At 41.5% G+C, this 121,896-nt stretch overlaps 3 protein-coding genes and 2 long non-coding RNA genes across 8 annotated transcripts; 2 read left to right on the top strand and 3 right to left on the bottom strand.

Moving 5' to 3' along the window:
* Positions 1-39,651: 39,651 nt before the first annotated feature.
* On the bottom strand, positions 39,652-44,780 carry LOC142072009 (uncharacterized). The gene is made up of 3 exons (XR_012668291.1): positions 44,597-44,780; positions 41,275-41,818; positions 39,652-40,101 (listed from the first exon to the last, which is right to left on the bottom strand). It is a non-coding gene; the product is annotated as an uncharacterized LOC142072009 (long non-coding RNA).
* A 12,103-nt stretch (positions 44,781-56,883) lies between these two features.
* Positions 56,884-83,115, bottom strand: CETN3 (centrin 3). 2 transcript variants are annotated; one of them, XR_007356796.2, is made up of 6 exons: positions 82,960-83,115; positions 76,648-76,783; positions 74,805-74,919; positions 71,226-71,417; positions 60,449-60,599; positions 56,884-57,305 (listed from the first exon to the last, which is right to left on the bottom strand). XR_007356796.2 is itself a non-coding variant. In XM_048851009.2 (5 exons), exons 1-5 carry the CDS (start codon positions 82,974-82,976, stop codon positions 57,262-57,264), a joined length of 504 nt encoding a protein of 167 aa, XP_048706966.1. In that variant the 5' UTR covers positions 82,977-83,115; the 3' UTR covers positions 56,884-57,261. The 2 variants fall into 2 exon arrangements, 1 of the variants encoding a protein (XP_048706966.1); XM_048851009.2 differs by lacking the exon at positions 60,449-60,599.
* Positions 83,116-83,336: 221 nt separating this feature from the next.
* On the top strand, positions 83,337-93,792 carry LOC125637019 (uncharacterized). 2 transcript variants are annotated; one of them, XR_007356799.2, is made up of 4 exons: positions 83,337-83,795; positions 85,535-85,628; positions 93,186-93,267; positions 93,632-93,792. It is a non-coding gene; the product is annotated as an uncharacterized LOC125637019 (long non-coding RNA). The 2 variants fall into 2 exon arrangements; XR_007356798.2 differs by having other exon boundaries at positions 93,186-93,792.
* A 1,804-nt stretch (positions 93,793-95,596) lies between these two features.
* Positions 95,597-105,430, bottom strand: MBLAC2 (metallo-beta-lactamase domain containing 2). Of its 2 annotated transcripts, XM_048851007.2 has the most exons (3): positions 104,968-105,430; positions 98,093-98,316; positions 95,597-97,714 (listed from the first exon to the last, which is right to left on the bottom strand). In XM_048851007.2, exons 1-3 carry the CDS (start codon positions 105,428-105,430, stop codon positions 97,682-97,684), a joined length of 720 nt encoding a protein of 239 aa, XP_048706964.1. In that variant the 3' UTR covers positions 95,597-97,681. The 2 variants fall into 2 exon arrangements, with proteins under 2 accessions (XP_048706964.1, XP_048706963.1); XM_048851006.2 differs by having other exon boundaries at positions 95,597-98,316.
* Positions 105,431-105,483: 53 nt separating this feature from the next.
* On the top strand, positions 105,484-121,394 carry POLR3G (RNA polymerase III subunit G). The gene is made up of 7 exons (XM_048851008.2): positions 105,484-105,938; positions 106,837-106,966; positions 111,471-111,533; positions 113,936-113,986; positions 118,343-118,413; positions 120,118-120,249; positions 121,052-121,394. The coding sequence occupies exons 1-7, from the start codon at positions 105,819-105,821 to the stop codon at positions 121,136-121,138; spliced, it is 654 nt and encodes a 217-aa protein (XP_048706965.2). The 5' UTR covers positions 105,484-105,818; the 3' UTR covers positions 121,139-121,394.
* The last annotated feature ends 502 nt before the right edge of the window (positions 121,395-121,896 follow it).

The raw sequence follows: 121,896 nt of genomic DNA on the forward strand, positions 1-121,896 counted from the left end.
AAAGCTTATGTTCAAATAAATTGGTTAGTCTCTAAGGTGCCACAAGTCCTCTTTTTCTTTTTGCGAATACAGACTAACACGGCTGCTACTCTGGAATCTATGTCAATGCACTTTTATTAAAGTACCAGCTTTTATGTGCTCAAATGCAGAATTAATGAGATCTAGGCCTGTCAGTTTTGGCAGCATGGGCCAGATAATGAATGGATCTACAAATTACAGTACCTGAAAAATGAATTTACAGCCTAACTTCTCCCCACCCCCTACCCTTTTCATATTTGTGTTTATCTTTCTAACTTCAAAAAGGATTCTCAGTTTGGTATTACATTAACATGAAATCTAGATTTGGTGTTTGGCCCTGTCACCACCCCACACAGGACTGAAAGGGGTTAAGGTGGCTGGGCAGGCCAATTAACTCCATAAGCTGCACCTGGAGGAAGACCCAGGGAACAGGGAACTAACTGGAAGCAGATTCAGTTCTGAAGGAACAGGCAGGGCCTCTATAAAGCCAGGTAGCTTGCAAGAAGATGGGGATTGCTAGGAAAGGATTCAGGAAGCAGTCACGGCCATCTCTAGGTTTTTGCCGCCCCAAGCAAAAAAAATTTTGGCTTCCCTCCTTTTTTGGGGGGGGCTTTTACACATGTTTTCATTTTGCAATTTTTTGTTTTGTTTTGTTGACTGTTTAAAATTTTTCAAAAAAAATAAAACAGAGAATTTGTAGTTAGTGAAATAAAACAATTTCCTACTAGTGTAGTCATTTAATTTTAACAAAATCACAATTACAAACAATCTGGGTTCAACTATACACTGTAATGAAAAATGTTAGTGTCTTCCGGTGAGCCCAGTTTCTCATAAATTAAAAGAATTTATATGAACTGAATTTTTCTGTTTTTTATACTTGTGTAGTCTTTTAATAATTCAGGGAAATCTAAATTTTTTGCAATGGTACTTTCAATTGAAATTAATGCGAGTCCTGACAGACTATTCTGAGACATGGTGGACCTCAAATAATTTTTTAGTCATTTCAGTTTTGAGAAATTGCGCTCACCAGAAGCCAGTAATACTGGTAATGTTAAAAGAAGGCGTAATGCTATAGCAGTGTTTGGAGTGAGGTGCTCGGGGCTGTACATCCCACCTGTGGGCCCCCAGCCCGATCTCAGACCCGGCCCCACCCCCGCAGAGGGGACAGTAACCAACAGAGCGGCTGGGGGGTGGGTCAGCTGTGGGGAGGGGGGCAGACCAGAGGCGCCCACCCAGCGCCAAGCTGCCTGGGTCAGCGGGTCCCTTACTGGCCGAGGGTCCTGCCCCGATCCCGGGCTCCACTCTGCTCGGGCTCCTCCGCCGCTTGTGACACGTGCGGCAGGGGTGGGCGGGGCAGAGGAGCCCTGCACTGAGCCCGCCGCCCCGCCCCACGCAGGGGCTCATTGGTTGACTGAGCGGGCCGGAGGGAAAAAAAGGATGGCCGGAATGCCGCCCCTGGAAATGTGCCGCCCCAAGCATGTGCTTGCTTTGCTGGTGCCTAGAGCCGGTCCTGGAAGCACTCATTTCCTGGGAGAACAGTTTTGGAGCTGGTGCGCACAAGCACGCACACAAGGAAGCAGTTCAGGGAAGGAGCAGTGAGAGCGGAAAGCCCAGAACTGCTGAGTTGAGGGTCCCTGGAGTAGAGGGTGGGCCCAGGTTTCTCTACCGGCCATTAAGGCCATGCCTTTACAGCAGCCTGCACCCTTTGGTTCTCCAAATATGTTCTCGCACCCCTTACCAAAAATCGTTGAAGCAGGTCAGTTCTTTAAACCTAGATATATCATAACTATAGAATGAAAGAGAGAGAATTATATATTTATTTTAATGTCATGGTAAAATTAAGAATACATGAAAAATTACACACTTTTTTTAAGTTTACCAGCTCAGTGACTCTTCTGCTGTTGCTTTTGTTCAATGATGTCCGAGAAAGGAGGAACTTTTTTTGAAATAGCCACACGCATGTCCTCACTCATATTTAGGCGGTCTCTGGCCTTTGTTTTGATGTGTAAGAGCGATGAAAATCCTCTCTCACACCAGTCTGTAGTCACAAATGGCACAAGGATCTCCAGCGCTGTCTTCGCCAGTCGTGGAAACAGTGCTAGTTGAGCACACCAGAAATTCTCAAGCTTCATTGTCTAATGTTAATAAATACATAGGTTTGCTGAAACAAAGTAGTTGTACTTACGTGCCTGTGCTTAATTTGTGTTTTCGATGATTTACCTTCTAAAGAAAATCTGGCATGTCTCACACCCCCAGAAAGGGCATCTCACATCCCCAGGGGGTGCGTGCACCCCAGATTAAGAACCACTGCATTAAGGGAATGGCACCATGGGGCAGTGAGAGGGAAGACTGCCTAGAACTGCTAGGGAGAAGGGACTTTGCTATCCTGGAAGTGGGGGAACACTGAGTGACCTGGCTGGAGAACTGAATCATGAAGAGGACACTGAGGTTCTTGGAGCAAGAGAGGGGCTGCAGATGAAGAGACAGAGCGATGGTGTGCAAACTGTGGAAAGGGGGCATTGACCTCAACAGTTAATCCCCAGAGTGAGCAACGCGAGGGGCCAGCCCAGCGGTGAGTGGTACTCCCTGTGACAATTTGGTATAGAATTCAGGCACATGGGCGCCCTGGTTTGAGAGACTGTGGTGGACTGTGAAAGACTATATAAAGCAAAAAGAACAGGAGGACTTGTGGCACCTTAGAGACTAACAAATTTATTTGAGCATAAGCTTTTGTGGGCTACAGCCCTCTTCATCGGATGTATTTTCCACTGCATGCATCTGATGAAGTGGGCTGTAGCCCATGAAAGCTTATGCTCAAATAAATTTGTTAGTCTCTAAGGTGCCACAAGTACTCCTGTTCTTTTTGCGGACACAGACTAACTCGGCTGCTACTCTGAAACCTGTCATTATATAAAGCAGTTACCCTGATACAAGAGAAGTAGGAAAAACTGTTGTAGAGACATTTCAGGCAAAGAGACAGTGGAGCTGCAATATTCAGAAGCTTTGTTTGCAGAGGGCACGTATACCCTTCCAGGTAACTCCAGAATCCCAGCCCCTGCAAAATGGGGTGACAGTCAGCAGGGACAGATCCAGGTCCTGCTTTGTCGGCACCCCAGCAGAGACAGTGGGAGGCACATTGATACCTGTAGAATTACTTGTCACACCTAACCAAACAGCAGCTGGCTCTAGTTAAGCTCCTGGAGGAAGAAATTAGTAGAGGCTGCAGGGAGTGAGATATGAAGGGAGGTACCAGGGCCAAAAGGCCCAGCAAAAGGTGTTATGCCTATGGGTGACGAGGTCACCTGAAAAAGGAGTGCCCCTACCAGGATTGGGGACAGAAGCCTCACCCAGAAAGCTGGAAGAAAGCCCAAAAGAGCCCATCCTATGGGGAGAACAGGAAAAGGAGGGGCATGTTTTGCCAGTGGGCAGCAGAGGTACCCACAGAGGGGATGTCCATACATGAGTTTTGAGATAAAGGCAAGCCCAGGGAAAGGGGCTGGACAAGACAAGGAAAAGAAAAGGGTTTGCTTTGGGTGCCATGGGATTGACCATATAAAAAGTCATTGCCCCCTGAAGAGAGGATGTGGTAGCAAAGGGGAAGGCATGGATGCCAGTGAGGCAGGAAAAAGGAGGCTACAAGATAAAATGATTAGGACGTAGGAACAACCACAGAGGGGAAGCAGACTACTATGGGGACTCAGACCCTGACAGAAAGGGTATTGGAGGAGTCTGGGGAAAGTGAGGGAGCTCCAGGGGAAGCTAGCAGCTGCAGAGCAGGTCCTCTGAGTAGATGAAGAGGACCTGGAGTTCCAGAGGGAGAAATCTGGAGACTCCACGGAGGAGAATGGCAAGTTCCTCCTCATGGCAGGAGACCTAAATCATGAGCAGGATGACCTGCGGGCCCAGCTGTGCCAGCTCCAGGATAGAAGGTACCTGCCCACTTGAGAGTTGCTGTCTTGAGGAGGAAGGTATGTAAAGGGGTGACTTAACCCCTTTCAGTCCTGCGTGGGGTAGGTGGCCAGGCAGACCAGTTAACTCCAAAGGCTGCACCTGGCAGAAGAGCCAGGGCACAGGGAACTTATTGGAAGCAGGTTCAGCTGTGTAGGAACAGGCAGTGCCTGTATAAAGCCAGGTAGATGATGGGGACTGCTAGGAAAGGCTGCAGGAAGCAGTCATTTCCTAGGAGGAGGGTGTTGGAGCTGGGACCCAGGTGTGATAGGAAGCAGTCTAGAGAAGGAGCAGTGAGGGCTGAGAGAGGAAAGCCCAGAACTGCTAAGCTGAGGATTCCTGAACTGGAACCCAGAGTAGAGTGGGCCTGGGTTCCCCTACCAGACACTGAGGGAGTGGCACCATAAGGCAGTGAGAGGGAAAATTGCCTAGGACTGCTAGGGAGAAGGGACTTTGCTCCCCTGGAAGCAGGGAACACTGAGTGACCTAGTTGGAGAGCTGAGTCATGAAGAGGACACTGTGGTTCCTGGAGCACAAGGGGCTGCAGACCAGAGTGAGCAATACAGTGATGGTGTATAAACTGCGAAAGGGGGAGGGGGAGGAGGATGTCGACCTCAAGAGCTAATCCCCAGAATGACCAGGAGGAGGCATCAACCCAGCAACAAGTGGTGCACCCTGTGACAGGCACAGATATATTTATCTGTTTTGCACCTGCTTCTCCAGTTTGGAAAACAGCCTGCTTCTAGCTGCAGTGTGCAGCACAAACCAGCCAGAAAAATCTGCTCTTAAGGTGCAGTTTGGCATCGGGGAATCTCTGGATGGCAAAAAAGTCTTATTTACAGCAACTGCTCCCTCTTCCTCCTAGCAGAGGGGGTATCCTGGTTGCAGGGCTAGTTTCACCACTGTCCCCTTCCTGGTCTCTCTGGGTGTGCCCCATTCAGGTATCAGGTCTCATGCCTTTAACTCTCCTGGGCTGGAATTCCACAATTCTCCTACTCTTAGCCCAGGGCCTGGTCCACAATACCCTGTGTAATTGCCGTTCTTACCCTGCAGGCTCTAATGGGTTTGGACACATGCTGTTCTTCCGTTCAGGAGTCTATGACAAGTAGAGAATATAGACCAGACAGTCCTCTAAGCCAGAATATTGTTTAATTTCCACAGTGGGAACAAAGCATTTAGAGAAAAAGGATTTTAAAATGGACTATATGCATGTCTTTTGTCCAAAGGCAGCACCCTCGATAGTGGCTAAGGCAGACCTAGCTTCTTCAGACACCCTGGTGGGTGCCTGTTTCAGCCTCGTCCTCCAGCAACCACTTCCCTGCTGGAAAGCGTCTGTATTTCATCCTGCCAGAGTTCCTTTGTTCTTGTCAGTTCATAGGCTTTTGGACCTGCTTGCCAAAAAACAGTTTGGTAGGCTCTGTACAAGACTGAGACAGACTCCTCAGATCCAATGACACTGTCATTGTCCTGTAACAGCATGCAAAGGTTTGCTGAGGGATGGCTTTTCTCAAGCTATTCTTCTACTTCCTGATGGTTTTCCTTACACTCCCATATTTAACTAGAGCAATATATTCCTACAGAAAACATCCAATAACTAGGTCCACACACAATATTTTCAGAGTAGCTCCACATCTGTCATGGGGCATGAGGGTTAAGGCTGGGCCAAACTTTGCTGCTACAATGACATCTAGGGAGGGCTGATATATGTTAGAATAGCCCCGTGGTTGCTCTAATCGATGCTGGGAGGTAGAAAGGTGCTTAGAGCTACCTTTGCTATCTTGCCATATATGAGAATTAAACCCCTAGTGCTTGATTTAGCTTCACACACAATTTCAGACAGTGGCTTTCTCTCTCATTTTCTGATCTTTTTTAAAAAGATTAGACCCAATTAAGCTCTAAGTCCTAATGGTTACAAAATGCATTCAGGAAACTTAATTTATACCCACATGCACATAGGGCATCTCCAAAAATGGATTTATGAAATGATAAATTAATTTATTAGTTATGTCCAAACTATTGATCTTCAGCTTCCTCAGAGAACACTTTTACTATCTGGTGGGTTATATGTATCTGTCTTGATAACAGGCTTATCAGCCCCTGTCTTTCTAACAAAGTCATCTCCTTTGTTTTCATTACACCTAATCATTGTATTAATTACTTTGTTTGTTCTTTATCTTCCATTTACTATATACAGACCGTGTTGTGTTTTACATTACCAGAAGTGTGTGAAATTCTATACATCTGAATTGTAATTGTCTTGTTTAATCAATATAAACCTTGAGAAAATATGGACTAGAACTTTTCCCAGTCTCAAATATACGCAGCAACAGAAGCCATGGAAAGAAATTATTATATTTAACGTACCTCTAGTAACTCAAAGTAAACATTATAGCATTTAATATTTGAGCCTTGTGAAAGATTTGCAATATTTACCATTATTTGTCATGTTAGTGGAAGCAACTGCAGTGATATATTAACTGCAATTTTTATTAATTTATTAAAAAAATAAGGAATAGAAAATTAGACAGAGTAACCATACTTTCACTTTAATAAAATTAGTCCTATCTTATTTTTCAGTTAATAAGTGATAGTAAATCTGCAGATCAGAAATGTTCAGAAACTGAATTGAATTCCTGTTAGGCTTGGTCTATACCCAGATTTTGTACCAGCATAACTATTTTAGTGGTGTGATTTGGGGGGTTTGATTTATTTGTTTTTTAAATTCTACCAGTACAGCCCCTCATAAGGACATAGTTCTACCAGTATAAAGGTCCTTAGTCCCGTTACCTCTACTTCACTGTGTCATGTTAAAATTTTAAGCTCTTCAGGGCCTGGACCTCTTCTATTCATATTGTGATACACTTTATACACCAAGTGCTAAAAATTTAAAAAAAAAAACTGTTACAAATCTGTTCTGTAACTGTTGTTCTTTGAGATGTGTTGCACATGTCCATTCACACACTTAGTGTGGGAGATTTTTCGCTCCGCAGTACGTGTCCTGTGCCTATCTGCTGCTGCATGATGGTATAAAGGGCAGAGCTGACCCCAACGTCTCTCAGTTCCTTCTTACCAGAAAGACTCTGAAAAAAAAGAGAAGGAGTATGGATTGTGCAATGGACATGTGCAACACATTTCAAAGAACAAAGATTACGGAACTCTTTCTTCGAGAGAGAGATTGCATATGTCCCTTCCATGTCAGGAGACTCACAAGCAGTTTGATCTGGATGCGGGATCAGAGTCTACCTGATTAAGGGATTGGAGAATCACATGTCTGAATCTGGCATCATCTCTATATTGCTGAGAGATGACATAATGTGATGTAAAAGATACAGCTCTACAAATCTACAAAGATACAGCTCTACAAAATACAGCTCTACAAAGTTGCAGTTGCAGCTCTACAAATGTCAACAATAGGCACATGGGCTAGAAAGGCTGCAGAGGCTCCAGGTGATATGGTTGAATGAACTAGTGCCCTCCTCGGTGGAATTACACAGGCCATGTCATAGCACAAATTTATACAAGAGGACATCCATGAAGAAATTCTTTAAGGAGACCGGAAGGCCCTTCATCCTGTCTGCAACTGCCATGAACAATAGAAAGAGGGATCTAAATGGTTTAGTCCTGGCCAAGTAAAACGCTAATACTCTCCTAACATCTGCTGTGTAGAATCTCTCTTCATCCCTATGAGCATGAGGTTTAGGGAAAACAGTTGTTAACTATATTGCCTGATTGATGTGAACATAAGAAACTACGCTGGTGAGAAATTTTAGATGAGGGCATAGGTATACTTTATCCTTGCAGAGGACTGTATATGGAGGTCAGACACGAGAACTCATAATTCACCCATTCTTCCAGCTGAGGTGGATGGCCACCAATAAGGCTACTTTCAGTGAAAGATGGAGCGACAAACAGGTAAACAGCAGCTCAGATGGAGAACCCTTAGGTCTGTTAATACCAGGTTCAATTCCCAAGGCAGAATAGAATCCTCTACTTGAGTATATAACCAGTCCAAACCCTTCAAAAACCTGAATGCCTTGGGATTGGAGAAAAGTGATCATTTCTCAATTTGAGCATGGAAAGCCAAGAGAGCTGCTGGGTGAACCTTGATGGAACTAATGGCAAGCACTTGCTGTTTTAGATATAACAAATAGTCCAGCACATATTGTAATGGAGCCCAGACCAGGGAAATTCTTTTTTGATAGGACCAGATGGAGAATCTCTTCCACTTTGCCAGCTAAGTATACCTGGGAGAAGGTTTCCCATTATTCAAGTGGATGTCTTGTACCTCCTTTGAACAGGTTTCCTCCTGAGATGTTAACCAGACTGTCTGGTGAAGGGCTTCCAGGCTGGGATGGAGCAGATGACCATGGTCTTGTGAGATCAGGTGTGATGCTGTATGATTGAAACATGGCCATTTACATCATTAATATTGCCACTGTTAGACAATTGCAGCAAAACTTGAACAAAGGCTTTGTCTACACTACACAGCTTTTAGCGACACAGCTGTGTCGACATGGCCGTGTCACTAAAGGTTGGGCAGTGTAAATGCTGTTTATCAGCACTTTTTACAAGCAGGGTTTACGTTGTCGACAGGAGAGCACTCCTGCCAACAATGAGCCATTTACACTGCCACTTGCCACGGCAAAACTTTTGTCTTTTGGCTGGGGTGGGGGGGTTAAGCACCTGTGAATGACAAAAGTTTTGTCGTTCAACTGGCAGTGTAGACAAAAGCCAAAGTATAACATATAAGGTGTCAATGGAAAAGTTTTATGATTCGCTGAGTATGATTATCCTGTTCGTATGCATGTATCGTTTTTGTATCTGAAGTTTTATAAATACTATGTACTAAGAAAAGGAGTACTTGTGGCACCTTAGAGATTAACAAATTTATTTGAGCATAAGCTTTCGTGAGCTACAGCTCACTTCATCGGATGCTGCCCGAAAAGCTTATGCTCACGAAAAGCTTATGCTCAAATAAATTGGTTAGTCTCTAAGGTGCCACAAGTACTCCTTTTCTTTTTGCGAATACAGACTAACACGGCTGCTACTCTGAAACCTGACTATGTACTGGCATCCTACATACATGTTGTATTCCTAGGTAACACCCACCAGGTAAAAGCTTACATTGAAGCCAGGCGGCTTTGTATTGATGGCCCATTAAAGGCAATTAACTCTCAAAATGGGCCATCAAAGAAACTCATCCTGCCCAGCAAGTCTTCTTGTGGACACTTTAGCCAGAATATGGGTAATGGCTGCTCCTATGAGTTAACAAAACATGCAAAGACAAGTGATTTGCTCATGTGAGCCTGGACTCCATCTTGTGCTGTAATTTTCCACAAACTAAGGGCATGGCTACACTTGCAAGTTAGAGCGCATTAAAGCAGCCCAATGCGCTCTAACTCATGACCCGTCCACACTGGCAAGGCACGTAGAGCGCTCTGACTCTGCGGCTAGAGCGCTCCTGGTACTCCACCTCAGCGAGTGGAATAATGTTTGATGCGCCCCCGCTGGAGTGCTGCGGCACCAGTGTGGATGCCCTGGTCTGTTAGCGCACTCTGATCGGCCTCCAGAAGTGTCCCACAAGTCCTGTTCTAGCCACTCTGGTCATCACTTTGAATTCTACTGCCCTGCCCTCAGGTGACCAACTGTCAGACCTGCCCTTTAAATTCTCTGGGAATTTTGAAAATCCCTTTCCTGTTTGCTCAGCCAGGCGTGGAGTGCTCTCAGCTAATCTTTCCAGGTGACCACGCCTCCACACACCAGGCGATCCCCAGTATGGAGCAATGGCAAGGTGCTGGATCTCATCGGTGTTTTGGGGGCAGAAGCTGTCCAGTCCCAGCTGCACTCCACCCCTTGGAATTACGATACCTTCGATATCAAGGGACATGATGGAAAGGGGCCATGACAGGGACGCTCTGCAGTGCAGGGTTAAAGTGAAGGAGCTGTGGAATGCCTACAGCAAAGCCCGCGAGGCAAACAGCCATTCCGGTGCTACCCCTTCAACTTGCCGTTTCTACAAAGAGCTGGACGGGATACTTGGGTGCGACCCCACCTCCACTCCAAAGACCACCATGGACACTTCAGAGCAAAGTCCAAGAAGGCAGGAGGACACCAAGTCCTTCTATGTCATTCTTCTTTGGTACCAGAGAAGGAGATCCATTTAAGACTCTGCTAAGACAGGCAGAGTGCTCCTAGCTGAAGCAGACGTGCTTGGTGCATATCCTGAAGCGGGAGGCTCTGGTGATGGACACAGGGCTGTCTCCAACAGAAGGAGATTTAGGCTGACATCCCTGTTATCTTTAGCTCTCGGCTTAAAGTCCCTGGAAATTTGGCACCCGTCTCTGATGTGGGTTTCTCTTAGACACTGCAGGCACTAGGCGTGTGGATGGCTAACCAGCATCAGCTTCTTGCAATGCCAGGCATGGAGCCTGGGGATCAAGGCAGACCCCTGCAATGGGCACCGGTACCCAAACAGTGGGAACTGAAGAGTACAGAAAATACCCCAGTGAAAGGAAACCTAAAATTATAAAACTATCAACTAGTAAATGAGTACCAACTATATACAACGTCAAGAACAAGGGAAAACACACAGTACCAAGGAAGAACATTCCAACAACTGTCATGAGGCTCGGGGTGGCTCTGCCCTTTACACCACCATGCAGCAGCACGTATGCCACCCCAACAACTATCACTGAGGGAAAAACCTTCACTACCAGTGCTCTGGGTGCACACACACCTGCAGTGCAATGGGCATGTGTAATCATTCAAAGAAGAAATTAGTTTTCTGACAACAGACAGGGGCTCCAAACCGTGGCTGTGGTTCAAACACTTCACACTGAGGGCTTTCACCTCCCATGTACAGGGATCTGTAACTGACACAGAGCCACTCTAGTGGTTCCTGCACAGTGCCCCACTTTCCCACCCTCCCCCCCATTGCTGGAGCAGGGAGTGTGGCTGGGACTCTCCTGTGACTTGGCTATTCCTCACTGTTATAGTGTCCTCTTGACGCAGTTAGTGTAGGTCAGAACTGCTACTACTTGCTCTAACCTGTACGTGGGAACCACCATGTCACGTACATCTTGTTCACCAGGGTGGCAGGGCTGCTACGAGCAGGTCAGGCTTCTGTAGCAGAGATGGACAGGTTACAGAGCTTCCTTCTCAGAGATATGCAACGGCTGTGTTCCCAATAAGATCCTTTAATATTCTGTCTGGTATGGTTGTTGTTTGCTTTAAATAAGGCATGTTACACACAGCAACTTGTAGAGGCTGAACGGTATAATACAGTTTAGCATTCCATTACAGACCACACCGCAGCCTGAGGATCAGAGGGTAAAGAAAACCTTTGTGTGCCCCAGCCTCATCAGCGGCACTTTAGTGCTTCTCCACTGCAGCTCAGGATTTACCTTGCAGGAGAGATCATTTCTAAGGAGGAGTTTTACAAATGTTTTCAATAACCATGTAAACACAGACTATGCAACTAACAGAAATACATTTCATACATAGCTCACATTTCTTGGGAAAGTTCTGATCCCAATTACACCAGTGTTAAGTCCAGAGTAATTCTTCTGACTACAGTAGCAGAATTTGACAGAAAATAGAACAGGAGGAGGTGACAGTTCTCAGTCCTATGGCTCATATCTATTGCCATCAGGGGAAAATATACAAAACTGTACCATGTTAAAGTCATTGCCTTGTCACAGAAACAAGCATCATGTATATAAATACCATAAATAGGGCAGTTCTTTAGAGTTTCTGATAGTGTTGGGAGGAATAATTCTATGATAAATAACATATTCAATATCTGTTATAAAGAGACTCATTAAACACCAACAGTTTAAGACAAACTTTCACATACATTTACACAAGGGATACATTTGTAAAAGCCTTTGCATATGGTGTTCCTTATCCTTGAGAAGGATTTAAAACCTTGTGCACAAAATGGCATTGGTATGGCTGGTGATCATCATGCGTTCCCCAAGGGCAAATGCCTTCCAGCTGCCTAGAAGTGGGATTGTCAAAAGTGATTTAGGAGCACAAGGCCTCATGATTATCAATGGAACTTGTGAGCCTTAGTCATTTAAGTGCTTTTGAAAATCCCACTCTAAATCCTAGTGTTGGGTGGCCTCATTGCCAGCGGGGAAAAAATCAAAATGACCCCACTATAAAAGCCAGTTCAATTACATGTCAAAAACCATTCTGACATTAAACTCATAAAGCCAGCTCCTGGGCAGAGCTTTGGACAGGCCTGTATTATTATCTGACGTAATTTGCGCTAAAGCCACTGTAACCAGTGCCATAGAACTGCCATAACAGCTCCCACTCCATCACTTTCCCTGTGACCATGTAGTTGGCATGGTCCCAGGAAAGAAATCATCCGTGGAGTGACCCTAAAACTCAGCATTCGTTAACTGCCCTAACGGTCTCTCGTGACCATTGGTGTAAGCTAGCATTCACTGAGATTGCTCTTACTCGTTATCGTTCCAGCTCATGACAACAGGAGCACAAAGGCAGCTTTCAGCTGCCTGGGTCACACTGAGAGTGCAGGATGCACTGCTTTTGTCTGCTCTGTACCTATGAGATCTGTCTCCATTAGGAACCATTGGCAAGCACCAAAATGAATAAAACCCTAGGCAGAACAGGACCAGATAGGTTTCTCCTAAAACAACAAAAGAGATGAACAGGCAACGTCTCTGTCCTTTCTCTGACCAAAAGGACTGAGGGGTGGAGGGGAAGGAAGTGACATGATTAATAGATCTCTTTTTCAGGAATTCTAGTCTCATGGGCCTGGATGCACAATAGGATTTAGGCAGTGTGATGCTGAGCATCACAGAGCCTAACTTTTAGGCACCTAGAAAAATCACTGGGATTCAGAAAGCTTGAGTTAGGTACTTAGGCTCCCTTTACAATAGACGGGGAGGGAGCAGTCCCTAAAACTGCAGTTCTTAAAATCTAGTATGCTGGGCAAGGAGCTGCCTAAAGTTAGCCAATGGGAGATGCCAACCGGAGGAGTGTCTGCTAAGAATCATCCCTGTCACAGAGATAGGTGCCTCTCTGCAGCCTGGATTTAGGTGCCTATCTCTTGCTAGCAATTCTCAGCTGTGAACCCTCTCTTGGATTTAGGCATCTACAAGAGTTTAGCAAGGAGGCACTCCCTCATAACTTTTGGTTCAGTGGTTAGAGCACTCTGCTGGGATGTGGGACACCCCCAGTTCAGGTCCCCACCCCTTGAGGGGAGCCAAGGGATTTGAAGAGGGATCTGCTCTCTCAGATGTGTATACTAACCATTGAGCTATGAAATATTCTGATGTGGAAGTCCCTCCGTTTTCCTCGTTGAAGCTGTTGCACTCCGAACAAATACTTGCAGAGTCATTTCTGCTACAGCGAGAGAGAGCACAAACATGAGAATGACTCTAGAGCCTGGTGATTAGCTTACTCAGCCATGATGTGGGAAACTTAGGATCCAGTCCCCCCTGTGCCTATGACTCTTAAGTTATTTATCCCTAGTGCAACAACTTCAACAGGAGACACGGAGGGAGCCCCACATCATACTATCCTAGAGCCCAGTGGATAGGGCACTCACATAAGAGATAGGAGATCCCTTTTCAGATCTTCCCCTTGCCCCCCTCAGGTGAGGGAGGACTTGAACTGGGAGTCTCCAGCATCTCACCTGAGTGTTCTAGCCACTGGGATAAAAGTTATGCAGGTGGGCCTCTTCATTTGCTGCCTCCTCAGCTGTTTTGTGCGAACTTGCTTGAGGGGCCTGATCAGAGTGTACCTATCTGATCAGGCCCTGCACATGACTTAATGCGACTAAACATCTATCTTCCCTGGTTTGTGACTTGTTCTGGGTCTGAGGCAACAGAGAGGCATCTGTATGCCTATAGGGAGGCAGCAATGCGCATGCTCAAAGGCAAAAACATAGGTGCCTAGGGAGCTTTCACTTCAAAAACTTAGGCACCAAGTGAGTTTAGTCACCTGCAGACATTCAGCGGGAGCTTTGTGCATTGCAATGGTCTCAAAACTGGGACTTAGCTACCTAACTCCTTTTATGCATCCAGGCCATGATGTCATCCATCCGTTCTCTCATTCAATTCCTTTTATTTGTTTATTTATTTGTTTGTTTTGTTTTACACCCAAAAGTTACATGATAGCAAAATATTGTGAGAAGACACAAGTTCATACTATAATAGACCCTGCTTTTTAAACTTTCTTGAGACAATTCTTGATGAAGAGATGCAGAAAAAACTGAAGAAGTACACCTGAGTGTTAAATTTTAACTTAGAACTAAGATATTGAACATGATGGCCAAGATTTGCAAAAGAGTGGCTAGTGATTTTGGGTGCCCACCTACTGAAAATTGAACCCACTTTAGTGATGTTGGGTGCCCAGCTTGAAACACCATAAGTGGGGTCAATTTTCAGTAGGTGGGCACCCAAAGTCACTAGTCACTTTTGAAAAACTTTGGCTGATGTGTCTGCCTTCCGTGGGCTGAATATACAGCGGAGAAACTCTAAGCTTCTTGAGCTTCTTCTCCATTGTACATGGAATGCATAATGTTTGGAGGCACAATATATTCTGAGAGAGGCTTGATAACACTGCACCCATCAAATCATTTTAACTGTTTTCTTAAAAGCTTCAGAAATCATATTTGTGACTTAGTGTTAGCCACAAACTTAGAAATGATTGCCTTGTTTGAATATGTGTATGATATTTTCTATTTGTAATAACCACTAAAAATAAAAAAAGAGAATGGAAAAATCATGATAAAAATGTTTAATCCATTCTACATTACTGGGCTGTTAGTTGTCTCATGAGACATAACCCAGTGACAACTGACATTTTGTCCTCTAACCCTACCTCAGTCTTCACACAGTTGTCAGTTTCCCTTGAGCCAGGCAGATCTAAGCTGTCAATTAATAGATAATGTAAGTTTACTTAGATGTCATGTAATGCTGTTATCCATGTGGAAATACATTAGATGTCCTAGTTCGCTCTCAAAGCTATGGTGCTTAGTAAAAATCTTCTCCCATGGGAAGCCTAGGCTTGACAAATGCCTGAGGATTAGTCAGAGTCAGCCAGCTCTTTGTGATGCAAAATGACACGATCATTGACTTTTTCAAAATAGAGAACGCAATCCCAGCTTTTTTAGATTATATAGACATGTTATAAATAATGATGTCTTGCTAAATCAGAAGCACTGTGCAAATCTGATATTTTACATAATACCTTAAATTTCATTACATTTAGGGATGTTTATAAAAACAGTAGTCTTCCATTCAATATCATGCATTATACTTCTACTTTATATTGGATTTCTCACCATGTAATAAATGCTTTAAACCACTCCCTCTTAAGAGATCCTGGTTATGGCATGGATGCAAGTTTACACAATACATGTTAATTATCATTTTACTGCATTGATTATTTGCATATTACTGGGGGCGTTAAAATTGTTTTTCAAGCAAAGTATGGCACCGTTAAATTAAAAAAAAAATTTTTAAATAGACCAAAACTCTATTAAAAATACTTATTTTTCCTCAATCCCAACATCCAAAACATAAGGGAAAAAATTGCCTCTAGGTATTGAAAGTTGTTGCCTTTATCACACTGTGCATCTGAATTCCCAAGGATGGTTGATTTAAGGAGGTTTGCACATTAAAAGTCTTTTCCATTGTTCCAATAAGAGGAAATCACAAGAAAGATTAATGCCCTCTGCATGGTGCCACCGAATTAAAATATCTTTCAAATGTCTTCACTCCAGGAACACTCCACTATCCAAGCCTGTACTTAGTAAAGCTTTTCTCAGTGTAAAGAGACCTGAGCTGGCTATTAATAACTTTGGCTTTCCTAAACAAATAATAAGTGCTATCATATCAATCCCTTGCACAAGAAATTAATTCAACTGTTCATTTAGCCAAAATGCATTGCTGTAGTTATAGTACAGATAGTGAAGCAATAGTCTACATGTAGGCATACCAGATAGGTTATCAAATATATAGTACACAGTCACATTCAAGTTACGCATAGCAAAAATATGGAGGTCCCCAAAGAAACATGAGAATGTAGCCAGGGATTCTGTGAATTATATGGTTCAGAAGATGGCCGATCCATTCATATGCAGGACATAGGATGCCAAGTGAAAATATACACCAAAGAGCACAAAACTATTGAAGAGAGAGATAATATAGGGTTTCATACTGTAGTGCTGTTGGGAAGTAAAAGACAATAAATCTCAGGAAACAAGCTTAGAAATGGAAGTGTCACCCCAGTGATAACTACAGCCTGGCTGGACCAATGTTATAACCTGGGTCCAATGTCCTAGTCACTATTGTTAGTAATTATTTGTATTATGGGCATACCTAGAGGCCCCAGCCAAGATCAGATTCCCTTTGTCCTAGGCATTCTCTGAGAACAGAGTAAGATACAGTCCCTAACCCAAGGAGCTCACACTCAAAATAGACAAGACAAAGGGCTGGAGAAAAGTAGTGTCATCTCCACTGTACCTATGAGGAGCTGAGGCATAGGGTCAAGGGTAAAGTTTTCAAAATTAAGTGACTTAGAAGTATAAGTTCTATTGACTTTCACTGTTGAAAATGTTACCTTACTTGCAGAAGGACTCACAAGACGTCTGTTGCAGAAGCAGGAATTTAATCCAGATCTCCTGAGTCCCAGTCCAGGGTCTTAATCACGGGACCATTCACCAGTAGCTCCTCATTTAAAGTCGCCCTCGTTAACATTGTTTCGTTATTAGGTTGCTGATCTATTAGAGAACATACTCGTTTAAAGTCGTGCAGTGTTCTGTTATAAGGTTGTTTGGCTTGCCCCACTGCACTCACCCGCCCGCCCGCCCACCCAGCGCTCCTGCCGAGGAGCAGGGTGGGGGTGCAGGGATTTGCCCCATTCTGCCCACCCAGCATTCCAGCTGAGAGGCAGGCAAGCCCCCGACCCTGCTCCCCAGCAGGAACACTGGGTGGGCAGAAAAGGGCAAGTCCCCACGCCCTGACCCCACTCCCGGGCTGGAACACTGGGCGGGCGGGCAGAGCGGAACAAACCGCCCCGCCTCAACAAGCTTCACAATCATCATTGTTGAGTACAGTATTAAATTGTTTGTTTAAAATTATTTAAAACTTATACTGCATATATATATAATGTCTTTTGTCTGGCAAAAAAAGTTTCCCCAGATCCCCAACCCTCCTATTTACATGAATTCTTATGGGGAAATTGGATTCGCTCTACATCATTTTCCTTAAAGTAACATTTTTCAGGAACATAACTACAACGTTAAGTGAGGAGTTACTGTACCACAGAAGAAAACGAATGTTAATACATGCGCATATAATTATTGAAACAATATCCCTCTTTTATTCTTTGTCTTTTTTCTTTTGAATAATTAAATTGTTTTTAACAAAAAATACAGATGGGCCCCAATGTGATATGGTGAAATGTATAGATGGCTAAATACAGTCCTGCCTATTTTATTATTTCTCAAATGGAAAAGAAACCTTTAAGAAAATACTTATTATTTTTACAAGCTCCATTAAATGAGATATTAACCAATGCTATTTTAATTTAAAACATATTACAAGCATGCAGAGAAAACAATGGATAAATCAGCTAAAAGCATTACATGTGCAATTACATTCGGTGGATAAATGCTAATTACAAATGTAAAAAAAAGTACAAACATGGCACTATTCCACAGCTGTGGGCCATGTAAGTGAAGACCTTTGTCTTGCAATTATCTTCACTCTTTGACTAACAAGACAGAGGGGTGTGAAGGGCTGAAATCATGCAGCTATTCTATTCTATGCAGGTTCTGAGCACCTTCCATTAATGGTTTAAGTGATATGACTAATATCGATCATGTATCTTGCGTTCTCATGTCAACTAGCTCTCAGCAGTAAGAAAATATCTTAAATAATCTGACCACCCATTGGAGTATTTTGTTATGCATCAAACCTAAGAGGACTGAAAATCAGGCAGAACTAGATCTAGGGACTTTGCAGCATAAATTATTATTGTGTGAGGTAGAATTAAAACCTCAAATTCTATGCAGTGGATCTTAAACTATGGGCCATGGGCCAAGACTTATCCTTTCTAGTGATCCACAGAATGAAACATTTGAGAAGCAGCTACAGGAGAACTGGAGAGGTTGGTGGGAGAAATGGTCTGTATTTGGATCAAGAGGTTACCATAGTAACTGGTTCTTTGAGAATTACTCATATGGATGTCATAGTCAGGAGAGGTACACAGCTGGTGTGGGAGTCTAGGAGCTTACTGTAAACAAAGTATATTAGAGCCATTTGCCTCCCCGCCCCCGGCCCCAATCATTAAAAAGGAAACTGGCTCTAAATATCCTTCAGCTCCTTCTACAAACTCTAGAATCCTTAACATACCACTCTGAAAACATGGGAACAGTGGAACTATCTCCTACATGCCGCAGAAAGGGAAACATTTCCATTACCTAATGGATGATACCATAGCTTTCAGAGCTGCAGCCCTGTTAAGGGGAGGAAGGAGGTGGCACAGGAAGTGCAGGGTAGAGTGGCAGTTCACAATGTCATCATGCTTACAAAGGGCAGAGGCAAACAGGAGCAGCTTGGGGTCTGGGGAGCGAATCCTGGGTCAGCCCTCAGCACCAGCCTCCAACTGCTAGTGGCTCTACTCCCTGTGATGTCTAATGCTGCAGGCAGTGCTCACACTTTGCATTTACGCTCAGGGGCTACAAGCAGGACTCTAGCTGTGCAGGTGCACAAGGGTCCAATGCGCCATCTACCTGCTTTGTGCATCTGTTCCTGAGCAGTCAGGATCCAAACCTTAAGCAATAATGATTGCCAGGGAGAACATCATACCTAACTGGCTAGAGGAGTTAAAGACTGGAGTTAACTACCAGAGAATGCCTGACCCAGAGGTCTTTATTGCTGTTACTGTACAAATAGCAAAAATATGAAATTGTAGAAAAAAATAAGTAATTGCCATTTTGATGTGTTGAAAAATAATTTGAACTGAGCCTTGACAGAGATACAGTGTTTTGTTTACAATACTGATCATTGCCCATCTGTTAACAACCAGTGTAACGATCAATACAGAAACAGCACTTTTTTCTCAACATTCCAGTAGATTTAGAATTATTGTAGTATTTTATTCCAGCAAACTGTCAAACTGGAATTTAGAGAAAAATATTGCTTTTGTATGTCTTGCCTAAAAGCACTGACCACACAGCTTTGCAGGCTGTTTAATAATTCTATCTTTACGTAAGACATTGTTGTGCCTGGATTGAGTCCAAGTTACCTTTCATGATGACAGTGATATCTAACTGCCCGTTCTATGCATATTTGTCTTGCTCCTGCCTCAGTCCTCAATGTGAATTGAAATACGCTGCCCTTAGGAACTATAAAGGTGATTTGCCTGTTTCAGTACTCCTGCACATTAGTTGCTTCTCATGGGTGGTTTGTCTAATGGGAGAACAATGAAGCTGGCCCTCATGGCTCAACAACTGGAAAACTGCCATCCTCAGACTTAGACAATCTTGGTCCTACCTCCTACTTGCCTCAGACCACAAGACTGAATCTTTGCCTTCCTATTAGATTGAGTAAAACAAAACTTCTCATACCTGAAAATGTATTTTGGTGGATAACCATACTATATATTTGTCATCGACACCGTCATTCTGCACGCAACAAATACTCAGTGTTTTTCAAATTTTAACTATTCATTGAAATGTATCTTTTGCTTTTCTACTAAAACCCCAAACAATTTAATCAAATTTCAGCAAATTTGGAAAAAAGTCTTTTTTTTTTACAAAAATTCCCTCTGTTTAACTATTTTTTAAACAGTTCTAATTCTCACCCCTAAAGGTGGTCACTCTAGAATATAGTTAATACATTTTGATGGAGAAGCTTATGCTGTTACTGACTGTGATGTATATGTTCTGGCACCTTTCCCTAAGATTAATTCTTTACAAAAACAGGAAAGTAGAAGGATGGGTGGGAATGTGACCTGGTGCCGGAAGGAAACATTTCACTGAAATCTGCACTTTGAACACCAGAATTCCCCGTGAAGATAAACAGTAGGTGCTACATGGTGGAAAAGCTTTGCTACGATCTCTGCAAACTTCAGTAGAGATGACAATGATGGCTCTTCAGGAGAGGCAAAGTGTATTGCACATCTTTGAGACACAATCCTCTGCTATCATAGAATCATAGACTTTAAGGTCAGAAGGGACCATTATGATCGTCTAGTCTGACCTCCTGCACAACGCAGGCCACAGAATCTCACCCACCCACTCCTGTAACAAACCTCTAACCTATGTCTGAGCTATTGAGGTCCTCGAGGTGCAGAGGATCCTCCAGCAAGTGACCCATGCCCCACGCTGCAGAGGAAGGCAAAAAAACCCCAGGGCCTCTGCCAATCTGCCCTGGAGAAAAATTCCTTCCCGACCCCAAATATGGCGATCAGCTAAACCCTGAGCATGTGGGCAATATTTATACAATATTTCAGAGGATAATAGATGGAGAAACAACAGTTCTAAAATGTACCTAAATTACTCTCTTTCAAAATGTTCTATGGCTATAGGAATTGTAAGATGATGACAGTGATTTATCTCAGGAGCAAATTCTTTAGTCCTAACCCCAAGCCAAATTTAATGCAAAATTGTAGATTCTCCACTGGTCTAATGTTATATGAAAAAGTGTTGTGTTAAGATTCAGTGAAATATTCTGCTTCTCACCAAGTAGCTACATTCAGTTATTTAAAGACAGGAATCATTTCCAGGAGACTTGGGACTAAATCATCAAATGTTGTGAGATCAGTTGCACACCCAACTGAGCGCACAAAAACTGAGTCTGCGTGTGCAAAGTCAGTAACTGAATACATAGATATCCATTTGCACAGGCAATTGCCTATTCATTCTTCATGTGCAAATTTGCATTTGTGAAAGCAGCGGATCCAAGCAAAACTTTTACAGGCATTAATTACAGCAACCTTTGGAAAAATGTAGCCCTTCAAATGCACCTAGCTTTGTATTGTTTTTGTTACTTAATTGGGTCACACAAACAACCCACTGCTGACAACTAGGCAACTAATGCAAAGCTGTATTTTTTAATTCATAAAAACACGGAGGGAAGATCATTTATCTTTCAAACTGTATATTTATGAGATTCAGGAAATCAATCTAAACTATTCCTGCATGCACTAGGACAATGCTTTGGGTGATCAAATGCATCAGCAAAAGCAAAATCCAATAGTCCACAGGAAATTGGATGTGGTAGGCAAAAGGTATAGTGGTGAACCAGCTAGCTCATTACTAGGCATTGTTGCCACCCAGTTCAACATCCAGCTAGTAGAGGGCTCCATAAACTCAAAATAACAGGAAAAAGAGGTAATATCCAGAGGTGAGCATGCTCAGGAGGCAGCCAGAAACTGCATATGAGCAGGAACCTAGATGCAGGCACCTGCAAAGAGAGGACTGAATTGCAGGCAGCTGGGAGGTGGAACTGCAGGGCCAAAGAGATAGATTTGAACTGGAGAGCTTGGGAACTGGGACTTTATTCTTTTAAACCACTGTACTGGACTGCCCCGGGGCTGAGTTAGGAAATGTCATTTTAATCTCTGTCTTGTAACTTAAATCCACTGTGCTTAGGGTAATTGTGACTTTTATTTCTTAATAATCCTCTTATTTGAAGTCTGTATTTTGGGAAATCCACCAAGGGCCTAAGTGCTTGGAGTGCCTACAGTGCTTGCCTATGAGCTTATGGTACACCCAGCATGCTACCAGACATCTAGGGGGATTGGTGTACCACAGCATTCACAGCAGTGCTCTGCAGTCAGTTACAGTATTTTGGTTCATATTAGTATCCAAATTTGGGTGCTCATCTAAACCTCTTACATCTGCAAATTGGAATGGACATTGTGTGAGAATAGACACCGTCAATTAGACCTGGATTGAAAATCAAGCTGTACGGAGGGAATCAAACTTTTTTGTTAAAAATGTGTAACTGAAAATTTTCCAACCAGTTTGACTCTCATGAGATTTCTAGCAGTTCCTGCTTATGGTTGGAAACAAATTTTCTTGGGTTATTTTGTAATCTCCAGTTCCAAATGGAACCACAAAATGTCAAATGATGGGATGGGTGGAGGGATTGTTTGTGTTTAAAGCTTTCCAGTCTTTCAAACCTCCAAGAGGTTTAGTTTGGGTTTTCGATGAAGATACAGGATAATGCTTCTTTTATTGTGGGCAGTATTGTTGTAGCCATATTGGTCCCAGACCTGAAGAAGAGCTCTGTGTAGCTTGAAAACTTGTCTCTTTCACCAACAGACATTTGTCCAATAAAAGGTATTACCTCATCTACCTGGTCTCTCTAATGCTTCTTTTAGACAGTCCATCCTTAGTCCTGACAGAGGAAGAAGCCCAAAGCACCCATACATACAATTATTTCCTTACCAAAATGGTTATATTTTACATATGAAGAAAACCTAATAGTTTAAACCAGCTGGGGATTCTCCCAATGTGGGGGAGCTCTCAGAGGACATGGAGGCAATATGCCAGGCTATTGTGCCATCTGCTCACCCAGCTATAAGGTGGGCACCACCTCCTCCAACTGAGACAGGAGACTAACTCATTCTCACTAGAAACAACCTAGGTGCTGAAGCTGCCTGGCTCCAGGAGATGGATTCCCACACAGGATTCCCATCCAGGAGATGGATTCATCACAAGCATAGCTGGGCACCTCCCGGCAGCCTGCACTTAGGTGCCTATCTCTGTGAGAAGTGTGGGGCTTAGGACACACCTCTCTGGTCAGCATCTCCCATTGGCTAACTTAGGCAGCTCCCAGCCTATAGTGCTGGCTTTTGTGGAATGCACTGTAAGGCATCTCTCTCTCCTCATTTGTTGTATAGAGACCCTCAAGGCCCAACTCAGGCTTTGTGGATTGCAGTATTTTTCCTGTGATTTTCTAGGCACCTAAAAGTTAGGTGTTGTGACACTCAGCATCATAGCACCTAAGTCCCTTTGTGATCTGTGCTTTAGCCTTGTTATGCCTCTGTTCTACATTTGTAGCATGCTGATAATAGTACTGCCCTTCCTCAGAGGAATGTTGTGAGGATAAAAAATTCATAAATAGTGAGATGCTCAAACACAATGGTAATCACAGAAATGTAGGGCTGGAAGGGACCTTGAGAGGTCATCAAGTCCAGCCCCCTATGCTGAGGCAGGACAAAGGAAACCTAGACCATCCCTGACAGGTGTTTGTCTAACCTGTTCTTAAAAACTTCCAGTGATGGGGATTGCACAGCACCTTCCCGGAAGCCTACTCCAGAGCTTAATTACCCTTATAGTTAGAAAACTTTCCCTAATATCTAACCTAAATCTCCCTCGCTGCAGATTAAGTCCACTACTTCTTGTCCTATCTTCAGGGACAAGGAGAACAACTGATAACCATCCTCTTTATAACAGCTCTTAATCTACTTGAAAATGGTTATCAAGTCTCCCCTTACTCACCTTTTCTCAAGACTAAACATGCCCATTTCTTTAAGCTTTCCTCATAGGTCAAATTTTCTAAACCTTTTAGCATTTTTGATGCTCTCCTCTGGACTATCTCCAATTTGTCCACATTTTCTTAAAGGGTGGTGCCCAGAATAGGGCACCATACTCCAGCTGAGGCCTCACCAGCACTGAGTAGAGTGAGACAATTAACTGCCTTGCCTTACATACCACATTCTTGTTAATATACCCCAGAATGATATTAGTGTTTTTTCACAACTGTATTACACTCTTGACTCATATTCAAGTTGTGATCCACTATAGCCCACAGATCCTTTTCAGGGGTACTACCACATAGCCAGTTATTCCCCATTTTGTAATTGTGCATTTGATTTTTCCTTCCTAAGTGTAGTGTTTTATTTAATATCATCTTGTTGATTTCAGAACAGTTCTCGAATTTGCCACAGATGTTTTGAATTCTAATCCCACAATCCAAAGCACTTGCATCCCTTCCCAGTTTGGTGTCATCTGCAAATTTTATGAGCATACTCTCCACTCCATTAGCCAAGTCATTCATGAAAATATTAAATAGTAATAGACCCAGGACTGACCCCTACAGGACCCCACAGGATACACTCTCTCAGTTTGACATCAAATCATTGATAACTATGAGTACGGTCTTTCAACGAGCTGTACACCCACATTATAGTAATTTCATCTAGACCACATTTTCCTAGTTTGCTTATGACTATATCATGTGGGACTGTATCAAAAGCCTTACTGAAATCAATATATATCACTTCCACTTATTCCCCTTAGCCACACGACCAGTAACCCCATCAAAGAAGGAAATTAGTTTGGTTTGGCATGATTAGTTTTTGACAAATCCATGCTGGCTATTCCTTGTAACCTTATTATCCTCTAAGTGGTTAGGAATTCATTGTTTAATCATTTGTTTCAATATCTTTCCAGATATCAAAGTTAGGCTAAATGGTCTATCATTTCCTATGTCCTCTTTGTTCCCCTTTTTAAACTTAGGTACTATGTTTGCCCTCCTTCAGTCCTATGGAACATGAGTTCTCAAAGATAATTGCTAACAGTTCAGCTAGGACTTAAGTACCTTAAGTATCCTAGGATGAATTTCATGAGACCCTGCTGACTTGAATACATCTAATTTATCTAAATGTTCTTTATCCCGTTCTGTCCCTATTTTAGCTTGTGTTCCTTCTCCCCTGGTGTTAATATTAATTGTGTTGAGTATGTGGTCACCATGAATCTTTTTAATGAAGACTGATGCAAAATGGACATTAAACACCTCACCCTTATTGATGTAATCAGTTATTAGCTCTCCTTCCCCACTCAGTAAAGGGCCTACACTTTTCTTCATTTTTCTCTTCCTCCTAATATATTTCAATAACATCTTCTTATTCCCTTTTATATCCCTTGCTAGGTGTAACTCATTTCAGGTGTAGCCTTTCAGATTTTTCCCGTACATGCTTGTGTTATTCTTTTATACTTTTCCTTAGCAATTGGTCCATATGACAACTTTTTGTAGGATTTGTTTTTGATTTTCAGGTATTAAAGAGCTCCTCATGGAGCCATAATGGTGTCTTACTATTCTTCTCTTTCCTTCCCATCAAAATAGTTTTCAGTTGTGTCTTTCATATTATCTCCTTGAGAAACTACCAGATCTCCTGATTTTCTTTTGTCCCTTAGTTTTTCTCCCCATGGGACCTTACCTACCAGTTCTGAGTCTGATAAAGTCTGTTATTTGTTCTGGAAATGCCTCATCCACCTCCTCTCATGATTTGGTGGTCCATATTAGACCTCCTAACATGACGTCAACTCTATTTTTACCCCTTTTATAGCCAGGGCCGGTCTACAACATTTTGGCACCTGAGGCAGGGAGCTCAAATGACGCCCCCATAACCCCCTCGCTTGAGCCAAAACTTTGAAATTCTGGGTCCTAGTGGCACCCTCCCACAGTCTGGCACCTGAGGTGGCCACCTCAGTTCACCTCATGGTATGGCCAGCCCTGTCCATAGTGCATTTTGATGTACTGCTGTTTGTATGTCAAAGCGCACTATGGAACTTCTTGTGCACTGTAGCAGGATCCACATGGACACTTAGTGTGTGGCAGACTAATGCACTATAGATTTACACCCCAGCTTGCCATCCACTAAGTCTCCACACAGACAAGCCCTATCTTAGTCTCTGCCTGAAACTGATTTTTTTAAAAGCATGAGTAAAAGTCCTTCAGCTGTTTTTGAGCTTCATGGAGGTAGGTGGGAAAAGTGTTCTAAAACCCAAACAAACCAAAAAAACAAACACTGAGAATTTGGTTTTAGACAAGGCTGCCGAGAACAAAAAATGCTTACGTCTGAGGCTTAGAATGGAGATAGCCCTGTTGTAAAGTGGTGTCTTTGATCAGATTACCGAAGATTTTTTTAAGTATATGCAAGATTTGTAGCAGAGACTACTAAAGCCACACCCCTTTTGTGACATCACTGCACAGTCTCTCTGAGGCTATGTCTACACTAGTCAAATTCAAACCTACAATTCACAACCTGCAATGCTCTGTTGATGGTGAAAATGGTGGAAGTGAAATTAGTGTAGAGAGGCCTCCAGAGCTTTTACCATTGTGTCACCCAGCCCTGCGCAGAGATGCTATTTTTGATTGACAAGAGAATTTTCATTTGATTTTCATTATGATGGCTGCATCTGCACAGTGGAATACATAGAAGAGTCTTTTTAGTAGAAGTTCCAGAAGTCAGTCAAAAGTGCAAAAATTCCAAAATCACAGGCTTAACTATTTCTACGTTCAAGATTCCTGTTCCAGAAATTAAGGCAGGTTGGTTGAGGGTTTTGCAGAATTCTGCTGAATGTGACTCATAGCAACTCCATAGTAACCAGTCCTTCACTCTGCCTGAATACCCTGGTCAGGCCAGTTAGGATTAATCTACACTAGAAAAAAATGGATCAGCAATTGGCCATTGGTACTAGCAATGATAGAAATGCTAACATAAACGGGGCCCAGATACTTCTACTATTGGGTTGTCTAACCCTTCTCTGAAAATTTTCATTAAAAATGTTTTTTGTTAATTCTGTCGTGAAGATACAGCCATCCCAATGAAATCTCCAGCCAAGTACAAAAGTAGCAGCAAAGATTGGACATCCCCTTCTTTCACTCTATTCTCCTCAGTGCAGTATGGGAGAACATCAAAGCCTGGCTGCAGTCAATCAGCTGTTCATATCATTAACTACAGGCCACTTCTTTTTCTTCTGTTTTGTTTTTTTTTAAAACCAAGGAAATTAAATTCCAAACATTCTGTTAATTCGCTACTAAAACTGCAACAACACCAAAGCTTTTTAACTCAGTGATGTTCCTCCACGCCTCATATTACAACAAATATAAGATAATGGCAATAGAGAAGTGTAGTTCTCCTTTCCTCCTTCCTCTTCTCACTACGGACCAGCAGGAATGAGGAGGGGGAGTCTAGCAATGGCAGCCTATGGCCTTGTACCAGCAAGGATCTTTCAGTCAGCAATGCAATTAACATGGATATAGTTGGGTTCAATAATCTATAACAACAATCTTTTTTTTTTTTCATATAAATCCTCCAAAAGCTGCCCTTGACTAGGAAGCAAAGAATCTTTGGCAAAAACCACCACTCTTTTTTCCAGGGTGGATACCTCAGCCACAGTTCAAAGGATTTTTTTTTTCAGTAGCTTTCTCCAATATGTAGTTTTGTAATGATGTAACTTGCATCACTGTAAATTACATAGCACGTGTCCGAATCAAATGCTCTTAAAATACTCTCAAAGAGTGCTAAATATATTTTGTACATTCTTTTCTAACTCTATGTTACAAAGTAACTGATACACAACCCACAAAACATCTAAAAATACCTTTGCAACCTAAGAGATGCCTACAATTTCATCTGCTCTGTGTAGTTGTGGACCACAAAAACCAATTTGAAAATCCAACTATGGTACCATTCAGGAAGTTCCAGATAGGAAACCACTTTCCACAGCTCAAACATTTGCCTTGTTTTCCACTAGCTACCAACATATCCAGGCTGCTAAGGGATAGAATCAGCCTAGAATAAATATTTATTTTTCTATGTGTCTTAATGCTATTTTTCTACCTTCATTAAATAAGATGTCATTCAAAAATGTGTATCCAGCTAAGTAAGAAATGAGGGGTTTGCTATTTGTTTGTTGCAGTATGTGGTTTAAACAAAGCTAATTCATCTCAACCTGTATACCATGTATCAAGAAATGTTAACATTTATTTTTAATTTGTGTTCTTCTATCACTTATTTGCTGCTTTTTTCTTCTCTGTGGTAGCAGAGACCATGTATTCATCTCTCTGAACTTGCCGAGTCTTGAATTTGTAGTGCAATATGGAGCAAAGACCCACAATGAAGGAGTGTCATAGGATGACTGGCCCCCATAAATGAAGCAGGTCCAGAGCATCTGTACTAGAACAGGTATTCTCAGTTGGCCAGTTAAGAGGACAGGGCAGCATATGGGAACTATAAAGGACATGAGAGACTCCTAAGAGAAGGAAAACTAGGTGGGATGTGGGAATCAGAAGATGGTCTCTGCAAGCTTTTCTTGAAAAAAGGTAGGCATTATTGAGCAGCCAGCAAAGAGACAAGCCTGATGACCATCCTGAATCAAAACTAGTGGTGGGAGACTAAAAAGAGCTGAGGGCTTGGAAACCAGTAGAGAGGCTAGCCTACTGACCTGCTTGAGCCTGAGCTGGAGAGGGCTGAAGACTGAGAGAGGCAGAGGGATGTGCCTGCTGGCTCTCTGAACCACAGAGAGCTGGAAGTGTGGCATGGTGAGGATCACTAGGGCTCTACTTCATCTACTGTCTGGACTATGGTTCTGGTGTGGGACTTGTTTTATTATGGTTTGTGTATGAGACTTTCTTGGGTAATTAACCGTGTAAGGGATATATACATTCAGATATATACTATTTAGGTGTCATCTAGGGACTCTAACAGTATGTCTCCACTAGAATAAAAGATCTACGGCCTAGCTGAGGCTGGCCCAGGTCACTGACCTGAGCTCATTGGGTCAGGCTATGGGGCTAAAAATAGCTGTATAGATGTTTGGGCCTAGGCTCCAGCCTGACCCTGAATGTCTACACAGCAATTTTACAGCCCCACAAGCCCAATCCTGAGTCAGCTGACCCTAGCCAGCCATGGCTGTCTAACTGCTCTGTTGATGTACCCTTAAGTGCAAACTAAAACAGGCACACCTATTTTGCTGCAGTCTGCCACAGGAAAACTCTCCAGGCAGAAGAGGGTACCTTATTACAGGGAAACCTAAAATATATTCCTGCAGACTTAAAATTATCGGGGGTTCATTCCTTTAACAGAAGTGGTTCTTTCTATGACCTCAGTTTCATGATCTTTTATTTCTGTTGTGAATGATCTTCTTTTAAAAAAAAATTAAGGTGATACAATCTGTGTGGAACATGGGTGACTTTGGGATTAAGATGAATGATGTCCCTCAAGACTAGGGACAGTTTACAAATGTGTATTGAGCCAAATTCAGAAAAACAAACTCAACTGGTACTCTACATCAGGGGCTCTTAAACTGGGGGTTGGGACCCCGTGGGGCGGGGGGGGGGGACATGAGCTGTCAGCCTCCACCCCAGACCCTGCTTTTCCTCCAGCATTTATAATGGTGTTAAATATATTTAAAAGTGTTTTTAATTTATTAGGGGGGTCACTCTCAGAGGCTTGCTATGTGAAAGGGGCATAAGTACTGAAGTTTGAGAACCACTGCTCTACATGGTATATTGTTTAGGCAGGGTGAATGTAAGTTTCTATCATTTACATGCTAAGAAGGCAGATGGATGAGGTTGTAGCAGGAAAAGTAACCAACATGAGAAGGTTGAAAGATAGTATTTCTTTATAGCATAATGCAACATTTGTGTAGAGCACCATAGTTATGCCTGATACTTTATGTAGTAAGTAAAGATGTAGGCCCAGATCTTCACAGGTAACTACTGATTGATATCAATGGGAGTCAGGTGCCTAAATAGCTTGAAGGATCTGGGCCATAGTTCCTAGCCCAAAATGTTTACAAATAAAGCCTCCATCTTGCAATTACTTTTTGCAAATGATTCACTTAACACACATGAATTGTCCTATTTATGATACCCCTGAATTTGATTTCCACTACTTAGCACTATTTCACTAGTGTAGCACCAGGGACAGTCTCACATTTTCTACATTAAAGGTCACTAGTGACTGTAAATATGTTGGAAAAACAAATCCTTCTGTGTCACCAACATTTTGAACCTAGAAGTTTGCCCCCTTTTATTATATCTGGCAAATAGCAGAAGGGAAAAGTAGATGGTACAAACAAGCCTCAAATAGAAACTTCATTTTCAACAACTCCAATAAAACAAATTGGATGAGACCTTAACAACAGAAGTCATCTTAGCTCTGTATGGCAATAAGGGGCAGATTTTTATTTTTTCAAGAGAAGCCTGAAGTCCATTCACAATGATGTGGGTGTATTTGCAGGCCTACACAATTTGTGCAATTGTGTGTGCAAATGGGACACTTGTAGATACAAATAGATATATAGATACCTAACTATGCAAGAAAGCAATTGCATAACTGGTAGAGGTATAAAAATCCTATTGCACAACTATATAATTTTAGTACACTGTTGTAGGGGCTGGAGTTGCAAATACAGGACTGCAAAAGCACAAAACTTTGTGTGCATAATTTGTACCCATTTTTCCCCAGATCTGGCTCTGGATATTCCATGACAGTAAATTTGCCCTAATGTGCTTGCCTGTCCCTGCATTGTTGTAAAGCATGCTTTGCAGCGGTTGGTTGGTTTTCCCCCTCCCCCAGCCATTGCATGTTTGTGGTCCAGTGTGAATAAAGCTGTAAAGAGCTTTCAGATCTTTTGGTATGAAAAGAGCACTATAAATATATTATTGTTAATAAACAGTCTAAGGTCTCAAATATGGTAGCAAATTACAAGCTACTAGTTGCTTTTACTCCTTTTTATACTGATCTGTATACCTAATGGTCTGAGACAGATTGTATTTATTTTTTACTCACTGTTTTAATTCCAAATTCTGCTAACTCTAACAAATAAATGCTACCCAGCATTTCTTCCTCTGCCTGTAGGGCATGAAAAGCTGCTTTCACAAGCTGCTGTCTTGCTGTTTGTGACAGATGTAGACTGCCTTGGCCTAGTAAATGAAAATTACAAGTCAACTTAATTTGCAACCCAGCCCATATGATTTAAACTTCCACTACCCTGATCTAGGGTGAAATCATAATTATACTACATAAACTTCTTGTTTACTTCTGAAGGGAGCTCATAACTGCTCATGCAAGTCCCTTGTTAAGAGAGCTGGCCTTTGTTCCTTTTAAAAGAGAATATCTGTTTTAATCTTTTTTGAAAAGTCTGTCTTGCCCTTTTCCTTGTGAACCTGTGCAAACTGATCACTAAGGTTGAGAGGAATATGCAGTTGGGTTCTTCAGACTAGGGAGGCTTAATGATCCTCTGTGGACCCTCCCCCAACACACACACACACTTTTTATACAGATATATCAGTTACTTTTGAGGGTTGCACCCAGGAATGACACCCACACGAACTGATCCATGTCTGAGAGGAAGCGAATATTATAATTTACTCTTTTTAAATATAAGTAAGGTAGAGGTACAGAAGTGAGAATGAAAAAATAATAAATGAATGGAGAACAAAATGCAAACATGATGGGGAAAGGAGTAAGAGTCCTATATTCTGAGCCCTGAAACCATATTTAAGGTCATATTGAATTATGGGTATGGAGGACGTCTCATGACAAGTGCCTCTAAACACTCTCTGTAAATCAACAGGTGTGACCACTTGTCCAGAAAGGTTTTGTTACATATCTTTTTCTCAACCTTGTTGCTGCCAGGTTCAAATGATGACACAAGCTCACTGTTTGTTTAACATAGCTAGGAAAAGGCTGTAACTTCATTAGATTATCTCCCAAGGAAATTTATCTAAGCTCACTATAGACACCAGGAGCCATCAGCTCAACTATCCTCCTCTACCCCTTTATCTATCAACCAGCCATCCAGTCTGTTCTGGAGATTCAGGTTAAAAGATATCACGACTGATATCTGAACAATGGATGGCAGGGTCAGTCACACAAGATAACATTATGCGTAATGATCTGGCTACCAAACCTCTCAATTCTCAGTCGACCACTTTCCTGACCCTGTGCCCCATGGCAGGTGTGTCATCACCTCTCCAAATACACCTCAGCAGCAACTCCAACCGTCTGGAAAATCTTTCTTGATTTCATTCCAGTTGTATTTCAAATGCTGGCTAAAGAGCAAAGCTGAATGATAATTGCATCTAGACTAATGCAGTGGACTCTCAGTTCATGTGTGAACAGGCCTTGAGTCTTGCTAGTATGCCTCCCCACACGTGTATTCTCAGACTTACAAACATTATTATCTAAATGTTATAGTGCCAAGCAGTCATTTTCAAATGAGAGATGCATTTAAGGGCGATCAACACAATAATGCTGAGGCTTGAAAAATGTACAGGCCAAAATCTAAGTTCCTAGCCAGGCTGAACACTACTGCCCTGCTCTACAAAGATATTCTGACCACATTTTAAAGAAGTCAAACAGTTGTGTACTGACGTACACAGCATCTAGTGGTAATAAGAAACATTTCCTTGTCTATCAAATTCATGTTTATCACATTTTAAAACCTTTAGCTTACTCCACTTCTCTCACTTGTATTATACCACTTTTCCTCTTTCTAACTTCACTCCTCTTTTTCTCTTTTCTTCCTATCAGACATCACAGTGCATCTTTTTCCTTTGTTGCCTTCAGCCTCAATTTCCAATTATCCTTCTCTCCCACTGCTTCCAGGCTATCAGATCCGGGGACAAAGCTGATTCTGATAGCACCCCAAATGTGTTAGGCACTGTACAAAGTCATGGGCACTGCCCTGAAAAGCTTACACAGAGATTGCAACTACTGAGAGGATGATGCAACTACATGTGGTCTCATGACACCATATGCATTTAAAATAAAGAATTAAAATGTGATGTAACACAAATAACTGAAGAAATAAAGTAAACTTTTTGATTAAAATTACAATTCTTCCTGTTTTTCAATGTGATTTTAAATGATGTGGTGTAATAGTAACAATAAAAGCCCCGAAGAGCAGTGAGTTCCACAGCATGAGGTACTCTCTATGCAAAATTATAGAGTTAAAAGTATTCTGCTACTCCAGACACCTGATTGGTTGAATGTCCCTAAGTGCTTTATAATCATAAGAGTGCCTGTAAGTGCCTGTAAGTGCCCATATAAATATATAAGATAAAAATGTTCCAGGTAGACCTTGACACAATAAACCTTAACAGCTCTGTTATGGGATAATGTGTCAAGAATCCCTGTTTTAATAACTAATTGATTACATACTTACCCAATCTAGTGATCATTATGTGTTTGCTGGTAAGGACTATTGGGTAAATACATAATTAAAGGATTATTGAAATATTCACTCTAGGTAATTTTTTCAGCAACAACAAAGTACTAATTTAAGAATGCAAAGGCCATTCAGCGAAAAAAGGCTACGCTTAAACAAAGCTTTAAGTCTCACTTAAAGAGACAAAGGCCAAAAATGTAAAGCTAAGGCTGAGATATCCAGGCTGACACGTTGGCTGTTCTGCAAAAAAAAAAAAAAAGAAGAAGAAGAAACAAACCAACCACAGAGCGGGAGAAGGCACAACAGAGTGAATTAAGGCTAGAATGTCAGTCAAGATTTTTAACTTTAACTTTGAATTTCCTCACTTTTGTCAATTTAAGTGTGACCCTTATAGTTTATAAATGTATTAATTTGTACTTCATACAATAGGTAAACAAAACAGGTGAAAATTTATTCTATTAATCCACAATGGAGAAACAGACTAAATGTTTCAGTTATGCCACTTATAGTACACATAGAACAAGGCACCATAATCTGCCTCTATACATACTCTTCCATGGTGGGACTAATATAGTCACTTTACTTCAGCTTTGCACACTGATTCAGTGATAGAATAAAGTACTTCACAGATTAGCTTAGTCTGCAGCACTTAAAGGTCAGAATTTATTGTAATGTAAATCACAAAGCAATTTTATCTTGACAGAGATTACATACTGTTACAATATTTCTCACTGAATCTAGTGATGCGTTTGCTTTTTCTTTGCAACTGCTGTGCAAATTGGACTTTAGCCCAGAAAAGAAAAAGAGATGGCAGCCTGCTTGGTTTTTCAGCAACAGCTTAATTTCTCTTTGTTTTTTTCAGAGCTCCAAAAAAAGTATTAAAAAATCCTTCCATAAATGCAAGCTAATCTGTCACAATATGAAAGTAGTTTATATAGGCATTAGACCGAACATTCACCAAGTTACTTTGTAGAATTACTGACACCTGACTCCTAGTGATCCAAGCCAAAAGATGCCATGTACACTATGCTGAGGTACCACGAGTTCATATTATTAAATACACATTTATTTTAAAAATGTGAATGTTTATATCCAGATCAAAATTGCCAATAGCAAGAAAATTTAGAGTTGAGGCTGCCACTTTATTCTTACTCGACCCCACATGACTTAAATATTGCCAGGATTTCAGAATAGTGTACCTCTTGCAAATTATTGTGCCATATTTTGCCCCAACATGTGTGGAGAACTCCTAGAGGTGCACATATTAACTTGCAACCACATTCTATTCAGGTTCTCATTTGGTACTCATCACTGTCGTATTTGAGCACTGTCTAGTAGTACATTAAGCAATGTGACTCATATCTGTCATGTTGTTTGTTCTCTTATCCTCTCTCCAAGGGGAGAAGTATGTGCAGAGGAGTGTCTTGTTTTAATAGGATCTTAGGTTTGGTTGGGGGTTCAGTACTCTGATGGGCAACAACCACATAAAAGTTAGTTATGGGTGGAGGTGTCTGCACAAAGGCCATTATCAAGTATGAGAATGTACAGTCAGAGGGCTGACTCATAAACATGCCTTAAAGGATCCAGTTATGGAGAACCTGTAGGATAGTGTCCTTATGGCAGCCAGAATTAGAGTGAGCAATTTCAACCCCTGCATCCCTTCTTTGAAAGACTCTGCACAAACCATATAACAATGTGGTCTAATACATATAATGGGCACATAGGCATGACATCGTGGGCTATCAATAAAGCAGACATCTGACTATTCACCTGTTGAGAAGCAGACTTCATTGACTATACATTTCACAAAAAGTATTGCAAAATAAAAGGCCAGATTCTTTCCTGGAATAAATCTATTGAACTTATGCTAGCAGCGAATTGGCTCTGTGCTTCCAATTATACTATACCAATTTTTTCCCATGTTAATCTTTGGGACATGATTTTCGCATATATGTTACATAGGTGGTTAGATGTGTTCTGGTTTTACACCACCAAACCAGGGGTTCAATTTAATCATAACCCCACCAAAATGTTTTGCAAATGGAAGACAACTAGATTGGACAGCAGTTCCACATCCCTAATCAGAAGGCTATTTCCACAAAGATAAGTAAGGGTGTAGAGCAGAAGTACCCAGGGAAGATATTTGTTTACATAGTGGGGTACAGGACATATTAGAAGATGCAGTTGTGTAGCCCAACACTATATGTAGGATCATTATTTTTATAGGAGTTATAGTCTCAGTTTCTGGCAAATTACTGTGAAGACTATTACTCTTTCTCAATGTATCATCAGACATCTCTCTGAGATAGAAAAAAATGTGGGAAATTTTAAAGCTGTCACAGCTCCACTCTGAGATATTGATTTCTATCAAAATCCTTATTTTAAAAAAAATAAACAATTTTAATATTTGAGAAAGGTGTTAAACGAACAACCTGGTTCTTCAGAGACCAGATGCCATGCAAGCAGTGGAAAATGGGAATACTGAGTAACAATAGGGACATAATACTCTTTTTGTATACTGCATTGATTTAAATCACTGTTGGAATACTATGCCCAGTTTTGGGGACTATATTTTAAAAAAGATTATGGAAAATCTGGGGAGGGTTCAGAAAAGAGTTATAAGAATGTTTTTGGTCTGGAAAGCACAACTTATTATAATAAACTTAAGGAGCTCAACCTTATTTAGAATATTGAAGAGAAAGTTAAGAGGTGACTTGATCACTGTCTATACATACCTGCAGAGAGAGACGATATCTTATACTACAGTTTATATCTATAAACTGGAAATAAGATGCAAATGTTTAAGAGTTAGGGTAATTAACCATTGAAATGGATTACCAAGGGATATGGTACATTCTTCACAACTTGAAGTCTTTTGAAATCAGGGTTGGATGTCTTTCTTAAAGAGGTGGTCTGATTCAATGACAAGTTACTGGACTCAATTCAGGAATCACTGGATGAAATTCTATGGCCTGTATTATGCAGGTCAATCCTCCTCCTTCTTTTAAAATCTGAGTCTTCTGCACTCTATCCCATTTTTTGGCCTAAAACTAATCTCAAGAGACTATCTCTTGGCATGAAATTATAGTTCATTTTCAGTGCCAATTCATTCCTTCACATTTCTACAAAGAATACCAAATAAGGATGCCAATTCTTAAAGTATCAGTCTTCACTTCAGAGCTGGAGCAGAAAAATCATTATAGACCTACAATAGCTCATACAGTCTTCTCTTGTATTTTAATTAGGGATGGAATAACTAGTTTGGCTATGGGAAGAATCAGACTCTGTTCACCCAAATCTCCAACTATACCAAACCCTCACCTTTCTAGGGGCTAGACTGTGATATTCTTTATCATATTGAATTGTACTTTTCACATTGAGTCCTACTGGACTGAGATACTACTCTTGAGGAGTAAAGTATTACTCACACTGAGTAAATATATCACAATCTGGCCTTCAGTTTGTAGAGAACTACTCTTCCTTTTCTTGACTCCTTTGTTATTTTCCACTCTGTCTTTTCAAGGCTAGCAGTGTGAGAGCAGGCCAGGAATTTCAATGAACTCCTCTTTGTGGGAGAAAACACAGAGTAAAGAAACAGAAGAGAGAAAAACTGGAAAACAAAATGGTGAGTTGAGAACCTTAGCAGAAGACAGTAGCATTTTCATGGATTTATGTACCACAAATATGGATTTACGTTGAGATTTGATAAGAAGTTATATTATGCGACCATTTGCGTAGTTGTCTAATCACAGTAATTTCAGGACTCCGAACATAACTGGACTTTCCGAGCCCCATTTTCGTGTGTGGGGTTTGCACTTAGAATAAACAAATGTATCTACCAATCAGAAGTCAATGTGCTGGTGATATGTGTGTAAATCAGGCCTTTAATTTGGCAGTTAAGACAATGAACAAGATGCTGCATTCACAGATTCACTTTTCAAAATACAATCATACTTTACACTATTTTTTTAAAATTATGTTTCTGTTCAAGATGCAGTGCAACACATATGTATACCATTGGTACAACTGCCATACATTCTCCCCCCGGCTCCCAGCCAAGAGCGGGTCCAGCCATCCAGCTCTCTGGGGAGGCAGGGGGCAGCTGGGCTCTAGCTGTCCATCTCTCTTCTCAGTTTCACAGCTCCTGCCCTGAAATTGACAAGACAGCTAACAACAGCAGATATAAGCCCTAACTACACTGACATAAGCCTTACGCCTCTTGTGGAGGTGAAGTTATTATGTCAGTGTAGTAGAGCACTTGTGCATGTAGTCGGCGGAGTGTGTCCACAGTACCGAGGCAACTGTCGACTTCCGGAGCGTTGCACTGTGGGTAGCTATCCCACAGTTCCCGCAGTCTCCGCCGCCCATTTGAATTCTGAGTAGAAATCCCAGAGCCTGATGGGGCTAAAACATTGTTATGGTTGGTTCTGGTTACATATCGTCAGGACCCCCTTCCCTTCCTCCCTCCGTGAAAGCAAGGGCAGACAATCATTTTGCACCTTTTTTCTTACCTGTGCAGACGCCATACCACGGCAAGCATGGAGCCCGCTCAGCTAACCGTCACTGTATGTCTCCTGGGTGCTGGCAGACGTGGTACTGCATTGCTACACAGCAACAGTTTATTGTCTTTTGGCAGCAGACAGTGCAGTATGACTGGTAGCCGTCATCGATGTAGTCCAGGGTGCTCTTTTAACCAACGTCGATGAGGTCAGGGGCGCCTGGGCAAACCTGGGAGTGACTCAGCCAGGTCATTTCCCTTTTAAGTTTCGTCTCATGGCAGTTCAGTCCGACTGGCAGTGCACTGTCTTTTAATCTGCAGCCAGCAGAAGACGATGGCCAGCAGTCATACTGCACCGTCTTCTGCCAAGCACCCAGGAGATGACGATAGCTAGCGGTTGTACTGCACAGTCTGCTACCAGCAAGATGTATAAAGATATATGAAGTGGATCAAAACAAGAAATAGACCAGATTTGTTTTGTATTCATTTTCTCTTCCCTCCCTCCTTGAAATCAACGGGCCTGCTAAACCCAGTTTTGAGTTCTATCCTTGAGGGGGCCATTCTGTTTCTCACAAAGCCACCCCCTTAGTTGACTTTAATTCCCTGTAAGCCAACCCTGTAAGCCATGTTGTCGGTCGCCCCTCCCTCTGCCAGAGCAACAGCAAACAATCATTTCGCACCCTTTTCCCTGGATTGCCCAAGCAGGAGCAGACACCATCGCACAGCAAGCATGGAGCCCATTCAGCTCATGTAAACACCTCATGCATTATCATGCAGTGTATGCAGAACCAGCACCTGAAAAACCAGGTGAGGAGGCGATGGCAGCGCGGTGATGAGGACATGAACACACTTTTGTCTAAAACCACATTCCCCCACAATTTGGAGATCATGATGTTAATGGGGCAGGCTCATGCCGTGGAATGCTGATTCTGGGCCCAGGAAACAAGCACAGAGTGGTGGGACCGCATAGTGTTGCAGGTCTGGGATGATTCCCAGTGGCTCCAAAACTTTTGCATGCGTAAGGGCCCTTTCATGGAACTTTGTGACTTGCTTTCTCCTGCCCTGAAGCACAAGAATACCAAGATGAGAGCAGCCCTCACAGTTCACAAGCAAGTGGCAATAGCCCTGTGGAAGCTTGCAACACCAGACAGCTACCGGTCAGTTGGTAATCAATTTGGAGTGGGCAAATCTACTGTGGGCGTTGCTGTGATGCAAGTAGCCAATGCAATCATTGAGCTGCTGCTATCAAAGGTAGTGACTCTGGGAAATGTGCAGGTCATACTAAATGGCTTTGCTGCAATGGGATTCCCTAACTGTGGTGGGGCTATGGATGGAAAGCATATCCCTACCTTGGGACTGGACCACCAGGGCAGCCAGTACATAAACTGCAAGGGGTACTTTTCAATGGTGCTGCAAGCACTGGTGGATCACAAGGGACGTTTCACCAACATCAACGTGGGATGACCGGGAAAGGTTCATGACGCTTGCGTCTTCAGGAACTCTTGTCTGTTTAAATGGCTGCAGGAAGGGATTTACTTCCCAGACCAGAAAATAACTGTTGGGGATGTTGAAATGCCTATAGTTATCCTTGTGGACCCAGCCTACCCCTTAATGCCCTGGCTCATGAAGCCGTACACAGGCACCCTAGACGGTAGTCAGGAGCTGTTCAACTATAGGCTGAGCAAGTGCAGAATGGTGGTAGAGTGTGCATTTGGACGTTTAAAGGGTTGCTGGCGCAGTTTATTGACTCGCTCAGACCTCAGCAAAACCAATATTCCCATTGTTATTGCTACTTGTTGTGTGCTCCACAATCTCTGTGAGAGTAAGCGGGAGATGTTTATGGCGGGATGGGAGGTTGATGCAAATCGTCTGGCTGCTGAATACGCGCAGCCAGATACCAGGGCAGTTAGAAGAGCACAGCAGGAAGCAGTGCGCATCAGAGAAGCTTTGAAAACCAGTTTCATGACTGGCCAGGGTACTGTGTGATACTTCTGTTTGTTTCTCCTTGATGAAAACCCGTCCCCTTGTTTGACTTTAATTCCCTGTAAACCACCCGCCCTCCCGCCTTCGATCACAGCTTGCTTGCAAAGGAAATAAAGTCACTATCATTTAAAAAACATGTATTCTTTATTAATTGATTATAAAAATAGGGAGATAACTCACAAGGTAGCCCGTGTGGGATGTGGGAAGAGGGTAGGAGGGAAGAAAAGGCCACTTTAAAACTTGTTGAATGCCAGCCTTCTGTTGCTTGGGCTGTCCACTGGGGTGGAGTGGTTGGGTACCTGGAGCCTCCCACCCCGTGTTCTTGGGCGTCTGGGTGAGGAGGCTATGGAACTTGGGGAGGAGGGAGGGCGGTTAAACAGGGGCTGTAGCAGCAGTCTGTGATCCTGCTGCCATTCATGAACCTCCACCAGACGCCGGAGCATGTCCGTTTGCTCCCGCAGTAGCCCCAACGTTTCTTCATGCCTCCTCTGATCTTCCTGCCACCACCTCTCCTCACGTTCATTGACCACCATCCTGTATTCTGCTATTGTGTCCCTCCACACAGCTCTGTCAGTGCCGGATGACTGCATGAGCTCAGAGAACATTTCATCGCGCGTGCGTTTTTTTCGCCACCTTATCTGAGATAGCCTTTGGGACGGAGGAGGGAGGCTTGAAACATTTGCAGCTGCTGGAGGAAAAAAAGGGAGTGAAGTATTAAAAAGATACATTTTACAGAACAATGACTATACTCTTTCACGGTGAACAATACTATTCACATAGCTCATGTGATTTTGGTACAAGTTTGCATTTTGCATCTTATATTGAGTGCCTGCGGCTTTGGTGTTAGAGATCACACATGCAGGGCCGGGCAACAGAATTCGGCTTGCAGGCAGCCATGGTAAGCCATAGCCTTTCGTCTTCTGCAACCTTCATAACAGCAGTCCCCTCCTTTCCCATACCAACCAAAGCCTGTTGAGTTGGCCATTTAGTGCTGCAGTTTTCCTGTTAACATGCAGCAGCAGAATCCAAACTAACCCCCTCCCCTCATCCAATTGCTTTTCCCCTCCCCTGCCCCCAGCCTGGCTGGTATCAGGGAAGACCCCTGCTAGCCAAATGCAAACAGCTCAGCGCCAATGGCCACCCCTCCCACCACGTGGCTAATTGCGGGGAGGATTTCTTTTCAGCCACAGGCAAACAGCCCAGTAGGAACGGGCACCTCTGAAAGTCCCCTTAATCAAATTCCCCTATTTCAACCAGGTTACCATGAATGATATCACTCTCCTGAGGATTCAGAGGAACAGCCGTGTTAGTCTGTATTCGCAAAAAGAAAAGGAGTACTTGTGGCACCTTAGAGACTAACCAATTTATTTGAGCATGAGCTTTCGTGAGCCACAGCTTCATCTGATGAAGTGAGCTGTGGCTCACGAAAGCTCATGCTCAAATAAATTGGTTAGTCTCTAAGGTGCCACAAGTACTCCTTTTCTTTTCTCCTGAGGATGACACAGAGAGATAAAGAACGGATGTTGCTTGAATGCCAGCAAACACCGGGACCATACGCTGGCAGGCTTTGTCATGCAATGATACCAGATTGCTTGCTACTAGCATGGCGTGGTAAAGTGTCCTACCATGGAGGACGGAATAAGGCTGCTCTCCCCAGAAACCTTCTGCAAAGGCTTTTAGAGTACCTTCGGGAGAGCTTCATGGAGATGTCTCTGGAGGATTTCCGCTCCATCCCCAGACACGTTAACAGACTTTTCCAATACCTGTACTGGCCACGAATGCATCCCAAGTCCTCAGGGCTACTTAATCATTAAACACTTGCTTTTATAATGTGTATTATATTTAATAAAGGTACACTCACCAGAGGTCCCTTCTCTGGCTTCATTGGGTTGGGAGGGTATTTCAGTCAGGGTGATAAAAAGATATTGGCTGTCGGGGAGAACAGTGTGCTGGGTGCTCTCCCCAAGCTCGTCGTCGTTGTCCTCCTCATCTTCCCCGTCTGCAAAATCCTCAGCCATGGCAAAGAGTACCACATCATCAAAGTCCACGGACAGGGGTGGGGTAGTGGTGGCAGCCCCCCCTAGAATTGCATGCAGCTCAGTGTAGAAGCAGCATGTCTGGGGCTCTGTCCTGGAGCGTCCGTTTGATCCTTTGGTTTTCTGGTACGCTTGTCTGAGTTCCTTTAGTTTCACGCAACACTGTGTTGCGTCTCTGATGTAGCCTCTGTCCCTCTTGGCCTCTGAGATTTTTTGAAACGTTTTGGCATTTCATCTTTTGGAACATAGTTCTGATAGCACAGATTCCTCTCCCCATACAGCGATCAGATTGAGTACCTCCCGTTCAGTCCATGCTGGAGCTCTTTTTCAATTCTGGGACTGCATGGTCACCTGTGCTGATGAGCTCGCCTGGCCAAACAGGAAATGAGATTCAAAAGTTCCCGGGGCTTTTCCTGTACACCTGGCCAGTGCATCTGCGTTCAGAGTGCTGTCCAGAGCGGTCACAATGGTGCACTGTGGGATAGCTCCCGGAGGCCAATACCTTAGAATTGCGTTCACACTAACCCTAATTCGAAACGGTGATGTTGATTTCAGTGCTAATCCCCTTGTTGGGGAGGAGTACAGAAATCGGTTTTAAGAGCCCTTTATGTTGAAAAAATGGCTTCATTGTGTGGACGGGTGCAGGGTTAATTTGGATTTAATGCTGCTAAATCCAACAAACTCGTAGTGTAGACCAGGCCTTAGAGCATTTGTGTGGGGACACACACAATCGACTGTATAAAAACGCTTTCTACAAAACCGACTTCTATAAATTCGACCTAATTTCGTAGTGTAGACAAGGCCTTACACTGGCGAGAGGAAGTCTGTAGTGTAGACACTGACATAATTAGGTCGACATAAACTGCTTTATGTTGACCTAACTGTGTAGTGTATATGAGCCCTGAAATTTCAACTTAGAGTCTGGTGGATTTTGTGGATTCCTTTACTGATTTTCCTCCTTTTAAATTAGTTTTTATTTTATGAGATAGGTAGACTTGGAAGGATTAGAGTTTTTTGGATAAATGTTGGTAAATGTTGATTTTACTGTACACACACAAACAGGCAAAAAAAAAATTCCATCAATGATAATCTAAATTTATAGACAGCGAAATTAAGAAAACTGCTGCTTGAGAATTTATTAGAATTTGATTTAAGGATATTTACTTTCTATGTTTTGACATGCAATGTTGACAAATTTGTGTTTTACGGGTGTAAAGCTTTAATTTATTGAATCTCAATGTCGACTGTCATTAAATAATTATTGGCTGAACCTCCCATAATTTACCACAACATGAAAATTTAAATTAATAAAAATAAACATTTGTACTATCTACTGAAATTGTTTTTAAAAAATGGAACTCTGCAAAGTGTAAAGAAAGGGTTTTAAAATGCAACTAAAGGAAAGAAGGATATATGTAGAATCCATCAAATACCACTGGACTGAGCCCCGGGTTCGAGAAAATCATATGTATTCACCACACTTACTTTTAATGAGCATGAAAAGGAAGTGCTAGTGAACAAGCAAAATCCAATATGTACAATTTCTGAAACTTTGTATTGTTTAAAAATGTGGAGGATATTACAATAATTCATAAAGGATTTTTGAACCCCATTAATATACTTTTCAGCAATGAAGTGCTAGTGTAAAACACTGTCAAGCAGCAAAAATATTTTATATATAAAGAAGCAAGAGCGCACAATAATTATTTTCTTGTTCTCTCTAGCTTGTCTTTACATAGTTGCTTGAGCAAACATTAAAGCAGACCTGGCCATGCTTGAATTTAAGACATACTATTTATTTATGACTTTATGTATTTTAAAAAAGCAAAAACAAGCAAACAAAAAATACTTCTGCATGAGTTGCCACTACTCTCTTTGCATGCTCTCAGTTCTACCCAGAGATAATGTGTGTATTACAGTTGATTTAAATACGAGTATCCTGTGGTCCTTCTTGAGCAAAGATTCCTAATTTATTAGTTTTAACGTCATTGTCCTTGCATGTAAACTCCCACTTTCCAAAGAAAAATAGCACTAAATCAGTCATTTTTAAAAGCACGCATTAAAGACTGCAATCAAAGCAGGTTAACAGTACATTTAAGTAAATTCTATTTATAGATCAGCCAATGCAAATAATAAACTTTTCAATTATTACAGCAGAAATTTGATATAAATGTCAATCAAGATGTACATTTTTAGATGGTCATGTAGAAATCAGGCTTAAATAAGTGGCTGAAATCTTACTACTTTGTGATGAATTAAAATAAGATTGTGTACATTTTTGCAGTTACACATATATATTTAACTGTTATTGTTTATATTACCTTCACAGAAACTTAAATACGAACTATCCATGTTGTCACTTTCTCCTTTATCATATTTTTGATCCTTTTTTTGAACAGAGTGAGAAATATAACATTTTTGTTTGAATTTTCATGTGCATTCCAACGTCACTGATGATCTCAGTACAGCTGTATAAAGTTAATTATAAGACTGCTGCTGAAGAAGCAGCAGAGGGAACACAAGACTACAATATTTATAAACAACGGCTATTTCATTTCCTGTTTTAGCGCCTGAGTAGCCTCTCTGCACTTGATCGGATGGATTTCTCTGTGGATACAGATGGAGATGCAATAGATTATAGAATTCTCCAAATCCCATAGAAGATTGTCATTTAAACTAAAACGGGTTTAAACCAACAGCACAAAGTTGTACCAGTGAGACTATATTGGTTAACATCACTCCTTTAGTTAAACCAGTGCAACTTTGTGTGTACAGCTGGGCTGTGTATCTGTACAGACCTGATCTTAGTTGAGGCCCTAGTTGAGGGGAAACTGTTACATTACGTATTCTAACTGTATATTGTGTTATGGTATCATTTTAAAAATTTGTTCGCAATCGCCATTTTGAATTCTGTAAAGTTGTTTGGGAGCCATTTTGGTCTCCCTTCTTGTTGGGCTTTTGGCGCCCTTTTTCTGTAAAGTGGGAAAAGATCAGTCACATGATTCCGCAATTCTGCCTGGAAACAAAAGAATATATAAGCTTCTCTCACAGGCTATTGGATGCTGTCCATCATGGTGGCAGCCTGTCTCCACATTGGTCATCATGAGCAGTCTCTGAGAGGCAACACATCAACTCACTCCTACTTACTTGAGATTGAGGGATTCTGGTCCAGCAGCTGATTTGATCCATGTTCCTCCTGTGTACATCACCATCACCAGGCACAGTAGAAGGTCCGGGTTGCCCATCGCACAACCTGAGCTGAGGCAATTGGGTCAGACACGACCCCCTCCATGACTGACGTCTCGTCTGTAAAGTACAGATTTCTTGACTGTTAATCCATAACATCTGTAAGGGCTAGAGGGCCTGGGCTTCACGCCCTTGATTCCAAAACACCAAGTGTTCTTTACTTACCTGTACCTAATAAATTGTCTTTTCATTCACCTTTAATCTTGTCTTCCTGTTTCACTGAGACCATAGGTGACAGACCCTAAATCAGGGATAATCCGAACTTCCATCATTAGCAGGGGTCCTTCAGTACCCCCCCTTTAATTCTGTTTTCTCCGAACATCAAGGGGCTACTGAAATGCAAAGAATAATTAAAAAAAAAACTTCCATTCTGTCTGCCAAATTTTACATATTTTTCTATTTTATTTAGAGCAGTCTTTTTTTAACACCAAACTACTTCGAAGTGAAAATTCTTATTATTTATTCCATGCAAAAAAAAAAAAATCTGTTCAGGGAACATGTAGGTGGCATGGTTAAGGAATCAAAATGCCAAAAAGGATCAAAATGCCAAAGTTAAGATTGCATTTGCCTCATCGTATGGAGCCTTTGCCTCAGTTCATAGGCACCTACAGAGCATGCATATGGAGTGTAGCATTTCTAAACAAGTGCTTTGAGCTTACTAAAATAAAAACCAAAGAAACCTCCATACGAAATGTGGTGAATGGGTGCATGCAAAGGCATGCATGGGGCAAAAGGAGACAAGAGAAGAGACATACATTTTGCAGAATTCTGAATACAAGGAATGAGATTTGGTGCTGTGCCTCTAAGGGCAAAGGCAGTTCTAATCAACCTTTGCACCTTCCCAGTCCTGGGCTGCATTCAGTGCTTAATTTGTGCCGGGGCTTGCCAGGACTGAGCCCCAGTACCTCCATGCTTGGCAGTTCGTAGCCCCAGAACCTCTGGGCTTGACACATCACTTATGAAAGTAAAAAAAAAAAAAAACTTGAGCCCCAGCACCTCTTTCATTACAAATTAACCCCATCTCAGACCTCAAGGACCTACTGTTCCCTTTCAGGAGGCCCAGCCAACTCCACCCCACTCCTTATCCTCCTTGCTGACAATCCTTAGGTCCATCCCACTTCCCAGTCCCTCGGCGCTGAGAACAGCCATAGTTTCAGCAGGTTGAGATCCCCGCCTCCAGAGCAGTACCTGAGAGCTGGCCACGCTCCCATCCATGTGACGTGTGCGGTAGTTACTGGGCAGCCTCGCAAGTGTGCGGTTTACAGGGAACTTTGGTCCCAAGTGAAAAAAAACACAGCATATTAAATCTTTTCACTGGCAGTGCAAACACCAGCTAAGTGGCAACCCGAGCTGCATTGCAGCCCCACCATAACTGAGACATCACTGGGGGATTTCTGCCCCCAATGCCTCCTCTATATCTGAGCTGGCAAGGGGGTCCTCAGAAATCAGCCGTATGGCTGGTAAGCCAGGGAGATTCTCCCACAGCCAGAACTTTGGCTTTTAGAGCCTCTCTGTGCTGCTCTGACCTCTTACCCAGTGTAAAAGGGCAGGAGCTGTGAGGATCTAAATTTGCCCATGGATCTAAATTTGATGTGGAAGGTAGAGTACAAAGGGATCCCACAAATAATTCAGCCTCTAATTAATCCATCTCTTAACTGCTCAAGTTCACATGGCTTGACTTTATTAGATAGGTCTGTAACATAATGGTCAGTAAAAAGAAAAGGAGTACTTGTGGCACCTTAGAGACTAACAAATTTATTTGAGCATAAGCTTTCGTGAGCTACAGCTCACTTCAACGGATGCATGCAGTGGAAAATACAGTGGGGAAATTTATATACGTAGAGAACATGAAACAATGGGTGTAACCATACACACTGTAACGAGAGTGATCACTTAAGGTGAGCTATTACCAGCAGGAGAGCAGGGGGGCTAGGGGAGGGGGATTTTGTAGTGATAATCAAGGTGGGCCATTTCCAGCAGTTCAGATCATAGAATATAAGGGTTGGAAGGGACCTCAGGAGGTCATCTAGTCCAACCCCCTGCTCAAAGCAGGACCAATCCCCAATTTTTGCCCCAGATCCCTAAATGGCCCCCTACAAGAATTGAACTCACAACCCTGGGTTTAGGAGGGGAAACCACTGAGCTATCCCTCCCCAAAAGAACATCTTGAGGAACAGTGGTGGGGAGGGGAATAAACATGGGGAAATAGTTTTACTTTGTGTAATGACCCATCCACTCCCAGTCACTACAAAAGCCCCCCCCCCACACCCTTCTGCTGGTAATAGCTCACCTTAAGTGATCACTCTCATTGCAGTGTGTATGGTAACACCCATTGTTTCATGTTCTCTGTGTATATAAATCTCCCCACTGTATTTTCCACTGAATGCATCCGATGAAGTGAGCTGTAGCTCACGAAAGCTTATGCTCAAATAAATTTGTTAGTCTCTAAGGTGCCACAAGTACTCCTTTTCTTTTTGCGAATACAGACTAACACGGCTGCTACTCTGAAACCTGTCATAATAGTCAGTGATCTCACCATGCGGCTGATTTCTTGTAAAGAAAATGCACCTTTTCCTGGTGACATTCTTGCATGGGTTACAGTATTCTTGACATTTTGGAACGATTTTGTCTAGCAGTGTATAGTTTTCCTGGTGCTCCCACTGCAATGTATTGTAGATCTTCAGTGCTTCTGGGCCAGCTACATGCAGCAGTGTGCAGAATTTCATCCTCTCAGATTTCTGTGCTGTACCACTTGCTTCCAGAGAAATGTGAAGTTTTCAAACCACCTCCTCCAGTTCTCTGGCAGGTTCCCGTCCATTATTTAATCAAGAATTTATTACTGTGTTCCATCATTTCATTTCACCAAATTATAAGAACAATCCTGTATTCCTTTCACACCCACAACTGAGATTAATGGGAGTTTGGGGCACACATGAAACACAGAATTGAGCCCTGCCACAAATTCATTCTTGATTGCTGTTTAATTTTGTCATAGTGGAAGTAGATAGAAAGGTTACCTCTTGGTCAAATCATGGCCTTGTAAAAATGACTTCAGTTCCATTTTTTCACCTGTTAAAATACATGTAAATAATAAATACATTTTAAAAAGTGCTTGGAAGGCTGCCATATGAAACATATCCACATTCCAAGCACTAGATGTTGGGATAAAATTTTCAAAAAAAACCCAAAGTGACTTAGAAGCCTAAGTCCCAGGGGTCACTTTTGAAAAGTGAGCATAGGCCCCTAATTTGTACCTCTAAATTTATACCTCTAATCTCTAAATACACAAGTACATTGGAAGAGATCCAGCTAAAAGGAGTTAATATTTGGTTCACTACAGCATTCATATTACATGGTCAGGTAATACAATAATTAATATTACATATTTTGGGAGAAAACTCTATTGACATACATGATTTAAACATGAATCTTTCAATTACCTTTTTAAATAATCTTAATTTTTACCCTGCCCAGGTTATCCACTGCAAATTTTAAACAGTCCAAGTACTTTATTTTAACATATTGAAATGTGTGAAATAAGAGGAATTGATCAAACCAATATTCTTTCTGAGGAAAGGCAAAATGTTCTCAGGGCTTACATATTTGTTGATAGCAATGGGAGCAACAGTGAAAAGGATCCGCTGTGAGCAAATAAGATTTAACTCATTATTTCTGAATGCTCAAAAGGGAATTAGGCATGTCACCAAAATAAGCAAAGACACAGCCTGTAAAGACTCTGCAAAGCATGCAATCTAAATGCAACACGACACAAGTGGGCAGTATAAAAAGACAAAAAGGCAGAAAGAAAGAATGGGAGAGGGAGCAGCAGTGTGACAATAACAGGATAACACGGATATTAATCAAGCAGAGGCATGTAAACATTTAATGTTTTTTGCTGTGCTTTTTGGCTAACTTTACCTCCCTCTAACTTTTCATAGTGGAAATAATTTTTTTGGATGGATTTGAATGAATGAGGGATGTACCATGGTAAAGAAGTTGGGGTGTGGGGTGGTATTCCACACATGAGGAACATTATGGAAGAAGGCACAGAGATATTTATGAGAGAAGGAGATGAAAGGTATATCGAGATTGGCATAACTGGCACAGCAGTCAGGTCATGACAATATATGAAAGGAGACTAGGTCAGAGAGATGAGCAAACGACTGAGTGATATAGGGCCTTAAAAGCAAGAAAAAGACATTTAAATTTGAGGCGCAGCACAATGGCAAGACAGTGAAATGACTTAAACAAGTGGGTGACATAGGCCATAAAGATGATTTTGGCAGCAGCATCTTGAATAGACTGGTCTCAGGAGGAGGAATTTGCTTACTTGAGACAGGAAATGATCAGGACAGGGGTAAGCCATTTGGCTGTCGAGACAAAGAAAAAGGGATAGTTGTTTCTCTTTTCTTCCCCCACATCTATGAATCAGTACATATTTTCTAAGGAATTATTATAAATCACAAACAATGAATCTTTGTTTTCCTTTTCTTTTTATTTCTATTTGACAGTAATGCTGCCAAGATGATTCAACATAGAAATGTGAGCTATCCGTGCATTTAGAATATTTAGATTTTATTTGTGCAGTATAGAAGTCAGATCTTAGTTGGAAAATAACTATTCCATGGTTGGAACAGGCACATTAGGATTTAAGATGTGTGCAGACTTGGTTAGGGTTAAAAGATTCAGTTATAAAACTTCAGCCAGATATTTGATTTTGTTGTTATAACTTCAGATACCATTTTTTAAGTCATAACAATAGGTCCCCCTAGTGGACAAAGGAGATAGTAAATTTTGTTTTGCTTGAAAATTTCTTCTTGCCACTGTACCAGTCTTGATTATCAAGTCAAAGCCCTCTCTTTCCCACTTGCACAAATGAATGGAGGGAAATGTTTTATTAATACTTGCACAGCTCTTTGAAAGTGTAAAGCATTTTGTAAGTGATATGTACTTTTTATTGAACTGGCCTATTAAGAAATCATGTCATCACCCCAGTGCAGTATCTAAGACAATGATGAAACTACCTAGTAAACACATAACATCAATTACCAAAAAATATTTATCAAAAGATAAAATAACTTTACTGGTGATTTGGTCCTGATTGGTGTGATAGATATGTAGGAAGGACAACATGTATTATGCTTCTGCAAAAATGAGTCAAGACTTCACAATTTAGTTTTGAATCGCACTTTTCAGAGTCATGATATTCAAGGCACTTCATGTAGTAATGAATTACACACTGGTAATGCAGTGACTGCATTTGGGAAATGTGGTGGCCACTATATATAGCTATAATTAGTTCACACACATTAGACATTAGAACCTGTTTTATTAGGTGAGGAAATCTTGACCAAGAGATTGGGACTTATCTTCAGCTTTTCTAAAAGGGGCTATTTGACTTCCACCAGGATAGGTACCAAGAAAGTGATCTCAGTTTAGTGCCTCATCTCATGGACAGAATTTCTAATACTACCATTCCTCACCTTGTGCATGGACAGCATTCAATATGAATCCAAGCTCTGGAATAGAGCCTTATCCCACATCATTGTGGCCTACAGATGTGCCCTGTTTTCTCTGGTTTTTCAAACCTCCTGTAAACCAAATAAGGCTGAACTACATTAACTAGAAGTTTTTAACTAATTTGTGGGAATTTTCAAACCTAGCACCCACACATTTCTTCATTGCCTATATCCAACAGGTGTTTTGTTCCATACTTTTCCCATTCATTGATCTGGCAGCTTTTTATATGATTTCAACCTGTTTTGCTCCTTATATGCCTCAATAAACAGTAAAACAGTTTTAGCATTTTATCACCATGTTTCAAATAAAATTGTCACTACTTAGTCTATGATAACAAAGACACTTGGCACATCTACATTTTGGTTGTCATGGAGGGCCTCTTAAATAACCTTCTTTCTCAACTCTGTTTACCTTCCCTAACACAACCATAGAATATTAGGGTTGGAAGGGACCTCAGGAGGTCATCTAGTCCAACCCCCTGCTCAAAGCAGGACCAATCCCCAACTAAATCATCCCAGCCTGGGCTTTGTCAAGCCTGACCTTAAAAACTTCTAAGGAAGGAGATTCCACCACCTCCCTAGGTAATGCATTCAAGTGCTTCACTACCCTCCTAGTGAAAAAGTTTTTCCTAATATCCAACCTAAACCTCCCCCACTGCAACTTGAGACCATTAGTCCTTGTTCTGTCATCTGCTACCACTGAGAACAGTCTAGAACAATCAGAACATCCTTGAGCCTTGTGTTGCAGCAACCCTCCTTCCAGCAGAGGGCTAGAAATGACTTCTGTCAAGATCTGACAAACTACACCTAATCCAGAGAAAGCTGTGGAATGCAACATAAAGTGCTTGGAGTCCCTGCCTACCCAAGACTTACTCAAACTCAGATTGCTAAATGGTAATGCAGGCACTTTCTGCTCGTAGAACTCGTTTGGTCTTGTCACACAAACGTATAGAACTAAAGACCCTCTCAAAAACTAATTTTCTAAGTCCAATGCTGATACGACAACTGAACACTGAGATAATGACCTTTACCCAAATGTCAGAACAAACACTTCTGGAAAACAGAACAGTCAATCTTATTTTGAACTGTTTTTCTAGCTACTAACAGGGAATTCATCACCCGTTAAGAGTAGTCCTTTCCCACTAAACCTATTCTCTAAATATTCCTATAAATAAAGCTTGTCTGTGAGGAATAAACAGTGGCAGAACTAACCTTCTGTCTACCAATAAGGCAGAGACTGCTGTACTGCTAGAATCACAGTAATTCTATGGCTTTCAGGATAATAGTTATGTTCTACCATCTTGGCTTTGAATTTCTTGCAAACGAGAACATGAGAGTAGACATGTGTAAGTTAGGAAGTATCTATTTCTAGGCCATGGCCCTTGCACCCCTACAGCAAAAGTGGGGGGAGGAGAGAGAAGTAGAAACAGCACGTGGCATTCCAAATGGATGCATGTAAGATGGGTCTCCACTTACTGTTTGATATATGTTCTGAGAATTATCACGTCCTTCAGCTGATTAATTGCCAATGTGATCAATTTGCTTTGCAACTGAGTTTCCCCACTGGTGACCTTTGGTGCTTTGGGTAAAAGAGTAAGACATTTTCTTATTCTTTAAGCATTTCTGAGGCTTCTAGTGCCTTCCTATTCATCTACACTAGTGTAGTGAAATTCCAATGGAATCTGTACAGATTTCCCCTTGATATAACTTGGGGATGCTAGAAGAACTTGAATCATTGACCTCTCTTTTTTCTCTGGGGGATCATTTCCCTTTTGTTACTCAATGATGAAAACCTTCTCAACATCCCTGCAGACTTACTTCAATGGCAATTATCTCCCAGCAAGAGTGGTACAGAACACGACCTCTGGAAAAGTTTTGCTTGTGACAGCCACTAACTGATAGAACTCCTGCCCTAATGAACAAGTACAAAGGAAAAATGTAGCTCTTGCTTTAGATATGGCTGATTTTGGAGTAAGGGAAGTTGCATTTACCTATACAGTGGTCACCATTAAACGTCTAATATATCAGGAGATACCATGCTGTAGTACCGAACTACAAGGATTTCCCTATACTAAATAGAAATAAACACGGAGAATTATATAGGTTATATTCATACCAGAAGCTTCTGCACTTCACTCTTGCCAACTCTTGCGATTTTATCATGAGTCTCGTGATACTGGACATTTTTCTTGATGCCCCAGAAAACACAAGATGAGGGAAATGCCTGAAATCTGGAACTATGGGCTTTATGGCAGCCTTACCGTGCAGCAGATTCACCTTTTCCTCTTTGATTTCAGTACACAGAAACAGCATAGGAAAATTTGGAGGCCTCTCTACAGTTACATGAAGGTAGGTGCTTTGACAAGCATGTTGGGAAACTTTTGGGTCTTTCTTCTGCACCCCATATCTAGGGTCTCTTGTACCAAGGTCCTGGATGCTCTGGGGGAGCAGACATTTGGCAGAAGCTTTGGCTTTGATAGTGCTAGACACGCGAGAGAGGCCCTGCTGGGCTCAACAGGGAGAACTTAGGTCTGTGCCAAAGTGGGCAATGCTGGCATTGATTCCCAGCACTGAAGCCCATTTCCACAAAGGGACTTAAGCACTAAGACACAGATTGTAAAAGATATTTAGGTGTTGTTGCACTCAGCATCATAACCCCTAACCGGTGTGGAGCCTCAATCTCGTTTTCAAAAGTGATTTAGGCACTTAGGAGTCTGAATTCTATCAACTGATGGGATTTAGACTGTGTCTACATTCCTTTTGAAAATGAGATTGAGGCTCCTAAACCAGTTAGGTGGTGCAACACTGAGTGCAACAACACCTGTATACCTTTAAAAATCTGGGCCCTAAAGCCTGGATTTAGGTGTTACTGTGATCCACAAAATCCTCATTCAGTGGCCACCTAATCCTGTAGGTGCCTAAATTTACACTGTACAAGTTGCCTAGGTCCCTAAGATTCTGCCTCTAGGCATGCCCACTGCTGTCCCAGGCTGGTGCCTGGATGCTTATCACACCCCTAAACCCTGCCCCAGGCATGATCCTCAAACCAGGTGAAACTGGGTAGGCCACTTTAGTAGGTGCATTCAGAGCTAACTTAACTGCACATAAAACATCCTGGTGGGGAGGGAAGAAGTTTCCCAACTGTCACTGTGGTAAAGATTACTCAGCTGGGATGTGGGCAAGTCCAGTTCAAGTTCCCGAGCCGATAAGGGATTTGATAAGCTCTCAGGTGTGTGCCCTAACCACTGGACTAACAGACCATGCTCCGTGGTCCAATACAAATTTAATAATTTATGCACAACTTCAAAAGGAGAGTTTGTGAGAGATCCACTTCAGAATCTCCCAAAGCCTAGAGGTTAGGGCTTATCCTCCACCCCTCAGGCCAGTTTTTGTGGAGTTAGGTGTGCACTGCCACTGTTCTTCCAAGAAATGGCTTTCTTAGGTGCCTAAGATGCCTCCCCTCCAGGAGAGGGTTCCAAGCTGTGGATTGCAAGCACTGCCCCCAGCCCTGAGAGGCAGGGTTTAGGACACACTTCTCTTTTTGGTACTGGCTAGGTGAGGTGGGTCTCCACCTAGCTTGCTGGCTTACGTGGATCCCATTCTCATATGCCTCTCTCTCCCCAGGCATTGTGTAGGGAACCTAGGTACCTAACTCAGGATTTACGAATGCCACTGAGTGGCTAGGTGCCTAAAAATCAGGCTTTAGAACTTCAAAGTCCCTTTGTGGATCCAGGCCTGCATGGTTTTTTTGACTTAAGCTTTTGCTTTGTAGGTTTATAATTTGAAACCTGATTAATGCCATGCTTACAAGAGTTTTTTAGGGTAACTGAAGAAGGGCTTAGAATTGCATCCTATTTCTTAGATGCTAAGTTTTACATTTGCAAGCATAACTGTGCAGAAATGCCAATGTGGTAGACTTTCAGGCAGATGTTACCATGATGCTGATCCATCTTTGATACTGTTCTGCCACGCTGACATGATTTGGACTTGCTAAGAGGTCTTTCTTCCTCTGTTGATATGAAGCAAAGGGGGGAAAAAAGAATGCTAGTGTATTGAAACACTAGGCCAACAGACAAGCAAGGACGAAGAGGTATCAGCCCCCCTAAAACAGAAACAATACAGCAAATGTGGAAGTGCTAAAAACCTTTGGCATTAGTGTCAGCTGAGAGCAATGGTAGTACTAGAGCACCAAGAAAAAACAGCCGAAAATGAACCAGCAACACCAAGGCACAGAGAAAAGTTTTAAAGTTGAGAAAGACAAGTAGGGAAGCATTTAAATGATGGCAGGTAACAAACACTTGTGGTGCTGGAATGAAAGCACCAAAACCAGGTCCTGAAATATTGAAACAAAACAGGTACCAAAGTGTCATGATATCACTGTATCATTTGTTCTTTTGCACTCCCCCATCTATCAGCATCAAGCTGTTATCTCTTCTCTTATTCTTAGATTGCAAACTCTTTGGAACAGGGAGCATCTTTTTGTACCGAGCACAATGGGGTCCAGGTCAATGACCAGAGCTCATAGGTGCAACAGTAATAAAAACAACTAGGGGGTCGTACACTTTGTAGCTTCTGTAGGCCATGCCCACTTCACACACTAGGGGCTCCTTGCCTCCCTCTACTTGGCCCCATCACCATAAGTCCCCTGTGTGTCACCCTCCCATCCTCCTCTATTTCAGGCACTCCATGCAACTTCCCTCACCCCATCCCTCATGCTTGGGATTCTGTGTATTCCCAATTTCCTCCTCTGCCATATGCCAGGGGCTCTATGTCCCCTTCCTCCTCCTCCATGCCAGTAGCTCCAGGTGGCTCCCCTTTCCCCCATATCAGGGTTCTGCGTGGGAGTACCCTGATTCTGATATCCCCATACCAGGGTCTCATTCTCTCTCCCAACCCAAAGCCTCTGTGTGCCCCCCATTCCAGCATCCACCAATCTTTCCCTCTGCCCCCAATTTGCCCTTCTCCCATATAAGGCTACCCTATTGTCTCCAAAGCCAGGAACTGTGTGTACTCCCATTCCCCCTTACCAGGGTTCCCTGTTCCCCCTCCCCCCCATACCAGGGGCTCTGTTCCCTCTCACTCCTTCCTCCCCTGCTTCCCATGCCAAGAACTGTCTCTCTCCCCTATTCCTCACTAATGCCCAGTACCTTTCTTCCTCCCTGCATGGAAGGGAAAGCAGACAGCTGGTGTCCCCCACCAAGGAGCAGGTTTTGAGAAGGTAGTGTGGTAGGAGGGAGGAAGGAATGGCTGAAGCCTCCAGCCCTCCTCTCTTCCCTCCCTCTGGCTTCTCCTGCTGGCTGAACATTCCCTACCACCCCCCCTGCTAGGTGGCTACCAGAAGGAAAGCAATTATTTCCCTTCTGTCTGACTGGGAGATTGAGGAGCTCCTCAGAGTTAGAAACGCCAGAGTTACAAACAGAACAGTCAATCACACACCTCATTTGGAGCCAGAAGTACACATCAGGCAGCAGCAAAGAAAAAAAAAAAAAAAAGCAAATACAGTACAGTACTGTGTTAAATGAACTACTAATAAAAAAAAGGGAAAGTAATTTCTTTTTTGACAAAGTAAGGAAAGTGTTTCTGTGCTTGTTTCATTTTAATTAAGATGGTTAAAAGCAGCATTTTTCTTGTGCAGAGTAAAAGTTTGAAAGCAAAGTCAATGATCAGTTGTAAACTTTAAAAGAACGATCAGTGTTTTGTTTGGTGTTACAAACATGTCAGAGTTATGAACAACCTCGATTGCTGAGGTATTCGTAACTGAGGTTCTACTGTAAATCATTCAGGAGTATCAGCATGTTAAACTCTATTGGGAGGATGGGCAGGGATGAGGGGTGTGATTATGCTGAAAGGTGTTCATTGGTGCCATCAACCAGGTGTTTGATCTATAGAAAATTGAAGAGGTGCTTCAAGTCCTGGCTCTGCTAAACATATCAGGGGCACCATGTGTCCCCCATTTTTCCCCTTTTGGTTTTCTGATTTTTCCCAAAATCCATAGGGTTCTGCCTAGATCCTAGAATGTTGCCTGAAATTTTGGAATCAACAGCAAAACACTGGCCTCTTACTAATTGTATCACCTTACAGTCAGAAGGAATAGAACTGATCATTCAGAATGCCTGAGCAAGTGAGCACAGGTCTTTTTTGGTAAGATAGCTGAAACTTTTTCCTCATCTATTGCTGAAAAAGCACTGCACTATGCTGAGGCACTGGAGAACACTTCAATCTACCTAAAATTGGTATCTATACAGAACAAAAAATGAACCAGTTTCCAGAGGCTAAGAATTCCAAAGATTAAACAAGCTTAAAATTCCAGTGGCTATTTTAGCAGGCACTTTGTAGGAAAAAATTTGTGCCTCCTTAAGAGCACTTTAGTTCCTTTTAAACAAAAACAGAAAAAAAAAAAAAGACTTCAGAATTACTCACATTTTCTGATACGGTTTACCATCACACAGAAAACCAGGGTGATGCAAAACTAGTAGAATTCATCTATGTAACTGTGAAGAATGCTTGCTCATTTAATAAGTCATGACACACAATGGAGGTGCAACTATAAATACCCAACAAAAGAATCCACTGTTATTTTTGAAAAATAAAGCATATTTAAGACTAACAATTTAAGTTACAGTACAATTCAGTTTTGGATTCAACACAAAAAACAACAAGACTTTCAAATACCAATAATAAAAGAACATTTTATTAAAAATGGAAGTTTGTTAAAACTTTATATATCAAAACTAAGGCCACAGCTACTGTTAAAGTAAACTTCAAAAGATTTTTAGAATATGTTTTAATTTAGAAATCTCATACAAAGCTATTTTACAAATGAATACTCAAACATTTTAGAAACTTAACACTGCTTACTCTAAAAATTAATGTTACAAATTACTGAAGTATCAGTACATAAGACATATGTTTATTTTGGTCCTTTGAGGAAAATAATTTTTTTGCATGGGTCCAGCTACAGAAATAAACAGAACCATAAGATGGCAATTAAAATGTTAACAGCCAATAATCCTCCCTTTTTGTTGTTGAGTTCATTTTCTTGTAACTTTAAACATCTCCGGTCATAATAGCAATGAACTCCTCCTGGTTGACTGTGGTAAGAGAGACAGAAGGTAATTAGACAAACACAGTAGAGGTCTATAATAATGACAGGAGAATATTTTATGTACATGTTGCACATTTTATTTTAAAGCTTCCCCTTTTGTATTCTTAGACACTGATCCAATGCACATTGAAGTTAATAAACGCAGGTCTGGATTTTTTGCTTCCAATTTATAACAAGCTAAGACTCTTCATTAAACAAAATGTATTCACAACACTGTTTTCACAATTTTTAAAAACATAAGCCAAAAGTTCAGTATTTAGGCATTACTAAAGAAGTCACTGAAGCCAGAAGTTCAGTGCACACCAATATTATCTTGCCATAGCAATAGTTCTATTTACCTATTATAAAAAGTAATTTTAAAAGAAACTATTAAAGAGAGACTGTAAAAGTCCAGTTTGGAATATTGTGCACAGTTCTGATCACTCTTATACAGAAACAGAGAAGTTATAAGGAAATGTTAAATGTATTCAACATTTCATCACCGGAAAAAATCTTTCATTGTGGATGTGTTAGTGTCTCTCCATGGTTATAGCTGAATTTCAGTTTGCATTTAAAACAGGGATTCAACTGCTTTGTTAGCGTATTTTTCATATATATCTTCCCCAAAATTATAGTACTTACAAGTAAATTTGTTAATTAGTTTGAGTTAAAATTAAACTGGAGCCTTAAGAAATTTAGCTTCTGTTACAGTGTTTCCTTTGCCCCGAATCATTTTAATAATGGAACAACAACAACAAGTGACGGGTTGCCCCCCTTAGGACATCACCTGATGTGCTGAGATACTGCTGAGCCTGCCTGCTATGCCAGCCTGAGCACCCTTTTTACCTGTCTTGCTGAGCCAAGCTATTAAGCCTCCTCCAGAACACACACAGGCAGGGCCACACACAATTGCAGTACGAAACAGACACTGAGATCAGTTCTGGGAAGGCTCAGCTTAAGGGACTTGCCCTAGCACTGAGGTATCCACCTCCCTTGGAGTGCAGACGCAAAGTTATATTGTGAAATCTGCCTCTAGCTGCCTCAGTTCCAGGGCTCTCTGATGTGCAGTTCTTTGCTCATCAATTTCCATCTCTTATGCATTTTTTTTGCTTTCTTCTACTTCCAATCCGTAGAGCGCCAACATTTTGGTAACTTCACTTTAGTCATTTTGCTGCTTTTCTGCCTCTACTTCCCTTCCCGAAAATAACAAACCAGTAACCACTTTGTCTGTTCTCTAGTCACCCCACTTAAAATCACCACCAGTATTTCAGGGCAATAAGCTGTGCACACTATCCTGCCTACTAAGCACCACCTGATGTGCTGAGATACCACTGAGCCTGCCTGTTATGCTAGCCTGGGCACCCTTTTTACCTGTCTTGCTAAGCCAAGCTATTAAGCCTCCTCCAACACACACAGAGGCAGGGCCACACCCAACTGCAGAACGAAACAGACATGAATATCAGTTCTGGGAAGGATCAGCTGAAGGGATTTGACCCCAGCACTCAGGTGTCCACCTTCCTTGGAGTTCAGACCCAAAGGTATATTATGAAATCTGCCTCCTCCCTCAAATGTGGAGGAAGGTATGCACAGCCTCTTACCACCAACCGCCCCCCCCCATGCCCATTGTGAATTGTACAAATGGGTTTATATTATAGACAAGAAATAATTTCATTAACTATAAAAAGTTAATTTTAAGTGAATATAAAAGAACAAAGCAGATTACTGAGCAAATAATACAAAAGCTAAGTTCAATATACTTAAGAAGCAGGTTAAAAAACACAATTTCTTACCCTAAATATTATTTTAGGCAAGTTGCAAAGTTTTTGTGATTTAGAGTTCCAGTTATATTTCTTTTCAGACTGGACTCCTGTCTCAGTCTGGACTCCCCTCCCTCCCCCGCAATCTCCTTGCCTTCCCTTCAGGTGTCTTTAGCAGTCTTTCTTCTTGGGCAGACAGGACACGGAGAGGAGTCCCGTTTGCCTCCCTCTCCACCCTTAAATAAGACATAAGGTGGGAATCCTTTGTTTCCCAAACTTGACTCCCCTTCCCTTTCAGTGGAAAGTTACAAGAAGTGCCAGATAACATTTAGTATCAGGTGACAAGACTACCTGACCTAGTAGTGTTACATCCGGGATTCCTCCCAGGAGGGAGAGAGTTTAGTATCTTCATGGTCTTGTTGTTCCTTCCTGATGGCCCATCAAATCTGATGGCCCGTCATCTGGTGGGTGTCTTCCCAATACACCCCCAGTTGTAATTGTTATAGTCCATATTCCTAATTTTAGATACAGAAATGATACATGCATACAAATTGGATAATCACATTTAGTAAATAATAACCTTTCAATGATATCTTACAAGACCCATCTTGCATAAAGTATATCTGTTATGCCATATCCACATTAGAAGCATACTTTCATAAAGAACATGGAGTGAAACGTCAAAACAACCATGTTTCAAACTTTCCATATGGTTCAAATTAATTGAAATCTTATACACAAGCTAAATTTGAAGAAATTAGGCTGTAACAAAGTGAAGTTATTACTGATTGTTGTATCCAATCATTATGGTTCTATAGGCTACATCAGTTCTCAAACTTCATTGCACCGTGACCCCCTCTGACAACAAAAATTACTACACGACCCCAGGAGTGGGGGACCGAAGACTGAGCCGCATTGCCCTGGGTAGGGAGGGAGGGAGGGGCCAAAGCTGAAGTCCAAGGGCTTCTGCCCTGGGCAGGGGGCATGTAACCTTAGCCCTGGGCGGTGGGGCTTGGGCTTGAGACTTGCTGGGGCCCAGGGCCAACACCAACCGTGGAGACCCCATTAAAATGGGGTCGTGACCCACAGTTTGAGAATCCCTGTGCTACATAAAGGTTCAGGCCTAGAGCTGAAGTAATTCTTGAAGAGCCATTTTGACATGAGAGGTAACTCCACCAATCACTATACTTCCACTGAAGCTAATCTGCACACAAATTGTTAAAGGCTGATATTACATATATTCAAATCTAATAAATATTGCATGGAAGCTTTCTTTCTGGGTTTCTTGCTTAGTTTTTATGCAAAACTTGTTCTATTTGGAAGTTTTCAAAACCAAGAAAATTCCAAGACCAAAAAGGAAAAAACAATTTAAGTTAAGAGTTCATGTCATTACCTTAAGAGTGAAAGTTACAGAGATGTTGTACTTAATATCCCCAACTAAGCACTGCAAACTCCAGAGTTAAATTTACATGTAAATGAAAGCCAAACGTGTTAAGCAGTGGATATTCATATAGTTAAAGCACCCAAAAGATCTTCGTTCTAACCTGTCATGACAAGATAAAGGGAAAAATATCAATAAGTCTTTAACAATCACTTTAATATAATCTGTGAGCAAAACATTGAAATGTCTTACTCATAATCACATGCTACAGGACAGAGTTAAGGTTGAATGGATGACCTAACTGTGCATTTCCACAGATCAAAGTGTTTGGATTTCTTTTAAACCCTGTTATTCCCTCCCACCCTTAACTTACTGATATTTACTCTCCACATTAAATCCATTTTAATGTAGTTTTGTCTTAGAATGTAATAGTAAATGATGACTGAACAGAGACCGGTCAAAATTATAACTAGGATTAAGGTTACAAAAAAATTTATATGCTGATTAAGTGTTCAAGTACTAAAGGATAATCCCACCAATTAGAAACTAGGAATAAATAGGCAACACAGACCAGAACATTTAATATTAAAGATAAAGACATATGGAATACATTACTGGAGTAGATGTATACAATATATAGGGTATAAATGAGTACAAGATAAAGTTTGTTGGTTTCTAGAAAAGGTGGAGGCTGAAGGACATAGTGAAAAGCAAAAAGACAGGTTTAAGAAACCAAAAGAGAGGATGCATGCCAATCCACTTGGTCTCGATAACATCAACATATAGTCAGTTACAGTTCAATACTTGATGTATATCATGTAAAAATCAGCTGCTGTGTAATGCATGCAAGCACAGAAGCTTATTTTCCAAGCTATGTAGTAATGTATTAAATTTTTAGTAGTAAAACATGGATACATGTTTTTAAAATATGGATATGCTTCACTTTTACTAGTAGACATATGATAAACAAGTATCAATGTGCATCATGGCACACAGTATTTTGTCCTGCTGAAATTATAAACTGACTAAGAAATTTATAAGTTACATTTTTAATATTGGGGGGAGGGGAGAGAGAGAAGGGAGATGCTGCCACAAATTTAAGTAAGTAAACTGCACGAAAAAATTACTTAGAAACTGTATTAATGCCTTTTTCACTTCTCTAGGTAAGCATTGGGATAAGAGAGACATATTGTACCTGCATACATGTTATTGCTTTACATTGGGGTGGACAAACTTTTTGGCCCGAGGGCCACAATGGGGAATAGAAATTGTATGGTGGGCCATGAACGCTCACAAAATTGGGGTTGGGGTGCACGAGGGGGTGCGGGCTCTGGGGATGAGGAGTTTGGGGTGTACAAGGGTGCTCTGGGTTGGGACCGAAGGGTTTGGCGGACAGGAGGGGGATCAGGGCTGTGGAAAGGGGTGCAGGCTCTGGGGTGGGGTTGGGGATGAGAGGTTGGGGGTGCCGGAGGGTGCTCCGGGCTGGGAGCGAGGGGTTTGGAGAGCAGGAGGGGGATCAGGGCTGGGGCAGGCGGTTGGGGTGTGTGGAGAGGCTCAGGGAATGCAGGCTCCAAGTGGTGCTTACCTCAAGCGGCTCCCGAAAGCAATGGCATGTCCCTTACCCAGCTCCTAGGCAGAGGAGCAGCCAGGCAGCTCTGAACACTGCCCATTCTGCAGGCACCCCCCTGCAGCTCCCACTGGAGTGTGTAGGAGCCGGAGCGGGGGCATGCTGCGGATTCCGGGAGCCGCGTGGTGTGGCCCCCGACCCAGTGCTCCGGCCGGCGTGGGGCAGCCCCCAACCCAGAGCCCTGGCCGCACCATGTGGTTCGGCCCCGCTCCGGCACACAGCGTCCTAGCTGGAGGAGGGCCGAGCCGTGTGGTGCGGCCCCCGACCCAGTGCCCCAGCTGGAGCGGGGCCAAACCGCATGGTGCGGCTCGCGGGCCAGATTTGGCTTGTGGGCTGTAGTCTGCACACCCCTTCTTTACATAGTTAGTTTTCGGATCCACAGTGGCTTTTTACCAAGTCACATGGAATGTACATTCAGGGATCAGAATTTGACTTTAATCGATCAATTTTGTTCTCAGAAAAAGACATTGGGTGTAGCCTTACACACCTAGCAAGTTACCAAAGTGGCCTGCAAATTCTGCCCACATTCCTTATAACAGAATAATCTACATGTACTTCAGATGTCTAGCATAAACATTAAGAATTAGAAGATGAAAGGTGGTAATGTCAGAGACAGTAGTATTACTTATTTGTTTTCTGTCAGACCATATTGGTTCCAATCAGGATTAGACCCCACTGTGCTAAGCATTGTACAAACACATAGGGACAGCATCAGTAACTATGTTCAGAAAGCTTTATTCACCATCTGTCATAGAAATTTAATTGCATCTTCCATCCATTATTGTGAAGGAGAAAGTCTACTTGTATGCCTTTAATAGTGCCCATCATTTGGAACCAGGTTGAAGGAGCTACAGGCAAGTATACACTACAAAATTAAGTTAACTTAAGTTACAACAATGTACAGCCACCTCAGTAATTAAATCACATTTGCGTGTCCACACTATGCTCCTTGTGTCAGTGGTGCATGTCCTCACTACCAGCGCCTGCATCGACGCAGAGAGCTGTGCACCATAGCTAGCTATCCCACTGTAAAACTTGCTATCTCTGAACACAGGGTGTTTTGGTAAGGGTGAGCAATGTCTCAGAGGTAAATGAGTTGCACAGGGGTGATGGGGAACATGGTTTCAATGTCTCACGATGCCCTTTTCTCCATCCCATAATTTTATCTGCATCCCATAATGTTCCATGCCTCTTTTCAAAAGTCCCACAAACCCGCACATCCACTCTGTGTGAAAAGCATGGATCCTGCACAGCTCTGCACTATTGTGATGAGAGTAGTGAGCACAGGGCACCTGATCCTGCAGTATTTGCAGAGCCACCAGAGGACCTGCAGGGACCATGATGATTCTTTAGAGGTTAGCTTGCTGTGGGACATAAAAAGAAACAATTCAAGGTTGTTGTTGGCATTCACAGAGCAGCTGCAGATGGTGGGATGCCAGTTCTGGGCCTGAGATACAAGCACTGATTGGTGAGATTGCAGTGTTCTGCAGGTATAGGATGATGCACAAGGCCACATTCCTACATTTGTGTGCAGAGCTTGCCCCACCTCTCCAGCAAAGTGACACCAAAATAAGAGCTGCACTGATAGTGGAGAAGTGAGTGGCAATCACTGCATGGAAACTTGCAATGCCAGATTCCCGAATGATCAGTAGCAATCAATTTGGAGTTGGGAAATCCACAGTAGGGATTGCTGTGATGCAAGCATGCAGGGCCATTAACTGCATCCTACTGTGAAGGACTGTGACTCTGAGCAATGTGCAGGACATAATGGATGGTTCTGCAGCAACGGGGTTCCAGAACTGCAGTGGGGCAATAGATGGCACGCATATCCCTATTTTGTAGCAATGTGGTCTGGTGCCAGAGTACATCAACATAAAGGGCTACTTTTCTATGGTACTGCAAGCGGTGGTAGATCACTGGTGACGTTTTACTGACATCAGTGTGGGATGGTCAGGGAAGGCACATAACACTTGTATCTTTAAGAATACGGGCCTGTTCAGAAAGCTGCAAGCAGGGACTTTTCTTTCCAGACCAGAGGATTACCATGCTGATCCTTAGAAACCCAGTCTACCCCTTTCTCCCGTGGCCCATGAAGCCATAAACCGACCACCTCGACAGTAGCAAGGAGCACTTCAATTACAGGCTCAGCTGAATGTGCCTTTGGCCATTTGAAAGGCTACTGGCACAGTCTACTCACGAGATTAGACCTCAGTGAAAAAAATATCCCAATGGTTATAGCTGCCTGCTGTGTGCTTCAAAATATCTGTGAAGCAAAGAAGGAAAAGTTTCCAGTGGGGTGAAGGTAGAAAGGCTGTCAGCTATAAGAAGAGCTCAACAGGGAGCTATATCACTCAGGGAGGCTTTGAAAGACCATTTCAATAGTGGGCCACAGTAATGCGTGTTGCTGTAGCGTGATCTGCCATTGTTTTCTGTACCCCAATATGAACCTTGTAATGAGTGCTGTGTGTGTGTAGTAATATCCTTGTCCACTCTGTCCGCCAAGGCGATCCTTCAAGACCTGTGCTGAGTATCTGAAACACCAGAGGTTTGCAGGCACTTTTGGAACATGCCATTCTACGTCCTCTTCCTTCTCCTTATCCGGCTGAGTTAATCTGCTGGCATGCATGGAGAGACTCTCAAGGCCACATTTCCAGCAGCAACGTGCAGAGGTTCTATTGTGAATATATTCACAAAATAAACGGAAACTTCATATAATGAACTCCCTACCTTCAATCCACACAAGTTGCAAGCACTACATTCTCACTGCTTCTGGGGATTCACAAAGCACGGCAGGAGTCCCAGCCCTTGTGACTACAGACCAGGATGGGATGCGTGTGGAGTTTGGACAATAAGGGGGAGGTAGCTCACAGCCATGCAAATAGGGCAGTTGAACAGAATACAGGCACCATTTTCCACAGGCGGTGTTGATTTCAGCAGAGATCTCTCACTCTGGAGGGTAACAGAGGCTGAAAGGGAACAGTTCTTGCACACTTCCAGCCACAGACTGGGGCCATATGTTGTTACCCTGTGTGTTGCAACAGTGCCTGCTGAAGTAACTGCTGAGTGGCATGGGAGAGTGTCCTACCGTGGCAGAAGAAATAAGGCAGCCCTCCCCAGAAACCTGCAGCAGAGGATTGCAGACGACTTTCAGGAAAGTTTCCTCTAGATCTCTATGGAACATTCACGGGACATCCCGGTGCACATAAACTGTTCTGCAGGGCTCCCTCTGCCTAACTGTACATGGGAATGAGAAGCCAATAGCAACTCTACCTCTATTGGATATTTAACTCTCTTCTAGCATGATTAAAAAAAGTAAATGGATATGTCACTGCAATATCAAAGCAAACTGCATACTTTGCAGTGGTTCCTTCCCCTGCATCAGGCTTGCCCATGCTGGACTGCAGGGACTCGCTTGACTGCTTTAGAGTAAAAAAAAAAAAAAAAAAACAGATCCTGGCTCGCTGAACCACTGGATCCCCAGATTGCTTGTCTCCCATATTCCTCCTCCTCACTGTTCACTCCAGGGACCTGTAACTCCAGCTCCTCCAAAGTATCCATGGGGCTCTTGGAGATGGTTGTGGGGTCTGGGGATTGCAGCTCTTTGTAAAAGCGGCATGTCTGCAGCTCTGCACCAAAGTGACTGTTAGACTCCTTTGCCTTCTGGTATGCCTGCCGCAGCTTCTTGTGTTTCACACTGCACTGCTGCGGGCCCCTCTTGTAGCCCTAGCCCCCACAATCCCTGAGCAATCTGTTTGTAGATATCAATGTTTCTACAGCTGGATCAGAGCTGTGTCTGCACAGCCTCTTCTCCCCACAGATCCAGGAGATCCACCACTCCTGTGTATTCCAGGCAGGATCATGTCTCCAGCATGGTCAGCTAGGCAGTCGCTAAGTGAGCTCTCCACCCCGAGCAAACAGGAAATGGTATTTCAAAAATTCACAGGACTTTAGAGGGGACAGGTGTACACCTGTAACCTGGCCACCGGGCAGCAGAGTTAAAAATGACGACCAGAGTGGTCACCGTAGAGCATTGTGGCACATCTCCTGGATGCCACTAAAGTCAACATAAATAACACAGTATCTACACCGACACGGTGTCGACCCAACTACATCGACCGAAGTGTTATGCCTCTTGTGGTGGTGGAGTTAGGTTGGCATAGCGGGTGAGTTACACTGGCAGGAGCAACATTTTAGTGTAGGCGCTTATTAAGTTAGGTCAACGTAAGCTGCCTTGCACTGACCCAACTCTGTAGAGTAGATCAGGCCTTCATCTTCATTAAAACAGATTCAAACAGAAAAGGGGCTTATTTAGCTGATTTCTGCTTAGCTTTCTCTCTAATTTTTCAGTACATACAGATATACAATACGCCCACTTGCACGCCAGTCCCTATAACTTAATCAAGCTATTCCTCTTACAGGAAGCAAGAAAGATCCATTGTTATTTTTAATTTTAAATAATTGTAGTTGGTGCTCTGATATTATGGCAATGGAAGTCATAAATAGAGCAGAGAAATATAGGCTTTAGGCTACTATTGCGACATAACGCTTGCTACATAAGCCACCTGAAATTAGTAGCACAGAACTAGAACATAAAAATGCCAATACATTGATATGTCCCAAAGGAGACAAGATGTCAGAGTACCTAGAACAGGTGTTTGCTTGGGTAAGACAATATTCCTTTATACTGCAAAAACCCTGTTTTTCTATTACTTGATTTTGGATTTTCCGCATCTTTACTAAAAATTAGGCTCTATCTAGCATTAATTGTGACTTTGCAATGAATACTGATAAGACTATGTTTTGAACATAAACATGGAAAATATAGCCATTTAATACTATATTTAGAGAATGAGTTTCTTTTAATTTACTAACTAAATCTCTTTGAATGTGTCAAAAGCACTTTGCACTGAGTCACCATAGCAAATGTTAAGTTTTTTAAACATTGTGTTATCCAACCCTAAAAGGGTCTATAAAGAAATTAAGACACATTTTCCCCTACATGTTCACAAAACTCCAAAAGAACTCACGTGATTGAGTTAAACCTTTTCTGAAACAATCATCAGGCTGAGGTTGCCAATCAAGGAGGTCTAGTCTCCCTTCACAGCCCAGCAACGTTTATCCTGAATTTGACCAAAAGGTCACTGCAGAATAATGTAAAGTTCTCCCACATGGGAAGTACACTGCCTCTTCAGGAGCTCTCAACATCTGAAAGCCCAGGTCAAAGACCAACTGAGTCTCAAATTGTGCTACTAGTGTACTGCTGTTCTAGTGCATTTTTATTATTTTGTAGAGAGAATAATACGATACCCAGAATATATCTACAGAATCCTTCAGACAACAAGAATTAGCCCATACTGGTACAGCATTATATTTTTTGTGCCATATGCTTACCCCTCAAGCTACAACTCTGCCAACATAGGACATAAGCCACTGAAATGTGTGAAAAGTTACTGAAAAAACATGACCTGTGTTTTGCTGTATGTCACCACGTAATAGCTAGATTACAATTTTAAGTGCATAATCTGTTTTTCAAGAGGTGTTCACACAGTGGGATTCAAATAAGCCAGTTTTCCAGTACGTCACTCTTGACCCCCAGCAGAGTCCCAGCCTGGCACCCTTTGGCCTAGACAGGTTGTACATCACAGTCATGATTTTTGGTGGTAGACCCATAGATCAGGGTTGGGGAACTGCATCCAGCCCATTACTTAATTTTATCTGGCCTACGGCAAGTCTCCATGCCATGGGCTGGAAGCCCCGAGCCTTGGTGCCCCCATATGGGGCTGGAGCCACGAGCGCTGGCTCGCGCTGCTGTGGTGGGAGCTAGGGTTGCCAGGCCGTTAAAAGTGTGGTCGGCTTTGCGCAGCTTCCCAGAAGTGGCCAGCATGCCCAGCCCCTAGGTGCAGGGGTGATCAGGAAAGCTCTGCATGCTGTTCCAGCCCCCGACTCCGCAGCTCACATTGGCCGGGGGAGGGGGTGGAGAAGAGGGAGGCAGTGCAACGCTCAGAGCCGCCTGGCCGCGTCTCCACCAAGGGGGCCAGACGTGGCGGCTGCTTCCAGGAGCAGTGCAGAGCCAGGGAACCTGCCTTAGCACCCCAAACTCCCTGCCCCAGGTTGGAACCCCCTCCTGCACCCAAATACCCTCCCAGACTCTGCACCCCAAACCCCGTGCCCCAGGTTGGAACTCCCTGCCAGAGCCCACACGCCCTCACACACCCCAACCCCCTACCCCAGCCCAGAGCCCCCTCCTGTACCTTAAACCCCTCATCCCTGGTCCCACCCCAGAGCCCACACCCCTAGCCGGAACCCACACCAGCCCTTAGCCCACTCCTGCACTCCAAACCCCTTGGCCCCAGCCTGAACCTCAAGTGCTTCATCCCCGGCCCCACCCCACACCTCCAGCGGAGCCTGCACCCCCTCTGATACCCCAACCCCCTGCCCTATCCTGCACCCTGAACCCCTCATTTCTGGCCCCACCCTGGAGCCTGCATCCCCAGGTGGAGCCCTCACTCCTTCCCGCACTCCAACCCCCTGCCCCAGCCCAGTGAAAATGAGTGAGGGTGGGGGAGAGCGAGCAACTGAGGGAGGGAGTGGGGCTGGAGTGAGTGCGGGGCGGGGCCTCAGAGAAGGGACCTAACCTAACCTCATGGAAGGGGCAGGGCAGTGGACGGGGTAAGGATGTTCGGTTTTGTGCAATTAGAAAGTTGGCAACCCTAGGGGAAGCCCCAGACCTCCGCGCCACTCCGCGGGGCTGGAGCCGCAAGTGCTGGCTTGCCCCGCTGCAGGGGGAAGCCCTGAGCCTCTGCACTCCGCTTTCACCCCCTGGGGGCTGTGTGTGGCCCACAATTGATTTTTTTCTCTAAGTCAATGGCCCCTGATAGAAAAAAGGTGCCCCACCCCTGCAGTAGATCATCAAATAGCTAGGACTTAGCCTTCTTTTCAGTCTTACCAGCTTTTACCTCATTGCCCGATATCAAAGTGTGTCTGTGCAGCTCAGTCACTAGGGTAGCGGTTCTCAAACTGTGGGTTGAGACCCCAAAGGGGGGGTCGCAACCCCATTTTAATGGTGTCACCACAGCTGGCTTAGACTTGCTGGGGCCCAGGGCCAAAGCCCAAGCCCAAGGGCTTCAGCCCTGAGCAATGGGGCTAAAGTTACACACCCCTTTCCTGGGGCTGAAGCGGATGCAGAGGCAAACGTATGGAGAATTTTCTCCTTTACTTCTCTGCTGGAGCTTATGCTCAGCACATTACTATTAAACGTATTTGTGCACTAGAAGCCACTGAGCGGCTACAGGAGACTGAATGCTGCTTGAAGCAGTATTAAGTTGTGATTTAGTGTAGTTAGAAGTCGTGGGTTTCATATGCTGTTCCACTCATGGTCCCAAAATACCACAGAAACCTGATCTCATGAAGCTCCAGCACAGAAGCTGTTAGAGAGGAGAGAATGATGCCCTGGAGCTGCACTTCAACTGCCATTTCTGCTCTCCAAGGACAGAACCAGTAGATTTGAGTAGCCTCTGCTAATGGACGGGAAAGGGGACAAACTAGCACTTGCTGTAAGTGGACCTTTGTTCTAGCACAAAACAATACCTTTTTTTACAAGAAGTTATGTAAAAAAGGTATTGTTTTGTGCTAGAACAAGAGGTGTTATTTCTATATTTATAGTATATTTTTAAAATGATACTAGTTGTCAGTTTTAGATATATTTCAGCAGGGAGAGTTGCAGTAAAGAAGACAAAGATTTTGTTATACAGCCCAGATGTTTGGAGCCAAACAGAACAATGATTCATAAAGATTAATTCTTAAAAAATAAAAATTTAAGTGCAAGAAACAGCATCAGTTTGCTTTAGAGAACTGGAAGAAACATAAAACCTTAGAGATAAACAATGTCATAGATAAATATTATGCTGTCAATCTCCCACATACATTCCTGTACTTGAATATCTAATGAGAAGAATGTATGGTTCTGTGGATAATAGGAAATGGAGACTTTCACTGCTTGGTCATTGTTTTGAATTCAGAAATGTCAGCAGTGACCCAAAGTAGTTGCAACTCAGTAATCTTTGTGAAATAAATTGGTGGTCTCTATTCAATTCCTACTTACAAGGTGTCCACATAACAAAAGTTACCATCACAACTGGCACCCTTGTTGGCAATGTCAGCAAAGAGGTCAAGGACTTAATATGCTTGCAGACTGAACTACTCTCTCAACCTTAGAAATCCTCTTTTCAAAAGAACATTGAGGTCAACTGTGAAGATGCAGGGGGAGGGAGGGGGAGAGGAAGAAAGAAGGAGGCTTGCACTTACAGCTGTGTGTGCTGTACCTATTCTGAGGATAATTTGAGGATTTCAGCCTACAGCCCTATTAACGTAGCAATTTTTGAATACTAAATTCACTTAAACTTGAAGGACCTCAAAGGATTTTTTTTTATTAGTCACCCTGTTTAAAGATGAAGATATTCCCAAAAGAAAGTATCTGATTAGAATACCAAGCATTCTAACTGATGATGAAAACTACCTACCATCATCATCACTTGTTTCCTAGCAGTGGTAGCCATGTGATATGTTCACATATGGCCTGTTTAGGCCTGAGATAGTTAACTAACAGTCCTTCACTAACTCCTTAGTTGCCAATAGATATAGCAATTAATACTATCGATGGTCTCTTCAGGGACATCCTTTGTGGTTTTCCTTTGGGATTTATCAATTTCACCATATTCAATAATTCAATTAAGTATTTCTTGATTTGTGTGGAAATGACTGCAGTGTAGTTCAATTCTAGAAATGGCATAATGAAGTGCCATGTTTGACTCAATTACTTTCAGCTTCAACTGTACCTTAACTAGACTCTAACATACCTTAGTTGTATTGGAGTTACCAGTAATCATATTCAAACAAGAAAGAACCCAAATTAACTTTCAGGTCCCAAGATGTGTTTGCTGAGTTAGAAATGAGTAAATAAATAATACTAATCAATCTCTTATTTTGTCAATTGAGCAAATTTGTTCTGAAAGTCATTAAAAGGCAAACAAAGAATTTAACACTGACCATTTTACAGTCACTTCTCAGACCAGAACCACATTTTAAGTTAAGATTGGGACAAAAACAACAAGACAAATTAAAACAAGGCAAGATGAGTTTTGTTTTCTTCAGTTCAATACTTACTTTCTCCATCTCCATCTTTATCAAATTCTTCAATCATAGCCCGTAGTTCTTCATCAGACATGTTTTCACCTAGTTCTCTAGCAACACGGCGCAGGTTTCTCAAGCTTATTTTACCTGAGTCATCATCATCAAATAATTTGAATGCTTTGAGTATCTCTTCTTGTGGATCTCGGTCCAATATCCAGTCTGTCACTAATATAGGGAAAATAAGATACCATTTATTTCAAATATGGCAATTTCACAGTGTCCCAGCTCTACTTTCTAAGTTCAGTTAGTCCTTTTTTCCTAAGCTTCTGATTTCTAAAGTTATTTCACCTATTCAGATTCCTCTTAGCTTTCAATCAGGCACTTTTAATTGACTATTAAAGTCTTAAACATTGGTATTTCTAGTTAGTTATAATAGGAACTGTGCAACAGCACAAAAACTAAGTTAAGATCTGTTGAATACCCCAGACTCATCTTTGTTTCATGTCTTCCATTCAGTTTTAGCATCAACACTAAATTTTAGGATTGGGCCAGAAAGGAAGGCAGTCTTCAAACACCATCTCCTGTGAAGACAAGATGTCTGATTTGGATGTTAAATGTTTGCTGTATTACAATCAAAGGCACCAGTTGGGGCACTGCATGGCTAGTGCAGCATTTTCAAAGCAAAAAAAAAAAAAAAAAAAGGATCAGTTTGGAAGAGGAAACTTAGCCAATAGTTTCAGAGGACAGCTAAGCCAAGTCTCTTCAGCATTGTGCACTTCAGATTTGACAACAAGTGACATGGTACATTCTTAGAAAGGATGCTTCAGGGAACCACTCTGAATATGCCTCTCTTTCTACTTTTTCTAGCAAAAGTGGCTAATCATTGTCACTTCCCAATACCTACATTTTCAGGACATATTTTATAGACTAGAGCAGGGCTTTTCAAACGTCATTGCACCGTGACCCCCTTCCGACAATAAAAATTACTACATGACCCCAGAAGCGGGGACTGATGCTGGAGCCGCCCAAGCCCCACTGCCCCAGGTGGTGCTGGTGGGGCAAATCCCGAGCCCCACTGCTCCAGGTGGGGTGGCCTGTGACTGGAGCCCCACCGCCAAGGGCTTCAGCCCTAGGCCCCAGCATGTCTAAGTCAGCCTTGCTGAACCTATGAGAATGGGGTTGGGACCCACTTTGGGGTCCCGACCCACAGTTTGAGAACTTCTGGACTAGAGGAAGCCCCTGACCTAGAAGTATCAACAGTTCAGGAAAAATCCAGCTATTAAGAAGATGCTCAGACACCAACACGAGGAGCATGGTATAAATACCTAGCTTAGATAGACAAGAATGATCCACAGTGATTTTCTTATTTATATGCTTATAAATATTCAGGGAGTGAAGAAGAGTTGTAAACTCAGGAAGACAATATAAATAGAAATATAAAAGTTGAAGGTGGAGAGTCATTGGACATATACTTTTTAATAGCATTTTACACTTTCACTCCTGCATTTTTCTAGTTCAGTTCAATTCAATATGCTTATGCCTCATTTATTTATTTGTTTATCTTATTTCCTTCTATTTCCCTTGTATATCTGTTTGTGGCATGTCCAACTACAAGAGAGATTGAAAAGCAGTTTACCTCATTTGTGCTTTGATACGTAGACCTTTCCCACAGCACCAGTCTGTAGGAGGCTAAGTGTACACAGCCATAGTCTCTTTCAAACTGGTGCTCTGGGAAAAGCTCTACTATATAGGATGTATAGATGTGACTCTGTTGCTTCTAAATTTTGTGGAATCCTCTTGATACTGAGAGAGAAGCAGTTGGGCACTAAAAAGCATGGGTATTTAAAAGAGAGGTATGATACAAACTGCAACAAGAATAAAACAGTGAGGGTAATTAACCATTTGAACAAGTTACCACAGGTTAGGGCACTTCCATCACTGGAAATTTTTAAATGAAGATTTGATGTTTTTCTAAAAGATATGCTCTAGTTCAAACAGGAATAAAGTCAGGGAAGTCCTGTGGCCTGTGTTATATACAAGGTCAGACCAGATGATCACGATGGTCCCTTATGGCTTTGTAATCTACGAAAAAAGCCCCGACCTCCCAGGGCATTGAAGAGGCTTTTACTATATAAAGCAAGACACTAATCCAGGAAGGCTTAATCAATCTTGATTATTCTTTTTATCACATCCATTTGTCAGTCCTATAGCAGAGGAAAGCAAGACAAAATAATCTGTTGCATCAAAATATTTTGCTAGTAATTGCTTCACCCATTTCTGGAACCAAGAGAGAAAATATCTTCATGCTCTTTGTACCTGCTAAGTCTTGTATTACAGGACTTGCTATTTATAACTTTCACCAAGCCATTATAAAAATACTTCCCCGCTGCTAGGGCTTACAGAACCATTTAGAACTTGCTATTGTTTGTAGGTGGAATGAACTGTCTGGTTTTGTGAACTTGACAGGAAAAAGTTAGATCTAAGCTCACAAATTTATTGTGGCTCTGCTGCAAAATTTGAGATTATTGATTTAGCTTTAAAATAATTATGTATGTATAGAGGCATTACATTATTTGAATCATCTTAGTTGTCCTTTAGATTTACTTATCCAAAGAGCACTCCAAAAAGCTAATTGAAACATATCCTAAAAGACGGAAGATTCAAAATACATGTAAATTTGAAGAGGGTTCTTGACTTTATAAACCAAAACAAAATATATAATAGTTTATTCATTTTGTTTTTATGTGGTTCATTCCTATGTTTAAGCTAATAAACAACTTGTGGTATAGTAGTGAAGATTATTAAAGTGTATTTCTTCCCTTCTGATTTAGATCAAAGAAAACAAAATGTGGCTCAAGTAATTTTACTGTGCTGTATATTCCTGTATCTCACATTCCTCCAGTCATTCCAGTTCGTTCAGCTAGATGAAGTATCCCACACCAGTAAAGGAGAAAGAGCCAAGTCATTTTCACCAGAGCTGAAACTGACTCAAAGTTTGGAGAGGAGTTCAGACAAGAGTATCACCTTCCTACTTTGTATGTGTTTCTGTCCAGCTGAGCTGCCTCATGGCCACTCAAAGCAGGAATAGGGACAGAAGAATAGAAATTGGTTGAACATAAGGGATAAGAGGGGAAAAACAGAAAGCATATACATAAGAAAAGAGAAATTCCATCTCACCAGAAGCAGCACCTGTCAATCAGACAAAAAGTACTTCCTCCAGAAAAATCACTTCTCATAGGTAGATACAGTATAAAGAGTAGGGAGGCCTGAATCAATTTAGCTAAGTTAAGAAAAATGCAAAAAGCCCCAAAACCATAGCAGAGAGAGGAGGGAGGGAGAGAGAAAGTATGCACCCGCACAATAAAGTGTTTTTTTAACATTTCCTTTTGGTAGATGGGGGAACCTAGGGTCAAAGTCTATTAAACTGAACATCTTCTGTTAAGATCTCTTTCCACCCGTCTCGAATCAACTGCAATGATAGCACTGAACACAAGAGTTACAAACTGACTGGTCAACTACACACCTCATTTGGAACTAAAAGTATGCAATCAGGCAGCAGCAGACGAAAAAAAACCCCAACCTTTCAATATGTACTTAAAATCATATACATACCAACTTCATTAAAATCTTCAAAGGTGATTTTGCCTGTTGCATCTCTATCATAATCTTTAAGTATTTTTAGCACATCAGCTTTTTTTACATCAAAACCCAAGGCTCTCATTGCCACCTTTTGGAATAAAACAGAAGTACAACAATATACCACCTTCAAAATATAGATCAGATAGCTTCTCTTTTTACCTAAGTTAGTACCTTATTATCCAAGATAAAATGTTGGTAACTGGAGAAAGGAACACTTTAATACATACAATCATGAATAAACCATCTTTGGTTACAAAGAGTTGTCTCAAAAGTAGAACAGCATTTATAAAAAGGCCACAAAGTGAAATCAAGACATGTAAAATTTCATGCTTTCCAAGATTTTATAAGATGTGCCAAATACTTCTAGTGGGCAAGCAGATTTTTTCCTTAATTTACAAAAAACAACTCTCAATCCTTTTAAGAGGGAAATGTTACATAAAGCTATAAATTTTACAGAAGAACTGTGTTCTTTATTTCAACTGTGAACATTTGTAGTTACCCTTCTACAGCTAAATTAAGAACCTTGGCATTCACTCTAAATCACACTTGTCAAATCCATTCCCACTATATACATCCAAATTCCACTGCAGATAAGGTTATACAGGAAAGGGAGTTACTCTGTCTTATATGCCTCTGTTCTCCAACTGTCTCATCCTCAGAACCACAGTGTAGGAGTCACATACTTAATCATACAGCTACTGAACCTTTTATACAATAATGACAGATGGGGATACAACTATACTGGCCAAAGCTATAAAATCGTCCTCCCCGCCCCCCTCCCCCAAAAGTCCCCAGTTCTCCTCCACCTTCAGAAGACCTAAAGTAGCTGAGTTTTGAAACAAATGGTTGGAGGGAGTTAGCATGGCTCTAAAGAGGTAAGACATTTATAGAACAGGAGTTACAAAATAAATAACCCTCTTTTCTTCCTTCTAGCATTGCCTTCACAAAGCCACTGTATGAGGCTAGCTATTTCCTCCCAGAGAAGCCTTACTAGTTACATAATGAGAGAAGCACTGCCCTCCAGAAAACATGATGCAGTATCAAGAGAATACTGATTCATACAGATGTGCACCAAGCTCCATGTATCAGCCCTATAGATCTCCAGCAAGGGGGACTGGCTGGGAGGCTGCAACTCCAAGCCTCTCCTGGTTGAAGTGATGACCATCAGGATGGAGGCCTGCAGCAAAACGGGGAATAGAGAGAGATTCCAAAGACCCTTACATAAGTTTGGAACACCAAATTTGAGTCCCATGGGTCAACAGGTTCCCTGTTAAGAGGTACCAGTTAGTAAATCCTAGTTCCCTAGTCCACAGTTTAATAAATTTAATTTTCATCTTTTATGTAAAAAAGTTCCTCAAAATCAATGGATTTCCACAACACAGCCAAAGCTCTCAATGTATTGTGTGATTATGGAAATCAGGGTGCTTTTCAATAGCCTCTCCCACTTCCTGTTCTACTCAAACTAGAGAGCCCAGATCTGCAACTGTACTGCAACAGTCCCTGCTGAGGGGGAAATCTCAACTCTGCCACCCTTAGTGCTTCAGTTGTCAGTGAAAAGGTTGGAGCTCAGACCCCTGGTACCCAGAATGCAGATGTTACTATACCACTCATACGGGTGGGTTTTGTGCATGAATATTTGGGACTCCGATTCAAAACCCTGCCACTTTTGAAATATAACCACTCCTTCACCAATGCAGGAGCTCTTGGATGCTGAACACTCCTGAAAATAAGGCCAATTTATTTACGTGTCTAAATGTGGGCTGAGCTCTTTTAGAAATATAGCCGATCAAAAGTTAAGTGAAAAAACAAAAGTTACCTTTAATTCGTGATAATCTATTGCTTTATCTTTGTCTGTGTCAAACAACTCAAAAGCATCTTTAATTTCTTGCTTCTGTTCTTCAGTCAATTCTCTTCTTTTCTTCCTTTTGGTTTTGTCTACTGCAAGATCATTCCTACAAGTTAAAAGAAAATAAGCTCATAATAATAATGATAATAGGATTTATCATCTTCAAAGCACTTTACAAATGTAAACAATACAACAACATATCTGGGAGGTAGGTAGATATTCTACCCATTTTGCACAAGAAGAAAAATGAGGAAGAAAGGTTCAGGTGACTTGCCCAAATCCAAAGAGGGACTCTGTGGCACAGCCAGGATTATTTATTTATACAGAGTTGTAAGACATACCTCTAGGCACGCTAACTTTAATTAAATACACACAGTATCAAAATCCACATATCTAATGATTTGCCTATACAGTTCCATATAACTTTTCCCACCAACACAATAATAATCATAATCACTCCACATCTGACCACCCCAAATCCCTCATTTCAACTCCTCCCCAAATGCCCAAGAGAAATAAACCAGGAAGGTTTCACTAAGTGTCTGGAGTACTGATAAATCTGGCAAACCAAGTGGGACGGTGAACTCCAAATCGGAATACCCCTCGTGGAAAATGCCCTGTCAGTAGCCCCTCCCATTTAAACCAGGAGTGCCTCACGTGATCATAAATGTGTTTTCACACAGCTGGAGGGGCAGTTTCTCAGGTAACAAGATCTCAAACCAATTCTTTTATTTATTTAGATTTATAAAAGATACCTACACTCTGGGTGCCCTTACAGCTATTTAAATTACAATATCATTAGTAAACAAAGTGCCATAAAACTTCACTTGTACAATGCTCCACAACAGCAAACAATGCTCTACAGAAATGCATAAATTTAGCAATTTACAGGTTAAAACTTTAAAATCCTAAAGTCTGCTGGAAAGGCAACAAGCAGATAGTGAAAATGGAGCATGTTTCATAAGCGCAAGCTGAAAAACTATATGCAGATTAAACCCACTCTGCATTAGCTTCAGCTTTGTAATGGTTTCAATAGCTAGTAGAGTGTATTACAGTAGTATAGTCTTGTGGTGACAAAAGCAGCCAACGTGGAAAAAAAAAAACAAAAAAACAACTACGAGCCACAGTTACTTCCTAAATATCTGGGAGAAGGCCAGGAACTAAGATGCCTGAACTACAAATACATTACCAAAGGCAGCCCATTCGCTCAAATAAGGATGCAGACCAAAAAAACCCACAAAAAACGCTCTTTAAACTCTTCAGGTTGTAACCCCCAACTTTCCAATGTTACTTCAAACTTTCCTGTTTTCAGCCAGTTAGGTCTTGTTAAAGCTTCACCTCAAGAAGAAAATGGGTTATTTGTTCCACTATACTGGCATAAGGAAAGGGCATAAGGATACACAGAGGTGGATCTCATCAGCATAGCCCATCGCTACTCACCAATCCTTGTAGTCTCAAAGCCACGTGAAAAAAGGGATGACATTCTTATGTGCCCCTACAAGTAATACAAGCAATTTCTCAAAACTATCAGCCGAGATGTCTCACAAGAAAAGACTGGAGCCTATCCAGAGAGACTCCATCCCCACTCCCTCCAGCTAGGGTTCACAAACTGGTCAATATCTCATGGTCAATGGCATCAAAAGCAGCTGACAGAGTCTATATGATACAGTACCACTCGGACACCTCAAAACAGAAAGCCCAAATGGCATTAAGCAATAGCTGAAAACAAGACAATGCACCTAACTGCTGCACCTAAAAGCTGCTAACAGAGTACTAAGGGACCTCAAGTAAAGTTGCTGAAGGATCATAACACTTTTAAGGTACCTTATGTAAAATCAAAGCACAGAGGCAGCATTTGGTCTAGGTGATAGGGCAGTGGCCTGACTATCAGAAAACCCAGATTCAAATCCTGCCTCTAACTATTAACCTGCTGTGTAAGCTTCAACAAGTCACTCTACCTTTGTGTGCATTTTTTCCTCCCACCTTTTGTCTGTCATTTCCCTCCAAAGCAGGGATGAGTGCTCTCTCTCTATGTACACGGTTGTACAGTGCCCAGCACAACGGGACCCCTATCTTAGCTGGAGCATCTAAGATCCCACTGCACTATAAATAATAATGCCAAAAAGATATCTTTAGACACAGTGCTGAGGACATCCTAGAAAAAAAAAAAATCAAGGCGGCCAAAGTCTCAAAGTAAATTAAGGTAGCTTCTAAGCATGACCAAAAACTCCAAAAACTTGCAAAAAAAGCACCCCTTTTTCTGAACATACAAACACTCCTACAAACATCAGGAGAAAGCCACTATATGATGAAAATCACAGAAAAGAAAAAACAGAAATAAAAGGATTCCTGAAACAACACACAAATGAACTGAAGTGGAGAGATGGAGTGGCAACTGAAATGATGCAGCCCATGAGGAAAGCTTATTTGCTAACTGTGGTCAAAAATGAAGTGATTGGAACATTTTGATGGGCTGCAAATGTAGGCTCAAACAGCATACAACCTCTGGCCACTAGAGCTATCCTTAATGGCCAAAAACCTTCAAGCCCTGCTTATGCTAGAAAATGGTTCCTAAATATTTTCCACTGTTGCTACCTTCTGTTCAGTTCCCTAAGAGGTAGCAATGATGGGAGCACAAGTTTAGACAGCAGTGCAGACAGCTATCAGCGCTTTGCCTACATGACTTCTCCCCAAATCACTACCACATACAGAGCCGAGATGATGGTGCCAGTAACAATGGTGGGAAATTTTAGGAAATATATTTTATTGTAAACAAGGCCTTGCACTAGCAAGCTGAGGTCCAGGGGTGAGAATGCTAGTAGTTAGTATCTATAAATTCAAATTTCTAATAGAGTACTCTTTAGATAAACAACATGTACAAAAGATTTATTTAAAAAAAAAAAACCTTTAAAACTCACACATTAAGGCTTTTTCTGCTCCCCTGCACATTTTTAAAGAAAATATTTGCAAATATTGTGCAAGTACATCTCTCTTTCTCTTGGCATGTGAGACAAGATGAAGTTCTTGAGAAATATGAATACAATACATTGTATGGCATGCATGTAGGGAGTGAGAGCTGCGTGGATGTTGTGAACATGACAGTGGCTGGTGGCTATTGCTGAAGCATCAATAGCATGGAACTGGAAGCATGTGCACAAAGAGTCAGATGGTGCATGTGCAAGGAGTGGTTGTTGTATGCTGGGGATGTGTGTGCTAGAGTAGTAAGGCTATTTGGATGATAAAGGATTATGGGAGTGTGTAGATAGATCCCTAGTGATTATCGTATAGTGCATTCACAAGAATATTTGTTAAAGGGAAGAGGTGTTGATTCAGGATAAGGGGTGCAGGTGTTTAGATATAGAGGATTGTTTGCTAAGGGGAACTGAGTGCAGTTTGAAGATATTGATGAATGACCCCAGGGAAATTTGCTTGGAGAGTATCTGTTTAGAGTGGGAATGTCAGGTTGTGCACGGGGATGTTTGCTTTGGCAGTCTTCAAGCTATAAGATATTGTTATTCTCTGTATATACACAAACTCACTGGGGTGTTATTGGAGACATGGATGTGCATTGAAGGTGTCTGTTCAGCATAAAGGTGTTAGCTTGCAGTAAGAGTGCTGGATTGCAGATGAGAGTATTCACTCAGGTTGTTGCTGCATGTGAGGTGTTTCTTTGCAGGGGGAGTTGGCTGTGAGGACTGGCTGGTGTTGGGATGCACGCGTGTGCATGCACTGGTGGTTGCTCAAGGAGGGCTACCGACATGATGCTAGAGCAGTGGTTCTCAAACTTTTGTACTACTGCCCCTTTCACATAGCAAGCCTCTGAGTGTGACCCCCCCCCCACGTTTAAAAATTAAGAACACTTATTAATATTTTTAACACCATTATAAATGCTGGATGCAAAGTGGGGTTTGGGTGGAGGCTGACAGCTCGTGACTCCCCATGTAATAACCTCATGGCCCCCTAAGGGGTCCTGACCCCCAGTTTGAGAACCCTTGTGCTAGAGGACTGTTACTGAATGAGTAGGTGGACAGTTGTCTGTGATGGGTGTTTACTGGGTATTTGTTTACTGCATACTCTTACATAAATTGCTTCTCTTCATCCCCTGGAAAAAGGGCAGAAAATTCTGATGGATGACAGAGTACCCTATCAGAAATTGCTTGCCTTCATCTTTCCTCACCCCATTTACTTCGTCAGTAACACCAGCCTAGACAACTCTTTGCTTCTCACACAAACATCTCCATGCTTTCTTCCATGGTGACCTTATACTCTCACCGAAACGCTAGACCTCTTCTATTATAATTATATATATTACATGTATTGCAGTAATATCTAGGAGCCCATTTCGCACGAGAATCCCATCGGGTTTGTGCTGTTGTATAATGCCAAGAAGTCCCTAACTCAAAGCATTTATACTTGGGACTCAGTCATCAGCAACCAGCCAGTGGCGTAGCTGTACCAGTGCAAACAAAGTGTATAAAAGAAAAACTAAGGCTTGCACCAGCTGAACCCACCTTGCACTCTTGTTATCACTAGCTGATGAAGAGTTTATGTAGGGGACCACTCCAGCCATTGAAATTATGTGTATTCTAGCCTCTGTAATTTATGAAAGGGCTAAAACAGCCCTTAGTTAGCTACAGAATGAGGACTTGGAAAAGTAGTTTAGATCCACCTTCATTGATTCTACTCTTAGACCAAAAGGGACCACTGTGATCATTTAGTCTGACATCTTGTATTATCACAAGCCATAGAACTTTCACAAAGTAATTCTTAGATCCACACTTGATTTAAAGTTTGTCAGTGATGAAATATCCACCATGAATCTTGAGAAATTGTTCCAACTTCACCCACTTCTTCAGCTGTAGGGATGAAGTTCACATTTTAAAAAAATCTTAAATTAATTAGATACCTTTTAAGCTCTTTGGAGACAGTACTGTGTCTACCCAAGTGTTTGTTTAATGCTTAGCACAATGGAAATTTGATCCTGAAAAGGGCCTTAGTACAATACTGAAATGCAAATAATAAATTACTAGAGCCACCTTCCCCTCCCATTCTGGAGGTGCACCAAGTACATACTCAGTATATCTGACAAAAAGAAAAGGAGTACTTGTGGCACCTTAGAGACGAACCAATTTATTTGAGCATAAGCTTTCGATGAAGTGAGCTGTAGCTCACGAAAGCTTATGCACAGATAAATTGGTTAGTCTCTAAGTTGCGAAAAGTACTCCTTTTCTTTTTGCGGGTACAGACTAACACAGCTGCTACTCTGAAACTTGTCAGTATATCTGAAGATTGATGCACCTGGTTTTCAATGTATTAGTTTATACAGACAGAAAGCAGGATTTGGCCAGATATGTGCTTTACAAAGCTCTGGTCACATGTATACCATTATTTACTGTACTGATAGTATGCAACATGCAACAGGAAAGATGATACCTAACACTAGATTCTGAAATCTTATTTATTTTTGATGCTCTAGCTGCTCTCACAAGCAAAACAAACTTATTGAAAGCTATTGCAAAGTTATGATTATTTAAAACTAAAGGTCTGTTTTAACAACGACATTTCTGAAGTAAAACTGATCCAAAAAAATCCCTGAACTTTAAGGGTCTCGCACATACACATGGCAACAGCCCTTACTAAAGAACAGTCAGTACAGATTAACCAAAGCGTTAAAGCCCCATCTGTCCAAGGGGTCCGCACTGAGCCTGTGGAAGGATCACCCAGAGCGGCTAAATACTTTAGCTAATCCTAATGACTATTGCTCGGTGAGGGCTCCCGTCACATGTAGACCGGGGAGACGGACACAGTCAGCGTGCAGGAGGGCTGTAGGTCACCGAGGGGCTGCTGCGATGCTCTGTGCCAGACGCTCCCCAGGGCCTCGCGCCTCCGCTCGGCATCCAGCAGGACACCGGGCCTTTTTGCTTCCTCGAAACGGGCAGGAGTCCTGCTAAGTGCTAAACCCGTGTCTTGCCGGAGGGGAAGGGCCCTGACACAAGGGTAGGTTGCGGCAGGCAGCTACTGGCGGCAAAGCGAAGAGCTGGGATACATGGGCCCCAAGCTGCCTCCAAAGCCCCAGCGCTGGGCGGGGGCCCCGAGCCGCCCCAGCCACTGAGCAACGCCGGACCTTCCTCCCCGCCCCCACTCTCTCTGCCCCGGCCCCAAGCCCGGGCCCGCCCTCTGGGGTAGTAGCCCTTGAAGGGAGCGGCCTCGGCAAGCACGCTCGGTCCCCGCGGGGTCACAGCCTAGGTTCAGACCCCGGCGCCTCGCTCCATCCATACCGACCTCAAGGCCAAACTCATGGTCGCGTCCCCAACCCCCGGACGGACCGGGCTGAGCCGCACTGGACTTCCCCTGCTGTCCCCGGCGCCGCCGCCGCTCCAGCTTCCCCTTGGAAACGCGATACAATCCAGGCACCAATCGCCAGGCTTCTTGCTACCGCTAATTTAAGTGGTTGAGCAACAACTTCCTCCCATCCACCTCCCTGAGTTACTCTCTTATTGGTTGAAATGCTTGCCAACCACAGGGGAGTCCCCGCCTTCTTCGTAGTTTGGTTGACGTGTGCTGCTGCCGATTTTACCCAGAATACCTCATGGCTCAGGCTTTGCATTGGGGAAGCGGCGGTTAAATTTCAAAAGCGGCGGGAAGGTGGGTGAGAATGCTGGACGCGGCTTTGAGGCTCCTCCCTCCCGTTGGCGTCGGGCCACCCCTGCCCGGGGTTTGGGGCGGGCCAGCCTGTGACGCTCAGGAGCCTGCCGGGAGAGGCGGAGTCTTCTCAGTCAGGAGGGGGAACACTGAGGTGGGCAGGTCCTTGTGGAGCCAGGAAGGGAGCTGGGGCACGGCGCTCAGGACCGTGACTGGATGGGAGCCGGTTAGGCACCGTTTGAACTCCCCCCACCCCGTTGCCCCATCAGGGCTCGCACCGTCCCCGAGAGATAGGCCCGGTGGCCGCGGGCAGAGATGGGCGCAGAACACTGCCCCAGCCACTGGAATCCGCTACTAGTAAAGAGTTGCATAGCCCATGGGCTCTCACTGTCCTTTACTGGCTGGGGCCCGTGGAAGACAACTGCTAGTAAAAGTCCTGGGTTCAAACCCTGCTGAAGATCGATGTGGGTGAGCAGGTAATTAAAAATAGTATCATAATGCTTATGTTTCAGACAAGGGTTCGGAATTAAGGCTGCACAGCTAGCGTTAGTTATGCCATTTGCCAACTTTTGAGCACTTTCCAATTTATTTTTTGTAACAAGTATATATTTAAAATTACTAAACTTTTTTTTTTTTTAATGCACCTACCTTTGGAGATTCATGCCCCGTATGGGCCCTCCTCTTCCTAAGAAAGAGTACTTTTGCACAGAACAAGAGAATTTTTGTTCTTTGTCAACATGATGTATTGCTTATGACAAAAAGCAACATACATAGCACAGTAGTAGAGTAGTAGCACTCTACTACTGAATGAAATTGAACATAAAGAACACATATTGACTCACCTTTGTCTACGGGAGTAGGGTGAGCCTATTTGCTAGCACACGATTTCTGGTTCCTTGGTTTGATCTCGGAGATTTTCAACTGCAGATCAGTGTACAGTAATCAAGTCAAAAAAAACCAAAACCCACAAACCACACAGATTAGAGATGTAAGAGTTTAACTGGTTAATGATTAAACTCCACCCAGGGTCCTGGCTGCCAGCCCTGCACCACCCTCCCTGCTGCCACCCAGCATCCTGGTGTGGCCTGGGATCTGTCCTGGCTTCCGACCTGCTGCCACCCGGTGTCCATCCTGGCTGCCTGCCCCAGCGGGGCTCTGCTGCTGCCTGCCCCTGGGCCTCTACTGCCGCCTGGCATACCAGTGCACCAAGCATCCTGGCTACTGGCCTCGCTCCCAGTTTCCTCCCAACTGCCAGCCCCATTGCCACCCGGGCCCCATGCTCTGCTGCCTGCCCTACCGGATCCATTATATGTCATATATTTTGTCAATTCAGATATATTACTTATTGGTGAAGATTATGGGATCCTAACTTGTGGGGATTTTAGAGAAACCAAGAAGCACAAGTGACCAGAGTCTTCATCTTGTAATGGCAGGAAATTGATCTTGTGATCTCTGGTTACTCTTCTTTTAGATGGTGAAAATACTCCAAAGGTCCTACCAATATATCTTTGTTTTCCTGCTCCAAATACAGTAAGCAGTCAATACTATGGATATAAGAATCACTGCAATTAGACATCTAACCCTGCGCTCCTGGCCCCTGTCCATGTCCCCCCTCCCGGAAATGGGTGGGGGGTGGGCAGGGGTAAGGAGGGGGCTGGCTTTCAGCACCACAACTGTTAAAAAATGTTCCTGTGTCACTGGTTCACAGTGAATCTACCACACATATATATTATCTTTGTCAAGTGCTTTTATTAACAACAAAAACAGCCAGTCTTATGTGTAAAACTAAAACCCACTTTTTGGTTTAACTTTTCACATAATATCCACGAGACGTCCAAAAACACAAAAAAACAGACTAGAATTTCAACTCTACTGCTGATTTTTTGTTAAGAAAAATTATCATGTTTACATGCTCTGGTTTCAGTCTTGTGCACAGCAGATTAACAGTAAGGCCAGCATTGAAAAACACACATTCTGCAGGCACAGATGTTCCTGGAATGCACAGGTAACTGTTTGCCAGTTTTCCAAGCCTTGGAAAACACTGTGCATTAGCCTTTCACCACTCCAATGGACTGCATTCCAATGAAGGACAAGGATCCCCGAAGTAATTTTCCAGTTCATTTTCTATTGCATTCTCCTTTTTGGTGTAACCTTCACCTAAAAGCATCACTACAGCACTCTTCTGAGTTTCATGCATTTTTTTCGGCCCTGGCAGGATCATTGGCTTTCATCTGATGCTCCAGAGAGTGACGAACAGCAGCCTTGAAATCAGCAACTTTTCCATTTTCGACAGGAGCTTTGCTTCTGAGGTGAGTTTGGAGAAGACTGTTGCAAATTGGATAAATATTTGAAATTGACACTGACTGTTCAGCAGACATGACAGGTGTAGTGCATTTTAAAGTGGAAAGTACTGGTAAGATATCCTCTATGAATTGCCAGTGCTCATCTTGCAGCTGAAGCGTTCAGGCATCAGATTGTTTTGTTGCCGAGCTATCTGAAAGCACAGCTGTCATAGTCCACCTTTGCTCACCGAGTCTTGAAAACATGTCATATACCGAATTTCAGCGAGTTTTATACAATTGGATCAGACGGTGTTGCTTAACCTGAAGCTGTGTTTGTTTTCTTTCGAGTGCTTTTGCAGTCACAGTGCTGTGGTGGAAACGTGCAACTAGTCTACTTACAGCTTCAATAGCCGATCCACACTACTTGAAGAAAACCCATCGTTAATGGCTAGCTGCAAAGTATGGGCAAAACAATTGACAGATTCCCATGCAACATATCTCGGAATAGTAACTTGTAGGGCATTTTGGCTTTGTATTGCCACCAGGAGTTGCCTCTGCATTTTCCTGTCTTTTCTCATACTGTCTTTGGCCATGACAGTGCTTTCTCTGGCAACTGTCACGCTGTCCTTTTCCACTGCAATGATTTCCCGGGAAAGCTCTTTGTCAGATTGCCTCTCTGTCCTCAGATACTGCCTCCACCTCTGCATTTTTTTTTTTATTTGTTTTGAGTGGGCACTGTGTAATGATGCCTGTGAACATTTCATCATGACTTTTCTGTTTTCTCTCCAGGTACTCAGTCACTGACAAAGTCCCTGACCTCAATGGTCTGGCCAGTACAGGTGCCGCAGTGATGGGGTATTAACAAAAAGACAGTTGTTGTTCATATTTTGGGGGTGGCTTTGATAGCATATTTTTAAATGCATTTCTGGTTTTACGTCCCTGAGATTCTTCTCATCCTGGGGGGGAACCTCAGAGATGGTAAGTGGTATGTGAATTGAGATTTTTATCCATTCGGTATGTGCTGTTTGGCTTTGTAGTTGTACCTTGGAGATTTGGGGGGAGGGGATATATGTTCCTGGTCTGCCTTCACAGTTTTTCTGTGCCTTGGAGGTGCTTATATAGCAGGGATGGGCAAACTTTTTGGCCCGAGGGCCACATCGAGATTGTGAAACTGTATGGAGGGCTGGATAGGGAAGTCTGTGCCTCTCCGAACAGCCTGGGCCCTGCCCCTATCTACCCCTTCCCACTTCCTGCCCCCCTCAGAACCCCAAACCCATCCAACCCCCCCTGCTCCTTGTCCCCTGACTGCCCCCTCCCAGTACCTCCTGCCCCTAACCGCAACCCAGGACCCCACCCCCATCCAACCCCCCTGCCCCCCATCCCCTGACTTCCCAGCCCCAAAACTCCGCCCCATCCAGCCGCCCCCCTGACTGTCCGTCCGTCCATTCCCCCCCCCCCCCCCGAGACCTCCTGCCCCTTACCCAACTGCTCCCTGCTCTCCCCGCCCCCTTACCATGCGGCTCAGAGCAGCAGGACTAGCTTATTGGAAAGCCTGGGAGGTGGGCGGGTGCAAGCTGTGCTGCCCATGCAGTGGCATGGCTGTGGGAGAGGGGGTGTCAAGGTTCCTCCCCCACTCTGAACTCTAGGGTACAGATGTGGGGACCTGCATGAAAAACCTCCTAAGCTTATCTTTACCAGCTTAGGTCAAAACTTCCCCAAGGTACAAAATATTCCACCCTTTGTCCTTGGATTGGCCGCTACCACCACCAAACTAATACTGGTTACTGGGGAAGAGCTGTTTGGACACGTCTTTTCCCCCAAAATACTTCCCAAAACCTTGCACCCCACTTCCTGGACAAGGTTTGGTAAAAAGCCTCACCAATTTGCATAGGTGACCACAGACCCAAACCCTTGGATCTGAGAACAATGAAAGACCATTCAGTTTTCTTACAAGAAGACTTTTAATAAAAATAGTAGTAAATAGAAATAAAGAAATCCCCCCTGTAAAATCAGGATGGTAGATATCTTACAGGGTAATTAGATTCAAAAACATAGAGAACCCCTCTAGGCAAAACCTTAAGTTACAAAAAAGATACACAGACAGAAATAGTTATTCTATTCAGCACAATTCTTTTCTCAGCCATTTAAAGAAATCATAATCTAACACATACCTAGCTAGATTACTTACTAAAAGTTCTAAGACTCCATTCCTGATCTATCCCCGGCAGAAACCAGCATATAGACAGACACACAGACCCTTTGTTTCTCTCCCTCCTCCCAGCTTTTTAAAGTATCTTGTCTCCTCATTGGTCATTTTGGTCAGGTGCCAGCGAGGTTACCTTTAGCTTCTTAACCCTTTACAGGTGAGAGGAGATTTCCCCTGGCCAGGAGGGATTTCAAAGGGGTTTACCCTTCCCTTTATATTTATGACAGGGGGTACAGTGGGGGGAGGGGCCAGGGGCTAGACTCCCTGGCCGGGAGCTCAAGGGCCAGGCAGGACAGTCCCGTGGGCCGGATGTGGCCCGTGGGTCGTAGTTTGCCCACCTCTGATATATAATATCAGAAGAGCGAGTGGGGTGAATCAAGGGGTGAGTTCTATAGTACTCCCTCCAGCATTTAGGCTGTCATTACCCTGAGGCGGGTGAGTAGGAGGCAAAGTGTGACCTTTTTTAAAAAGGCAAAGGACAGACCAGTGAGAGATGCTGTGAAGTTATTCACCATGATGATTCCTCCAGAAGTGCTTGAGGAGTGGAAGGAGGAGCTCCTGACTGCAAGCTTTCCCTGGAGAGGGGGGTGGGTGGCCATGCAGCTCTTCCTCATAATCTCTGAACAATTTTTCAGCCTTACCTTTTGCTTTATCTCCCCTACAGACATGTTGAATGTGCAGAGAAAAATGGATAGGGTTCTGCAATGATTGCCTGAAGCATTCACTGTTACCAGTCTGTTAGAATGAGCATTACAGGGCATTTGTAAGGGATCAGTACTCTTTGTCGCTTTTACAGGCATGCAATGTCTACCTCATGTAAAGTGAGAACACTAACCAAACTCTTTTTCTGTAACCACTGCCTCAGTAAACATTACACTTGTCACAAAAGAATGTTTTTCTTATTTGAATCCCCTTGGGGAGGGAGGGCATAAAAACTGCAACTGTTTGCTGCCAGCCACCATTTTGAGGTGGCAAATGGGGGAGGGGAAGATATCATTTACCAAGCAAAGGGAAGGGGAAGTAAAAATAGATACATAGGCATGTGCCTTCCAGAGTGTGGTCCTGAAAATGGTCACTAACTGGGCTTCATCATGAGATAGAGGCCAATTACTTGGCCAGAGTATCCACCATTTTGAAAAGGTGTGTGGAAGACCAAGGGACAAATAGATAGCATAGGCTGATAGAGGGAGCAAGGCAGGGACCTGAGACTCAGAAAATCTTCTAGCTCACAACGCTCTAGAGTGGCTGCAGCCATAGGGCACCTCGAACGGAAGCTAGTACAACCCTATAACATAATACATTAAAATATAAATGTTAAATTATAAAAAAGACTTACATGCCAAGATTCCCTTCATAGGATCTGCCTACTCAGTCTTGGTCAGGGTCTCAACACAGTTCCAAGAAGCTGCTCAAGGCATATTGTGAGCTTTTGGGATATTTCCATAGCTATTGTGATAAAATGGAATCCAGGAGCCAATAGACAAAATCTGTCTGTGCTTCAGCTTATAAACAGGGGAAGGAACATCTGGTCAACTTGACCCCAGAACAGTGGAGGGCATGTAGGTAAACAGAGAGGCCAATAATGATCACTTGAAAAGTAGGGTAGGATAAGAATTGGAAGACTGTCAAAGCAGTTTTCAGCAGCATTGCCTACACATGAACAATAGACTGAATTAACTTGATTTGTAGCAAAGTTAATAACTTCAAAAGAGGACTCCAGAATTTGTGATAAATGCAGGGTCAGTGCACTATAATGAATTGCAGCCTGTGTACACAAGTGTTTTCAAATCAGATTAACTCAATTTAGTCCTGTTTAAACTCCCCATGTAAACCAAGCCTCTCTTATTATGTGGCTGAAGAGTGCCTAGCATATGGGGCCTTGATTTTAGTTGGGTCCTCTAGCAAAAGCTCTGACAGTGGGGACTAAAATGGTCTTTGTCACTATAAAATTGTGAGACTTAGCAACACTAATCACCGTTGCCGACCTCAAAAGTTTAAAAATCATGAACCAGACTCCGAAAATCATGAATATAAAAAATGATTCTGGTCTATCGTCTGATTTCTGAACTCCTAAAATTGTCGCACATGCATTGAGGATGGGCAGGAGTCCAGAAATCAGACGACAGACCAGAATCATTTTTTATTAATCATTTTGCCTCCCTTCCCTTTGGTAGGTAAATCCTGCTCCTATCCCATTTCTATTTTGTGGTCTGTCATATTGTTCCCCACTTTGCTTTTTTTGCCCTCAACTGCAGGCTTCCCTCCCTGCAGAGTATGGCCTTTTCTGTGCCCTCTCCTATTTTTTTTCCTCCTTTTCCTTACTCTCTACTACCTTGTTTAATATTTTCCCCCTTACTCATGCAATCTTACACACAGTATGGAAGCTAACCTCTAAACTACTGGAATAGCCCCGGCATGTTGTTGGCAGCCAATGAATAAGAGCAGCTTGAGGAACCATATATTCATTTTTCAGAACAAATCACTGAACATGCTCTTGGATACCAGAGTGATAAGATGGTTTGAAAATAAAGAGATGCATTCTGTAGCTATTTAGCCAAATCTCAACATTTCTAACTTCATATGTAGTTTCATTTTCATGTTATTTTGATGCATTCTTCAGAGGGATCTGCTTGCTCCCTTTCAGCATCTTTTTAAATGTTACTGTTGTTCTGCTAGTTATCAAAGCGACAACACTGGGAAAAGATTTCCTAAAATAAAGGAGCATGATGGTAGAACTCTAAACTGTACATATGCAGGTAAACCACCAGATGGCATGTATCTGTCACTTATTTTTGAAATGACTGGTGAATCTTAATGAGTGAACAAATAGGCTTATAGCTAATGAACACTAAATGACTGTGTTTATATAGGAAGATAGGCAAGGAATAGCAGTGACAAGATACTATAATTTGGTTGTATTTTCTTTAAGGCTGTATTAACTGATTTACATAAAATATGAACTGACCAAACCATCACCATAACTTGAACCAAACATCAGTTGAAGTTCAAATAAGGTGTAGTTACTGTTTTCTAATTATTTTTCAGTTCTCCATGCTTCTGCACTTCCTGGTTCCATTTGGAAGTGAAATGCTGAAATACCACACAGGTTACTTGTTTTTGTATGATATTCAGTACAATTTTTCAGACATGAGATTTTACTAAAATCACTGTAGTACTTAGGCATTAAGTACAATAATTAAAAAACATACAAAACTAGTCCTTAATTTAACTTGGGAAAATTGTTTTATTTTCCTTCACCCATAATTCCCTGCCTATACCCTTTCCTTCTCTCCTACATCTTGATTTTTCATTTCCTTTGATTGCAGCTATTTTGCAGTTCAAAGAGCAATTGGACTAAGGTTTATTCTGATCTCTAGTAGTACATGTTCAGGACCCAGCACTGCAGATGCCTTATTTCATCCTTAGCAGTGAGATTTCCTATTTTTCCAGCACAATTCTTTTGCAGAGGAAGAGATGTTCCCTGATGACAGCAGTGTTCGAGATAAAGAGAAGCTAAGATACCAGAAGTAACTGAAAAGATTACATTTTATTTGCCAATTAAAAAAATTAGAGAGACTCCATGGTCATTGACTGAGGACTGCTGCAACATAATACAGTTTCTGCTATGAAGTTACAGAACACAAGATTTAGTTTGATATAACAAAACAATACAATTTGAATGTAGAACACTGCTCATACAAGCATCTAAAATTTCTGTACATAAAAATGTACAAACCCAGAAAGCAAATGAAATAAAATTGATTTTGAAAAATATGGGGAAAAAATTATGTTCCTGTTTTTAAGAGGTACTGTGCACCTGAAGCTCCTGACATTGGACCAAACCACTGACCACTGCTGTGAAGAGCTTTCTTCCTGCTTCACAAAAGAGATGAGATGAATGCACATAGGAAGGAAACTATATAGCAGATCAGATGACATTACCAACCCTGCCACTTGTGTGTGTTTGGTACACAATGAAGCTGAAGAAATGCTGAGAAATATTTGACACATCACCTGCGAAACAGGTGAAACTCTCTGGGATGAGGAATGGCAATAAAGAAAACTGTTCCTACTCCTAACGGTAATTGTCAATGAAAATCCTACTGAAAATTGTGACAATGTTCATGATTCTCAGAAAGCCAGCATTTGACTGAGGAAAATCTCGAATGCTTATGCAAAACCATTCAGAAAGTACTGGTAGCCATGTTTCAACTAGGTATGACTTTTGCCGACATCTTGGATGCCCTGCAATTCAACTTCAGACCAGGGCATGGCATGGACACAGCCCCAGTAATACTAAGGGATGAAGAGAGGCCAATCTCATAATACCTGACCTCTCCACAACTTTTGACTGTCAACTGCAAGGTATTGCTGACCACTTACAAGACATCGCTGAACCAGACATCACAGCAATAGCGCTCCAACCGTTCTTTTCCAACAGGCTTAGAGGAATGATGGGAAACTGTTCCTCTTCCAGAAAAGTCTTCACTTGTGGGCTCCCACAAGGAACTATCCTGTTCCCCCTCCTCTTCAGAATCCAGGAGACCACCTGGAGAGGTGCTGCGACACATTGGTTTCATTGCCAAAAATACACAAGACACCCAGCTTTATTTCTGATTGTTTACAGATTCAACTGCTATCCCCACTAACATGACACACTGGCTCCATGACAAAGACAGCTTGCTCAAACTTGTCTACATGGGGAATTATTCCAGACTAGCTCCATGGGTGGACACACTTATTCCAAAATAAGAATTTCTTATTCCAAATTAGGTTAATTTACTGGATTTATGTAATTTGGAATAAGGCTCTCTTATTCTGGGATAAAAACCTCCACACATAGAATTAATCAGGAATAGTTAATCTGCTTTACATTCACACCCTCCTGCATTCTGGATTAATTTTCACATGTAGAGAAGCCTGAAGACTGAAATGTTGGTAGTTGAAAGGAAAATGTTTTCAAGACATTATAGGAGATGGAATGAGTTGAATTTTACCTCTAGAAATAAGAAACATAATGTGGAAATATGCCACTGAGGCTGAAAAAAACCCTTAATTCTTGGTGGAAGATGGTAAACTTCACATACAATGCTCAGTTGAACCAAGCAACTGCATATATGATGTCTGATGCCCAAACTGAATGGATATCTCCTATTGTATCACTTGGGTTAAATGTCAACACCAGTGTGATGCAACCAATAGAACACAAACTCTGGGCCATAAAACAAAATCAGACATGGAAAATCGTTGAACTTGAGGCTTATATGGAAGAACAGGGAATTGGATATATTTGTAATAACAGTGCAATTCAGCCTTATGATATACATTTAAATAAAGACAGAGGAAAATGTCATTATCAGCTAGATCCTTTCTTCCAGGTGCAGACATCTTCATCTTTTATACTGACAGAGCAGAAGGACCTAAGATGAGTCAGAGGGATTTTGGTGTGAAAGCGTAACAGTAATTTTATAAATTATTTTCTTTGAGTGTCTGGGTGGGTGTGTTAATAAAGTTTGATGCCTGTTTCTGAATTATGAGCTCTCCCCTGCCCACTGACCGCTTGGCCAGTGCTCACAGGATGTATGTTTAAATATTAAGTGTTAGTGTTAAGTAAATGTTTTCTTTTTAAATCTGTGAATATGACGACTTTTTCATATGTGTATATAGAGGCCATGTATACTACACTGTATTAAGTACAGAATTAGACTAACACTAAGACTAAAAGCCTTTGAATGTGGGATCTTTATATGCATGTTACATTGAAACTACTGTATTCTCTATATCAGTGGTTCTCAACGTTTTGTTTTTTTTTTTTTTTTTGCAGACAACCTGAAAATTGCTGAGGGTGTCAACAGCCCACTTACTCATCTTTCCAAATGTTGTTTGTACTGTTAGCTAACTATTGCAAACCGCTTTGGATAAAAGTGCTATATAAAAAAACCCTTTATTTTTGTTCTACAAATAAAAGCACATAACTTATTTTAATATCAGTAGTCTTACCTTTCTAATGTGATGGATGTGCCCTCTCTTCCCTGCCGTGGCAGCCCCCAAGCTGGGGCTGGGAAGGAGGGGAGGGGTCTCTCCTGCCACAGCAGTCACTAGGCTGGGAAGCCACTGTGCTGCCGCAGTAGCCCCTGAGCTGGGGCTGGGAAGGAGGGCCGTTTCTCCCTGGCAGCTGCAGTCCTGGAGATGGGGAAAGTCACCTCTTTCTCTGGCCACTGCAGCCCTGCACGTCCCAAATTCCCCCCACCCCCTCTTCTCACCCCAGTCCCCTCCTACCTATCCCCTATTCCCCACAAGGCCACCACCTCATCTTATATGTGAGTCTTCTCCAGGATACAGGCACCTAATTAGTGGAACCACACCTGCGCGGCTCCACTAATTAGGTGGGTGGCCCTTCATTCTCTTGTGTGCGCCCAGGCACGCACCTTAGAGGGAATTAGCCGTGGACCACCTGAATGGAGCTCACGGACCACAGTTTGAGAACCTCTGCTCTATAGGTGTTAGGTATTTTATGCAGTCTGTCTTTTATTTTGCTGTACTGCTTTATTGTGTAATTGTTAAATATAACTCTATTGTGTTTTATTAAATCCTATGTATCTTTTCTTGCTTTATTAAACTTTTTAAAAAAAAAAATTCTGTTAAACAAATAAATTTAGATTTAAAAGAATTTCTGCTTGCATCAATCCTTGAGCGGAAGGCTGTATCCGTGTCCTTTCAGGGGTTAGCAAGACTAGTTTGCTCTGGGGAGTCCTCTGCAGGTTGGACACAAGCCCCCTGGTAACACACTGGCAATTCCTTTCAGGTGGGCCACAACCTTGTTACCCTTTTGTTAAATTAGAAGCGCTATTGTAGGCTAATTTAATTGGCACCTAAAATTTAGAGTAACACATCCTCCACATCCTTTTGTTTGTGCAAAATTGTACTTCCTGTTTTTTGGGGATGCTTCCTGCCAGCAGTCTTTCTAATAAAAGAAGGGAATTATATAATACAATGTTCATCTGTGTGGATTTTGCTGAAAGAAATTTAAGGTTTTTTTTGGTACAAACACATTACTAAAGAAAGGACCAAAATCAGGTCTTGCAGCATCTGTCCATCATGAGTAAGTTTACAGTGCAGTTTACATTATTAGGATAGAAATGTGATTACAAAATTTACATTTCTAATATCCTCTTCCATTTAAACAAAGATCTTAATTTTTCTGTTATTAAATAAAAATATTCCATTTAAAACATACAGAAAAATATTTTAAGGCACAGGAGCTAGTTATTCTATTCTACTCTGCACAGGTAAGGCCTCAGCTGGAGTACTGTGTTCTGTTTTAGGTGACACTTTACAAAAGATGTGGATAAATTGGAGAGAGTCCAGAGAAGAGCAACAAAAATGATAGTCAGTTTAGAAAACATGACTTATGAGAAAAGGTTAAAAATACTGGGCATGTTTAGTCTTGAGAAAACAGTACGTGTGTGACTTGATAACAGTCTTCAAACCGATTAAGGGCGGTTGTAAAGACAATGGGCCTGTCCACTGAAGGTAGGACAAAAAGTAATTGGCTTAATCTACAGCAAGGGAGACTTAGACAAACACCTTAGATATATACTTGGTCCTGCCACAGTGTGGTGGGCTGGACTGGGTGACTTCTTGTGATCCCTTCCAGCCCTATATTTCTATGATTCTAAGACATGAAAATTATAACTGGACACTATTATAACACTTTTTTTATCAGTATCCATTGCAAAATAAGATGCAATACAGTTTCCTAGAAAACAGACAGCCAACATCAATAAAATTTTGATTGAAGACAGACCAAGTTTAATTTTTCCATAAAACCTCCACTATACTGAAAACAGCAAACTTAATTAACACAGACAGTGCTTCAGACTTTTTACAAACAATTCTAAACACCCCAAATTTTGCAATACTTAAACTTAACCGATTTTAAATATATTTAATCAAATAATGTGAAAGGGACAGTGTTAAACTCTTAAGATCAAAATCTGACAAAAAAAATATAGTCTGAGGGGGAAGGCCTCCAAATATTTTACAGAGAGGATATTACTTGCCTAACAAGTTATTTCTTATAAAAATAGTTGCTATTTTAAGACCCACAACACTAGGATTTTCTGTGTATCTGGAGCAAGCAGTATACTATTAAACACCATTCCAAGACTGTGTTTATACTGGGTCAACTACTGATTTAGGCAAAACTTAGTGGAGGAAGAAATCTGACAATTACTGATATTATTGATAATTACTGCTCTTTGATGCTGGCAAAACACCCAGTGAAGTCAGAATTTAAGGACTCTATAGTATGACATAGTTGATGCTGGAACACAAATTCTGTGTTTAAAACCGTACAAAACATCCTTTCTTGGCAGTTACTGAATCAAGGGGTCCACAACAGCTGCTGCAAGTCACCCAGACAATTCAATGTAAACCCAAGCTTCTTTGGTAGCTACAATATGCTTCTTCAGGCATTCTGAATTTTCTACTTCCCACAACAGTTCTCAAACTGCCAACCTGCCTGCTTTTCAGAATAATATTTAGACTGGAATGAGCATATGCAGATAAGAGCAAATGTCAGTCAACTGAAAAGAAGAGAGGCCATGATCTGAAGTTTGTTTTGTGGCCCTTCACTGAGTAACTTTCTTTTCAGGCCCATTTTTTTGCCTTTCATCTCTGGTATTAAAGAAAGTAGCAACTGGGTTAAATAGTTCTTCCTGAACTAACCTCAGAAATGAAGCTATCATTCCTTCACATAATCATATAAAGGAATTTAGATTTCTTACACAAACAAAAACCAGAACATATAATTGCTAACTTGTCCTCTGACTAGCCACGGTCTGGTGGATCTGTTCTGCCCACTTACAGTTTTGCTCCAGCATACATTAATTAGGCACTGTTAAAATCTAAATAAATGTGTCATGCCTTTATTAAACTCTATATGCAGTGCTGCTTTTGGTGAAGAATATATGAAGTAAATAGCCATGAGAGGAGAGATGATTTACATAAGATCTTCACTTCCATAACTTCTGGGCAATAGTGCTTATTAATTTCTGATTAGTTTCCATGGCAGACCATTCTTTCTCCCAAAATTTATGTTAGGTCAGAAAGGCCATAGATATTTTCTTCTGAATAGAGCCCAAAATATAGTTTGGTATGATCACATAAAACCATCTCTTCGCATAAAGTCAATTGCAAACAAAGAAGTAGGTTAATTTTTAAACTCCTCTTAAACATAGTGGATAAAAGAAATTTGCTAAACTGGAAAAACAAAATTTGAAAACTAAACACTGTCAAACTTCTTAGGAAGATAAAATATATATAAAAATAATCAGACAGTGTCCATTTAAAATAGTATCTATATTCTATTTAAATTGTTAAATAATTATGCACATATAAACTAACTTGTTTAACATCATTTAAAACAACAAACACGTCAATTTTAAGGAAGAAATGATGATATATCTTAGCAATTTTCATGGATGCATTTAATCTATTTTAGGAACAGAGACTCAAATGCAATGCACTTCTTCAAAAAGCAACAATATGTACTGAAACACTTTATAAACAAATAGTAAACAGTTCAAGTTACATTCACTTTAAAAGTAATAAACTAAGTGTACTGGATGTTGAATTCAGTACTATAGGACAATGGAATGTTACAGCTATCTTTTCAAATATAGCACTAACAGCTAAATTACATTTCAGCCATTTTTAAAGTACACTTTAAACACAAATTGAGCCTTTAACCTAACACCACATTAAAAAAAAGTTAAGTTTCAGGCACGAATGTCAAACTTTTCATTTTGGCATATCATATGTATTCATTAGAATAATATCAAAAATAAAACAATATATTTCCAACCGCAGTCTAACGGCATTCATAATCCAGGTGCAAACATGCCTTGAAAAACAGAAAGAAAAGATAATTAACATAGGTATCGCTTGTGTTAATTTTATAAAATAAAAATAAAATAAGCAAAAATAAAAATCTTTATGGATCATTCATTATCAGTCTGCCTTTTCTTTAATAACGCACTGCTTTTGTTTGCTTTTTATCAACACTAGCTCAGAAGCCATTTGGTTTTACAACAGCTGATATTAACAAAATGAACTGACACTAAGAAGTGACTCTAGAATTTGTCACACGAAGAGCTAAACTTGCAATGGACCTCATGGCACAGGTAGAAATTTTGTGACAAACTCCAGCTTTTGAAATGTAGTTGGAAGCTAAACGATACAGCCTTTCAGCTCCAAAGGTGTTAAAATGCCCTGGAAGTACCTTCTCCACAAGGCCTCTGTCCACTAATTCTATAAGACGCTCACAAGTTGTGACATAATCACTTATCTTGCTGTAGGGAAGCCAGTCAATCATCGATCCATCATAAACAACATCTCCACTGAACAATATCTTCCGATCTCTGTCGTGTAAGCAAATACTTCCTCTTGAATGACCAGGCATATGCATGACAGTCAGTTGTCGGTCACCAAGGTTGATCACGTCCCCTACAGATTTAAATATATTAAAGGGATAATATATAAATATGCATTTATTATGCATTGTAAGCCAAAACCAAAGTGTATACAGCGGTCTATGCAATAAGCAAATTATATATCCTCTAAAAAGACCAAACATTGTAAAGTAAACGTGGAATGGGACTTAATTTTTAATCAGGTGATCTGAACTATAAAGAAATTTGGGCAGAAAGAAATACACATTCTAAAAATCTACTGATTTCCCAACTTCGGTTTTTCCTACATTTTTAATACCGAGCTTTTTATGGTCTATAAAAATTTATTGTTATTTAGCTCTCTCTCTGGACTCCACCACAGTTATTTTGAGATCTGCAGTGACAGAACAATGTAAATGATTACAATGGAAGCAAGGTTGGCTCCCAAATATACTACTTTTCAGAATACCAGTATTGACTAAGATATACGAAATTAAAGGAAAGTTGTAGTCATATTTTAGTTCATATTCAGAACAGATTTTTAAGAACTGTTTCACTATCACCACAGCTATGAATGTTTTTTTAGTGAAATAGCCATTGCATTGATAGTTTCAGCAGAAGCTCAGGTTGATGATGTAGAACTGGCTAGACAGTATAGCTAATTCAGCATTTGAATGTTGATATTCTATTCATTTTTTAAAAAAATCTCTAACTTAAAAGAAGTGGTTAAAAGTAAGATTTACAACTTCAAAGCCTAGACTATGAGAGGAGGGACAGATATGACTTATTTCACCAAGTACCTCCATACAAACTGCTGATTAAAGAGTGATATTAACTAATTCTAAAGGAAATTCCATCATCTTTCACAACCTAAAGGATGGCAATCATGATACAGGACCTTCGTAATGACTGTGGTGAAGCTAATTTAAAATAAGAAGGATTTTTAACACGCCATCATGCACTTGGTCAGAGGTTCTCAACTCTGGTCCACTGCTTGTTCAGGGAAAGCCCCTGGCGTGCCAGGCCAGTTTGTTTACCTGCCACGTCTGCAGGTTTGGCCGATCGCGGCTCCCACTGGCCGCGATTTGCCGCTCTAGGCCAATGGGGGCTGCAGGAAGGGCAGCCATCACATCCCTCAGCCCGCACCGCTTTCTGCAGCCCCCACTGGCCTGGAGCCGCGATCGGCTGAACCTGCGGACACAGCAGGTAAACAAACTGGCCCGGCCTGCCAGGGGCTCTCTCTGAAGAAGCGGTGGACCAGAGTTGAGAACCTCTGCACTAGGTAGTCCAAAAACTAAGGAGAAATTACAAAACATCTAGTCCTAGTCAGAGAAGTGAATGGAAACCGAAGAACCAGTTCATACCAGTATTTTTACTTAAACTAGAAACAAATCTGAACCATAAATTTGTCCTACCTACTGAACCTGAACTTTAAAATAAATTATTTGGGTTTCTAGTTAAAATAAATGTTTCACTTTTTTTAGGCTTACTATTTTAAAAACTATTGTGATCTTACTTTATAAAACAAGACAACAAAATAGTAAATAGGCATACCAGAAGGCATACTTCCACCGAGACTAAAATTTGATTTGAACTGGCTCAAACCAGTAATTGAACTGTTATTTTTATTTGGTGGCTTGAACTGGAACCAAACCCAGACACACCAAATGCAAATGAACCCAAACATGAATTGAACCAAAATAAATACTGGTTCAACTCTGGCTCTGATAACCGGCTAGCACAAGAGAAATCTAGTCAGCACTACGGAAGTTATAGGCTTGATTAGAGGCACATAACACCTCTGAAAGTCAGGCCCTAAAATGACAGCATTTTGCATCTGTGTTGTAGCTGTTTGGGTTACACTTATTACTAAGGCCCTACCAAATTCATGGTCCACTTTGGTAAATTTCAGTCATTACATTTTAAAAAGCATGAATTTCACTGTTTTAGATATTTAAATCTTAAAGTTTATGGTGTAATTATACTTTTAAATACATATTCATGATTTGTAAACATGTAAAGCCCTTAAATCAGCGTTTCTCAAACCGGGGGTCCTGACCCTAAAGGTGTCACAAAGCTATTGTGTTTGTGTGGGGGGCATGGGCATTACCACCCTTACTTCTTCACAGCCGGGCAAACAGAGAGCTGGCCAGGTACCCAGCTCTGATGGCAGCAAAGAAGTGAGGGTGGCATGGTGTTGCCACCCTTACTTCTGCGCTGTTGCTGGCAGTGGTGCTGCCTTCAGAGCCGGGCTCCTGGCCTGTAGTCGCCACGCTCTGGCAATTCATCTCTGAAGGCAGCACAAAAGTAAGGGTGGCAATACCGTGACACCTTTACAATAACCAGATTTTCTGGGGGAGACTAGATTTTCATGGTCGTGAATTTGGTAGGGCCCTACTTATCAGTGCTGCTATGCCAGGCCAAAGGTTTGAGATCTCACCATTATCACAACATTAAAACTTGAAGCAGATTTGACTACCCTGTGCATAGCATAGGGAAACAGTATTGTCTCTACCTGAAAATTTGCTGCCAAGTTAGTTAGTTTCAAGTTATTTGGGGGGCTATTGGTGTTATCCTCAAAAGGGAGTTTGACTATGCATGGAAGGCCTAGGTAATAGTTTAATAGCATGAACGCTGATGATTTTAATATAAAAGATACAGAATGTCCAAAGTGGTGAACCAGATGGTAGTGGCGATGAGGAAGTTGGAGCTGTGAAGTGCTCCAATGGGCTTCCCAGACCCAAAGTAACATCATACTAGGAAAAAAAAAATGAAAGAAGAGGGTAGAGAAATGGACAGCATGTAACAGCCCAAATTCAAAGAGGGGAAAAGCACTTGCAGAATTAAGGCACAATCATCAGAATGGCGTGAAGAAAATGAAGTACACCAGGAGTGTAGGAACAAAAAATGCAAGGATAAAACAAAGACAATTTAGGCTAAAAATTCAGTGAGATTTTAGATAGGATAAATAAATTAAAGTGGCATTAGTAGTCTGAGAGATTAGATATGACTAATGTAAATGGAAAAACTAAACTCAATTAATTGTTAGGGCTGATAAATTACATCGGTCACAAAATTCAGAGCTAAAGTTTCTAACAGAACGTTAACTCTGGCTTGTTGCATACCTTGTATATTATGGTATACAATTTGTTATCCAACATTGCTATTTTACACATACAAACATCAATAAAAAAATAGTACAAATACATGGAAAATGGCTAAATTGATGCTGTTTCAGAAAAATCAGAGTTAAGGTTTCCAACTGCTGCAATGTTTTAAGTGCCCTGAGACTCTGTCAACATTTTCAGAGCTGATAAGACTCTTAATTTGTCTTACTCTACTCTCGTATCTGTATGAAGTGTAATAAACTTTGCAGAGTGCTTCTGATGTTTTTAGTTTTTTGTTTGTTTGTTTTTTTTAAATCTGCAATTCAGCTCTTGCAAACAAACAAAAAACAACTCTTCATAAGGTACAATATCAGCATGGAGGTTATCACAAACGGTTCTAGGGCCAAGGAGTTCAAATAATCCAAATACCGTGATACTAGTTTCTTAAAAAGAGAATGGTGCCTATTAAAACTAAAATGATTCAAATAGAGGGAGAAGAGAAGCGTTCACACTTTAACAACAAATTCAGACAAGATAAGGAAAAACAGTTGAAACTGAATAACATATATACTAAGTGGGATTTTAAATAGGTATAGAATAAGAAAAGGCTAGACAGTGTAGTCAACAGGTGATTACACAGCTAAAAGTTGACTTCCCCAACTTGTACCACTCACCACTTTCAAGAAATAAAGGTTTTGTATTGCTAGAGTGGAGGGGGCAGCACAACAATCCAACTAAACATAATTTATTACAATTTTAACTCTTCAAAAATTTTAAACTATTACTTCCAATATGGAGAAATCAATCCCCAGTTTTAATTATTTTCATATACACACTTGTTTTATAACAAGTTCTCTTATCAAACTATGCAGAGACATTACTCACCCAACATCTCTCCCTCTCTGCTATAAAGTATTCAAAAGGAGGAAAACTAGTAATGTTCTCTAAGGTCAATAGGGATATTTTAACTCTACAAACAAATACATCATTTGCACCTAAATACATTGTGGGAAGGGGGGTATTTTTGTTTTATTAAATGAAACATACTGCCCTACTTCACCCAGTGGAAGAATCAAATAATTTTAAAATGTTTTATTGCTACAACTATTCCAGATTGGTCTATATAATCTTCTTTATTTAACATTTTACCACAAATATGTTTTTAATACAGTATTAAAAAGGGGACAGATTACAGTCACCTGAGGAGAAGGCTGGATATTATTTTTTCCTTTACAGAAATCTTCATAGTTAAAATACAACAACATTGCATACCATAGTTCCTTTTATTATGTTCAAGAACAGTTTGGGAATTGAATCCAATTAGATCTCCAATCTGCTTAAATTTTTACAAAACTAGGCAATCTATTTCATTAGACATTTGCTATTAGCATTTTGAAAGAACTATCATATCACAGTAACTAAATACTACTTGCAGAAATGAAAAATAGTTATACTCAGTAGGCTGAAGTATGCAACTCAAAAGCCCTCCCCCCCCCCCGGTTTCAGATATTTACCAGCTCCTTGTTTTTATCTGGTGAGATTCCATTTTCTTTCAAAATGAAGGTTGCAGCCCAAACAAGCCTATCAGGAGGACAGTCCTAACTGACAATCATCTGTGATATAGTTTATAACAGATTTGAAACCTTATTTTTCACTGCACATTCTCTACCAGTTTTATTTGCTGTTGGGGAAGGAAAAAAACTAAATTTGCTTCCTTTGCTCTGAAATCAATGGGGGCAAAATATAGGTATACCTCTTATTCATTTTGTGAATACGACAGAGGGAGATTTCTCAGTATAAAATAATTAAGGAGGGGAAGTGGAGGCTTTGGAATCTCAACTCTTCCCCACTCTTATCTGTAAGACAGTTCCTTCCAATGCCCATCCAATGAAAAAAAACAACTCCAAACATAAAAGCCAACACAGATCAAAAGAGATTCTGAAAGAAAATTCACCATGAAATATTCATATTAACAACACATAATGTTGAATTATTACTTCCATCATGAAACTGTACATCAGAGTTAATCAGTTATTTCTTGTCAAGGTCCAAATTTCTTGGTCAAGGTATAGTCAAGGTCCAGAGAAAATAATACAAAACCAGCAATGAAAATAAAAAGATTTTGCAATTTGTTCAAAAGCATCTGACAGTCCAGTTTTGTCCCCTGGGCTGTCTTTTGACTACCCCTGCTCTACATGATGGGAGAATGCATCATCACATCTCCAAATTATTGGTGACTGAAACAATTCTCGCCTTAGATCCAGATTCTGTTCACCCTCAGTGAAAAGTCTTCCTGTAACAGAAGAGACAAAAGGGAGGGGTGACACCATTCCTGGCAGTGTTGTCTGCTCCTGATTTGCCTGCTTCCCATTGGAGAGGAAAATACTTAGTCTGTTTTTATCTAGCTAGATCAAAGAGGAGCATTATAATTTTTTTCCTCTGTTCCCCAGAGGTCTTGCAGGAAAGTCAGAATTATAACAGACGTGGAAGAGTAATTTTTGCCTTATTTAGTTGATAAAAATTATTTCCATTAGTAAACCAAAGACCTAATTCTCCACTACCCTGCACCCTGTGCAGTCATTCACATTAGTGAAAAGTGGGTATAAAACAATACCAAAAATCAGAATTCTCTCATACTTATATTGCTAGTAGCATTTTACACCTTCTTTGCAGAGGTATAGAAGACTGACAAAGCCAAGGCTGCAGATAATCAAGCCCTTTAGCTGAAACCTGAGGTACACTGATGCATAGGCACTATACAGACATGCACCATAAACATACATCCTGATGCATTATGTATGATTCACTTCATATAAATTGACTGATTACTACATGTAGTACAAACATATATGAATACACCACAGATACAGCATATCATATCCACTGATGCCCTTTATATAAAAAAATGTTTTATATTTGAGTGTCATACAATATACTAACACTATAAACGTGAGGTATATATTTAGATACATATAAACACGATGCACTGTATATAAGCTGATATTTAATCTAGAAGCACTAAACACAGGTGAACTGATGCAAGTATACAACAGATGTGAACACATGGATGTAAATTAAAGACACAAACGCAGCATATGCACACCTCCCACAAACAGTAGTGCACAGTCTTACACAGATGTACTTTCTTATCCCCCAAAAACATACAGAGTAAGGCACGCACATGCAGATGAACCTCCCCCCAACTCTCCAGGCATACAGATGCTGGGTATCCGTGTAGATGTACTATACAGATAGTGCATCACTGTGTGTTGTATCTAAACCCCGTTGCCTTACAGAGATGCACAACTCACCATCTTAGCCCCATTTCACTTACACACAGACACACAGACACACACACACACGTAGGCGCTCCTGACCTACAGAAGTGCCCAGCCCAACCTCTACGTGTGTGCCAGCAAACGCACGCATACACGCCCAACAGAACACACACAACACACTCGCCTTACACAAACCCCTGTAAAGACCCCAGCGCAAGTGCCCCAAGGAGCTGTCTCTGCTTCCCTCGCTCCCACTCCTCGCACATCCCGCCCCGCGGCTGAGCCGGCCGGGCGGCGCGGGGCGGCCCGCCTGTCCCTTACCCTCCTGCAGGACGTGGGTGGGCTGCACGGGCTGCACTCGGAACTGCCGGGCGCTCCAGCCCGGGCTGGGCGGCCGCACCACCTCGCTGTCCGACAGCCAGGTGACGGTCTCGTAGTTGTCCCCGCGGAGCAGCGCGCCCGCCTCGGCGCTGTGCACCGCCACCTCGTCGAACTGGTGCAGCCCGCCCGCGTGATCGAAGTGTACGTGGGTGGCCACGGCCAGCAGGGGCCTCCTGTCCCCGCCCTCCGCCTCCCCGGGCCCGCCGCCCGGCCGCAGCAGCCCGGCCGAGTGGAGGTAGTCGGGCAGGCTACGCAGCCCCAGGCCGGTGTCGATCACCACGTCGCGCTGCGAGCCCCGCACCAGCCAGATGTTGGCTCGGTTGCCGGACTCGTAGAACCGCTCCTGGATCCAGTAGATGCCGCCGCCCAGGGGCTTGTGGGCGAACCAGTCCAACGCCGACATGCCGGGCCGCACACAGCCCCGCACTGAGGCCGCCGCCGCCGCCACCGCCCCCCGGGGCGGGGCCTGCGCGGCGCCGCTGCTACCCACTGCGGGCTGCGGCAGCAGAGCCGGGGGCGGGGCTGGCTGACACGTGTTCCCATCTTTTTTAAGTTCTCAGTTTTAAACCAGACTCAGTTTTGATTAAAAACGAAAAAGGGAGTCTTGAGTCCAGTTTGATTTCCACACAGAAGTAACTTTTTTCCAAGCTGGAGATCATAATTGATCTGAGTCATGCAATTGAAAAATACCTTTTTTTTAGTCTTTGACTTTTTTCCATCTTAATTTTGGCTTTATTTTTTGTGACACAACTAGAATCTAACAAAGGGTGTAATATTTCCAGTAACTCCAAATGGCTGGGTCAGGGAAAGGAAGAGGACGTGCTGCATTTACTTTCAACATCGAGGCTATTGGCTTTGCCAAAGGTGAAACGCTACCTGAAGTAGCATTCAAGCCCCGTCCACTGTTTCCTGTAAGTACAGAAGCATAATTTTAAGAGCATGTTGCATATCTGTGTTTCATATTCATATTCAGGTAATAAGGTGAACTGTTAAACATTTGGAAAAATCCTAAACACTATCAGTCAGTTTTGAAAGTAACTAGTCCATGTAACCATGTGCTCCCAGTGAGGATTCAGGTGTTTTACACTGTTGTCTGATGATAGTATAAACAGTCTGAGTCTTGTTTATGCTACAATCTCACTGTTGCTATCATCAATGGAGCTGCACTGTGAGAGACTTACAGATCCCATGTCTCAAATGTAGACAAGGCCACAGTGGGAAGAGACTTTTTTGTTCTTGACAGCAGATTTGTTAAATTGTATTAGACTGTCCATGAGGTAACTAGTATGATTTAAAAAAAAAAATCAGAACCCATTGTTTAGATTAATCATGTTTAGCACAGATCCAACTGTATTTTGGGAAGAGGTATTGCTGAAGTTGTTCTTTGACTTAAGATAGCAGCAAGAGGTTCAGAGCAGGTTAAGTCAGCCTGAGGCACTACATTTGGAGGGCTAGTGGGGTGGATGATGATTTTCACCTTGCTGCACTTATCTAAAGTCAGTTGAATTAGAATTTTATGTTTTTTAATAGTCAAGAAAATGTTTTAGATACTTGTTTTCTTTCTTTCTTTCCTAATAGAGATTTTCATGGATGGATACATTAAAAAGAAATAAATCCTTTTTACAATTTAACTGAAAAATATGCTTTATAAAGTTCTGAACATATTGTCAAAATACAATTCAATACATTTGCAAACTAGCATAATACAGAATCGCACCCCTCTATAACTAGCACATTTTTTCTGCAGCTTTTTGTGTTGCTGAATGTGTTGGATATTAACATAATAATGCACCTTAATAATTTACACAGCCAACAGATTTTAAGCCAGTGCCTCTGAAAATGGGAGAGGAAGAGGATTATATGTTGGCCTTAAAGCAAGAATTTAGAGGAAGTATGAAAAGAATGCCTTATTTTATGCGAAATGAAGATGAAAATCAAGGTTTGTTCCGCATAAATGTAATTTTTAGAACAGCAAAATGTATTTGTGTGTGAAAAATGTAATAATTAGCACTTTATATGTTCAAGCTGTAGTACTGACACTGAATAGTGAAACTTTTGCACCTAGGAGAATTACAAGTAATGCCTACATTTGCTGTAACTAAAAAGTAGTATGTGGATTTGGGAGAAGTCTGTTCTTCTCAATTTGTTTTGTTTGTGTATTTGACAACTCTGTTTAGTCAGTCAGTTTCTTCCTTGCTGAAAATGCCTTTATAATCATTAACAGTGGAGCACAGAATTCTCTATATAAATATATTTTTTAAAAGCCCAGGTTCCAATAAGGACCCTTTAAACTGTAGCCAGATTATTTTAAAATATTATATACCAATTAAAAATAATCAATTGAAGGTTACTCTATCACTGCCCAAATTAGTCAGTGCTCCATTGTAAACTTCACAACATCCCTGAAAGACAGGTAGGTATGATCAGTAGTTTTACTGATGGCAAAGCTGAGAAGGACAGAGGTGAAGAGATTTACCAATGCTTGAATCAGTGGTGGAGGTGGAATTAGAAATCAGGAATTCCTGACTGCCAGCTTTCTGCGTGTTTCACCTAGACCATAGTATCTGTCCCCCTTTTTTTAAACCTTTATAAAACTGCAATTTAATTTTGAAAATATTTGTTGTCTTTCTCGGTGTTGGCTGACATATTGTATTTGACAGCCAATACATATGTTTTACCTTTTCATTAGTTTGTTGATAAGCGTTGTTTAAATCAAAGCTTCCAAGTCTTTGAAAATTGCATTGGGGAAAACAAAGGACCCAAGTACCTCCCAGCTTCACTGCAGGAGTATCAAAAATCTAGCAATCACAGAAGGCTGTCATTATTCAGAGTGGATTTTTTCCCTATTCAACCTTTTTTGTCAATTCCACCATCTTCCTGTGAGCCTAGCCTGACTGCCAGGTATGGTAAATGATGTTGGTTGGGGACTGTAAGGAACACAGAAATTACCATACTCAATCAGACCATTTAGGTCCATTTAGTTTAGTATCCTGTGTCTGATGGTGGCTAGCACCAGATATTACAGACAAAGCTATAAGAATCCTGCAGTAGCAGATGATCTAATCTCTGTTTCTCCTTCCAGAAGTTAGACCCATCAGCACACCTGACCCTGATTATCAAATACACAGTCATTAAGTAGTCAACTGGTGAAAGAAGTATTTCACTCCTTTTTTGTTTTCTTGGATTAAAATGACCAAATGCTCTTATGAAATGCTTTAAAATGGCAAAGGTGGCAAAAGAAAGATGTGGGAGAGAATATTGCATCTTGGCAATATCACTCGTGGATAATATTTTGTAGTATGATTTTTATTTTTTATAATGTTAACATACATTTTAGGCTGTGGAATACATGATTTGATCTGTTGGATTCAGGAGCTTAATTTTAATTCTTGTTTATTTGGGATATGGTGGGAAATTATGTGTGGGTACTGGGGTAACATCCATCAACTGAACTGAGAAGATATTATTTAAACACAAGTGTATTCTGTTGCCTGCTACTTATCGTTACTATCAGTCATGCTGAAAAATATTGTCCATCCTGCTTTCTCCTGAATGAAAATGAATGATAACTTTTGAAACATTTTAATTAGCTTGAAGATAGGTGCCTTTACAAACTATGAAGGCCTGGTCTACAGCTAAAACTTAGTTCAACCTAACTAGGTTGCTCAGGGATATGAAAAACAGTAGTTAAGCCAACCCAAACCCCATTGACCTACCTACTGCCTCTTGCGGGGGTGGATTACTACAATAATGGAAAATCCCCTTTCATCACTGTAGTAAGTGTCTATGCTACAGTGGCATAAGAGAAGCTGTGCTGCTGGGTTTGGATTTGCCGGGTACCTATGGTTGATTAAGATCAGTTACTGTTGCACACAGATTTTACTACATATGTTAGCCAGGGTGGATAAAAATCAATGATTTAAAAAAATAAAATTGGACTTTTTGGATAAAATGCTTTTTGAGGAAAAAACCTATACAAAGATACATTATAGCTCAAAGATATCTTATCATGGAATAGGGATTATAAATTCTAATTCTGTAGTATGAGACAATATATTCATGTAATGTTTAAGCAAAGTTTTGTAAATGAGCTCCAATAGTTCATGGATTAGGGACCCAATCTTATGGGTTCCACAGGCTTCTGTGTAGATTATTTAGGTTAATCTTTCTATCTACCCAATGGGACTCAGTGCTCAGTCTAGAAGATACCATCAGATATGCTTAGTTTTGCAGTTCTCAAACTGTGGATTTGTGTCTCCAGAGGTAACATGCTTGTTAACGGCAAAAATGTTTTTAAATAAATAAATAATATATAGAGGTGAGAAATAACAGACCTCAACTCTGTTGTCCCTCTGCAAATTTGTGTACACAGAGTCAATCCCTTACCTCTCTCTAAAAGTGCAAAGTTTCAAAAAGTTCAATGAACAGAAGATTGTTGGGGGCGGAATAGATCTGGACAAGGAGAAGAAGTCTGGAGATAAATGTGAGAAGCAAGGAACATATGCTTGTTTTGTTAAAATATTATATGTTTGCAGTTGAAGAAAAAAATCCAGAATACTTAACATTGTTGTTTTAGTTAAATAAAACAATTTAAATGTCTGTCTGGTGATGTTCTCCTCCTAATACAGCATGGCAAGAAAATCCTCCAAATATTAATGATTAACCTGTTAAATTGGAGATAGTTCACCTCCCAATGACTTCATATATCTGCTTCAATTACCTTTAGTAAATGAAAAAAACAAACAATCATTCATTTTCTGATATAGCTGTAAAAGTAATCTGAAAAGTTTTCAAAATAAATCACTGTTTAAAAATGTATAGTGTGTACCTTCTAAAAATGAAACCTACATCTATCTCTGAGTTGTAAAAAATATGTATTAAGGTTATAACAACCAACAAGAATGCACTTTTATGTAGAAAACCATGATTAAATCAAGTCTTCCTGACTAGTGTTTTAAATCAAATCTACCCTGATGTTAGCAGTTGCAATAACATTCCTCCATAATGGGCTTCATCCTGAAATCAAAGCCACTGGTTTTTCCTCTCCTGACATTGACAGTTCATACAAAAAACACCCAACACCAGTTACTTTAGGTGCCCCTTGAGGCACCATCGTTTTAAACATAAGCTTTTGTTCCACTATATTCTTGGCTCTTGTGCTTACATTTGCCCTGGTAACAGACTGGAAGCCCAAGTGATGGGGAGTCATATATGTAATTGATTTAGAGTTGAATGTACTGTTACCTTTCCACCTCCCATCATCCTAATTTGTCTCATTATTTTACTTTGTGTCTTGTGTAAATCTTAGACTCTGAGCTCTCTGGGGTGGTTTGTTAGTACAGTGCCTAGTATACAGGGGCCCTCTTCCTTTTTGGGAATCATTAGGCATTACTGCAGTAGAAATTAATAATTTTGTAATTTTATTTATTTTTTTTTGTTTTGAGGCATTATGGTTTATAGTAATAAAGAAGGACTAACACTCAAGAATGCCTAAGTTCCAGTCCCAGTGTTTTTCTTTACTGAGGGATGGCTTATCTACATGGGAAGGTTTTTCATTATAATCTAAGGTGTGGATTTAAAATGATATAACTCTTCATGTAGACACTCTTTTTTTTTTTCAATATGAGTGCATTTTTTCAGTTAAGTTTATGTTGCTTGGGAAAGGGATTAAGCCATACTGAAAAAAGCCACATACCAGATAAGACTTTGTCTACACTAGACAGGGGTCATAGTATAAATATACCAGCAAACCTTCTTAATGGAGGCATAATGTAGATATAGCTTATACTGGTTCCCTAAATAAAATAAGCTATACTGGCAAAAGGACTTTTTTTGCTCGTATAACTGTGTCGACAGTAGAGCTTTTGCCAACCTGTATACTAGATCATTATAAATGGTAAAACTTTCCCATGTAGGCAAGGTCTAACTGACTAAATCCTCATCTACGCTGGGGCCTGGTCTATACAAGGAAAGTAGGTAAGTATTCAGTGAAAAATCCCCACACTTGAGTGATGCTGTTAAACTGACCTAACCCCCAGTGTAGACTGCGCTAGGTTGACGGGAGAATTCTCTTGTCGACTTAGCTACTGTCTCTCGGGAAGGTGGATTACCTACGCCAATGGGAGAACCTTCCCATCGGTGTAGGTAGTGTCTTCACGGATGTGCTACCAGGGTGCAGTTGTGCTGCTGTAGCGGTTTAAGTGTAGACAAGTCTTTATGCATGTTAGTAGTCCCATTGATTTCAAGGGAACTGCTCACAGTAGTACAGTTAAACATGTTCATCATCAGCACAATGGAAAGTGCATCTGTATAAAAGGAAGGTGTGTGTGTGTGTATGTATATTTGGGTCAAGGGAAGCATATAATACAGTGTTTGGATTGCCTTGGTTAATAGCATGTAAATGAAATAGAATTCAATAACTGCAGGTTTTTCTTGTTCTCTAGGAATTGAAAAATATAGTAAAAAGTACCTGCAGATGAAAAAAGAATCCATGGAATGGACCCCAGGTAATAATGTAAATTACAACAGTGAAATTCTGCATGGATCTTGAGTAATCTGCCAGTTTTCTTAAATGCCCAGTGTGACCAGAGTCCAAGGGAAGTCTACTGAGGTCATTCAATTAGGGTGAACTGCAAAGAATGGGGCAGGCAATCCCCAAAGGTGATGGATATTCCACTACTTAGATTTAACAAGCCAGCACAAAACAGCTTCTATAATACCTCACTGATTACCCAGAAGCCAACAACACAGTTCCCTTGAAGTAATCCAGCCTTAGGCCTCCACCCAGACAAGCAAGTCAAATATGACAAGGATTACTGAAAATCTTATTCATCATATAAAAAAGTTCTACCAATCCCAAAGGATCGGACACATTACCTCCCAGGTTAATGAATATTCCAGATCTTACCCAAATACGTGCTTACAGCCAATTCTTATTAACTAACCTACAATTTAATTAAAAAGAAAAGAGAGAGGATTGGTTAAGAGATCAGTATACATAAAGACGTGAGTCAATCTTAAGATTCAGATTCATAGCAGAGATGGTGAGCTTTGTAGATGCAAAGAGTTCTTTCAGAAATAGTTCATAGGTTATAGTCTAATGTTTATATTCAGGGTGGTCCAGTCAGGACTGGGATCTCAGTTCTTATGGCTCAGGCTTCCCCTGCATGAAGCCTCAGGCAGATCTGAGATGAAAAGGATTGGGACCCAAACATCTTTATACAGTTTCAGGCCTTCTTGTGACAGCTTGTAGTTCTTTGGCAAACAATAGACACTCATGTGGACTTTGAAGTGGACCCATTTCCTAAGCATTACCGGTAATTATTCACACAGATTAACGTAAGGCAATTGCCTGTTTTTCCACCATTCACAGATGATTTGCTATACGTTTCAAAGAGAGATGAATACAGTGATATCCTATGTTTACAGTTCATTTAAATGTTAAGATGTTCTTTTGATCTCTGAATTAACAGAATACAGCATAGACAGGGACTCTGATTATATTGTTGATCTCTACCAATATATATGTAAAAACACAAACATTATCCACCTATATGTTTTTAAAGGTTGAATTTGAGTCATTTATCTTGTAGGATTCTTAACGCTTTCTGGTCATGCCCCAACGCGAGATTGATGTTGAAGAGAGCTAATTAGAGCTCCTGCATAAACCTCAAGGATCTCCCAACCTTGACAAGGCATCAGCCACAAGATTCTGTTTCCTTTGATATGAATTATGTCCATATCAAACTCCTGCAACGGAGTAACCTAGAATTGGTTTCTTTTGCTTTGTGTAACCACACCAAGGGAGCATGATCACTGAACATGGTAAACATCTTGTTATACAAATAGGGTTTGAGTTGCTTTACTGCTCACACAGTTGCACAGCATAGCATAGTGTTGTTCAGTGGGTGTCAATTTTTCTCTTAGATATGCAATGGGATGCCTTTTACCCACTTCCCCATCCTGAATCAGCACAGCTCCCAGCCCCCTCTGTAAGCACAATTCTTCAAGGGTTTTTCTGTCAAGATCTTCATATGATCATGGCTCACTCTTTGTAACTGATTTTTAATCCTTAAACTCTCCAATATCAAAATTAATTTTTGACAAGCATGTGGTTCTGATCCAGAAACCCAATTAACCTGTGGCAATGTGTATCCAAGACAGACTACGCCACAGTGACCAGAGTCCCAGGAGAGCCAACTGAGGTCACTCAATTAGGGTGAACTGCAAAGAATGGTCATGCGTCACACCCAGTTTCTCCATTTTAAAACAATGCCAGTCAAATGGCATTTGCAACCTTTCTAAATCGTGTATTCCTTGTGGAGGTGCAGACACATGTTTTACCACTGCAAACTTGACAAACCTGTATTTGAGCTGCCTGAAAAAATAAATCTGATTTTTTCCACCTTTGCTTGCAACTTAGTTTCTCAGACTTGCATCACATTTTCCCCAAAAAATTCAAGCTTGAGCTGAGGATTAACATGAGAAATTTAATCAATGAAAATTTGTGGTGTCAGTGATCTGAAGATTTGGGGTTTGGAATGGAAAGGCAACCTCAGCTTTATCTATATAGCTTCACTACTGCTAATTATTACATGTAAATTAAAGGTTATTAGGTTCACTTATGTCTGAACTTCAGTTGCTTCTTTGGGGAAGAAACTCTTTTTTGTTCTATGGGCCTGATTCTGTAAATCTTTATACTAGGGCTAAACTTCAAGTACACTTCAGGTACTGTGTTTACTTTAGTGGGACTAGTTGGATACCAAAAATTTGAGCCTGTTTCAGTATCAGGGTCTGTATTTGTACTGCACCAAGAACAATAGGACCCCAACCCTCCTTGGGTCCTTTGGGCACTAATGTAATACAAATAAATAATAGTTCCTATATATTAAAATTATTTCTTTTGCAGATTGGAGAAGGCTCCCAAGAGAGATGAAGCCAAGGAAAAAGACCAAAAAAGGTAGCTGTTGTAGTTTTAAGGAGCATTCAGTGCCTAGCAATTATATGTGAGAGAGACAATTGTTAGAGCTGGTTGAAAATAAAACAGTGGTAATAATTTTTGAAACATTTTGACTAAGATTTTTTTTTAAACATTATTTGACTGGTCTGTTTATTGTTTTATAGGATGTTTTCAGAACTACCAAAAACTAAATTTTGATGTTTTAAAGAAAATAATAGTGAACTTATTGGAGCTTATTGTTGCATCGGATGAAGTGAGCTGTAGCTCACGAAAGCTTATGCTCAAATAAATTGGTTAGTCTCTAGGGTGCCACAAGTACTCCTTTTCTTTTCGCGAATACAGACTAACACGGCTGTTACTCTGAAACCTGTTATTGGAGCTGGTGTATCTGCATTTCTTGCTTTGCATACCAATATGTCTTTGAATGCTGATGGGGTAGCACTGAGTTATTTAAAAAATACTTGTATTCTTTTGCTGTTGCTTTCAGAAGTTTGCAAACATCTTTCACCGCTGTTTTCCCATACTCCATGATTTGTGTTCCTGCTTGTGATTTGGTTGGCTCTTCTGTTTGTTTTAGTTTTTGTGTGTGAATAAATGTAACTTCTGCTTTTCCCTATTTTTCCTTTTTCTGTTTATTTTCAGCTCTCTTTGACAGAATTGTGAACCAGATCCTTCAACAGCAGTTAGAGCTGGTATTGGTTGCTCTGAAAGAGAAAGCAGTTTAATTTTCACTACAAAATGTCATAAAATGTATTTATTTTTCAGTGTTCCCCAGCATGCATGACCATTATTCCGATTTTCTCTGGAGAACTATTGTTTTGTTGATGTGAAGCAACCCTTTGACTGATACCTAGATGTCTGTTATGTATAATTATTTACTTTCATTACCCCTTGTCCAAGTCTGTAGTGAGTCATCTTTCAGTTCAAGGATAAAATAGAACACAGAAAAGTGAATGTGTAGTAGTCATGGAGACTGGCTCATCTGGAAGCTTTGTTCCTTTTAAGAGCCTCACTGAGAAGCATGGTACTAAAAGTAGAGTGCAAGCATTCTCCTGGAAATTAAATTCTTATTGTCAAGATTGCCAAAGAAGAATAACCAGTATATAGCTGTTGTTCAAAAGTGTAATTAGTGCTGTATTTACACAGACTTTGAGCCAGTAATTGGCTCTCCCAGATCCTAAGAAAATCAGCTGCTGATTTGTCCCTTTGCTCGAGTGACATTAAATGATGACCATAAACATAGGCTCAAAGTCACTGCCTTTAAGATACATTTTTATTAATTTGATCTCACACCAAAAGTGACCATTTTTCTCTTTAATATCAACAACAAAAATCAACTGAACAGTTTAACTTCTGTGAACATAAGAAAGATACAGATTCCTTTACAAAATATATGTATATAAGCCTTTCAGAAAACATAGTCTGCAGAGGTTTGTAGAAAGGTGGCTATTACATCATTTTGGCGTACTCTGAGAACAATAATCTAGATCAGTGGTTCTCAGACTTCAGCAGGACCCCCATTTTGATTTAAAAAGTTTTGTGGACCCACAAGCCAGCTTCTAACTTTCCATAGGGGTGCTCAGCCTCTGCTCTGCCCCAGGCCCTTCCCCCACTCCACTGCTTTCCCAAGGCCCCACCTCTTCCTGCCATTCCTCTACCCCGCCTCTTTCCTTCCCTGATGACAGGTTTCAGAGGAACAGCCGTGTTAGTCTGTATGAAGTGAGCTGTAGCTCACGAAAGCTCATGCTCAAATAAATTGGTTAGTCTCTAAGGTGCCACAAGTACTCCTTTTCTTTTTCCTTCCCTGAGCGCACCCTGTCCCTGCTCCGCCTCCCAGCCCCTCCTGTACGCCACTGAACGGCTGTTCTGTGATGTGCAAGAGGCACTAGGAGGGAAGGGGAGGAGTTGATCAGCGAGGGTGGAGGCCCCCCCGGACATGAGTCACGGATCTGCTGGAGTAAGGACGCCTGTTTGAGCCTCACTGATCTAGATAACACATTATAATCAAGTCAAATGTGTGTGTTTTTAGAAGAGGGTGAGTTTTGGGTTTTCCCCTCTTAGCGCAAGTCAGTTTTTCTATCTTGTAATCCAACCCAACTTGCTTTGCCCATTCTAACTATATATGTTGCTGAGAGTGACTTTTACTTCTGGATAATGACATTGCCATGGTTAAAGGGCTAGTTGCACCTCTGTCTGTTTTCTGGTCTCTGAGTGCACCCCGTCATGTTTTAGGATTCATGTCTTTACCTCCCAGGGGTGGAATTCTGCAGTTCTGCCTCTCTGAGACCATGCCCTTCGCTACATCATGATGTATTTCAACCATGCTTACCCAGCAGGTGCAACTGTGTTTGGCATCTTTGGTTCTGCCCTTCAAGAAACTGACCAGGTGTATGTAGTGACCAGTCGCCTTAGAACCAACATATTATTTATTTTAACAGAAAGAACAAAGCGTTTAGAGAAAAAGGATTGTAAGATAATAGTTTTACATGCCTAAAACCCTGCTGTCCTGTGATGGTGACCTAGGAAGGCCTAACTGCTTCAGACCACCCGTCCGCCCCCCGTCCTCCTCCCCCCCCCAGCAAGTGTCTGTATATCGACCTGGTTCTCCTGAACAACTCTTCTCCCCCACCCACCTCCAAAAAAACAAAAAAAAACCCCAACCCTCTCCTGAGAGTTTCTTTTTAAACTGCTATATATCTTCCGCTTCCCAGGCCTTTTCCTTAGTGGCATTGTTTTTTAACAACCCTCAAATGTTTTTGGAGAAGTGGCTTATCTTAAGCCATTCTGTTTCCTTCCTGTTTGCTTTCCTTATAGCTCTCTATAAAACTAAACCAGTATATTCAGAAACAAGCATCCTCACAATCAGGTCAACATACAGTTAATAAATTATTACATAGTAGCTCCACTTGCATCAAAGATGTACTGTGTTGGATTGTTAGACGTATGCTAAAAATATTTCCTCGTTGCCACAGCATCCCTATCTAGATAAAATATTCAAGTGAACATCAGCACTGTCAATGACAAATGCTTCCTGCATAGTAGAATCTATATCTTTCTGTCAGTCTTTAGTCTTTTCTCAAAAGCTAGTCCAGATAAAACACAATCAGGTTGTGTTCTAGTGTACCTGCACACAGCTTCCAACACTTTCTATAAGTTCCTATCCTCATTGTTCAATAAGTGAAGAGTAAGTCTTGTAATTCTAGGGAGGTTATGTTGCATTCTTCTTACAAGACAAAGAAGTTGAATCCCAACTACAAGTGCAAATCTCAGCTCCTTTTCTACTATGGCATTATGACTGCCATCTCTATAATTTTGCAGTTTATAGGTTATCACATAAAGAGGAATTAATGCTATATCCCCATTTGAGAAATCCTTGTCTAGTGGGTAAAGTAGAGGACTTGGGATCTAAAGATCTGAGTTCTATTCTTGGCTTTTCCATTGACAACTTATTACTTTTTGATAGTCAGATGGGACTTGACATTTTTGAAAATTAGGGCCTAAAGTGCTCGGTGTCTACTTTGTCATTCCAAAAGTGGAGCTGCCTCTTGGGAGTCATTATTTTACAGTTATACTGTAGGCAAGACCCTTAAATAGCTTGGTTTTAAACAAAGTGCACGTACCTACGTAAAATTAAAAGCTCACTCCTTTGTGGGGTTTGGTTTTATTAACAAAGAATGAAATAAAGTAAAGGTCATCTCAAGCCTTTTCTACAGGATTGCTTTTCTACAGGATTCTACAGGATGTCAAGATTGCTTAGCCAACACCCTAGGTTATTTCTCCCTGAAGAGATAGATCTACTTCACTTACATCCATGTAATAAGCAACCTGGAGTCAGCAGAAGCAACTTAGCCCTTTCTCAGCTGGATCAACAGCTGTTAAGATGGCAGGATGTTTGAAAGTGAGGACTGACAGCCTACTACAAACACCTACTATGATCTTGAAGCTACATATGCTGAACAAGAATTAAAATGATATTCAGGGGGTTTCTAATATATTTAAGATGATGGAAAATGACAATAATACGTATTTTCTTCTGTACGTTCTTAACCAGCTTTGAATATATGTTTGAAAATTATTTGACTGAAGCTTAATATCACAATTTGGACAAATGCCTATTCAAAGTTGAGTTTCAGATCTGCCTGAATTAGGGAAAAGTGCAGCATTTACATAAATTGGGCTATTGCAGTTCAGTGCAGGGTAAAGGATTTGCAACTGTAAAGCAAGGATATAGCACAGACATTACATTAATTTGCCATGACAGATGTTAACAGTGCTGTAATCTCTAACAGTGAGTAATGTGTATTTTCCATGTAGGAATTAAGAAGGTAAATTAAGTAACTTATTATTTTACTTCAGCAGGTGAAAAAACGAAAAAGGCAAAAGTTGCCACACCCACAAGTCATGTGGATGTGTTGAAAAAAATTGAGGTAAGACCTACTTGATGCAAAAGATGCAGTTTCTCTGTATAGCCTCCGTTGTGCAATACATGCTTACTCCCGGGGGAATTCTGCACCAAAAAATAAAAAATGCTGTGCACAGTATTTTAAAATTCTGCATGTTTTATTTGTCAAAATAATGCAATATAAACACTCTGGTTTCAATTATTTAGGCAATTTATTTAAACTACAATACCATGGATGGAGATTTGGCGTGGGGAGCATTGAAGAAAATCCCCAACCCCCCTTGCCTAATAGTAATGTAGCTAGGTTTGATCCTTTATTTCTAGTTATTAGTCAACAAATATATGCAGTCATATGCTCAGTGTTACATCATAGGCAATAAAGAGCAAGTGAAGCTGGGGAATCAAACTCCAGAAAGGTCAGTAATAAACAGTTCATGGAGCACATTTTAATAGGAAATTTTTTCAGTCCATTTAGACCAGTTCTAATCACTAAAGCACCATAAGCATTTATAAGCCATATTGTCCTTTACACCAGTCTGGCAATGTAAAGGAGCCTTACAACTTTTACACTTCTTTTATACTCCTGGGGGAATTCACAGGACAATGGCAACAATTCACTAAGCAGGCAGGCTGCTACATTCTGCTCTGCCTGAGTAGAGAGAGTCTGCCCCATGCTTACCTCCTCAGAAACACCCCAAAGCCCTGCCCCTCCACACTGAGCATGGCGCAATAGCAAGCAAGAAGGACAGTGTGCCACTCTCACACTCATGACTGGCCAGATCCCGCCCTGCTCCCAGAGGTGATTTACGTCTCTAGTGGCTGCTCCAGGTGCCTGAACTGACCTGCCTGCACTGCTCTGGAGAGGTGTGGCTTCCCTTTGCTTCCCCATCGGAAGTCATTTTTCTGCAGGGAAGCAAAGAAATCTGCTAGGGACATGAATTGTGTGCATGTGCAGTGACACAGAATTCCCCCAGGAATAAAGCTACAGAAAGAGAATTCAATAGCTGTTACATCTCAATCATCCTACATTGGGTGGGACTTCTCACATTTTAGCCATTTCTCTGGTCAGGTCTGGTCTTGTTTTGCCGTGCCTTGGTGACACATGACTGTATGGTGTCTGAAGACATGGGAAGGAGAGATCTATCAGTGATCCCAAAGGGAAGGAGAGATCTATCAGTGCCCTCTCAACCTACCAGGGTTGCAAATAAACCCATGTAGTGAGTTGAGAAGAGAGGGCGTGAGAAGGGGACATTTGGAGGCAATGGCTAGGCAAATTGGGAGGAAATTTTGATCATAATTGTAGACGTATGTGTTGCACACAATGGTATTAAGAGGTTGAGAGGCAGAGTTGCCCTGTGTGTCTTTGTCTGATTTAGTACGTACGCATATTGGAGCAGATGTTATGTGGTGTTCTTTGTCTTATAAAGCACCATGTGTGCCTGCACAAATAACTACCACTTTATCCTAAGATAACGGGGAAGGGAATTCAGCACTGTAGTACTACACCAAATGTGCTAAAAACATAATGGCTAGTATTCGATCTAATAAGTCCTAGGAAAATCCTGGCATTTTGGTAAGCAACATAATTGCCTGTTATTTTTACACCATTGTTTGGTTAGTTGCATTATTATTATTATTAGTTGCAATACAACAAAACTAAACTCTGCATTTTGATAGCGTGGAGGATATGTTGTTGATAGACTCCTTAACATGTTCTAACTTGTGACAGGAGTTGGAAAAGAAAGGTGACGAAGAAAAATCTGATGAGGAAAAGGAGAAAGAAAAAGACAAAGAGGATGAAGAGGAAGAAGCAGCAGCAGCAAATGAACAAGAAGAATATGATGAAGAGGAACATGAAGAGGTACTGGTTCCTTTTCTAGCTCTAACAAAACAGACCCTATTTGTTAGAGGTAAATATGGTGACAGGAATGATGACTGAAACCACGTGTACCAACAAAGTTGTTAGCTGTTCTGCATTAGAGGAAAAGTTGGTATGAGAAAGGCACTATTACGTGGACTAGCTGCACATTATGCTGCTTAGTGCGGTGATTGATTTTAAGAGGTTCTGTTAGATATGTTAGTATCACCAAAATCTTGCAAAATCTTGTTTCAGCAGTTAGAAGTGAGTCCTGGCACTAAGAGTGGATGTCATTATTTATTTGTATCACTGATAAAGTGCAGCAAGTTTATAGTGATACTTTTACAAAGATCTAAGACAGTTTTTCATAACATGCTTTCAAACTATTTGTCTTAGTTCCCCAATGTTATGGTGGCTGTTGGCATCTGAAAACAACAGAAGATTTAAAAAAAAATAAAAAAAAAAAAAAGATCCAGATTACATTTCAGGCTGCATTGGAGTGTGATCCAAATGGCTCATGACCTTAGGTAACTGTAGCTCCTCCAGCAAAGAAAGCGTTCAAGGCACCATGAGTGTGTCCATGTATAGACAATCAAACTTTAAACATCCCAAAATGTAGGTCTTTTCCTCTCTCATCAAACTAGGAAAGGAGGATGTATCCCTGTATATTCTTCTTTCAAAATCATACTGTATTCTCCTGATTAGGATTATGAGGCAATGTGCCTCGTTTAATAACGGTGCATTTAATTGTTTCATCTACATCAGTAACTTAAAGTATTTTGATCTATAATGTATTTTCATTTAGGAAAACGACTATATTGCTTCATATTTTGAAGATGGCGATGACTTTGGTGCTGGCAGTGATGACAATATGGATGAAGCAACCTATTAGTTATTTATATTAGATTGTGTCCTATCCTGGCCTTCTAAGACATCCACTAAACCATTTGGACCCAGTTGTAGGTGGGCTGAGCAACCGCAACTCTTGATGCAGCTACTTGAAGTTGGAGCGCTGAGTTCACCCTCAGATGAAAGGGCATTTTTTTCTGGTTTATTTAACTGAGTTGAAAAATGGGAGACCTAGCTGCCATATTACTGTTCTTCCCAAATGCTTTGAAGACAGATATTTATCACTGCAAGGTTCTCTAGAACTCTGTATCTGGGAGTTCTAGAGAACCTTGCAGTGATAAATATCTGTCTTCAAAGCATTTGGGAAGAACATATATGCCTTTGTATTGCTTCTGCTGCACAGGAAAAGAATATACATTTTGACTGAATTGTGCCTAAGCATTTGCACTTCTCTATGCATGGGAGGGATCAAATCCTGTTCCGGATGTGAAGTCATATTTCAGAGGATACTGAAGTCAGTAGCAAAACTTGTATTGACTTAAGCGAACCAGGATTTGGTCCTTTCTGAACACAAGCTGTTCTTACTTAGCTGCTGACATTTTAAAGGAATTTATATAATTTCTGTAATCAGGGGATTGAAATCTAACTGAACACTGAGCACTTTCTTGAACAAAGTAGCCTAAAAGTACTTTGGTACTGTGGACTAAAAAGTAAGGAGATAATTTTGAAGGCTCTTGCATTCTAATCAACAGACTTTCATAATTCAGCACTTTGACGAATAGGGAGCATCTTTCAAACCAG

The sequence above is a fragment of the Caretta caretta genome, chromosome 5 (genome assembly GCF_965140235.1).
Source record: "Caretta caretta isolate rCarCar2 chromosome 5, rCarCar1.hap1, whole genome shotgun sequence".
Lineage (NCBI taxonomy): Eukaryota > Metazoa > Chordata > Testudines > Cheloniidae > Caretta > Caretta caretta.

Bases quoted from the DNA above. Each gene is read 5' to 3' on its own strand.
- MBLAC2 (XM_048851006.2), bottom strand. From the start codon at position 105,430: ATGTCGGCGTTGGACTGGTTCGCCCACAAGCCCCTGGGCGGCGGCATC. The intron at 98,317-104,967 runs GTAAGGGACAGG...TTAAATCTGTAG, and splicing joins CACCCACGTCCTGCAGGAGG to GGGACGTGATCAACCTTGGT.
- POLR3G (XM_048851008.2), top strand. From the start codon at position 105,819: ATGGCTGGGTCAGGGAAAGGAAGAGGACGTGCTGCATTTACTTTCAAC. The intron at 113,987-118,342 runs GTAGCTGTTGTA...ATTTTACTTCAG, and splicing joins AAGGAAAAAGACCAAAAAAG to CAGGTGAAAAAACGAAAAAG. The intron at 118,414-120,117 runs GTAAGACCTACT...AACTTGTGACAG, and splicing joins ATGTGTTGAAAAAAATTGAG to GAGTTGGAAAAGAAAGGTGA.
- CETN3 (XM_048851009.2), bottom strand. The intron at 74,920-76,647 runs GTAACTTTTGTT...TTATTCCAAAAG, and splicing joins TAGATTATCACGAATTAAAG to GTGGCAATGAGAGCCTTGGG. The intron at 71,418-74,804 runs GTATGTATATGA...TCCCTATATTAG, and splicing joins TGAAGATTTTAATGAAGTTG to TGACAGACTGGATATTGGAC.